We start from the raw sequence: 144179 nt of genomic DNA on the forward strand, positions 1-144179 counted from the left end.
AGGAGGTGAGACGGCTAGAGCGCTGGTGGCAGAAGTCTCGCTCCAAAGACGATCAGACACGGGCTAGAGCTGTATCTTCAGCCTATCACGTGGCGGTGAAGGCAGCAAAAAAGGAATATTATGCTGCCTCCATCGCATCTGCAGAGTGCTGTCCCAGGAGGCTGTTCCAAGTGGTCTGGAGCCTGGTCGGTCCTGTGGCTCCGAAACCACTGGAGCATTCTAAGGCCTCCTGTGAGGCTTTGGCAAGGCACTCTGCAGATAAAATTGATCAGATTAGGTGTGTTACTCTGCACGCTGTGGATACAGTTAGTGAGCAAGAGGCGGCCTGTGGCAAACCGGTTTTGTGGGATCGGTTCCAGCTTCTTCCTCCTGATGAAGTGGACAAGGTGCTTTCATCTGTAAGGCCGACCACCTGCTTACTTGATCCTTGCCCATCTTGGCTCATTATGAGCTGCAGAGAGAGACTGGGTGAGGGGATCAGGGCGGTGGTGAACGCCTCCCTTGAGGAGGGAGTGATGCCATCAGCCCTCAAGGAGGCAGTGATAAGACCGCTCTTAAAGAAGCCCTCCTTGGATCCTCAAGTTCTGAACAACTTTCGCCCAGTCTCAAATCTGCCATTTTTGGGCAAGGTGATTGAGTGGGTGGTGGCGGTGCAGTTGAAGGCACACTTGGAAGAAACTGATTATCTAGACCCATTTCAATCGGGCTTCAGGCCTGGGCATGGGACAGAAACGGCCTTGGTCGCCTTGGTGGATGATATGAGGAGGGCTCTGAATAGGGGTGAATGCTCCTTCCTTGTTCTCCTCGACCTCTCAGCGGCTTTTGATACCGTTGACCACGGTATCCTCCTGGACCGCCTGGAGGGGTTAGGCATTGGAGACACTGTATTGCAGTGGTTCCGGTCCTTCCTCTCCGGCAGGTACCAGAGGGTAGCACTGGGAGAGGAGGTTTCGGACCCGTGGCCACTTACTTGTGGGGTGCCACAGGGTTCCATCCTCTCCCCCATGCTATTTAACAGCTATGTGAAGCCGCTGGGGGCTATCATCAGGAGGTTTGGGGTGCAGTGTCATCAATATGCGGATGACACGCAGCTCTACCTCTCATTCAAATCTTCACCAAGGTTGGCCGTAGAATCCCTGTCCAAATGTCTGGAGACGGTGAGTGGTTGGATGGGGAGGAATAAGCTGAAGCTGAACCCTGACAAGACCGAGGTACTTTTGGTGGGAGACAAGAGGAGGCTGGGGGATGTTGACCTGGTGTTGAATGGGGTACGGCTACCCTTGAAAGACCAGGTCCACAGCCTGGGGGTCATTTTGGACTCCCAGCTGTCCATGGAGGCTCAGGTGTCAGCTGTGAGCCGGACAGCGCTGTATCAACTCCATCTGATACGGCGGCTGCGCCCCTTCCTTCCCGACCATCTGCTCCCATCGGTAGTACATGCCCTGGTCTCCTCTCGTTTAGACTACTGTAATGCGCTCTACGTGGGGTTACCCTTGAAGGCGGTTCAAAAACTGCAGCTGGTACAGAACGCGGCGGCTCGCCTGATTAAAGGCAGCCGCCAGCGAGATCACATCACTCCGGTGCTGAAGGAGTTGCACTGGTTACCAGTTGTTTTCCGGGCCAAATTCAAGGTGTTGGTTTTGACCTTTAAAACCCTATATGGTTCTGGCCCAGCCTATCTTAAGGAGCGGCTCCAGCAGCACCAGACAGGCCGCTTAACAAGATCAGCCTCGAATGGCCTTCTCTCTGTCCCTTCAGCCAGGACAGCTAGACTGGTGGGGACGAGGGGGAGGGCCTTTTCTGTGGTGGCCCCCACTCTGTGGAACTCCCTCCCTAGGGAACTCCATCATGCCCCCTCTTTAATGAGCTTCCATCGTGCATTAAAAACGTGGTTGTTCAGGCAGGCATTTGGGGTGGGTTAGGGTATTTTAAAAAAAATTTATGGTAGAATTTTATTGTTTTAAATTGTTTTATGGTATGTTGTACATCGCCCAGAGTGGCTGGGTGACCAGTCAGATGGGCGATTAATAAATTTAAAAATAAATAATAAATAAAAAAATAAAAAGAAAGAACAGGATAGGGGAAGGAAGAAGAAGAATGGTGATTGGAAATGTGTGTGAGGATGGGGGGTAGAGAGAATTCCCTAAGCCAAGTGGCTCCTTGCAGAGAGGTAGTACTTCAGAGGAATTCAGGAGGCTGTGCAGGGTTTGCAAGGACTGCACGTACTTAAATGAACTTTATGAGGTGAGATGGCTTTTTTCTAGCTTTTTTTTAAAACTGTAGACCCTATTTCAAAGCCCCAGCAGTTTCTCGATCATGATGCCACATAGTCCTAACCCTCCCTTTGGGATTATTTGAGTCCTACAGCTATTTAGGAGAAATTAAAGTGGAGGGGGAGAAAGAAGTTTGTGGAGGCTGATTCGATCCTTTGCTGTACTGAAGCTACTGAACTTCTGCAGAATCCAAAGGTTCCAGTTTGGGGAAGTAAAATCAGATGCTGTGTAAAATACCAGTATTTCACATGGAGCTCTTTCTTCTCTTCCTTCTCTCTCTTCAAAATTTCATTGCAAGCGAGCTCACAACAGTGGGCATGTAAGAGCAGAAAAGAAAAGTAGGGGGAGAGGAGTTTTTTGCACCTCAAAAAAAACCCCTACACCAGAGATTAGTGACCTTCTAATGGTCACCTTAAACACCTTCTGATTAGGATCTCTAATCCCCTGGGTGACTTGACAGTTTTTACTTTTTGTTTTAGACTTTGAGAAAAGGAAACTTTACGCATGGCTAGCGCAAAAGCCACTGGACCTAAATGCCTGAAATTTGGTAGGTTCAGTCAGCTCCATAGGGCCTGCTAGGTCCCCAAATTCCATGAATTTATGTGGAAGTACAAAACTCTTTACTTTGACAGATTTTCTTGGAAAAAGCAAATTTTACCTGTGACTAGCACAAACATAACTGTCTGAAATTTAGCAGGCGCAGTCATCTCTATATGGGCTTCCAGGTCCCCAAATTCCATGCACATAGGGATGGCGGAGAATTTCTCCACGAATCTTCGGGAGGCCGAGCGCCGAGGCATTCGGCCCCCCGAAAGTGTTGGGGAAATTCTCCGCTGGCCCCCCGCCCCCCCCAGGATGGGACTTACCGTGGCCGAATGTCCCTCCCGGCGGCGGGTCCCGGCGGCGGTTCTGCGGCAGTTCGTCAGGGGCGGCGGCGGCGGCCGGTCTCCCAACCGGCTCCCAACCGCCGCCATTACAAAATAAAAAAGTAAAAAAACAAAACAAAACACACACCCGTGATAGGCTACGTGACGATTAACGTAGCCTATCACGGCTAGATTTCCAAAGTCAGCCGTGATAGGCTATGTAAATTGTCACGTAGCCTATCACGGGTGACTTTGGGGGAAAAAAAAAAGCACGTACGCAAATGGCAGCGGCCCATGGGCGCTGCCATTTGCGTTCCTTATTTTGGCACGTCTAGTCTACGTAAAGATTTATGTAGACTGTGGCGAAAATAAGGGCAATGCAAGTAGCGTTCCCTTATTTTCACCGTAGTCTACGTAAATCTTTACGTAGACTAGACGTGCCAAACTAAGGAACGCAAATGGCGGCGCCCATGGGCCGCCGCCGTTTGCGTACGCGCTTTTTTTCCAAATTCACCCGTGATAGGCTACGTGACGATTTACGTAGCCTATCACGGCTGACTTTGGAAATCTAGCCGTGATAGGCTACGTTAATCGTTATGTAGCCTATCACGGGTTTTTTTTTTCTTTCACTTTTTCTTTCACGGCTGGGGAGACGGGGCGCTTCTCCCCGGCCTGAATTTCGGCCGGGCGAGGCAGGATGCCTCCCCCCCTCGCCTGAACTTCGGAGGGAGAAGCGAAGCGCCTCCCCCCCACCGCGAAGCAAGCTGCGGGACAAGGTAAGTCCCTTTCGTACATCCCTACATGCACATATGTGGAAGCACGCAAAAAATATAGCTCTTTGCTTTGACAGATTTTCTTGAAAATAGCAAACTTTACCTGTGACTAGCACAGAAACCACTGGACCTAACTGCCTGAAATTTGGCAGATTCAATCAGTTCCATGGGGGCTACCAAGCCTCCAAATTTCATGTATTTATCATACAAACTAAAAAGGTATGGCCGTTTTTGTTTTCCAATGCAAGTCAATGGGAAAATGTAAAAAAAGAAAAGGCAATTAGGACAGCTCAAAAGATCCGGAGCCTGTGCCCAGTTGAGCTTCTTTGTAATGATGCTCCTGGGCTATAGGCTTGTACTGCGGTCATAGAACCATAGAACAGTAGGGTTGGAAGGGGCCTATAAGACCATCAAGTCCAACCCCCCGCTCAATTCAGGATTCCAAGTGGAGAGCTCACCTCCAATATGTGATCTATGCTGTCAGGGATGATGCAGCTCACCTGCTATGATGACAAAAGGCTAGGGGGAAAGGATCTTAAATAAGGAGGGCTCTCCTCTGTGTCCCACCAGTACAAGTCATACACTATGGTGGGACATGGGAGAGGGCCTTCTCTGCTGTGGTACCCCAGTTGGGGAATGCCCTCCCCTGGGAGGCCTGATTGGCGCAGACATTGGTCTTGTTTCAGATCCAAGTAAAAACATGGCTTTTTACCAAAGTCTTTGAGGGCTAAATGCATTCCCTAAAGTAGCACACTGTTTTAACTGCTTTATTGTTTTAGATTTTAATTGGTATTAGCTTGTTCATGGCTTAATATGTTTTTAACTGTTTAAATTATTTATTGTTTTATGCTGTTTAAATTGATTTTATCTGTACGCTGTCATGAGATCTTAATGATATAGGGCAGGATAGAAATGTTTTAAATAATAAATAAATCAATAAATCTAAAATTACTCTGTGTTGCTTCGCCCTACGTCCCCTGTGTTGCCAAGAGACAACGGTTCTTTCAGGATTCAGAGACAATGAACACACCAATTGGTGAAGGCTGAAGATTTTATTAATCTCAAACAAACTGCAAAACACTAAACTACAAAGCAAGATTGCAGTGCTTACATCCCTTCAATTGCCGGGAACACCCTCAGAACAGCAAAGGATGGACCCCAGGAATGGCCTGGTACACAGCACCTTTCCCTGGTATCAGTCTACACTGAGTTTCTGTATTGAGAGTATTCCAGGGACTTCCAAACCATTATGCTGACATTAATGACACCTGTATTTAGGTTATATTACAATAACTTTGAAAATGTTTATACATTCTTGCCAAGTGAGAGGATTAGCTCTAGCAGGTGGCAAGCAGCCAGCATAGATACTCCCATAACAGGTGGTTAACCTTGAGATCTCTCCAAGACTATCTAAAGGTAAATACTAGACTCCCAAGCTAAACCATCTCAAACAGGTAACAAACTCCAAGAAATAATAAGAAAATAAGCATAGCTGATCACTTAAAGAACCCAGGCCCCAAAGGAGATATAGGCACAAAAGAAGCAACTGTGTTCACCACTAGTTCCCTCGAAGTTACAACAGTCTTCCGCATTTCCATGACACCACCTCACCAAACAGGTGACCAGTACCTTCAGGAACTGTATCCTTTCATGTTACCAGTATTTCTAATAAACATATGGTTTTATTTATTTATTTATTTCATTTCTATACTGCCCAATAGCCGAAGCTCTCTGGGCGGTTCACAAAAAATGGTTCTCATAAGCATATGTATAACTTTGGCTGGATCTGGGCAAATAAGTAACCTTGAGCAAGGGCTTGTTCACTCGGAGCTTTTATCCTGCGATTGTGATTGCCCACTTGCAGAAGTTTGCGGGCTCTTTAGATGATGCTGTTAACTTCCAGGGCTTCTCCTGCACTAAATGACCTTTATTCCATTTTTAAATTTGAGACAATGAGCTATCAAATTACCCTGCTTGTGTTCCACTTGAGTTCCCTCCATGAAAACGGAAAAGCTGCAAGAAGAGGAGTGATATCAATGAAACTTATGGAAGACTCAGATAAGGGGGAGAAGGAGGGAAAAGGGGAGAGGGGGAAAGGAAGCGTACGTAACGGGAGTCTGTTGGGAGCCTGCATTTGAAATGGAAGCAGAAAGCCCCATTTTAAATGCTGGATTTTAGGCTGGTGTATCAAGTCACTGGTTTGTTTACACTGGTGATGGATGCACCTGGGGTTTAAGGGGATCCTCTCTTTTTCCTCCCTGTGTCTCAGTACCCTGATGAGTGTTAGACATGTGGGTACAACTCAGCCCGCTTCAAAAGGAAAAGAGAAAGGCTGATGTGTCTGCATGGAAAGGGAATACGTTTTTATTTTTTTTTAGCGAGAGGCCCTCTAAGCTTCCTAGACCGTCCTGTGATCTGTGCTGTGCTGATCTTCCTTCTACTACTAGACTGATATTCTTAGGGTTGCTGACCTTACTTCCTACTTCCTTCTTCTCCATGCTCTTGCTTCACAGAGGGGAGAATCTCTTTGGGTCTCCCTCCATCTTGAGTTGGGGATGCAATAAATGCAAGCTTCCTTATTCCTTTGACACAGAGTCTCCAGTGTGATTTATCCAGGGCAAAGCATGCTCCTTCAGCTAGGATTCCACACAGCTCATCCCTTGTCAGGTTCTCACTGTCCTGCCAACAATGAGGAGATCATGTGAGGCTTGCTCCATTTGTGAACTGGCCAAACATTATAGAGCAGAACTTCTTTCAGCTTGAGGTCCAAACGCTATTGCAAAGAAGCTTTCAGGGACTGCATTCCAGTGGTGGGTAGGGCAAAAAACCTCTGAACTATCATATTTTAGCTTAAAGCTGTTCCTGCCAGTAACTAAGGCTTAGGAGAAGCATTTCAACCTTTTAGAATGGGGGAAAACTGCACAAATGCCAGGAAACCACCAAACTGTTGTTGAGTGGAGGGAAGGGGGTGGAGCCAAGGGAAGGGGGTGAGGCTTTCTGGAGTCCCCAGGAGAGCTTGATTTGGCCCCAGGGCTGAGGTTCTGCATCTGGATTACGGCCTCTCCCTTCCCCTCTCCTCCTTTGGTACAACTATGAGGAGGAGAACAGAAGCATCTGCTTCCTCTTTTAAACTACAGTTCCGGGTTACGTCCAAATGTGGGAAACTCTGCTTCATTTAAACTGTGCATTGTTAACAAGCCAGGGGCATTATCCTTAGTGCCCTCTTTGTAACTAGGAGATTGGAGTAGCCTTACACAGAGGGTTTTTGTGAAGGTGAACAAAATTAAGGTTGTAAAGCTCAAGACAAATTAGGATTACATAAATGATAAGCAGAGAGCCAGTGTGGTGTAGTGGTTAAAGTGTTGGACTGGGAGCCGGGAGATCCGGGTTCTAGTCCCCACTCGGCCATGGAAGCTCACTGGGTGACTTTGGGCCAGTCACAGACTCTCAGCCCAAACTACCTCACAGGGATTATGTATGCCGCCGTGGGTTCCTTGAGGAAAAAAGGCGGGGTACAAATGTAATAAATAAATAATAAAATGTTTGCATGAGAAGCAATTCACCAAACAATAGTGTAGCTTCCATGCACACCCTCCTCTTCTTGAAGAGGCAGAAATTTCAGTAATAGAGCGATGTGGCCCTATTAGCAAGGTAATGTGATATTAGCAAGTTATATATGTCAAAACATTTTCAAATATCTTGCTGCCTTTACCTACTTCACAGTCTGTCAAAGATAAACAACCCTCAGCCCCACAAAAAACCTCAAGTTGATTAATGGGAGCTTGCTAGATTAATAACAACAACAAAAACTCCAAAGAGAATAGAGGTGTAGCATTTCCTAACTGTGTTCCTCTTGCAGGAAGTGGTTTGGAACTGAAACCCATTCCTGTAAAATATTTAGATGAAAAATTACAATGCCTGTTATCCATTATAACCTACTTCTGACTAAGGGTGCAATCCTATGCATGTTTAGACAGGAAAACATCCTGTAATTCTCAGCTTGGCCGGCTGGGGAATGCTGGGAATTGTAGGACTTTTTTCTGTCTGAACATGCATAGGATTGTGCCCTAAATGAAAAAACATCCGGCACTTCATAGTCCAGCCCAGTCCAGAATTCGTGAGATCTGGCTAAGCGATATGATCATGGAAGAACAAGTACTGCATGGAGATCAAAGATGAGTTTTAGAGAATCATTACCTGGGCTGAATGGTGTCTACAAATCACTTTTAAAATATATATTAATGTTTCAAGCCCTGCTTCTTATGTTTGCATTTTAAGGATTTTCTTAAGTTATAAAGTTTTAACCTAACATCAAACCTGAAGCTTTTTCTTGTTTTGTTTTTTTGGCGTGAGGTCTCGCCCCCTGAAGCAAAACTTTCACTGCTGCCATGCTACCCTCCCTGCCTCCCTCCCTGCTGTTGGCACTGCTGCATTGTGCACCCATCCCCTCTTTACCATTGCTGCCATGCGAGGGACTCTCGCACGATCTTGCAAATGTTGCGGGGCTCTTGTGAGATCTCAGCACATGGCTGAGATCTCACGAGATGTCGTGGGATATGGCTGAGATGGTATGGGGTATGGCTGAGATCTCACAATAGATCAAGAGCCCCACAGCAACAGAGGGCTGACGGCTGCTCCAAATTGCCCCTCCGGCTGCTTTCTCACTGCTGCAAATGCCACAGCAGGAAAGCGGCTGTCAGGGCTCTCTAGAACACCCGCTGGAGATGGCGGTGGGATCTCCAGGCTGTGGCTGGGCTGGGCTGGGCTGTGGAACAGCACAGTTCACCGCTCTTCCAGCTCTGCCACCTCATGCGGGCACCTCATTCTGCTTCATGGGTGGGCCAGCCTTGGATGTAGCTCAAGTGGTAGAGTGCACAGCTTGCATGCAAAAAGCCCCAGGCTCCATCTCTGGCATCTCCAGATAGGTTTGGGAAAGGCTATCATCAGAGGATGCTTCCAGACAGAGGGCTCCTAGCGCTAACTGTCAAGAAGGCATTGTGCAATAGTTCCATCTCTCCGTAACGGATCTTCTATGTTAAGAAAAAAGATGGAAGAAGTGGTGGGAAAACATAGAAGGGCTATGACATAATCATCTGGATCTCCCATAAAATTGCGTGAATGAGCCAGGGTAATGGCGTGACAAATGCCTCTCCTGGAAGCACCCTGGAACATTGAAGAGTTGGTGTTAGTCAGTGCAGAACAAGGGTGTAGAACCTTAAGCCCCTGGGCCAAATCCAGCTCACTGAGGTTCTTCAGAAGGCCCCTTCCCTTCCCTTCCCTTCCCTGACCCAACCCCTTCCCCTGACTACCAGTTGTTCGGTGCTTTCCCATTCGCAAAGGTTGAAATGTCCCTCCTAAGGCTTAGTTACTGGCAGTGAGAGCTTTCACCAAAAATACACTGGTATTTTTGGAATTGTGTTTCCCACCCACTTTGCCTTTGGCCCTGGGCAGCACTAGAACGTGCCCCTGAAGAGCTTCTCTGAAATTGAATTCAGCCCCTGGGCTAAAAGAGTTGACTATACTGAACTGGATGGACCAACGGTCTGAGTCAGTGGCCATGCTGAGATGTGCACAGGGAGAGGGTGGTTACGGTAACCACGTGGGGCGGAGGTAGTTAAACCATGCCACGCACGCCTGTTGCCGTGTGGTTCTTGTAACCACCCCCCTCCATAGTTACTGTAACCATCTTCCTGCTGCCAGCACTGGTGATCCCAGCAGCCTTTGCCCTGTGAAAACATGCACACTGGCCACTCTATCCGTTGCGATACAATGGCATCCACAGGGAAAGTCTAAGCTGGCTAGAGCATCAGCAGAAGTGTGGGACGCTCTAGGCCACTGTCTCTATGGTTGCAGCCTAGAAATCACCAGGGGCCCATTTTAACCACCAGAGGGCTCACCACACATAATGGTAAGCCATCCTTAATCCTGCTGCAGGGGGGTGGTTAGCCGGGGTGGTTTCAGAACCATGGTTAGCAGTTTTTTCTCCCCCACACAACATGCTAAGCCACCATGATTAGCGTAAATTCCCTAACCATCATGGCTTAGCATTATGTGTGAACAGGGCCAGTATGAGGCAGCATCCTATGTTCCTAATTGTCACCCACAACATTTAGCGTTCCAGCTCTACAGAACGACAGAAGCTCTCATACTATTATCTTGACTTTTTTCTCATGCAAACCTCACTGTCTCAGATTTGCCTCCCTCTGGAAAGAAATACAAAGTTATTTAAATATTTGACAGAACATGCAAACATTATTTTTAGCCTCTGATGCGTATTGTTTTTTTCAAATGGAAAAATCCATTGTATTTTCTCAGGCAAGTTGCTCCTGTTCTCACATTAATGCTTAGAATGAAAAATGTCAAAATACCTTTGCCATTTCATTTCAAGCATCCTGTGTACATATGAATTATTTCCTTTGTTGTGCACGCACACACATACACCTTTGTAGATTTAAGGTTGGGACACTGGTGCTTTCCCACAATAGTTAACAGAAGGCGCCTAGGCCGAGGAATAGGCTTGTTTAGGACTTATCCTCTATATTTGCTTCATTGTTTAATTTCACGTTATTTGGCTTGGAGTCACAGAGAGTCAGACGCAGAGCAATAAAGGATGGCCCTCGTAAACTTGTAATGGGCCAGTGGCCCTGTTTGGACATAACTGTTACAGGAATGAGGCGCAGTGAGCCTTGGGCTCATGTGCTCTCTCATCCCCTCTTCTCTGGTGTGATGGGAGGAGGAGTTCAGAAACTGTCACTTCCATTTTAGATGAACTGCAGATAATAGTTATACCTCCTGAACCTGCACAGGCTACAGTTAATATTAACTAGGGTTAGTTGAAACAAGCCAACTTTAAACCTTGGTTTAGGCAGCTGGCTTGTTTCAACTCACCATAGTTAAGATTAACCATAACTTAGGGTTTGGTTGCAACGTTACACTGTGGTTAATTGAAATTGGAAACAAAATCTCCCTATCTCCTTGCAGCTGCACTGGAGAAGGAGGAGGGAGGAGGAGTGCATGAGCCCGAGGCTTATGCACATAACAATAAACCATTGTACATCATTACATTCAAACTGGGATGACATCAGGCTCTTAACTCTGAACCAAGGATCAATGCAACATATACATGTACCAAACCTTCATCTTGGACCCTGCAGCAAGCCTTCTGTTTGCCACGAAATACTCCCAAGTTCAAGCTCATGTATCCTGCCACTGCAAATCAGCAGTGATCTGACTCTTGGGGCTCCTTCACACTGAGCTTTTACCCTGCAGTTGAGATTGCTTTTTCAAGGAACTTTGCAGGATCTTTACATGATGCCGCGATGATTCAAGGAGTCTCCTGCACTAAATGCCCTTTGTGCCGTTTTTAAATAGATTGCAGATAATGAGCTATCAAATTACCCCATTGTGTCCTGCTTCAGCTTCCTCCGTGAAAAGAGTAAAAGCGGCAAGAAGCGGAGCAAGATCGATGAAAGACAATGGAAGACTCAGATAAGGGGAGAAGGAGCGGGGAAGGGGAGAGGGGATAGGAAGCGTGTGTAAAGGGCGTCCGTTGTGATCCTGCATTTAAGACGGAAGCAGAAAGCCCCGTTTTAAATACAAGATTTTATGCTGGTGTAGAGATGCCCTAAGTGGCCATCGTTTGAAGGTAAAAACATAATGAGAGGATATTTCCAAGACTTGAACAAAAACTGACTCTGTGGATACATAGTCAGGGTGGGCTCCAGATTTTTGGCCCTTGCGCAAGACACCCCCAGTGGGGGGCCTTCCCTCCGTGAGTCGGCCTTCTTACTAGCGTTGTTGCCAGCTGCTGCTCCTCCCCTTTCTCATTGTTGTTACCACCTGCTTGCTTGCCAGGCACAGAGCCAATGAGCAAATATGCACCGGCCTCTACTGCTTCTCCTTCACACCCCCACAGTTGGGCCAAAGAAAGAGGAGGGTGAACAAGCGGGTTGCGATGGTGAAGAGGAGGACCAGCTCCGGGGGGGCTCTTGTCTGTAGACTCACTGCTGGGGTGTGCGCTCTCGGCAGGTGTGTGACCATGCTGACTCTTGATGTCAGTCCTGCATAAAATTAAAAAAAAAAAATCACATCACTGAGGCCTTGAGTCCAGCTCCTAGTAGCCTCTGTCACGCTTACGGGGTCTTTGCTCCAGGCCTAGTTATATCGCAAACTATATCTAGTTATATTGCTAGTGTGAAAATCCCCGTCAAGAGTTCAACTCCTCAGAATGTTCGCAGTCCCCTCTTACACCAGAGGACAGGGCTTGGGACCACTCCAGGTCTCAATTCTTGGACCCAGGAGCCCCAGGGGAGGGTTGAGGAGTGAGCTGAGGATCACTCCTCTTTCTTCTCTCTCTCTCTCTCTCCTTCCAGGTCCTCTGGGGTTCCCGCTCTTTGGAGTTCTCTTCTTTCCCAGCACCATCCTTATGTGCCTCAGCTGTGCTTGATTTCAGCATGGGCAGGAAGCCAAGTCAAATCTCTCTGTTCCTTGGGCTCATCACAACTAGAATCACAAAACACTGGACAATAATTAAAATGAGCATGGCTATAAGATGCACAGTTTCACTGGGCAGATGGCCTTGCCACAGGGGTTGCTGTAACCCAGCCTTTCTGTGCACCCTTGAGTGCACAGAACATTCTTAACCGCTATGACTAGTGCCAAAACAGACAGAACTGCAAATCTGTATCTAGCAGCTTCATTTTTTCCCCATCTTTATTCTGGAGTAGAAACAGGGGCCCTGCTCCAGAATGGGACCCTAATGGGAGGACAGAGGGGCCTTTAAGATTCAAATTGGGCCCCTGGGGTGTGTGTAACTGCTTAATACAGATTTAAAGTAACATCTGCTTTGTCCCTAGAACCCAGTGATTGTCCTATCCTCTGTAGATTTTACTAACCCTTTAAAAATAATTTCTCTATTTTTTCTGTGCAAGAGGCAATGAATTCCATAAGCTATTGTGTATGTGTGTGTGTGTGAAGGTACACTGCCTTTTCTTTGTCTTTAACTGTTCCAAATAGGTTTCTCTCAATGACCTCAAGTTCCCATGTTTTGATTTCTAAGTACGCACAATGCCGTTTTATACCTCCTTTTCCACTTTCTTAAAAGGACACGCAAAAACAGCGAAATGAAAGGATTAAAAACCATCACGCTAGGCCCTGTCTATGATGCTGTATCTCAGCTGAGAGTTTCTGATGACTGTTATTAATTATTGAATCATTTCATATATTATTCAAGCTTACCCTGCCATTTAAAATCACATAAAACTCTTTAAGCAGTGGAATCAATTGGCCACCACACTGGGGTTCTGCCTAAATGGCACACTTCTAGCATGGGCAGAGAAGGGATTTGATTGTCTGTTTGGCCTATGATGATTTTCATTCACGGTTTTCCCAAACTTTTCTTACCTGGGGCATAGTTCTCACCTCCCAGTGACTTACAACTGTGCAATAACCCAGTTAATATTGCTTCCTGGCATCCTAGGCTGATTTGGTCCCATAACCAGGTCAAAACCCAGATTGGAATGGGTCTAGATAATCAGTATCCTCCATGAGTGCCTGCAGTTGCTCCGCCATGACCCACTCAACTACCTTCCCTAAGAGGGGGTATTCATGACTGGGCAGGCAAATACCGCTGGGTCCAGAATAGGTTTCTTCAGGAGTGGTTGCACTACTGACTCCTTAAGGACAGCAGGAACCAGCACTTCATGCAAAGATGCATTTACTACTCCCTGGACCCGCCCAGTTGACTAGCTTTTATTAACCAGGTGGGGCAGGGATCAAGAGGGCACATGGTCAGCCACATTGCTGCAAGCACCTTGTCCACAGCATCAGGCTGCAGCAACTGAAATTGATCCCACAAAATTGGCCAGATGGTGGCATCAAACACCTTGACAGGAGTTGCAGTAACAACAGCATTGTTTGCTGCAGAGCCAAGTGATGTTGTCCTCAAAGTGTGATGCAAACAAGGTATGTCCTAGGAGTGCACGAAAGCCACTTACCTGGTCTCGCAGCTTTTCGCGGTGGGGGGGAGGCGCTTCACTGCTCTCCTCCCGAAGTTCAGGCTGGGGGGGGGCTTCCCGCCTCGCCCGGCCGAAATTCAGGCCGGGGAGGAGGCGCCTCGCCTCGCCCGGCCGCGAAATAAAAAGTTAAAAAACAAAACAAAACGCCCCCCTGATAGGCTACGTGACGATTAACGTAGCCTATCACGGCTAGATCTGCAAAGTCAGCCGTGATAGGCTACGTAAATCGTCACGTAGCCTATCACGGGTGACTTAAAAAAAAAAAGCGCGTACGCAAATGGCGGCCCCCATAGGGAGCCGCCATTCGCGTTCCTTATTTGGTCGCTGTAGTCTACGTAAATTAGGTAGACTACGGCGAAAATAAGGGCAACGCAAATAGCGTTGCCCTTATTTTCGCCGTAGTCTACATAATCTTTACGTAGACTACAGCGACCAAATAAGGAACGGGAATGGCGGCTCCCTAGGGGGGCCGCCATTAGCCGTACGCGCTTTTTTTTTTTAAGTCACCCGTGATAGGCTACGTGACGATTTACGTAGCCTATCACGGCTGACTTTGCAAATCTAGCCATGATAGGCTACGTTAATCGTCACGTAGCCTATCACGGGGGCGTTTTTGTTTTTTTTTTACTTTTATTGGAATGGCGGCTGCCGCCCCCGCCCCTGACGAAGACCCGACGAACCGCCGCCGGGACCCGCCACCGGGAGGGACATTCGGGAAAGGTAAGTCCCGTCCCGGGGGGGGTGCGGGGGGCGGGGGGGTGCGGAGAATTTCTCCCCGAAACTTCTTCGGGGGGCCGAACACGTTGGCGCTTGGCCCCCCGAAGTTTCGGGGAGAAATTCTCCGCCATCCCTAGTGTGTCCTTGAAGGGTCCAGGGCTCCATTCACTGGAGAGAGTGTTAACAACCCCTAGACCATCTGAAAGAGTTCCCCTGGATGGCTACTTGAGGATGCAATGGTGGCAGCAAAGTAGGTGTACTTTGCTGCCCACACCACTACACAATAGGCACAATTGTGTGCTCTAGAACATGATTGGCTGTCTTCACTTCGAGTCATATGCCATTTCAACTCCAGCCAACATCTAGCCTGTTCCATTATCTGCAGCTTCCCATTATACCAAGGAGCAGAGTGGGCTCCACAGCACCAGAGAAAGCATTCAGGTGCAATCAAATCAAAAGCCTTCCTCATCTCATTATTCCGCAGTGAGACTAGGGCCTCAGCTGGATCACCAGCAATCTCCACTGGAAAATGTCCAAGAGCATTCTGAAACCCATTGGATTCCATCAATCTCCTGGGGTGGACCATTCAAATGGATCCCCCATCCCTGCAAGACGGAAGTAACGCCATGAGTACGAATATCATCATGAAATGGTCTGACCATGACAATGGGGTTACTTGGACCCCTCCCCACAATTTTCAGTCTACTCATCTCACAGCTCGGAGCAAAGACCAAATCAAGGGTGTTTGGCCGATGGCAAACTGAATAGCCCCATATTTGTCATGGAGGCCACGAAACCTGAGCTAGAGTTCCAGAGACAGCCTCAACGTGGAGATTGAAGTCCCGCAGAACCACTGTCCTAGGTTCCTCCAGCACTATGCTTGAAACCACCTCTGCCAGCTCAGCCAGAGAGGCCACTGGGCAGCAAGGTGGACAGTGCACCATCAGCATCCCCAACCTGTCTGTTATGGCCCAACACCAAGTGCAACCCTTCAAGGCCTGCTCCAAGGTGGATTGGTTTCCTGGTGAGAGATGGAACTTTGGCTCCCCTCACTGGCCCTCCAACATATGTTGGTGCCGCACCAAGTACCCAGGCAGACAGAGCTGGGTCAGATCAACCCCACCAAGCTCACCCACCCTTCTCAGTAATACATGCCAGATTGGCTCTCTCATCCACGATTTGATCATGAATAAGTGTGCTCTTATTGCGGACCAATCTGGCAATAAATAGCAGCACTGCAAGACAGGAGGGCTCCGTGGATGACAAACAGGGACATGAGAGTTAGGGGAGGGGTAGAAGGGGAAACATCTGTATCCCTTTCTACATGCCCGACCTTCTCCTCCTGCCATATCTCCTTCTGCCCCAAATCACTGAGTGGAGGTACCACCTCCATGGGTCCCTGAATCAGTTTTCCAAGCACATCCTTGCCACATCAAAATTTCACACATTCTCAACACCCACTCACAACTGAAGCCATACACTGAAGCACTCAGAACCTCACACACTCTCCAGTCATCCAACCAGTCATGCCCAGCCAAACCAGCACAGTCACAAATTATCAGTTGTGGTTATAACCTGCCACTGGTCACATATGTGACATCAGGCTTGCTAACCCACCAAACAACATAGATAACACCCACAGCAGTTAACTCCTAGCCATTCAAACCTACCTCCACTAGTTCATGCTCAATCCACCTCTCACCGGGAGTGTTGCAAACACTTCTCCCTGCTGGCTCTCACCCAGAGGGAATCCCATTTCTGGCCACCACAGGCTCCCACCCTGGGCAGCAACCCTAGCGTACATAGTCCCTAACCCCTGTCTCTCACCCAGGGCAAGCAATAACTCATAAACCCCAAGGGCAGAACACAAATACAACTCTAGCAGCAGGGCATCTCTACTCTCACCCGGGAACACCTCCCCCCACACAACAGGTATTAAACTAAACAAACAAGCAAACAAATGAAGAGAGAGAGAGAAGGAGAAAGAAAGAATAGCGCCCTCACCCTTGTGGCATTCCCGAAGGGGTGAACCAAAGGGGGATGCCCCCTTTGGTGTCACCCACTTTGAGGATGCCCCTACTGGGGCCCCACAATGGGGCTGCTGATGTCTCTAAGGGGCCTGAAGGTCTCAAATGGCTCAGAGGTAGTGCTGTGCTTCAGCCTGGTGGTTCTCCAGAAGGTGTTCTCACTCGGCAAATGATGTCAGCCCAACAAGCTGGGAGGCTTGCTGGGAGGTGGGGATGGACTGTTGTTAAAGCTGTGGTTAAAGCAATTAAACAGTCCTCTTCCCCCAGCTCCAGCTCTCCTCACCAGTAATAAACTGCATAGTGTCCAGTCCAGTGTCCTTGCAAGCCTCAGCAGCAGGGCTGCTTATCTCTCTAAGGGGCCCAAAGGTCTCAGATGGCTCAGGGAGAGCACTCTGCTATCTGTGTCCTGACAGCCTCACACTGAGCATTTCTGATAAGCATTATGACATTGGGATGTGGGTGGAGGGCTGCCATTGTTATCATAAGCTGTGGTTCCACCCTAAACTGAAACCAGGCTAGGAAGACTGTATTATCTATCACCAGTTATTGCTGCTCTGAAGGGTTACTGCATTCATCTTGTATACATTGGAGCTTTGCATAGAAATGTCACAGGCTGTAGCCCTCACATTTCATTGACATTTTGACCCATGTGTGTGTGTATCTGTCAGCTGAGGACAATTCATGAATCTGATCTAATCCATGAAAGCTCGTGCCACAATAGATCTGTTAGTCTTGAAGGTACAACAAGACTCTTTGTTGGTTTTGCTGTAACCAAATGAAATAGCTATCCCTCTGGAGTCTGAAACAATGCCAGTTTCAATATGATCCATGGATAGCAGTATCATCAACAAATCTTTCTTTCCTTATCAGCACACACATCTTTGCTCATTTCAAGTATAAAGGCGTTGTGTCTTGAAAATGTAGTTGTGTCCCGGGCCACTTTCCTGCCTGCTCATATATAAGCCCTGACACAGTGTGTGTATTCCCCATCCTTTATACATCCTGATCACCTAATAAATTTCTAGTTTTTCTCAAGGAATCTTAGATGCTAAGCACTAAGACACTTGTGCCAATGTTTCAGGAGAAGCATTCACTTTTGGGCCAGATCTTCCTAATATTGGCTACAGTGGTAGCAGACTTCATTTCAATAATACTATTGTCTATTGTCTTGGGGTCGGGAGAGCTAATAAGATTATCCTGTCTTTTTCCATAGAATAAGAACAGAGGAAAGAATGGTTGCCTCAGCTTCATGCACGATGGGTTGCATCCAATGGTGTCCCTCCACTGATGGAATTCTCTTTGATCCAGTGGAGGTTTCTGTCAGCAAAATGGAAAGAGAAGCGATTTCCCCCCATTCCCCTGCACCACCTCTCCCATACTGGTCCGAAGGCTCTTCCTACCCTTTGGAGCAGATTTTATGGTGGCCAAGGGGCCTGGAGATGGGACAGGGAATCAGAAAAAAAAAATCACCTCTCTCCCTGTTGTGCTGATGGAAACTTCCTCTGGATCAAAGATCCCTGAGTGGAGGGACACCACTGGATACAGCCCAATAATGTATACTGTATATTTGACAAGACAGATGTGGAAGGAGGTTGCTCAGAATAATACATTAGATGGTGTTGAGAGAAGAAATGGCTAGACTGTCATACATAGGCCAGGAGAAAAAAATATTATTTTAATTCTATTTAGGAACACTGATATGACCACGGTATAAACCAGGAGTTCAAATCTACTTAAATCTACATCTTTGCCTTAGCTAGTTTGTGAGCTGAGTTGAAGTCACTGATATCCTGGTGATGATACTGAGGTGTGTGTCCACTAGAGAGAATCCCAGAGAATAGTTATGAGGTGTTTTTTTAAAAAAATGATTAGCTAGCTAAATCCAACTTATCTGTATGCTTGTTTATATCTCACCCTCCCTATAAGTTGCTCAGGAAGGGCACATGAGGTTCCCACTGGGCCTTCCTTCTAGATACTAACCAGAGCCAGATCGGCTTAGTATCAAAGGTAGAACTACATCAGCCGTCTATATATGAAATGGAAAAAGTACTGCAGACTTCCTTCAGAGATGCGTTGTGTGTGTTCCCCCCCCCCTTAAACCCTCCTTCTTGCCCCAACTCTGTGTACAAAGACTACATGAGTAAAGGGCTGGATGCGCCTGATCTTGTCTGAGCTCGGAAGCTAAACAGGGTCAGCCCTGGTTAGTACCTGGATGGGAGATTCCTGCACTGAGCAGGGGGGTGGACTCGATGGTCTTGTAGGCCCTTTCCAACCCTATGATTCTATGATGCATTCTCATTCAGCATGGCTACAGAATCATTGGGCTGGATCTAGAGTTGTGCCAGTAGTTTGGGCAGTGGTGCTGTTCCATGAATTGTGGTCAAGAGACAGCAGAAATCATTGTGTGATGTTATGAAAGCTCTTGTGCAAGCAACTGTGCAAGACCTGTGCAAGACCAGGCATCTTGCAGTTGTGCAATGCATTGCATTAGCACCATATGGAGATTTTTGTGCAAGATCTTGTGCAAGAGATTGCATAACACCTTGCATACATAGAAGCACATCTCTAGTTTTCAGTTCTCCTTTCTTGTGCAAGGATCTTGCACTAAATCAGAAAAAGCCGTTCTGCTAACCTCTGATTTCAACCCATTATTAGTAGGTACACTTTAATCCAACCCTTTCTCCCAGAAACTCAGGGGAGCGAACATGATCATCCATTCCTTTTATCCCCACAACCCTATGATGTAGATAGGGCTGACAAGTAGTTAAGTCTCAGGAAGAACTGTTCATCCTGATTGCCTGGAAATTGGAATAGTATTATTCACACCTGTTCATGTGTATTAAGTTACTCATCCAGGGCTACCCCCACCCCCCACCCTCCTCAGGCAGCAGATCAGGAAGTGCAGCAAATCCCGCCTGCCTGACACCAGGATTCCCAATGCCACCACCCTATGCCTCTCAAAGTGAGGCATAGGCTAGGTGGCAGGTGCTTTAGAGAGTCCCGTTAGCCCCTCTTCAGCTACAGCAAATGCTGCAACAGGAAAGCAGCCATTGCGGCTCACTGGCTGTTGCTGCCATTACCACAGGGAAGGCGGAGAATTTCTCCACGAATCTTCGGGAGGCCGAGTGCCGACGCATTCGGCCCCCCGAAATTGGTGGGGAAATTCTCCGTTGGCTCCCTGCCCCCCCCGCCCGGGATGGGACTTACCTTCGGCGAATGTCCCTCTCAGCAGCGGGTCCCGGCGGCGGTTCGGCGGCGGTTCGGTGGGGGCAGGGGCCGGTCTCCCGACTGGCTGCCGCCGCCGCCATTACAAAAAAAAAAAACTACAGTAAAAAAACAACAACACACACCCGTGATAGGCTACATGACAATTTACGTAGCCTATCACGGCTAGATTTCCAAAGTCAGCCGTGATAGGCTACATAAATCGTCACGTAGCCTATCACGGGTGACTTTGAAAAAAAAAAAGCGTGTATGCAAATGGCGGTGCCCCATGGGCGCCGCCATTTGCGTTCCTTATTTGGACAGGGGTAGTCTATGTAAAGATTTACATAGACTACGGCGAAAATATTTGCGTTGCCCTTATTTTCGCCGTAGACTACGTAAATCTTTACGTAGACTACCCCTGTTCAAATAAGGAATGCAAATGGCGGCGCCCATGGGGCACCGCCATTTGCATATGCGCTTTTTTTTTTTTTTCAAAGTCACCCGTGATAGGCTTAGGGGTGGACGAAAGTCCCTTACCTGTCGTTGAAGGACGTTCGCGGTGGGGGGGAGGCGCTTCGCTGCTCCCCCCACGAAGTTCAGGCTCGGGGGGGGAGGCTTCCCGCCTCACCCGGCCGCGAACGCGAAAGTTTAAAAAAAAAAAAACGCCCCCGGATAGGCTACGTGACGATTCACGTAGCCTATCACGGCTAGATCTGCAAAGTCAGCCGTGATAGGCTACGTCAATCGTCACGTAGCCTATCACGGCTGACTTAAAAAAAAAAAAAAAAGCGCGTACGCTAATGGCGGCCCCCATAGGGAGCCGCCATTCGCGTTCCTTATTTAGTCGCTGTAGTCTACGTAAATGTTTATGTAGACTACGGCGAAAATAAGGGCAACGCAAATAGCGTTGCCCTTATTTTCGCCGTAGTCTACGTAAACATTTACGTAGACTACAGCGACCAAATAAGGAACGGGAATGGCGGCTCCCTATGGGGGCCGCCATTATCCGTACGCGCTTTTTTTTTTTTAATGTGTGTGTGTTTTTTTTATTGTACTTTTTTTTTTCGCGGCCAGGGAGACGGGGCGCTCCTCCCCAGCCTGAATTTCGCCGGCGAGGGATGAGGCGCCTCCCCCCCCAGCCTGAATTTCGGCCGGGCGAGGCGGGGCTCCTCCCCCCCTCGCCTGAACTTCAGGGGGAGAACTGAAGCGCCTCCCCCCCCACCGCGAAGCAAGCTGCGGGACAAGGTAAGTCCCTTTCGTCCATCCCTACCACCACCACTGCCTACCCTATGCCTCACTTTGAGTAAGGCATAGGCAGGTGACAACTCTGCAGAGCTGTGCCGGCTGCTCCGCAGTTGCAGCAAAGGCCACAGCAAGAGAGTGCCCAACAGGGTCCTCCAGGGAGCCCGCCCAGCCAAAATACTTAGCTCTGAGGGGTCCTTTTTCAGAGGGAGGCATTGGCAGGGAGGTGACTCTGGAGATTGCACAGGAGGTCTCCAGGGCCACCTCCCCGCCAGTGCCTCACTCTGAAAAAGGATCTCTCAGAGTGAGGAATCGAGGGGAAGGTGGGTGGCAGCAGCGACTGGTAGCACAGCTCGTGTTCCTCCCACTGCCGGCAGTGATACACTGTTGCTCACGCTCCCATCCCCCTCGACACTCGGCAGCAGTGCGCGATGGCTCATTCTCACGCATCCCCTGGAAGTTACACACAGCAGCAGCTCACACTCACGTTCCCTCATACAGCCCCGGAAGCAGCACAGCGCCTAACACTCCCACACCACCACCCATCCCTGAAAGTGATACAAAGCTCAGCAGTTTGCACTCTCACACCCGCCCGGTTGCAGAGTTGTACAGTGCTTAATACCCCAAAATCTTACCTACTGGGGCTAAGAGGTTTTTTTTTGGGGGGGGGGGCTGGGAGATTTTCATTGGGACTGTATGAAAATCTCCCAGCCACCCCAAACTTTACAAACTTCACAACTTTACATGGGGGTAAAGTGCTCCCTCCCTCCCTCCCTCCCTCCCTCCCTCCCTCCCTCCCTCTCTCTCTCTCTCCATACACCGCAGTCCTCACCTGGATACCCAACTGCTCCAGCGTAAAGAACCAAACTCACCATTCAATGCAGGTAAGCATTAAATGCTCATGTGCATTTAAATTATGTTCAAATAAATTTATATTCACATTTATATTTGAACAAAATATTTGCAGTACCATCCCAGAAGTTTTCAGACATTCTTCAACACAGGATCAATGGGTGAGGCTCCCTCACCCCACCCCAATTTGGAAGATTTGGTTTCAATGCTTGGATTATAAATCTCTATAAAAACTTTTAGAAGAATGCTGATTTTTATTTATTTATTTATTTATTTATTTATTTATTTCTATACCGCCCAATAGCCGAAGCTCTCTGGGCGGTTCACAAAAACTAAAACCAAACAACACACAATAAAACAATTTAAAATATATAGAACATTAAAACCACAATATAACAATACAACCACAATAAAACCTAGCAGCAGTACAGGAGTTTAAAATACAGATTTAAAACAGCAAAGATAAAAATTTAGAAAGCTAAAATGCCTGGGAAAATAAAAAGGTCTTCACCTGGCGCCGAAAGGAGTACAATGTAGGCGCCAGGCGAACCTCACTAGGGAGCTCATTCCAGAGCCGGGGTGCCACAACAGAAAAAGCCCTCCTCCTAGTAGCCACCCGCCTCACTTCCTTTGGCAGGGGCTCATGGAGAAGGGCCGCTGATGATGATCTTAAGGTCCGGGCAGGCACATATGGGAGGAGGCGATCCTTCAGGTAACCTGGCCCCAAGCCGTTAAGGGCTTTGAATGTTAACACCAGCACTTTGAATCGGGCCCGGAAATGGACCGGCAGCCAGTGCAGCTGGAAAAGTACTGGCGTAATATGAGCTCGCAGGCCAGTCCCTGTTAACAATCTTGCTGCCCTATTTTGGACCAGCTGAAGTTTCCGGACCGTTTTCAAAGGCAGCCCCACGTATAACGCATTGCAGTAATCCAGACGAGAAGTTATCAGAGCATGGATAACTGTAGCTAGGCTATCTCTGTCCAGATAAGGGCGTAGTTGGTATACCAGCCTAAGCTGATAAAAAGTGCTCCGTGCCACTGAGTTCACCTGTGCCTCAAGTGACAGTTCTGGATCCAAGAGCACCCCCAAACTACGAACCTGATCCTTTAGGGGGAGTGCAACCCCCTCCAGAACAGGTTGATTATCACCTAGCCGGGCAGACGAACCACCCACTAACAGTACCTCCGTCTTGTCTGGATTGAGTTTCAGTTTATTGGCCCTCATCCAGTCCATTACCGTGCCCAGGCACTGATTCAGAACAGCCACTGCCTCACCTGGTTTTGATGAGAAAGAGAGGTAGAGCTGGGTGTCATCTGCATATTGATGGCACCTCAGCCCACACCTCCGGATAACCTCCCCCAGCGGTTTCATGTAGATGTTAAACAGCATGGGGGATAGAATAGAGCCCTGTGGAACCCCATGGCACAATTGCCATGGCACAGAGCAATAATCCCCCAGCACCACCTTCTGGAATCGGCCATCCAAGTAGGAGCGGAACCACTGTAGTGCAGTGCCTCCAACTCCCAACCCAGACAACCTATCCAGAAGGATACCATGGTCGATGGTATCGAAAGCCGCCGAGAGGTCCAGGAGAATCAACAGGGTCGCACTCCCCCTGTCCCTCTGCCGGCAGAGGTCATCCCACAGGGCGACCAAGGCAGTTTCCGTTCCAAAACCAGGCCTGAAGCCCGATTGAAATGGATCTAGATATTCCGTTTCATTCAAGAGTGCCTGGAGCTGTCCTACAACCACCCGCTCAAGCACCTTGCCCAGGAAGGGGATGTTGGCCACTGGCCTATAATTGTTAACATCCTCTGGGTCCAGGTTAGGCTTTTTCAGGAGTGGTCTAATTACTGCCTCTTTTAAAGCAGCAGGAACCACTCCCTCTCTCAAGGAGGAATTTACAACCTTCTGGACCCAGCCGGACAACCCCTCCTTGTTTGATTTAATAAGCCATGAAGGGCAAGGGTCAAGCACACAAGTGGTCGATCGGACTTGGCCAAGCACCTTGTCCGCATCCTCAGGCCTCAGTAACTGAAACTCATCCAATAAAACTGGACCAGACGGTGCTCTGAACGCCTCTACCAATGGAACTGCATTAATCGTGGTGTCCAATTCATGACGAATCTGAGCGACTTTATCCTCAAAGTGCTGCGCAAACCCGTCACAGCGTGCTACCGAGGGTTCCACCGTCTCTCTCCCTGGCCCAGAATGTAACAGGCCGCGAACCACTCGGAAAAGCTCCGCCGGACGACACTGAGAAGATGCAATGCTGGTGGAAAAGAACTGTCTCTTTGCCACCCTCACCGCCACAGAGTAGGCTCAATAGTGGGCTCTTACCTGTGTTTGGTCAGACTCAGCACGAGTTTTCCTCCACCTGCGTTCTAGCCGTCTCCCCTCTTGCTTCATTGCCCTCAGCTCAGGTGTATACCAAGGAGCTGGCCGGGCTCTGCTCAGAGGGAGAGGGCGCTTGGGTGCGATCGTGTCAACCGCCCGAGTCATCTCTGCATTCCACAGAGCGACCTGGGCTTCAACAGGAGCACCAGCCATACCAGCAGGAAAATCCCCCAGAGCCCTCTGGAATCCATCGGATTCCATTAATCTCCGGGGGCGGACCATTATAATAGGTCCCCCACCCTTGCAGAGGGGAAAGGCCGCCAGAAGTCTAAACCTCAGCAGGAAGTGATCTGACCATGACAAAGGGACAGATGTTAATTTCTCTACTTTCAGATCACCATCCTCCTGCCCAGTCGAGAAAACCAGATCAAGCGTGTGTCCTTTTATATGCGTTGGGCCAATGACATGTTGGGACAGCCCCATGGTTGTCATGGCGGCCATGAAGTCCTGAGCTGCCCCGGATACAGCGGCCTCAGCATGGAAGTTGAGATCCCCCAGGACCATCATCCTGGGGGTCCTCAACACCAAGTCCGAGACCACCTCCGTCAGCTCAGGAAGGGAGTCTGATGGGCAGCGGGGTGGGCGGTACACCAACAGAATCCCTAATCTGTCCCGGGTACCCAACACAAGGTACAGACACTCAAGATCTGCACTCGAATGAGCAGGAAGCCTGGAGAGGGAGATTGAATTCCTATAGACCACGGCAACCCCCCCTCCCCGACCCTCAAGTCGGTGTTGGTGCTGCACCGAGTACCCAGGAGGGCACAGCTGGGAGAGAGTGACCCCTCCCAGTTCCCCCACCCAGGTCTCAGTAATACATGCCAGGTCAGCCCCCTCATCCACAATCAAATCATGGATGAGGGAGGTCTTATTTTGGGCCGACCTGGCATTCAGCAGCAGCACCACCAGACCCGAGGGCAGACTGGTAAGGCTGCCAGGAACCATCAGGTTGGGGGAAGAACCAGAAGAGGGGACAGCTGTAAGGTGTCTAGCCCCTCTTCTCCTCATCTGGCCTGTTAATCCCCCAACGCCATACCTCCCCCTGCCCATGACCACAGTTATGGTGGCACCTCCCCCACCCCCTGAGTTATCCAATAGTCCTCCCAGGCACATATTAAAATATTAAGATATAAAATATACAACAGTTTAAAAGAATATAAAAGAGATAAAAGAGAAGAGCAGCTAAGAAGGAGCAGATAGTCCACGTTTGCCCCTTCCCCTGGTTTTTAAAGCTGATGCCCTCTGCTGCTGCTGCTATTTGCTGATGAACTGACATAAGGGTCTTGGCAGTTGTAAAGCAGGTCCCATTTGTCAAAAAGTTGTTCTTTGGCATACTTCAACACGGCTTTGCTGGCTGGGAATAATTTCCCCCCTATGTTGATGAGACAAAATGATGAGCAGTTCAGTTCTCAGTGGCAGAGTACCTGCTTTGTATGCGGAAGGTCCCAGGCCTGACCCCTGGCCTCTCCAGGCAGGTCAGGCAAAACTCCTGTCTGAGGCTGAGCCCTGGAGAGCTGCTGCTAGTCAAAGGTCTGAGTCAGTGGAGGCTGGTGGCTCTGATGTCATGGGGTGGTAAATCTGCTCTGGGTTTCAGTCAGAACTCTAAAGGAGCTATCCAAGGTGCTGTCCAGCACCTTGGATAGCTGCTTTAGAGTTCTGACTGGTTCTGACTACCCAGAGAGGATTCACCACCCCACTGGCATCAGAGGCACCAGTTTCTGCTGGTCTGCTCTGTATGTTCCTTGCCTGGGAGCCACAGAGTTAACAAGACTCAGACAATTCCTAACAGCAGGAGGGTTTACAGGTCTTTTGACATGAAGGCTGCAATCCTATACCCACTTACTTGGGAGTAAGCCCTACTGAGCTCAATGGGGCTTACTTCTGAGTAGAGAGATATACACAGAACTGAGCTCTAAGTCACTGGAAATGCTGAAAGGAGTAGAAAAAAACTGTGCTGTAGTTTTTGACTTAACAGTGCCTAAAGCTTTATCTCTCGTTCTGTCAGGAACCAAGAATGATTGTACACAGAGAGTACAATTTATTATTTCTGTACCATGACCAAGTGCAGAAATACCTTGAGGAAATCACCAGAAAGCTTGAAAAGCTAAGCATCTCTTGTGTCTCTGGCTCAGTGAGACCATAATTGAATCAACCACAATCTATTAAGTGCTATGTGTTACAGGGTAAACTTCAGGGATAAGAGCAGGAGGACGGAGAAAGCAGGGAGTTCCATTGCTTCTTCAACATCATTATGTATTGCAATCAATGTTTATAACTGATGTCATCATGTCTATGACCCTTTGTTCTAATTTCACGCTGAAAATACAGTACGTTTGCTCAAAAATGCATCTGTATTTTTGGCTAAATGAGTTCCTTTGTGCACTTCCACCACATAACACAGTGCAGTGAATTTTTATCTTCTTTTGTTACCATCATTTATATACCATTTTGCATTCCCCATTCTTGGGAGGAGAGCAATGACAAATCTTGATAAAATAGCTAAGAGCAGAGACATCACACTGACAACAAAGGTCCGCATAGTTAAAGCAATGGTATTCCCCGTAGTAACCTATGGCTGCGAGAGCTGGACCATAAGGATGGCTGAGCAAAGGAAGATAGATGCTTTTGAACTGTATGGTGCTGGAGGAAAATTCTGAGAGTGCCTTGGACTGCAAGAAGATCAAACCAGTCCATACTCCAGCAAATAAAGCCAGACCGCTCACTTGAGGGAATGATATTAAAGGCAAAACTGAAGTACTTTGGCCACATAAAGAGAAGACAGGATACCCTGGAGAAGATGCTGATGCTAGGGAAAGTGGAAGGCAAAAGGAAGAGGGGCCGACCAAGGGCAAGATGGATGGATGATATTCTGGAGGTGATGGACTCGAGCTTGGGGGAGCTGGGGGTGGCAACAGCTGACGCGGGCTGGTCCATGAAGTCACGAAGAGTCGGAAGCGACTGAACGAATAAACAACAACAAAACCAGACTTTACAGTCCTGCACACATGCTTAGCCTGGTGAAAGATTATAATCTTTATTTTTAAAATCAATCTTTACTCAACCTTTACACCAAGGGTGCTTCCAGACAGCAAAGAGAACAACAAAAAGAGGGTGATGGGGGGTAGGTGGGCTGTTTTTGTTTTACTAATATTATGTCAGTGCTATCCCTATTGAATGTATCTATTCCTCACACAATAGCTAGCCTGTTTCTGGGCATAGCTCAGTTGTAGGGCAAATGCTTTGTATGCAGAATATCCCAGGTTCAATCCCTGTGTTTTGCCCCTGTGTTTTTCAATAGACAATGGTTCTTTTGGGATATTCAGAGGCAATTAACATACCAATGGATGAAGGAAATATGTTTATTTAGCTTACACAGGCTAATAAAACAAGATAATACATTAAGGGAGCAATCCTATGGCCACTAGACAGTGGCTAGACGGCCATAGGATATGCTGTTTTCCGTGCTCTGAGGTCAGTTTCTGGAGAACTGACCTCCCCGCACTTCCATGTTGCCTCGGAGGCAGCACAGAACAGCCCCGTCCTCCGTGCTTGCAAGAGGAGCGTGAAGGGGGCAGAAAGGGGCGTGGCTGGGGGCATTCTGGAGCAGGGAGATCGTAGCTGCCTGTACGACACATCTAGTGTGCCGTACAGCACCCCCTTCCCCACATCATGCTCCCGTGGCTAGACAGCCGCAATCGGCTGTCTAGCCAAAAAAGCAGGGCAGGAGAAGCACAGAGGGAACGATCCCCTCCATGCTTCTCCTGTCGTGCTTTGGATAGGCAGTCACCTCTGAGTTCGGAGGCGGCCGCCTATCTAGATAGGATTGCGCCCTAAAAGCATAAAGCATACGTCCTTTCAGCTACTGGGAACCCCATGCTTTTACCAAAATAAGATCAGCAGCAAATGTAACCCCTTAACGGCCCGGCCTGCAGCACCTGTTCCGGATTGGCCTATAGCGAAGTTCTGCCTTGGGAGGGTCCTAAGGAATCATATACTATCCCCCTTGATCCCTCCCATTCTGGACATGGTCCAACCCTTCATCCATCCTGCAGGGGAAAAACACTAGTCTTAATAATGGGCAGGCTGCCAGTGCAGCATTGTCAGCCACTCTGATGAACCAGTAGGTAACTCTGAGGTCCTACCAGAGGTTTATCTACATCCTGTTGAATAGAGCATCAACATGTGATTCTCTAGGGACTAATGAAAATGCATGCAAATTCACAAACAGACCCAAACGGCACTCTAGATATGGGCAAGAGAACTGATGCAGCATTAACTCCTTGAAATACAATGGTCTTCCGTGTTTCCACTACACCCTGGCAACCCCAGTTAAAAAGATCGGGTGACCTCTGATGTGAAAGCTCTCTGCTTGAGACAGCCAATCAGAAGAGGCTGGGCTAGAGGGACAAAAATCTGACAAAAACCTGGCCTAAGGCAGCCTCCATTCCTCTAGCCACTCCTCTCCCCACAATCAGAAGATCCATTACAGCAACCACAGATGTAATTCACCCACCCTTCTCCTCCTACTGTCACCGCTGAGGGAAGTCCGCATGCCCATTGCGTTCCACATTATTATTTATCATATTTCTATACTGCCCCATAGCTGAAGCTCCTTGAGCAGTTTACAAAGGTTAAAACATTAAAAATACAATATGCAACATTATAAAATATAAAATGCACAGAGACAGAATACATAAAGATACTGCCATTGCTGCTGCTCCAGAGAGGGAGAACTTCCTTCTTTGTCATTTCAAAAGTCCTATGTGAGCATACAACTGCTGACACACACAGTACATGTTTTCAATTTTTAAAAGGGGGAAGAATAGGAGAGAACAACTAGGTGGTACTGGAAGGCAGAAATGTAGCTAATCTCTCAAGTAATTCATTGTAGAACAGGAAATAGCAGAGAAGCAGGTAGGAGAGAGGCAGGACTATATACTGTCACCAACCATGTTCCAAACTACACCTCCAAGCCGCATCAGTTCACACCTGAAAGGACTGCACTAAAGTTGCAATGGAAGCTCTAAAAATAAGTGTAAACACAATTTTTTTTTTTAAAAGTAGGACAACATCCCCCCCCCCCCCCCCAAGTAGGAATACAATGGTTTGGGAGAAAAATCAACTGGAGGAATAAATGAATGAGCAAATGATGTCAATAGCAAGGGAAAAGGCTAGCAGAAAAGCACACCAACTTTGTGAGTTAAATTAGTATTCTCCCCATTGTAAAGATAGAAAACCGAGGTGAAAACAATCCAGTTATTCATTGCTTTGATGCTAGCTCTTCCAGGTCCAAATTCCATGCTCTACAACGACCAAGTAGCAATGGTAAGAACAGACCACAGAACAACGGACTGGTTTAAGATTGGGAAAGGAGCATGGCAGGGTTGTATACTCTCACCCTACCTATTCAACCTGTATGCAGAACACATCATGCGACGTGCTGGGCTTGATGAAGCCAAGGCTGGAGTTAAAATCGCTGGAAGAAACATTAACAATCTCAGATATGCAGACGATACCACTTTGATGGCTGAAAGCTAGGGATGTACAAAAATCACTTACCTTTCGGGGATTATGCTGATGGGGGGGGGGAGACGCTCTGTCCCTCCCCCCAGAATCCTGGACGGGGGGGAGGTGCTCCATTCCTCCGCCCCCCTGGAATCCTGGCCAGCCAGCTGTGCTCCGCAACGATTCTGCGGAGCCGCCGGCCGGCTCCACCAGCAGCCGGACATCCGGCCACTGGCTAGCAGGGACGCAAATGGCGGCGGCCATAGCCGCCTCCGTTTGCATCCCCGCAGTCATCCGTGATAGGCTACATAAATGTTTACGTAGCCTATCACGGCTGACTTAAAAAAAAATAAAAGCGCATACACAAATGGCGGTGGCCATGGCCGCCGCCATTTGCGTTCCTTATTTTGGCACGTCTTAGTCTACATAAATGTTTACATAGACTAAGACGTGCCAAAATAAGGAACGCAAATGGCGGCGCCCATGGGCGCCGCCATTTGCATACACGCGTTTTTTGTTTTTGTTTTAATCAGCCATGATAGGCTATGTAAACATTTACATAGCCTATCACGGCTGACTGCAGGGACGCAAACGGCGGTGGCTATGGCGGCCACCATTTGCGTCCCTGCTAGCCAGCGGCCGGATGTCCGGCTGCTGGCAGAGCTGGCCGGCAGCTCCGCAGAATCGCTGCGGAGCACAGCCGGCCGGCCAGGATTCTGGGGGGGGGAGGAACAGAGCGCCCCCCCCGGTTAGCATTCCGGGGGGAGGGACGGAACGCCTCCCCCCCAACCATCAGCATAATCCTCGAAAGGTAAGTACCTTTCGTACATCCCCATCTGTCACTGCCTCCACGTTTTCTCCCTCTATTTACCAGTTATCAATCCAGCTGGTTGCCATAATCTTGGGTTTTTTGAGGTTTAACTGCAACCCAGCTTTTGCACTTTCTTGTTTCATCTTCATCATAAGGTTCCTCAACTCCTCCTCGCTTTCAGCCATCAAAGTGGTATCATCCACGTATCTGAGATTGTTAATGTTTCTTCGAGCAATTTTAACTCCAGCCTTGGATTCATCAAGCCCAGCATGTTGCATGATGTGTTCTGCATACAGGTTGAATAGATAGGGTGAGGGTATACAACCCCGCTGTACTCCTTTCCCAATCTTAAACCAGTCCGTTGTTCCGTGGTCTGTTCTTACCATTGCTACTTAGTCATTATACAGATTCCTCAGGAGGCAGGCAAGATGATTTGGTATCCCCATACCACCAAGAACTTGCCACAGTTTGTTATGATCCACACAGTCAAAGGCTTTAGAATAGTCAATAAAACAGAAATAGATGTTTTTCTGAAACTCCCTGGCTTTCTCCATTATCCAGCGGATATTGGCAATTTGGTCTCTAGTTCCTCTGCCTTTTCTAAACCCAGCTTGTACATCTGGCAATTCTCGTTCCATGAATTGCTGGAGTCTACCTTGCAAGATCTTGAGCATTACCTTACTGGCATGTGAAAGAAGTGCCACTGTTCTATAGTTTGAACATTCTTTAGTGTTTCCCTTTTTTGCTATGGGGATATAAGTTGATTTTTTCCAATCTGATGGCCATTCTTGTGTTTTCCAAATTTGCTGGCATATGGCATGCATCACCTTGACAGCATCATCTTACAAGATCTTAAACATTTCAGCTGGGATACCGTCGTCTCCTGCTGCCTTGTTATAAGCAATGCTTCTTAACACCCATTCAACCTCATTCTTCAGGATGTCTGGCTCTAGCTCACTGACCACACTGTCAAATCTATCCCCGATATTATTATCCTTCCTATACAGATCTTCCATATATTCTTGCCACCTTTTCTTGGTCTCTTCTGCTTCTGTTAGGTCCTTGCCATCTTTGTTTTTGATCATACTCATTTTTGCCTAGAATTTACCTCCGATGTTTCTAATTTTCTGGAAGAGGTCTCTTGTCCTTCCTATTCTATTATCTTCTTCCACTTCTGTGCATTGCTTGTTTAAAAATAATTCCTTATCTCTTCTGGCTAACCTCTGGAATTTTGCATTTAATTGGGCATATCTCCCCCAATCACTGTTGCCTTTTGCTTTCCTTCTTTCTTGGGCTACTTCCAGTGTCTCAGCAGACAGCCATCTTGCCTTCTTGGTTTTCTTTTTCTTTGGGAGATTTTTTGTTGCCACCTCCTGAACAATGTTGCGAACTTCTGTCCATAGTTCTTCCGGGACCCTATCTACCAAATCTAGTCTCGTAAATCTATTCTTCACCTGCTCTGCATATTCATTAGGAATATTAGTGAGCTCATATTTAACTGATCTTCCCTATTCTCTTTAATCTGATTCTAAATTGTGCAATAAGAAGTTCGTGATCTGAACTACAGTCAGCTCCAGGTCTTGTTTTTACTGACTGTATAGATGTCCACCACCTTTGGCTACAAAGGATGTAGTCAATCTGATTTTGGTGTCCACCATCTGGTAAAGTCCATGTATAAAGTCATCTTTTAGGTTGTTGGAAGAGTGTGTTTGTTATGCACAGTGAGTTGTCTTGAGAAAATTCTGTCAGCCTATGTCCTGCTTCATTTTGTTGTCCCAGACCATGCTTGCCTGTAATTCCAGGTGTCGTTTGACTACCCACCATAGCATTCCAGTCTCCTGTAATGAAAATAACATCTGTTTTTGGTGTATTATCCAGTAGGTGCTGCAGATCCTCATAGAACTGATCTAATTCTGCTTCTTCAGCATCTGTGGTTGGGGCATATGTTTGGATCACTGTGATGTTGAATGGCTTACCCTGAAGTCGAATTGAGATCATTCTATCGATTTTTGGATTGTATGCAAGCACTGCTTTAGCCACTTTATTATTATGAAGGATACTCCATTTCTTCTGTGGTCCTCTTGTCCACAGTAGTAGATCTGGTGGTCATCTGATGTGAAGTGGCCCATTCCAGTCCATTTCAGTTCACAAGGATAACTAGGGTAAAGGAACTGTGTTTTGCCAATTTTATTTTCTTTTAATGCCTTTTGTACCACTCAGCTCTATTGTATAAATATCTTTAGTTGTGCTTTGCTTGTTTTAATTTACTAGTAAACTGTTGTGGTTAAACCCTGTGTCTAGAGTGTCAGTCACCCCACGCCTACAGCTTAAACTCCACATTACCAGGGAGGGGAAGTTTAAAAGAAAGAAAGAGGGACTCTTAAGGAGGCAAGAGATCCTTAAGGAGCTGCTGAGGGAGTCCAGGTCACAAGTGGAACCTTGACATCCATTATCCATTTTTCAAGACTCAGAATTAGACATATTATAGAGGATGGGCCCCAAATCTGTGATCTAAATTCCAAGCTTCTTAAAACGGCAGGGTAGAGAGCTCATAAGTACGTAACAGCCATGCTGGATCAGACCAAAGGCCTAGTGATTAGTCCAGCATTGATTCTATTCCCACACTGGCCCAGCAGATGCCTATGGGACATTTGCAGGCAGGACCCGAGTGCCACAGAGACTATGACCGCAGCCATCAACTAAATCCCAATTCATTTGAGTCGATTAAAGCTGCGATCCTATGCACTTACGGGGACTAAAGCCCATTGGGACTTACTTTCAAGTAAACATAAAGAGGATCCAGCTACACAATTCATACGTTTAATGTGAACAGAGAAGGTGACATGAAAACTGTGACTCCAGCTATCAACACCGCAAGCTGTTTGCTAGCAATCTGTAACACGAGATAAATTTAACTTACACAGTTGCAGCCCCCATTCACATAAGGGAGCCTCTTCCCTGCAATTTGCTCATTAACAGGCTGGCTGAAGTCTCAGCTTGTTTCCCTTTTCTACATTTGCTCTGCTTCTGTGTTTGTAATGAGGCAAGACTGTGGTGGCACTTTAGCAACAAAGGACGACTATTTGCTTCCCTACAAGCCCTGTTAAATGTTCCTAATGTTTTCATTATTGCAGAACGGCAAAACAAATGGAGGTCACACCCTGTCTTTTCTGGACACAGAGAAATGCACAGGAGTGGGGAGGAGGAAGAGGAGAAAAAGAAAAAAGGGAATAGTTTTATTACATTAGTGAATGATGTACTTCCTTGGCAAGCGACCCACAGGCCACATCCAAAACACAAGATATTGCCAATCTAGTGTGCATAACACGACACCACATAAGCTGTTCTTCTTTATTTATTATGTACGTTATATGATTTTTACTCTGCCTTTTGAGCCAGAAGAATCTACAAAGTTTCTTCTATTTATTTTTATCCTGCTACGCCTCCAGAGAGCTCCCCTGCTTTCCTAAAAATAATAAAATTATTTTTTGTGAACTACCCAGAGAGCTTCAGCTATTGGGCAGTATTGAAATGTAATAAATAAATGGGGCAGCTTCCAACCCACCTATGGTGTGGCAACGCCCACTCCCTTCAAGCTCCCAAACCTCATCCGGGTGTTGTGGCTGTTCCCATTCCCTTTTTCAGTTCTTTTCACACACACGCCAGCCCTGCTACTCAAAGTGATGGCAGTTGGGTCATCCCTGTTGCCCAGCTGAGCATGCTCAGGTCAGACCAAGACATTTTGCTTCCTGAGGCAGAGCAGCAAATGGTGGCACCTCTCTCCCTGCAAGCCCTAGTTCCACAACACCACTGCCCCTCCCTGGCAGTAAAAATTAACTAATAATACATTAAACAGCTAAACATTTGTTGCCACTTCATGACACCCCAAATCAGCCGCCTGAGGCAGCTGCCTCATTCACTCTAATGCAGGTACGTCCCGGATTTTCTCTTCTTCTGCCCAGGAGTGGGAGGAGGTATTCTTTTCCTACTGTCCCAGGGCAGAGTGAGGGGCAAATTTCAGCCTTGGAGTGTTTTTGCCTCTAGTCACCTGACCCAAGAAACATGGCAGCAATCATGGGTGTTGTTGTTAGTATAGAAAGGCCTACCTGGGCATGAGCCCCAGATCTTTTAAGAACCTAGCAAAGCCCCTGGCAGCAACATTGTCCTGGAGAGGCAGTTAAGTGTATAGGGGTGTGTGAAGCATGTTGTTTTATTGCTGATGAATTTGTATTGTGTTGTATTTATTATATTTATTGTTGTTTTATGCTATTGTATTTTATGTTCACTGCTTTAATACCTTTGTGGAAAGCATTATATAGATTTGAATAAATAATAAAAATAAAATAAGCCTGACTGCAGCCCACAACTTGGTCCTCCAGCTCCCATCCAGGGATGCTGCTAATGACTTACATTTATAGCAGGGATGCAGAACCATAATCAGGTGGTGGGCCAAATTACCTCCCATCAGGCCCTCTTCAGATCAGATGTCAGTGGGTGTGAAGTGTGGATTCACATAATAACCTTGCTTCACCCATTTTGTGCTAGGCAAATGCTAGGTTCCTACAAATCAGAGTTCCGCATCTCTGATTTGTAGAAAAATCATGCAACGTTGAGATCATAAGGTGTTTTATTTTTGAAGTCATTGCCCATGTAAGTTTATTAAATGTCCCAAGAGAAAGCACTGTGGTTTTCTCAGCCCCTCTAGGGAGTTGTGCTGGGACATTCGCATAGAAATAGGATTTGGTGTTAGTTCCTGCTCTTTCATGATGAATATGAGTTGAAGTCCAAAACATCTGGAGCGCACCAGGTTGCAGGAGGCTGGCTTAGAGTTTAATTGTGCAATTCTATGCACAGAAGAAAGCCCCATTAAGGTCAGTGGGGCTTCCTCCCATGTAAGTGGACAGGATTGAGCTTTAAATATATAGTATTCCCCATCCAGTGAGAGTTCTAAAGGCAGATGCTGTGGAGAAACACTTTCTTAATAACTATGGTTAGTGTTTATATGGAGTATTTCAAGTGTGCAAAGGACTTCTTTCTCTCAGTAATCATTCTCTCAGTAATCCTGGAAAAGTAAATCCATAATAAGATCCCTGTATTGCAGAGGAGGAGGGCTGTAGTAGTAGCTGTCTCTGTGTGTGTGTGTGTGTGTGTGTGTGAGAGAGAGAGAGAGAGAGAGATTCTGAGAGGTTAGTGCAGCCTCCTGCTGCCCTACAGATATGTTCGACTACAACCACATGCTGGCAAAGGGATGATAGCAATCATTGTCCAATACACACGGAAGGCATCAGGTTGAGATAGCAGCTGACTTTAGGCCACCTAGTTAGTTCATCATGGATGGGGTGCAATTTGAATGGGAACTTGCACTGTTAGCCATTAGGCTATATACACTGTCTTACCCTAAAGCAAAGTCATTTACAATCGTATTCTTGCTGGACCTCAACTCTATAAGATAGGTCCTGATTATTCCCTTTTCAGAGATGTTATTGAGAACAATATTTTAACCATGTGAGCCCTATGGCTGAGTGGGGATTTGAACAAAGGTCTCTGTGAGAGCAAAACTCCAACTGGTTAATTACATTAGCCAGGGTTGGCTATAGACATTTTGGCACTCTGAGCAAAATTGATTCATTTGTTACATTTATATTCCACCTTTTCCTCCAAGGAGCACAACATGATTTTTCACCTCTCCATTTTATCCTCACAGCAACCTTGTGCATTAGGATAGGCTGAGAGTCAGTGACTGGCCCAACGTCACCCAGCCCATGTCCAACACTCTAACCACTACACCACACCAGCTTACTAGAAATGGATAGGCTGGAGGCAGTTGCTACCAGTTCTTGCAAAACTCATGCAAATGCCAGGATGGCTGAAGAGCATCCCAATGAACTGAGCCTTGAACCTTGCACAAACTTTCTAATCCACTCCTTGGGAGCTCACTACCAAGAGTGGACTAAGGATCATGGGAATGAGGGCCCCACTGGAGAAGGGGTGTGATTCTTGACAGGGGGCGGGGAGACCTTGGGTCTCTTGTTCATGGTCCCTCAAACACCTGGAGCTGGCCCTGAGCCAGAAACCCCTTACTCTGTGGTTTCCTGAACTCCAGCAGAATTTCCTTGAACACATCTTGCTGAGGCCCTTGGTCTCCCCTATCCAGGGCCCTCCAGATGTTGTTGAACTCTAACTCCCATCAGCCCTGACCACTGGCCATGCTGACTGGGGCTGATGGGTCTTGGAGTCCAGCAACATCTGGAGGACCACAGATTCTCCACCCTGGGCCCAATCACTGCTGTGCTCTGCAGAAAAGTCCTAGCCCAGCCTACTGCCCTAGCTCACCACCGCATGGCTTAGCCCAGCCTCCTTTAACCCACCTCCGCCCTTTGGCAGGCCAGCTCCTGCTTTATCCTAGCTCTCCTCTTTCTTCCCCGTACCATTTCCTTTGACACTGCTGTCAAAGCACCCCCCCCCCCCGCAATCCAATGCTGTAGCAGGAAATGTGATGAAGAAAAAGATTAGGCGAAAAAGCCGTGGTGGGTCAGTCTTTCAGCCATGATAGCTAAATCGAACCTCTAAGGACAGATGCAGCAGGCCTATAGACAGTCTAAAAGTTGAGGGGAGCACTAAAAATGTAGGAGGGGCAGTTCATCTTGTTTGCAGGCCTTTTAAAGTCAAAATTGTAAACTGCTCTTCGTTTGTAAAATATATATATATATATATATATATTAATATGGAGAAGAGAAAATGGGGGGGGGGGGGGGAGGCAGTAGTCTATAGGCCCAAGATGCTGTATACCTCCACGTATCAGATGCAGGCGTCAAATAACAGGGAATGCCCTTCATGCCCTGCTCATGAGCACCCTGAGACTACTGGCTGGCCACTGTTGGAAGCAGAATGCTGGACTAGATAGACCTTTATCTGACCATCAGTTTTTATGGCCCACCTCACCTGTCTATCATTTCAACCTCGGAAGGGCTGCAGCTGAGTAGTACAGCATGTGCTTTATGTGCAGAAGGCCTCGGCGCTGATCTCTGGCATTTCCAGTTGTTTAAAGATCAGGCAGCAGCTGATGGGAAAGACCTCGGCCTGAGACCCAGCTGGAGTGGGCAGTACTGCGCTGGACTGACAGATAGTCTGACTTAGCACAAGGCAGCTTCCTAAAGTGTAGCTTCCCCTTCCAGAGTGCTGTCCTAAGCAGCCACTTAGGCTCGGACTCTAGTCCTAATTCTCCTCCACCAAGGCGTGTGTGTGCGCGCGCCGCTGCCGTAATCAGCCTGGAGATGCTTTAAGGCGCAATCCTATGTATGTCCAGAGAGAGAGAGAGAAAAGCCCTACGATTCCCAGCATCCCTCAGCCAGTACAGATGGCCGGGGGATGCTGGGAGTTGTAGGACTTTCTTTTTCTAAATGCAATCCTATGTATGTTTAGACAGAAAAATGTCCTACAATTCCCAGCATGCCCCAGCCCTAAATGTCTGGTTGGGGCATGCTGGGAGTTGTAGGACTTTTTTTCCCTGTCTCAGCATGCATAGGATTGCGCCCTTAACTTTCCCATCTGAGCTGTTTCCACTCCCCTTATGAAATAGCACCCGTGGGTTGGGGGGTGAGAGAAAAGGACACACACACACACACACACACAGACAGCCTCGAGCCTGCCAAATACACAACAGACTCGCTCGATGGGGTATGAAAAATCACCGCAGAAGCGGCCGTGGCACCAGGCTGGGGAAAGAAGGGATTAAATTCGCGGGCGAGTCGAAGAGCCCCCGGCTTCGCGCGCACAGCCGCTTTCCACGCCCGCCCCTCCTCCGCGTCCTTTCGCATGTACAGCGCTTCTGCTCCGCGCCAGCCGTGCCCTCCTCCTCTCTACTCCGCGAGTTCTATTCCCCACCACCCCCGGCTGCTGCTGCGAAGCTCTCTGCAGGATGATGGACAGCTGAGGGTCTCATACTCCAGCGAGCTGTGCGAGCAACGAGCCCGGAGCAAACACTCCTACTACTTGCAAGAGGAGGAAGGGAAGCTTTGGAGCGCTTCATCTCTCCCCTCTCCGGGCAGAGATTCACGCCCAGGGAGTTGCTTTGCTTAGGGTGCCTTCCCTGGCACTTTCTCATTTTTATTGGGGGGGGGGGGTTCTTTCGGAAATCCGCTTCTCCTGCTGTAGCTGCCGCCGTTGCGGAGAGCGAGAGAGCGGCGGGGGAGGGCCTGAGCGAGGAGGGACCGGGACTCGGGGAGCAATCCCGCTGAGGACGCTTCGCGCCCGGTATCCTCCAGCCGCTAGGAGCGGGGGCCCGCTTGGCAGGCGGAACCTTGCGATGCCGCGCTCAGTTTTTTTCCTCTTCTGATCCGGCGTCACTCTCCGCCGCTCGGATCCTGGGATACATATGAGAGGCTCGGCTTTCCATCACCACCACGCGTCCGGTTGGAGGGGGACACCTCTCTCCCGAGGAAGGGGTTTTCCTCTCCCTCGTCCTCCGACGAGTGGGCTCCCCCGGCGCTAGGAGGAGAACTTCGGGCGAATCAGCCGGGTTGGAACAGCCAGCTTTGCTTGCAAACTTTTTTTAAAAAACAAACAAACGTGCCCCCGGCAGCTCCACTCCAGCATGTGAAAGGACGCGCCAGCAACGGCCCCTTTCTGTCGAAACGCGGCTCCGTCCGTCCCCACGGGTAAGAGAAAGAAAAGATATTTACTGTTCTTATGATTTTGAAGGGTACCTTAAACGGCAGCCGTTGCTGCTGCTGTTGCAGTAGTAGCGGCAGTAAACTGGGTTCCGTCTGCTCTGAATGGCGCGCGATTATCACTCTGCCGCAGCTGGCTGGCAGGAGGGTCTCACCACCAGTCTGGCTGGGCGGGGGAGGGAAGCGACGCGGGGAGGGGAGGGCTGTTGGTCGAAGAGAGAGTTTTATTAGGTGGCTGTGCTTCCCTAATGTGGATGGTTTCCTGGTCAAGGGGGGTTGTACATGGCTAATATGAAGTTTGATGTTGCATCAAGGCTGCTATTAGGCTTTCCCGCACAAAGCAAGCGCACCCCCAGTTCTATGTATGTTTGTCCCGCTCCTGCCACTCTTTCCCCCATATTTTGTCCTCGCAGCAACCCTGTGAAGTCTAGTAGGGGTGCACCTCTTGATCCTCGCTTGTGAGACTTCCTTGCCACCTTCCCCTCTTTTTTTTCTGCCCAGGGCTTTTCTGGAGAGACAGCTTGCTTAACCCTCCTATTCCTCCCTTCCAATCTGGTCTTGCCATTTCTGGGAAGAGAAAGGGGGGAGGCACCGTTTGCACTGGGAATGGGGTGTGATCAAACGCCACTGCTGTCCGATCACTCTCTCTCTTCTTTCTTGATCTCTCCAGTTGCACAGGTTGCGTGGAGAAGGAGCTCTGTGCCGCTCCTCCCAGCGGAGTGATGCTAATCAAAGAAGTCCTGCTGCTTCTTCAGTGTTGTTGGCCTTCACTGCTGCTGCCCTGGACCTTCCATCCCATATGGGGCTTCATTCAGGTAACATCACTGTGCCCCCCGACTTCCTTTCCCAGGGGCGCATCATTCAGGGTGCATCTACACCCATGCTCTTGAAAAAGGACTAACTTCTCCACTAAAGCGCTTCCCTTCTGAATTCTCTGTATTGCAGTGAGGGAACAAACCCAAGTTGGCTGGTTGGGTTGTACAGAAATGAAGTCCGTCACGGCTGAAGTTGCTGCAGCAGCAGCAAAGTACTGCTGTTTGAGAGGAGAGACATGAACACCCCCATAGGGTGTGCCAGCTGCGATAACTGGAGTTTGACTTGAGCTGCTCCTTGTAGATGGGACTTACAGGAGAAGGGAGAGCACCTGTTATGAGTCAGAAACTGCTACTATACGATTTTAGCGATGCTAGGATGATTGTGTTGTTGTCAAATACCGCTGTTGTCAGTGGTCGCTTTGCTTATCTTAAGCTTCGCATAGAATTGTCACAGATGGCACTTTTTGCATTTCATAGCCTTTGGACCCCAATGTTGACAGTTCCCCCACCCCATACCAATGCATGCCTACCAACCGGGGATAACGCTACACGCGTCTGGTAGAGTGGACTCTAATCCAGGAAACCTTATGCTGTCATAAACCTGTTAGTCTTTAAGGTGCCAAAAGGCTTTGCTGCTACAGAATTGCATGGCTACCTCTTTGGAAGTCGTATGAGTTTTTGGCCACAGCTGTAAATAAATAAAAGATAAGTGGCTCATTTTGGGATATGATCCATGCTTGCCTTCTGGGTGTTTGCTGTTTTTCCCCCAAGCAAAGATAGCATCTGAGAGACTTGAAGATTAGTGGTGGTGTGTCAAGATTTATTTTGTATTGCCACAACCTTTAGTTGTCTCTCCCACTGTACCTCAAGCTATGTGCCAAAATATCCCACCTATTTTCACTAGCTAATTCATGTATTAGTAGGATGGCTGTGTATCCTCTGCATCTTTTAAAGAGGTCAATTCTCTATCTGAAAGGCTGTCTTGACTAGTTCCAGTTTAAAGATAAGGCACCATAAGAACTGTTACCTGTCTTCAGTTAGCCCCAGGACAGCAGACTGAACAGGCAGGTACATGGGTCTTCCGCTCTATGGTGAGATGTCCTGTGTTTCTATTTAAATTATAATAATTATTTCTAAATCACTGCTGGGATATTTTATTGGATGTAGAGCGCTATATAAATCTTGTCAATAAATAACATGAATAAATTGGCATCTATACATATAAATTAGTATATGCACATTTTATGCAAATGTGTGTCCTCTTTTTCTTTTTCTTTTTAGTGATGAATTTCATCTTTTTGGACAGGTCATAAGGGATCACCCTATGTGCCAGGTAAAATAGGCAGTTGGGTGCCAACCCTCAAGTCACAACAAACATCTGCTCCACTAAGGGTGCTGCTAAGGGTGCAATCCTATGCAAGTTTAGATGGAAAAAGGGCCTACAACTCCCAGCATGCCCCAGCCAGCTATGCCAGCTTTGCACCCTAAAAGGATCAAAGAGACATGCAGGGGAGAGGGGTGTGAACCATTCCCCCCATCTCTCCTACCCTGTGGTTTGTCCCCACGGTCCATCTCCCAGGCAGACTCTGATGCTGGAGGCGAATCTGGAAGGGAGGAAGGCACCAGGCAGTAATCTGCAGGGGCGGAAAGCTATGGGCAGAGGGAGGGTTCATTTCTCCTCACCGCCTGCACGCCTCTTGGCTCTTGAAATTACACTCCCACCTGCTGCTTTACGTGTGAATGGGAAACTGCCATGTTTAAAGATGGAATGTGTAATTTGGACCTGAGAGGCTACTGTACTTTTTGGCTCTTTCTGCTGCTGTCCAACAAAACAGTGAATCTTCCTGAACTTTGATCTTCTAAATTTCAGAGAGAGAGAGCGAGAGAGAAACATCAGAAATATCTTTTCAATAGGTCAGAAATGTTTTGTAAAACCTAGAAGAGATAAAAGGGTTTGGGAATAAAATTTAGGCGAAGGGAATGGGATGCTTTTCATTTAGGGAAGAAATGGTTTGCAGCCTGAATAAGCCATGTTTACTCAGCAGTAACTGTCACTGATTTCAGTGGCACTTCCTTTCACGTAGGTATGTGTAGGGTTGCAGCCTACGTGGGGATTTGCGTGCGGCTTCAAAGTAGCTGGGGCTGCAATCCTATGCACGCTCGCATGGGAGAACTCCAACTGAATTGAATGGTTCTTGTTTTTGAGTCAACATTCATGATAGGATTGCGCTGTAAAAGGCCTCCATGCAGACGAGGAGATTCGACTGTATGCAAAGGCCGCTGAGGAGAGGACAAAAAGCAATAGGAAAGCTAGAGCAAAGCAGATTTAGGAAATGTGTCCTAATATTTGTGCTTTGTAGCAAGGTGCCCAGTGAAATGGTGGAGTTGCTATCCCCAGATGTTTTCATGAGAATAGTTTAAATCTGGAAAATCTTGGTGTGGTGAGCTATTGGACTGAGTGATCCATGGTATGTTTTCTGTGGTCCAGAAAGGTTAAGAGTTGTTCAGATTATTTTGATCAAATGAAGGGTGTGGTTTAGAGATTCAAACACTGGACCCATAGTCTGAGTCCCTTTCTTTAATAATTTCTGGGTCTGCTGTGTCCTTGTTTGTGTATCAGTATGCTGCATTGAAAAGAACTTGGGGTTCAATCTTATATGTGTTTAGACAGAAGAAAGTCCTACAACTCCCAGCATTGTAGGATTTTTTTCTGTCTAAACATGCATAGGATTGCACCCTTAATCGTTTAACTTGGATAAAACAATTTGTGTGATTTTAAGTTACATTCATCTTGGGAACGGGGGTGTCATCTGAAGACTCTTCCACACTTCATTAAAAGTTTCCTCTTCATGTACTTAGGGAAGCTTTGTGTATAATGAAGGGAACCTCACAATTGCAGCAACAACAAAATCTTAGCAAATAATTATATTAAACGCTTTACACTCCAGTGGTGCTCTTTCCGAACAAATATTTAATGTATGGTTTATTTAGGTATAGATGTATCTCTGGCACAGTGGCAACATTTTAGGCCCCAGAGACTTAACAAACCAAATGTAGCACCCCTGGGTAAAAGCATCATATGATGCATGGATCAGTACATTGACAGTAATATATGATATTACTGTTAATATATGATGTGTGCTTATGAGCATTCATTGTGCCTATATGTGTGAGTTTTATATCCATTCATATATTTCACATTTTTACACAGAAATATATACATTTTGGATTCTCTCCCATTAAAATCATGGTTTTCTAAATGGAACCTGAGTGACAATAAGCACAGCGGTCCCTTTCCTATTGACAACGATCTGAGATATTTGTGTGCTTAAGGATTAGAGTCTTTCCCAGGACATTTAAGGGATCAGGACTGTTGAAATTGGTGCCTGTAAAATTCAGCTTGCTCATTCAGGGCAAGATTTCATTCTTCTTGAATGTGCTGATGGGGAAGAAGGTTTTCCAAGTCTCATGACTGTAGGCAGCAATGTGTGCAAAACAAGGTCTCTCCAAATAGCCTAATTTTATTAGCAGTTAGGCACAGCGTCTGATGCAATGATGAACTCGGAACCCACTGAGAACAGGCAGCATCAGCTTTGACTGCTCTCTGGTTCTGATTTGCCATGTGGTTTGACCTTGCTAGTTATATATGGTGATGAGTAGTCATCTCTTTGAGTAGACCCAGCAGCAATAGCATAGGTTGCAATTATGCTGTGAGGTTGTTTAAATCTTATTGTCTTCAGTGGGATTTAAGCTGCCTAGGTATGCAGGAATGCCACCTATAGGAAGTAGGACAGTGATCATCCAATTCAGGCAGCCAATTCAGGCAGCCGCAGTAATAAAGCCCTAATAACATGCATCCTTTTGAGAGTCAATGCCTTGCTTATAACATAGGTCTTGAGAGAGTCATTGATAACCTGAGTACTGTAAGCACAAAGAGAACACTGCTCTTTCATTCTGTTCTAAACTTGGCAGATTCAACATTTTGTTGTTGATGTTGCTTGCCTTAACTTTTTGCCTCTCTCCTTAAGATCTGTCAGCTGTCAGACTGCAAAAGAAAGCTCTCATTCTGCCGCCTGCCACGCTCTAGAATCCGGGTGGCTACCCTAGCTTGTGTCATTGAAACTCTGCATGTTTTAAAGACAAATGTAATTATGCGGAAAGAACTGCCTTTTTTTTTTTTTAACCTACAACTGCCAATCAATCAGGCAGTCGCCATGACTTACATAACTGCTCTTTATGCAATCTTTGTAGGTGATATATAAATCAATAATGCATTAAATTAGGTGGCTGAATTGCATCATTTATAGTACAGAAATCCCCATTAATCAATCAGGGAGCATTAAATACTTTTCTCATTTGTTCCTCTGATCCTCAAAATGCATAGAATTTACATATGCATATAAGTATATACACAGGTAATGCTATAGGGAAGCCTTAATGAAATGTGAGCCTGGACCATTATACCGAACAAAAATGGTTTTGCATCATCCATATATAGTGCTGACATTTTTATCTGCACAAACTTCTGTTTCATTGCATTTTAGATGCTCAAGAGAAAATCACCCCCCCCCCCCGAATGCATCTTGATTAAGTGAAGCAAAATTCTGTAGAATTTTTGGCATAGTACAGTTCTACTTAGTCCAGTGGGATAATCCACCTAAAAACCTTGAGCTTAGATCAGTGCCATATATAACTGCCAGATTCTATATGAAACAGTGATGTGGATGTGGGCTCTTGTGCTTTTAAACATTTATTAGAGAATTTTAGCATGTGCTGCTTCTCTTGTCCCAGTTCTGCAGCAGCAGAAAGATCTACTGAACCTCTCCTTTCTGTGCAGCTATTAAAGGCAGAGTAACCTTGTCCCCTATAGAATCTGGCAACTTCATGGCCAGTGGTCCACAAGTATGGCCTTCCAAGTTGTTAGTGTCAAGCAAAATCTCAGTTCTGAAGACTGACAGGGAAAGCTTTTGGTATGTAATTTATGCCACAGCAGTAACAATGGAAAACAAGAAAAACACCAGCAGCAGCAAGCCAGGGAGGCCGAGAGCGACCTGTCAAAATGGCGTAATGCCTCATCTGGGGCTGAGATGTAGCTTCACTGTCATGAATTGGTGGGGAGGGGTTGCTACAAACGAGGGCCATTGCCAGGTTTGGTGGGGCCCTGGGCAAGGTCCCCTGGTGGGCCTCCCTGGAAAGGAGCCCACGAGACTTCCTCGGGGGCAACAAGCGGGGATTGATGATGGTTTCAAGCAGTAGATGGCACCACTAGCAATAAGCAGCAAGAAGAACAGTTCCAAGTGCTCGGTAGTCCTTCAGCCCAGTGGGGAACTTAAGACAACTGCAGCTAATTTCCTTATTCTCAGTGCCTCTGGCTCTTCTTGCCCCATGTACACACGAGGAACAAGGCCCAGAGGCATTGAGAGTAAGGGCGTTCAGTGGCTAGCTTGCATGCAGCAGTTCTGCTTATGTAATAGCTCCAACTGTCCAGAACTTCCTCAGCCCAGCACGTCTTTATTCTCAGACCCTCTGGGCCTCACCCCTGAAGTGTTGGGGGCAAGGCCGCAGAGGCAATGGGCCAGTTCGCACAGTCAAACAAGCCCCTGTGGCTTAAATAAGCCATGACGGCTTGTTTAAATTGGTGGCATATGCCAGCGTGCACTGAGTGTCATTAGCCTAATAACCTGCCTGGGTGCAGCTTGTCATGTTGTCTGAACCTGGGCGGCATGACTTGTTTGAGGGGGAAACAACTCTCAAATAACCTATGGACTGTTGTTGGGTTATTTGAGGGATTAAAACAAGCCAAGGTGGCTTAAATAAGCCACCCTGGCTTGTTTTGATCATGCGATCATTGAAAATAGGCCGGCTATCTGTCCTCTTTTACAGAGGGCAGTTCTCTGTTTGAAGGGTTGCCAGAGGACCGTCCTCTCCTTTGAAACCAACCTCTGTGGGAAGGGCTGCCCAGTCCAAGATAAAGAACCATCAAGATAAAGAACCATCAAGATAAAGAGCCAGCGTGGTGTAGTGGCTAGAGTGTTTGACTGGGAGCCAGGAGATCCGGGTTCTAGTCCGCAGTCGGCCATGGAAACTCACTGGGTGACTTTGGGCCAGTCACAGACTCTCAGCCCATCCTACCTCACAGGGTTGTTGTTATGAGGATAAAATGGAGAGGAGGAGGAGGAGGATAATGTAAGCTGCTTTGGGTTCCTTGCAAGAGGAAAAGAGGCAGGATATAAATGCAATAAACAATAATAACATTTAATAATAACCATCAGAAGGAAGAAGGGCAGCAGACTGAGCAAGGCACAAATGTCACCTGGCTCAGGTTTCCCCTCAAGAGGGAGATGTGTTGTATTTCTATTTAAATGATAATAGTTATTTCTAAATTTGCATCCATACATATAAGGTAGCATATGTGCATTGTATACAAATTGCTGTCCCCTTTTGTCTTGTTTTTTGGTGATGCATGTCCTGTTTTTTGGCGATTCACAAGTGACCACCCTAATTGAAAAGAAGGAAGTCAGCAGTGGTGGCACCTGTTTCACATCCAGCGCTTCTCTGGCACTGAGCAATATATGGCTTTTTTTTAAGTGGAGGCTGGTGTCACCTGAGGTGGGGCCCCTGCCTGCAGCCCATGGACCCTGGCATTTGCCCAGCTATGCTAGTCGCTGGCACCAGGCCTGCTACAAACACACACGCATCTCTTCCTGCTCTGCAAAACCCGCTCGCTATGCAGTGGATAAAAAAGGGGTGCACTTACTTTGCCTTTTTGGAACAGGAAGCAAGAAAGCCGAGCCTCGCTGGCTGCTGGGAACAAGGGTTGGTGTGGGCAAGCTCAAGGCTGGCTGCAGCTTGTTTATTTTATTTTATTTTATTTATTTATTTATTTATTTATTGCATTTATCTCCCACCTTTTCTCCTCCCTAAGGAACCCAAGGTGGCATACATCTTCCTCCTCCTCTCCATTTTATCCTCACAACAACAGTCCTGTGAGGTAGGTTGGGCTGAGAGTCTGACTGGCCCAAGATCACCCAGTGACTTCCATGGCCGAGTGGGGACTAGAACCCAGATCTCCCGGCTCCCAGTCCAGCACTCTCGCCACTGTACTACACTGGCTGTTGTTCACAGCCATCTTGAACATGGTTCAGATCGGAGGTTCTCAAGTTGTGGTCTGTGGCCCACTGGTGATCTGGTAGCACTGTTCGTAGTCCACGGAAAGGTGGCAGAGCAATCAACAATATCTGTACTTGGCCCTGCTTTTGGTTTGTTTTTTTCTGACAACAGAGATTGAGGCCTTTTTGACCAGGGCCAAATGATCTAACAGGCTAACAAGGTTCTAGCCTAGGGTCCATAATTTCCATAATACGGCACTGGTACAAGCTTACCAATCTTCCCCTTAAAAATCACCAGGGAAAGAGGTCCTTCTCGGGGCCCTTGATTTTTATAATACACCGCTGGTTTTAACAATGGTGCTGGCATTGAAGGAAAAAAATTCTTAAAATATGAATTATCATAGAATAGTAGAGTTGGAAGGGGCCTGTAAGAACATTGAGTCCAACCCCCTGCTCAGTGCAGGAATATGCTTTGATTTGTAGCACCAAAAACATTAAGTGGTCTGCCAAGACCCCCAGCCATTTTCAAGTGGTCCACAGGGTAGAAAAGTTTGAGAATCACTGGTTTCGATGATTGTTTGAACCAGACTTTAGTTCAGTGAGCTCTTCATATGTACAGTTCCACATCAGAGAAAAGACTAGAAAAGCTTCCTTATCACTCTGTAGCTATCCTCGATCTGCTTTTCAGGGCCACATTAGACTAGAGGTTAAATGCATCTTTGCATGTAAGGCAAATCTTTTTTTAAAATGCAGATTACAGGTGCTGGTGGAGACTGAACATTATTGTGATCGCAGCAGGTGGGAAAGGATAGGTTTAACCTTTCCTCACCTGGCAAAAATGGCTCTTTTGAAGCTGCTATTCGCATTGAGAGGAAATCCCTGGTTGGTGCCAAATAGTTGCTTCAAAGTAGTGATTTTCCCCAGGACTGCAGCAGCTGATTTTGCATTTTTGACATTTTATGCCAAGATGTGTTTAACTTCAAATCTACTTTATCCTTCATACACAGGCAGAAAAAGAGAGTAAGCAGCTAGATAAATATGTTATTTTGGCAGCAGAGCCAGGATTGAAGAGTGGCTGTTCTCTTTCCCTTAAGTTCCAAGTCAGTCTTAGTAACACAGCTTAGCAATGAGCCAAAAGAATCAGAATTCTGCTGTAGTCATTTAAGTAAGACATCAACATTCTTCACAGTTATTTGCAGTCATAATTGGATGCATACAGATTGCCTTTTTATCTTTTTGAGTTATTATCATCCTGTCTTTGTGTCTAAATTTGTTAGTGCCAAAGAAAATCTTAGGGCACTGAAGCTTCAATTCTGGCTCAAACCTTCTGCTTTTCTATTTTTTATTTTATTTTATTAAATCTGCAATACCAATAATGAAAAAAAATCCTGGTAAAATAATTACATATCAAAATAGTAATTTAATTTAAACATCCACAGTGTGGGTGGTTGAGCTGTTTAGGGGTTTATCATAATTAGAAAGATAATGAAATGGGTTCTCAAATAGGGTAGCTTTGCAGAAAAATAGCCATTTTGCCAAAAATGTATTAGAGATCTCACTTTTCGCTGAGCTACTCTGATTGGGACACAGTAGCTTGTAGATCACAGCTGCCCACACTGGCTTCACTTTTAAAAAATGTGTCCTGCTGCCCTGTCATTGAGTGAACTGTTACATTGTTATGGAATGCCTATGAACATTCTAAACGTTAAAGAGTTGATAATCATGGTGAAAATACAATAGGTCCAGATTCTATAAGTCTGATCTCAGTTGAATCGAAGAGGTTTGAAACTTCAGTGGAATTGTTCTGGATTTGCTTCTGTGAAAATGAAACTAAGTTCTGGACTCAGGTGCACAAATGATAACACCAGTTTTTTGTCACATCACCCACAGAGACATCCTTGGACCTATCAGCAGATATTAAATCTGTCATATCAATTTATCGTACTCATACAGGACTGAAAGTATTCTATATAGACCATCAGTGAGAATTACAGAGGTTTCTAAACTTTCCTGTGAAGTGCACAGATAGATTATGGCATGTCTCGCTCGTTCCCCCAACATAAACACACCTGGCTGCCATTGTGCTGCAAAATCTGTTGCGGAAGCGACAGCTTATGTTTGGGAGATGATGTGTTGTGATCGTAGTTTGATGATCAGGGGACTGGAAACAAAGCCCTATGAAGAGAGACTGAAAGAACTGGGCATGTTTAGCCTTGAGAAGAGAAGACTGAGGGGAGATGCTCCGGGATGCTCTGACTTGGATTCCTGCATTGAGCAGGGGGTTGGACTCGATGGCCTTGTAGGCCCCTTCCAACCCTACTATTTTGTGATTCTATGATTCTATGAGACCCCTATTGCACCTTCTTTCTGCTTACTCAAGATTTGGGCCTTATAGTTGCCTCATGCTTACTCAAGAACTGGGCATATTTGTCCTTGAGAAGTGAAGACTGAGGGGAGATAGGATAGCGCTCTTCAAGTACTTGAAAGGTTGTCACAGAGAGGAAGGCCAGGATCTCTTCTCGATCCTCCTAGAGTGCAGGACATGGAATAATGGGCTCAAGTTACAGGAAGCCAGATTCCGGCTGAACATCAGGAAAAACTTCCTGACTGTTAGAGCAATATGACAATGGAACCAATGACCTAGGGAGGTGGTGGGCTCTCCCACACTGGAGGCATTCAAGACGAGGCTGGACAGCCATCTGTCAGGGATGCTCTGACTTGGATTCCTGCATTGAGCATGGGGTTGGACTTGATGGCCTTGTAGGCCCCTTCCAACCCTACTATTCTATGATTCTATGCCTGGCTTTTTAGTAACCGACTTGCATTGCCCTCAGGGATCCCTGGTGTGGTGCCCTTTTTTTCTTCTTCTCCCCACGGCATGATACAGTCTGCGTGACATACATTCATCTGTAGATGGAGCGATATGGGTGTGAGTCGAAGCTGATGTATGAAGAATAATACTTGGAGACCGTTGGGATGCTTCTGGTCCTGCAGTTTTGCACCGTGACTTCACATAACGTGAGCGGTAATTCGTAAGAGCTGTCTCGTCCAGTTTCCACAGTGGGCAACCGCAGTGCCAGCTCCAGGTTTTTGAGGGTCCTTGGGCAAGACACCCCCCATGGGGCCTCTTCCTTGGCGAGTCTACTTCCCCACTGCAGTTGTTACCAGCTGCTGTTGCTCCTCATTCAGTTCCTCATCATTGCTAATGCTTGCGTGCCTGGCAGGCGGCGAGCCAGCAAGCAAGGAGGCCGTGGCATCTACTGCTCCTTGTTCTCACCACTACCGATGCCTGGGCCAGAGCAAGAGGCAGGTGAACAATCGGGCTGCAATTGTCAGGGTGGAAACTGAGCCGATAGAGCCCCAGAGCAGTTCTGATTCTGAGGAGGATCAGCAATCCATGGGAGAGGAGCCAGCTCATCCTTCACAGGCACAGCAGCTGGCAGAGATTCCTGCTGCCGGCATTCCTGAGATAGTGATCCTAGCAGTGAGCAAGTGCGGGAGGCCGGCTTGCTAGACGCTCGACGCAGACGCAGGGAGTGACGAGCGATGGAGGGCGCAGAAAGGAGGCGTAGCACCCGTTTGGCATGCAAGCAACGGCCGCCTCCCGTGGACCCAAGGGAAAGAGGGAGGATCTCTCTCTAACCCATAAATTCAGGGTTTTCAAGTGATTCTCCTTCAAATGGGGATCAACTGCCTATTCTGAGCATAGGCTACTCTGCTGTTCATTGCTTAGTCGCTGATGATTAGCATCTGAAAGAGTAATTAAGTTGTAAAAGGATTAAAGCCTTGAAAAGAATCCTTTCGTCTGTGTCTTGAGTTGGCTACTGGAGTCTACTGAAAGAGGCAGCTAGGGCGCTCCTGACAGCAATAGTGACAAGGAGGAGCAAGTCCAGGGGGCTCTCGTCAGTGGGCCCCTGCTGGGATGTGGGCCCTCAGCAGTTGCCCAACCACGCCTACCCTTGCTGTGGGTCCTGGGTACCAGATGCATGTGGGAAACCTACACAAGAAGCAGTAGCCCTCTTTTGCTGTTCCTTCCCAGCAACTGGTATTCAGAGGCATGCTGCCTCTGAACCTGGAGGTTGCATATAGCCTTCATGACTAGTAGCCATTGATAGCCTTAATGCCCATGAATTAGTCTAATCCCCTTTTAAAACCACCAGATGGCCAAGCTAAACATTCTGCTAATCATGTATAGCTCTGCTGTAAGTGGTTGGCTTACTTGAGTGTAAGCGCATGTGGCCCCGATTCAGATTGGGACCATGGTGATTCTGATTGGGGGGATTTAAGCTCCCCCCTCCCATTTTTGGCCCCAAATTCCACCCCCATGTGTGTGTTGGGAGGGGGGAGTCTCAATGGGTTCCAATGGAGACATTTTTTTCTTTTTTTAGCTCCCAGGGGGGTGGGGGGGATTTGGGGATGAAAGCGGGAGGAGGGAAACTTAAATCCCCTCTCTCCTGAATTGGCATAGTCCCAATCCGAAAAGGGGTGCAAGTTTACACTCAAGGTAAGTAAGCCAATCGTGCATAGCTGAGCTACGTGTGCTTAGCAGAACGTTTAGTTTGGCTCACAGTTAGTGGCTGACATCACATCTTGTGGCAGTGAGTTCCATAAGTGAACTATGTGTTTAACTTATACTATAAGTACATGCGAAGAAATACCCCCTTTCGTCTGTTCAGGCTCCCTTGCTAGTCACCTTCATTTAAAGACTCCATATTGTTTTGTTATGAGAGGAGAAAAACCTCTTGCTATCTACTTGCTCCGTACCAAAAAAAGAGTGATATTTAATCAATTTTTTTTAATGGGGTCAGTTCACAGATTCTGCCAATTATCAGGTGTAGACTAACCGTGTGCATATAACATCAGAAAGAATCTAATCCAATGCCAGAATATTTGCTAACCCTTTAACTGGAGTTACCGCAAGATACTTTCTGTGTGCAAAGGATATGATACCACTGGGAAATGGTCCCTTACATTTAAAACTACCAGTGACTCCAGCTGAATTTCACTACCTTCATGATTTAATGTGTTTACTTGTAATCCACAGCAAATTTAGCGATTGCTAAATTTTAGCAAATTTACATGGAAGTAAGTCCTATTGAACTGTGTGGGACTTAACATCTGAAAACAGATTAAAATTGTGTCACACAGTACTTGCCTGAATTCCTAAATAGACATAAGAACATAAGGAGAGCCATGGTGGATCAGATCAAGGGTCCATCTCATCCAACATTCTGTTCACACAGTGGCCAACCAGCTGTTGACCAGGAGCCCACAAGCAGGGCATGAGCACAACAGCAGCCTCCACCCATGTTCCCCAGCAACTGGTGTATATAGGCTCTCTGCCTCTGCTACTGGAGGTAGCACATAGCCATCAAGACTAGTAGCCATTGATAGACTTTTCCTCCAGGAATTTGTCCAATCCCCTTTTAAAGCCATCCAAATTGGTGGCCATCACTACATCCTGTGGTAGTGAGTTCCATAGTTTAACTACGCGCTATGTGAAGAAGTGCCAGCACTTCTCTGGCACTGAGCAATATATGGCTTTTTTTTAAGTGGAGGCTGGTGTCACCTGAGGTGGGACCCCTGCAGCCCACGGACCCTGGCATTTGCCCAGCTATGCTAGTCACTGGCACCAGGCCTGCTACAAACACACACGCATCTCTTCCTGCTCTGTAAAACCCGCTCGCTATGTAGTGGATAAAAAAGGGGTGCACTTACTTTGCCTTTTTGGAATAGGAAGCAAGAAAGCCGAGCTGTCCTGTTTTATCTGTCCTGAATCTCCCACCAATCAGCTTCATAGGATGACCCCAGGTTCTAGTATTTTCAGTGAGGGAGAAAAATGTCTTCACACCATGCATAATTTTGTACACCTCTATCAATTACCCCCACTCCCAAGGTAATTGGTTCCATTGTCGTATTGCTCTGTCAGTCAGGAAGTTTTTCCTGATGTTCAGCCGGAGTCTGGCTTCCTGTAACTTGAGCCCATTGTTCTGTGTCCTGCACTCTGGGATGATCGAGAAGAGATCCTGGCCTTCCTCTCTGTGATAACCTTTCAAGTACTTGAAGAGCACTATCATATCTCCCCTCAGTCTTCTCTTCTCAGGGCTAAACATGCCCAGTTCTTTCCATTTCTCCTTATAGGGCTTTGTTTCTAGTCCCCTGATCATCTTCATTGCCCTCCTCTGAACCTTCTCCAGTTTGTCTGTATCCTTAAAGTGTGGTGCCCAGAACTGGATACAGCACTCAAGATGAGGCCTAACTAGTGCTGAGTAGGGGTGTATGAAATCCCACTTACCTTTGTCCACTGGGGTTCGCGGGAGCAGGGGGGTGATCCGGTCCGGTGCGCTGAGGTCCGCGCGGGGGCAGGAGGCGATCTGTCCCTCCCCCCCCGCCCGGAATCCTCCCCGGCTGGCTCTGCTCTGCAGCAAGGCCGCGGAGCCGCCAGCTGCAGCTGGACTTCCAGCCGCAGCTGGGCTGCGGCCGCAAATGGCAGCCACTACACCGGCTGCCATTTGCATCCCTGCCTTTTGCCGTGATACGCTACGTAGATACTTACGTAGCCTATCAGGGCTTGGCAGGGATGCAAATGGCGGCTGCTACGACAGCCGCCATTTGTGGCCACAGCAGCCTGGCAGCGGCTGGAAGATGACCCGGAGCCGCCGCTGCCAGGTAGGTCCGTTCCAGGGGGGTTTCGGGCGGTGGCGGGGGGGTAGTCCATTCCGCCATGGACTCCCGGGGGGCGGATTCTAAAGAATCGGCCTCACTGGAGTCCATGGCGGAATTCTCCAACATCCCTAGTGCTGAGTAGAGGGGAACTAGTACTTCACAGGATTTGGAAGCTATACTTCTATTAATGCAGCCCAAAATAGCATTTGCCGTTTTGCAGCCACATCACATCGTTGGCTCATATTCAGCTTGCGATCTACAAGAGTTCCTTCTCGCTTGTAGCATTGTTGAGCCAAGTATCGCCCATCTTGTAACTGTGCATTTGGTTTCTTTTTCTTAGGTGCAGAACTTGGCATTTATCCTTGTTAAATTTCATTCTGTTTCATTCTGAATCCACAGGGCAGAGTGAGGCTTTGGTCTCGTCTTTGATTGGGATACTTATGGAGTTGGTTGAGGTGTTTGATAAATTAAAATGTGTTTCATTGACAGGCTGTCAAAATGCATGTTAGCAGCTGGTGACACAAATGCAATACTGAAGGTAGTTAGGCTCAGAGTGGATTCAAACAAAAGGATTTCTATCTCAGACGAACACCAGGACCAATGTTCAGAGTCCTTTCCTTGAATGAGGCGTGTGCCCCAAAGACTGACAGTAACATCTGGGCAGCAAAGTCCAGGCAGTAGCTACCCACACATGGATTGTGACTGACCCTATGCAAAAAAGTTTCTTATTAGGGCTGTGCACTGCTTCGGCCTGAGGCCTGAACCCCGAGTTGAAGCGGGCTGCTTCAGGTCACTTTGAGCCCCTTCCGAGGCGAAGCAGAGGGGGCGCGAAGCGACCCGGAGAGGGTCGGGGGCTCCTCAAAGCACTTGTTGTGCTTTGGAGCTTTGGCACCCCTGGCCCAGCTACGCCACATCCTTACCTGAGCCGCTGCCCTTGCCGCCTCCGTCTTCGCCGCCTCCATCCTTGCTGCTTCCACCTCCACTGCCACCACTGCCCTTGCCGCCTTCTCCGCCACTGTCCTCACCGCCGCCAACTCCAGAGGCCTGGATGCACACGCCGACTCTTATTGCAGGGAGTGGAGGTGGCGGCGGTGAGGGTGGCAGCGGTGGAGGAGGCAAAGGCAGCGGCAAGGTAAAGGGGTTTGCACAGGGGCGTTGAGGGGGACCCGAATTGGGGTTCGACATCCGAATCCCACTTCGGGTTCGCGGTCGGATTGGGCCCCCCCCAATCTGCCTGAGCCAAATCAGGCTTGCCTCCGAAGCCATGGAGTGGCTTCCGAGTCAGGTCGGGGGTCCCTGCACAGCCCTAGTTCTTATTTTTGAGCAGTTAGCTGAGCGAATGCCAGTCAGATGGTGTAGAACTGGGAGGGGAAATGTAGGTTTGGTAGATCATTAAAAGACAAAATGAACTGTAAGCGTTGTGACAAACCCTCTATTTAGCAGAATCTTTCATCGGGGGGGGGGGAAGCTTTGTTGCCTTCTAATCTGCCAACCTGAAGTCAGCTTGCATAGTCATTAAGAGAAAGAAAAGAGCAATTACACATCATATGAGTCATCATGATTTTTGACAACTGCAGTCTTCCCCAGATTTTCATAGTAATGTCATATGATCAGTGTTCTATAAAGAAGCCCATGTAGAGTCTTTTTCACTGTTATTTATTTATTTTTTAGCAAGAGCTCTTTTCCATGTTCAGGTGATGTGTAGAGTACTGTCAGGTAATTCAGAAAATTATTATGGTACTGCACAGATTCTGTTTGTTCTTTGTTTAATATCTAGAAATAGGGTTTCAGAATCCTCACGTAGCAATTGCCCTCAATTCCGGTGCTTCTCCCCAGATTGGGTTTGCCCTTCTTCCCATAAGTTCCACACTTCATCTTGCTGAAAAACCTGTATTTCCCATCATGCCCCATTCGCAGCCCTCTGCAGGGATGTAGTGCTAAATTCTGAATTGCAGGAGCTCATCACGACAGTCTCCATAGCCACGCCCTCAAGGAGAGGCCCAAAATTTGACCGCTGGCTTGATCCACATCAACAAACCAGTTCTTGTGGTTTTCATCTCCACCAGGAGCAGTTCTTGTGTAAAGCTGATGGGTCTGAATTGCCGACTCAAAACCAAGCCACTTGAAAAAATACTTTGCATTGCAACAGGGAACACAATATATTGTTGCAGGGGACATTCATTTTGCCCCAGCTACTGTGGGGATTGCAGCTGAGCTCAGAGAAAACAGGGAAGTCTGCGGTGGATGGGCAGTGGCAGATCACGTCAGTGTCCCTGCTGTGAGGATTGGGCCCAACATCTCTGCGGAAGCAATCCAAGAAGGCGTGGGAACAGATTCAGAGTCAGATGAGGAAGAGAGGGGGAAGGGATGGTGGAACTACCAAGGTCGCTGGAGATAGGGCAGGGTAACACTGGCAGGGAGGAGTCTTTTCTAATCAGTTGGATCAAAGCCAGCCAGAGACCTCTCCATCCCTGGGGATGCCAGATCTTATGGTGGGGGAGGAGTTGGGAGCCAAGAAACAGACCCTGGATGAGGAGGGAGGAGAAACTTCAGGATGTGAAGCTTTCTGAAAGGTTGGCTGCTCAAAAGGTCATAGAATCATAGAATAGTAGGGTTGGAAGGGGCCTACAAGACCATCGAGTCCAACCCCCTGCTCAGTGCAGGAATCCAAGTCAGAGCATCCCTGACAGATGGCTGCCCAGCCTCGTCTTGAACGCCTCCAGTGTGGGAGAGCCCACCACCTCCCTAGGTCATTGGTTCCATTGTCGTATTGCTCTAACAGTCAGGAAGTTTTTCCTGATGTTCAGCTGGAATCTGGCTTCCTGTAACTTGAGCCCATTATTCTGTGTCCTGCAGGGCAGGACTGGAAGAGCAACGCAGGTTTCGTACTGTCTGCTGGCGCCACTTTTTGTTGCAACTTCCTAGCATGGTGTATTCCTAGCAAGGTAGCTTCTTGTAGCCTAATTTGTATTAGGTAAAGCTGACTGGAGAACTTAGCTCGGTGTTGCTGTATGTGGATTACATCTGTAACCTGAAGCACGCAGGGTTGCTTTGAGTGAAATCAAATTGATTGAAATCATGATTTAAATCGCTTCTCTGAAAGACTGAATTTTAATTATTTAAATCACAATTTAAATCACTTGTGAGGAAGATTCTATTTAATCACCTTTTTTTTTTTTAGTAGAGGTTTAATATAACCTTAATACATATTCAGAGACGTAGGTGCACAGTGGAGGATACATGCAGCAGACGTTTCCTCAAGAGTCAGGACTGCATGAATATGTTCTGTTCACTTTTGGTTTTGCATTCTATTCCCCTCCCATATCCCTTGCATTTAAATCCAGACTCCTCCTCCTCTCTCAGATCTACTCCGTCTCCCCTAAATGCTCGATTCATTGACCTTCTCTATCTTTTCGCTTAGAAAGAGGCAAGGCTGAGAGAGCGCGCGCGAGAGAGAGGGAGAGAGAGCACTCGCTCTTCTGCATACCACCTGCAGTGCAGTATAGGACTGATAACCTGATCATAAACTGCTGTTAACATATTCATAGAATATAATGAGAAGTTGTATCATTAGTATTCATGATGATATCTTTGACCTAGGCTCTTTTTTACTAATTGTTTTAAGAAAATTTCAAAACCTGATTTATTTAATAAAATTAAAAAAATCCAGTATTTTGGATTGAAAAAAAAAGAAAGATATTTATCCACCCTGGAAGCACAGCTGATTGGGTTCTGGCTTGCATAATAAAAGCTATTTACTAAGAGATCATCTTCACCGTGTGTGACTACAAAGATGACCGGAGGCATGGAACTTGGCACCTGCTAATAAAAAGGTGCTGGTGCTGCATCCCTGCAAGCAACCCCTGGCTCCACTCCCCCCCCCCCCCGCCCAGGTCTTCCACTTCTAAGCAAAGACTGTGCTGTGAGACTTTTGGCTATTTAGCATGCTGGTGTCATCTTCTCTAGGAGATGCTTGCTTATTAGAGGGGTCCATATCTCAGTGGTAGAGCACCTTCTCTGAAGGCAGAAGGTCCCATCCGTGTTCAGTCCCTGATGACTCCCGTCTAAAATGATCTCAAAAGGTCTCTCCTCTGCGTGAAATGTTGGAGTGCCAGTGCCAGTCAGGGAAGGCAATATGGGGCTAGATCAGCCTTCCCCAATCTGGCAGCATCCAAAATGTTTTGGACTTCTGTTCACATCAGCCCCAGCCAGCATGGCTAATGGTCTGGAATTCTGGGAAGTGTAGTCCAAAACATCTTGAGGGCAGCCGGTTGGGGAAAGGCTGGGCTAGGTTGACCACTTCTCTTGACTCACAAAGCCTCTGATTCAAATCTTCTCCCTGCCATGAACTCAGTAGGTGGCTTTAGGCAAGTTGTAGCACAGCCTTCCCCAACCTCTGGCGCCCTCCACATGTGTTGGACTACAATTCCCATCCACACCTACATGCTGATTGGGGATAATGGCAGTTGTCATCCAACAGATTTGGAGGGCACCAGCGAGGTTGAGGAAGGCGGCAGTAGCATGCCATCTCAGCCTCAGTTTCCTTTCCCATCTGCAGAGCGCGTGTATGTGTAACGACACTGATCTGTCTTACATGAGACTTGAAAATACGAATTCTGCGATACTGTATGTGAAGCACGAAGGGTCTGTATCACCGCTTTAGGGATCCCTTCCATTGCATCAGTCATTTTTTAAGAATCCGGAAAGGAGAGGATGCTGTAAAAACTGAATGAAGATTGAATGGATAAAACCAATGATGTGGTGCACCATAAACCATAGCAGGAGACAGAGTTAAGCTATAATTCCATGCTCAGCTATGCATGGCTAAGCTTACCGGCCCTAGAAGATCTGTGTATGCATAACTGAACAGAATGCTGAAATCTTAATCCTGAACATGGTGTGTGTATGGAAATAGCTTTCCATAGAAAAAGTTCGTATCATTTACTTCTTGTTAACTTTCTCTAGACTGCACCCAGTGTTCATGGATTGAAACCTCATACAGGCAGTGGCTTCATGTTCTCTTCTGAGAGAGATGAGCCTTGCGGAGCATTCCCTTGTTGATAGAAGAGAGTACAGCACCCTCCATGCACGGAGATCCATGCCTGATTCAGAGCTGCTCAGCTAAAGGCAGTTTGGCTACAATTAGGGTGTTAATGTTCTTTTTCCTGGCTTTTAGCTCCGCTGTTTTAATTCTGTATTTTAAATCTCTGCATTGCTGCTAGGGTTTATTCTGGTTGTAATTTTATATTGTAGTCTTAAGCTTTCATATTTTATTTTATGTTGTACTTTGTGGTTTTAATTCTTGTGAACCGCCCAGAGAGCTTCAGCTATTGGGTGGTATAGAAATGTAATAAATAAAATAAAATGTAATAATTCAGAAAATCTGTTTATTTATGTTAACTGTGGAATAAAGACAGCAGCAGCTAAAACGTGAATCCAAATAAATCTCAGTAGAATGAAAATGTTTTTAAAATCTACTTCCAAGCCACCAAGGAAAGGCCATACATACCTCTGGGGTCAGGGGGAGTTCCAAAGATATGGGGCCTTTACTGAAAAGGCCCTTCCCCTGTTACCTACCAATCTTATAATTCTTGGCTGTAGGCCAGGGAACAGGGCCTCCAAGGTGGATTTCAGGGCCCAGGCAGCTACATATGGGTGCTGGCAGTCCTTCAAGTAACCTGGGCCCAAACCACTCAGTACTTAAAACTTCGAAAGCAGCATTTTAAAATTCAGCCTAGAGATAACCAGTGTGACTGGTACATAATTGGTATAAAGTGCCAAACACCATGAACATCCTGGCAGCTGTTTTCTGAACCCATTGAATTTTCCAAACTGTCTTCAAAGGCAGTCCTACGTACAGCCATTACAATAGTCTAGTCTGGATGTAGCCAGGGCTTCTTTAATTGAAGCCAGATAACGGTTTCTAGAAAGGTAAAAGAAAACCAATAGGATTTTTTTAAAAAAGGGCAATATAGAGATTAGTTTTGGATTTTTTTCTAGTTAATAGATATTAAGCATGTTGATCAATAATGATTCATTTATTTATTTTTAAATATTTATATACTTTTCTATTTAAAAAAAAATATCCTAAAGCTGTTATACATTTCAGAGAGCCAGTGTGGTATAATGGTTAGAGAGTTAGACTGGGCCTCGGGAGATCTGGGTTCTACTCCCCACTCGGCCATGAAGCTCACTGGGTGGCTTTGGGCCAATCACTGACTCTCACAGGGTTGTAGTGAGGATAAAATGGAGAGGAGGATCATGTGAGCCACCTTTGGTTCCTGGCAAGAGGAAAATAAGTGGGATATAAATATAATAACAACAACAACAACAGTCGACAACATGGTCACACATCAACAAAATTCATTTTATTCATTTGATCACGAAAGCTTTCTACTTATGTGGTAGAAAACTCCATTGAGCTCCATGGAACTTACGTCTTCACAAACATGCATAGGATAGTGTGTTATTACTTATTATATCATGTAAGTTCTGCCATCATGCTACCTGCCTGTTATCTGTGGCTGCTGTCTTTGCAGGATCAGACCCCAGACCCTGCACTCTCTCCAAGAGAACTTCTGCCACCTTGCAGGAGGTTGCATCAGCTTCCTGCAGCTGGTGCATAAAAAGGTGGGCAGCCTGGGGATGCCCAGCCCTGAAAGGGTGACACCAAAGGGGGGCACCCCTTTGGGGGAGCGACTTTGGGGGTGAACAAGGGCAACAACCATCCAGTCTGTTGGACAGAGTGGAGGAGGGAAAGGATTGCCGATGTATCTGCCTGATTGTTGTATATGTTGTTACTAGACCTATGATTATTGTCTGCTGATGGGAGAGATGTGTTTTCAAAAGGTACAGAGAGGTGGAGGGACACAAGGGGCAGCCGTTGAAACAGTGGAGGGCAGAGGGAGATATGGCAGCGGGAGGCAGGTAAGTTGTTACCACGGGGGTGGGGGGCGAAGCATAACAAGGTGTTTGTTGCTCCCAAGCTGTCTCCCATACCAGAGAGCCTAGTAGCCCTGGGGCCCATCTACACCCGGGTTTTACTCCACAGCCACCTGTGGTTTTCGCCCAGAAAATGCGGAGTATCAAGGAGTCGTTTTACTGTGATGTTTTTCATTTGCTACTGGTTTCCCCACACTTGTGAGCCGTCTGTCCCTTCCCCAAACCAACTTCGCATTTTGCAGTGGGCGTGTTGTAGGCGTGCATAGTGCCTACGTCACTCTGTGACGCCCCTTTACTCCCCGCATCCCTTCGCAGCTGTGCAGTTACAGAGGCACAGAGGGGTGTTTTCATTTATTTAATCACACTTTTGCACAGTTTTGCAGCTTTGTATCTTGGCAATGGTTGCTTTTGGACTCGGTGCCCAAGGACTGGGGAGGGTCTTGGGGGAGGAACAACATCACTCCGGGCACCATTTCGGAGCGATGGCTAGGCACGTAGCGCTCACGCTTGTGAGTGCGAACTATCGCGAGAGTCTCAGGCTAGGGAACTGACAAACTAATGGTGTGGAAATGAAGGAGCACAAAACACCCAATTTTTACCTAAAACAGGGTCAGAAAGACACAGCAGAGCCCCTCAAATATAAAACAGCCACCGACATGTCACACCCCCACACTTGTGGGACTGCACATCTGTGCATTTCAGTATACTGGCAAAAAACAAAAGGGCATAGCGAGTCTGTCAGGGAAGCACGCAGTACATCGTGAGGGTATCGCAGGGCATGGTTTTTTGAAGCCGCATTGCTGTGCAGTTGTGATGGGGTGGGGGGGTCAAAGTGGCACCATATAGATGGGGCCCTGGTGACAACCCCCCTGGGTTGAAGGTACTGCTGTTGAATGCCAGGTCGGTGAGCAGGAAAACAGCTACCATGCAGGACTTGATCCTGCATGAGTGTGCTGACCTGGCCTGTATCACAGAGACTTGGTTGGATGAGCCTGGGGGAGTAATTCTCTCCCAGCTTTGCCCATCCTGGTTTTCCATGATGCAGCAGGCAAGACCTGGGGGACAGGGAGGCAGAGTTGCAGGAGTCTATTCTGATTCTGTCCCCATGTCCAGGTGCCCCTTCCAACAGTCTTCCAGTTTGGAGTGTGTGTATCTAAAAGGTGGGCGTTTGGAGCAGAACAGGGATTCTGTTGGTGTACCGCCTGCCCTGCTACTCAACTGTCTCCCTTCCTAAACTGGGTGGTGTGGTCCTGGGCTTGGTGCTGGAGTCTCTTCGGCTTGTTGTGTTGGAGGACTTCAGCATACATGATTGGTACAAATCAAATAAATGTTTAAGGGACAGTCTGACAACAAGGTTAGCCATCCAATAGCTTTAGCATTTTTCTGGTTCATCACTAATGCAGATCTCAGATATTATTTTACAGCCTCATTTCCCTGCTGCTAGAAGCAGGGAGACAGTAATTCTGATCATGGGGGCTGGGGAAAGCAAGGTTAACCCCCTCCCCTTCCTCTGCGATCCTGTGTGTGTGTGTGTGTGTGTATTGTATTGTTTGAATGGATGTGTGGTAAGTGGTGTAGTCCTATCCACTTGTGCAACCCCTAGTGGTTTTCATGGGCCCAGTGTGCTCCCCAACCCCAAAAGGGACCCCACCCCTGCCCTAAACTATGGTTAAAACCAACAAGGGAATGGATGAGGATGGAGAGACCCACTCACTTGTGACCCGCTCCTGATCTTTTAACCATGGTTAAGAGAGCAACAATATTATTTAATACAATGGCATAATAATAATAATAACAATATTAATAATAATAATTCATCTTCATGATGATCATCATCATCTTGCCACAGATGTCACCAAGGCAGTGTACAACAATTTAAATAATAATAATACATAAAAATATTTTACAAAAAGAAACAACTTTAACCATAAGAGGAAGCTTGGCATACTTTGTGTGAATTAATTTGTTTTTTTCCTATGTTTGGTAATAGCCTTTGACAAGCTATGTAAAGTACTGAAAGTTTTTTTTAAATGTATGGTGTTTGGAAGTTCTCTGCAGTTCAGCTAAGCATAGCATTTTTCTGTGTGTCTCCCCCAACCTCCCTCTTTCCCTCATGTCTTTGAGGTACAAAATGCTATCTCCAAGGCATTAGAGAAAGAAAGCTTTACATTTCTGCATCTGGGCATGTGATGATCTGCATTGTGCTACACATGGGTAGTGGATTTCTTAGGCTCTTTTCTTGTTTTCTTTTCTTGCCTTTAAAAAAAATAAACTTGACTAGAGGAGGGTATAAGCTATGTATGTTTTGATGCTGTTAGCAAGGAAGTCATAGAAACTGCACTGGTTCCTTTTCAAAGATTTAACATTATATAATAATCATATGAATGTTCAACTAAAATGATTGGAAAGGTCCCCGCTAATACCATTCTTCCCATATTCCTGCTACGGGTCTAAGTTCATCTTTTTTTTTAAAAAAGAAAAAGATTGTCTTCTATTGAGTAAAACATTAACTTCACATTTCAGTTCACATATTAATGTGGTACTTTGAGTATAGGGTAGAATTCAGCATATACATACATTATTTCAGTTACTGAATGCAATTCATGGTAAGATAGGTATACCTATCCACTGAAATAAATGAGATTTACAGGATAATCCTATACAAGTAAGTCCTGTTGAGTTCAGTGGGGCTTACTCCCAGGTAAGCCTTAGGTACTGCTGCATACGGTTAAGTCCCGTTGGCATTAATGGGATTTAGGCATGTTTGCAGAAAGCTGCAGACCCATTGTTGCTGCCCCTGCAGAGCCCCCACAGTGATGATCAATACTGTCATCTCTCAGGGCCGGCCCACGACATTTAGCTGCCAGAGTTGCAAAGAACAAGATGGTGCCTCTCCTATTCCGTGTGCAAAAACTGGCAGGACTGGCAGTTGAAACTTTCTTCAACACTGGCAACGGGACGATGTTGTCCAGTGCAGGAGGCAGGCTAGCTTACGGCGCACAGGGCAGGCCGCATGGGACACAGCTTTCTCTTTCACCAACTTGCTGCCTCCTCCCAGCATTTGTTGCCTGAGCTGGACCATGTCACTCTGCCTAATGGTGGGGCCGGCCCTGTCACCTCTGGAAGCACTGATCACTACGACTAGGACTACTACTACTACTACTAGTAGTAGTAGAAGTTGTTTATGCGGATATAATAATCTTCAAATTAGTTGGTTTAGAAAAGGGGATTTCTGACTGTCACAGCAAGTGTCCCTGAGGACCTCTTCAAGTAGAGGACTCACACTGATCTCTTGATCATAGGCTGATCTCTTAGTAGAACATCATAGGATTGTATATCCTTTTCTCTCCATCCTTCCTAAGGCTCACCAAGGTTCTCATTTACTGGGATTACAAACCAGTTTGAAGTTCTGATTAAGACCTAACCCTGGTTAGCCTTAACTCAGATAAATGTTAGCACCAATCTCAATCGAGGGCCAATCTAGACGTTTGCTCAGTATGTAGCATGCAGCCATGTATCAGGTTTCACCTTAAGTAATGTCAGGGGTGTGTGTGACCCTTACAGGCTTATCTCTTCCCTTACCAGCGTGAGCAGAGCCAAACGTGGTGCATACACCCTGCGCAGCTAGAACAAGGGTGGGGAACGCTGGCCTGTGGATCTAATCTGGCCCACGGAGGCCTCCAATTTGCTCATAGAGACTTGGGCTCCTTCCATGGGCCCCATCCCTTCCTCAGCCCCACTCCCTGGCCTGGAGGTTATTGGGGGCTTGCAGGGGAGGCGGGAAGAGGAATACCCTTGTCACCTTCAATCTGTAATTGGAGATCACAAGAGGATTCCAGATAGGAGGGAGAGCTGCGTGCTCAGCTGATGCTCGCAGTGCGTCAAGTATGCTTTGCTTCCTTCATGCACCATGCACCCTCCTGATTGAGACAGTAGGTGGCGCATGAAGGGATTTGGCTGGTGGCAGCAGGACCTCCTGCAAGTGCTAGCTGAGTCCCTTCCCTTCATGCGCTGCCTCAGGCACAGCATGAAGTGCCCAGCCAGCTCAGTTTCACCTGCCCTGTTTCTTCCTCCAGTGGGGAAGCCTGCATGCAATGAAGCCGGGTCCCGGATGACACGCTGGGTGGTTCATCCACTTCCACTTGGTGTGTTGGCCAGGAATCAAAAGATGTCAGGGGGTGTGACCCCATGCTCTGATGTCATTTAGCCCATGGAGAGCTGGGGGGGGGGTTATCTGCAAACACCCCCCCCCCCACCGGATACACTTACCCAATTGGCTCCAAACATCTAGTTTGGCCACAGCGGGGACACAAGAAGAGCCCTGCTGGATCAGACCAGGGGTCCATCTAGCCCAGCGTTCTGTTCACACAGTGGCCAACCAGCTGCCAACTGGAAATCCAGAAGCAGGACACGAGTACATCAGCACCCTCCCGCCCATGTTCCCCAGCAGCTGGTGCACATAGGCATGCTGCCTCTGATACTGGAGGTAGCACATAGCCAACAGGACTAGTAGCCAATGATAGCCTTCCCTTCCAGGAAATTGTCTAACCCCCTTTTAAAGCCATCCAAATTGGTGGCCATCATTACATCTTGCGGTAGCAAATTCCATAGTTTAACTATGCGCTATGAGAAGAAGTCCTTCTTTTTAAGGGCGAGGTGGGTGAGGGTGTAGAATTCATATCAGCCTGGCAGGAGGGAGTGTGCAATTCATTGGCCTTCTTTTGATCTCTCTACCACAGTGAAGAGATCAAATGACACTGCGTCAGCAATATCCCGTAATGTGTGCCTGCGCAGGTTTTGATTTGGACCCAATACCTTGGGAGACATACGCATGGAGAACATTATATGGAGCTGGTGTGAAGCCATGCGCAAACTGGCAGCTGTTCATCGTCCTTATGGATCTTTCTTTCAAAAATCCATGAAACTAATTACTTCTGACATAACTTTCCCTATGTGTATTCATCTATAAGCATCATTCCAAAGGCATTCCAGTGGAGGTAAATGTTTTATGGGAAGAGCCATAATGAAAAACTTTTCTGTGCTCCTCTGAATGTGTCTATATATAAGGCATGGTACTATGCTAGCTTTCCTATCCAATACTTGTAGCATTTATTACTAATTTAACATTGGAGATGTGCAACTAGTAAGTAATGTTTGCTAGTTTTCCTTTGCAGATCACTCAGGGTGAACCCCAGAAATCATGCTCCAAGCCTGTAGCGGAGAAAGTTACAGACAGTTGCCAACAGATCTGTCAATGTAGACCGCCTCCATTACCACCGCCACCGCCGCCTCCACCGCCACCAAGGTTGCTTGGGATCCCGTGTAAGTAGAGATTGCCATTACTACTTCCCTTTGGGTCCAAAAAGGCAACTAACTGGGCAAGGAACACGTGGAAGAACATCACTGAGTGAGTGGGAGCCAGTTTCACGAAATGTGCATTTTTCTAACGGGGAAGGGAGAAAGATTCTAATTAAAGATGAAACGTGTTTTGGCTCACTGAACAGATTTTTTCTTCTGAGGAGCCAGACAAATTCCCTCTGTCCTAAACCATATGGCTCTTTCCTCAAAGCAGCTCGTTGGAGCCCCGGAGCACTTATTTCCAATGTTATCTTATGATTTGCATTACCATGTATTAAATATTTTATGATCCGGCATTTAGATGGATTTATAGTTTTCCCTGGATACATTCTAACAAACTTGCCTTCACACACAACTGTGTGCTTGCGCACGTGTGCATGTGTGTGTGTATAACTGCCCAGAGAGCTTCGGCTATTGGGCGGTATAGAAATGAAATAAATGAAATAATAATAAATATATGATTGTACGTTGGACTTTTCCTCTCGAAGTGTAAGGTGTAATATCTGCTTATATAAGCACTGAGTCTGTCCCAGTTATTCTAACTGTAACTTTGTGTAAGTCATGTTGTCCTCTCAAGTGCCAGCTCTGGGTTTTTGAGGGCCCTTGGGCAAGGCACCCTCAATAGGCCCCCTCCCTCAGGGAGTCCACCTTCTCACCACCATTGTCGCCAGCAGCTCTTGTTCCTTATCCTCTTTCTCATAATTGGTCCCGCTTGCTTGCTTGGCAGGCAGAAAGCCAATGAACATGCAGGCAGTGGCTCCTCCTCCTTCACACTACCACTGTTATCTGGGCCCAAGGGAGGGGCGGGTGAACAGGCAGGTTGCAGGGGTGAAGAGGAAGAACAAGCCCACGTGGTTCTTGTCCATGGCCCCTTGGCAAATGCCCAGCCATGCCCACAATGGATGCCACCCCAGTCCTCTCCGTAGACGTGCAGCGAGGGAGTAGTTAACATAATCTGCAGAAGCTTAGTACAGTATAGGTGTGACCTCAGAAAACAGTTCATGGCTGTCCTGGTTGGAGATGCAGCAGTTGGCTGCCATATCACTGGTTCATTCTGACCTAGTACTGCGGAGGGACCAGATGGGGTTGCTGCCTGGATGGGGTTGCACCTTACCAAATGGCTCTGCGGTTGGAGTTGTCGCTGTAGAAGCTGTTGAGTGCTGGCTTAAAAAGCCCATCCCTCCCAGCAAGAACAAAGCAGATTACTAAACTGGAGAACAAGCAGCATTGTTCAGAGGCAGTCAGTGTAACTCCCATGTTGGTCTAAAAAAGGATGCTCTGGCTCATCTACTCCAGCCAGTGACTCCCAACCATTTCCCTGATCAGCTTGCTGGTTCTCTTTCATATCCTTTTGCTAGTCTACCCCTCAGCCAATGGGAGATGGGAGGCATGGCGCATTGCAGAGGTCCTAAAAAACACGCTCCATCAGCACTGCTCACCTGAGCATCAGGGCTGACTGCTAAATGGAAGGCATGATGGGGAGCATGCTGCAGAGTTGCTGGGCAGGAGCAACGGTCTGTATGAGACTATGGCTGGGTACACACAACACGCTAACCCATGATGGCTTATTTTCCGGAACATCCCATGCTGGCTTAGCGTGTTGTCTGTGGTAGGTTTTTCCCACCCACGGTGAATTATTTCCCCAAAATAATCCACCCTGAGAACCCACGGTCTGCAGTAAGGGTTATTTTATCTATGGTGTGTTAGTGAGCTGTCTGTCACGCCAGCGTGGGTTACGGAGATCGCCTGCAGAGCTGCTCGGCCAAAAAAGCTGCCCCTGGTCTGCTCCTCTCAAGCGATCTCTCTTCCCGCTGCAGAGGAAGCTGGGATACCTGCCCGGCTGGGTGGGAGGACTACAGGAGGAGGAGGGGCAAGGGGTGTGTGTGAAATAAGCTACTCTGTGTAGCTTGCTCTCCTGATAGTCTAACAGGAGCACAGTAGGCTGTTTGCACAACCACCTACCCAGTGTAGCTAGCCACCCACCATCGGTTAGTGTGACTTGTGAACAGGCCCCATGCTTCTCTGCAGCTGCTATTGCAAGGCTTTTAGTTGTTTGTTTAAGACCTTTAAAAAATCACCTTTCCATGTATTTAAAACATCTGTAAGGCATTTTACAATAGGTTCATAAAAAATGAACAATACAACGAAGTACAAAATAAAAACAGCAAACTATAAAAAGACATAACTGCCAGTTGTTAACACTGTTGTTAGCCAAGCACTTACATGGCAGTAGCAATGGCTCCAGGCAAACTTCCCTTGGGAGAGAGTTCCACAGCAGGGGTGCCACCACTGAAAAGGCCCTCTCTCCGGTAGCTATCCGCCAAGCATCTGATGGTGGAGGAACCTAGAGAAGGGCCTCAGTCACTTTTCTTAACAGATTGGCAGGCTTGTTATGGGAGAAAGAAGTCCTTTATTGTGAAATAGGAGTAAAGCTTTTTTAAAAATGGGTTATGGTTGTATCCCCTCCACCTTCCATGGATAGCATTGGCAACTGTCCTGATGTTAGGACTCTCCTAAAAAATCACCATAATATGCAGAATATGAAGGGATCTCTTTCAGGACCGGGAAATCTGAGTGCTTAAATTATATGCAGACAAAAAAGAAACACTGTGTTTGAAGTCCTTAGAAAGAGAAGCTTTTCTTGACCACAGATCACTTCAAAACCTGTGCAAAAGAATAAACAGGCACAAATCTGGTATCAAAAAAAGCAACACTGAGAAAAGCAGGAGAACATTTCAGTCTCCAGGACACTCGGTTGCTCACCTCAAAGTCCCCATATCTCAACAAAAAAAGTCTTCAAAGGGAAGACATTATTAGCAAATTTAGTTAGTTGTGTTGAATTCAGACTACAGATGAGATGGGAGTTCCCTTTCCCACTACAGGAAACAATTGTCCTTTTTAAGGTGTCAAATTAGCATTGTAAGAAAGACAGCTTTATTGCCAGTAACTGCTGTTCTGAATGGGCCACTCTCTTCTTATCTTGTATACATTTTGTTTTGCATACAAATGTGACAGACCTACTGCTGTGCCTTGCAAGCATTGTTTACAAAGTGGAGAATTGGGTCCTGTTTCAGGAAAGCTTCTAGCACAATAATTTTGTTAGCCAGGGGACTCCTAATTGTTTTTGCTAGGGCTGACATGAAATCCACCCCCACCACGCCCCCTACACACACACACACACACACACACACACAGAGTCAGGGCCGGCCCTACCATTAGGGAGAATGAGACAGCTACCTTAGGCAGCAGATGCTAAGGGGCAATGAGTGGACAGATCTGTGCATGCCATGCAGCCTGCCCTGGGTCCCCTGTGCTAGCCCTCGGGGCACTGGAGGATGCTGTACCATTGCCAGTATTAAAGTAAGTTTCAACAGTGAGTCCATTTGACTTCTGTATATGGGACGGGGGAGGTGCCGTCTTGTCTTCAGCCTCAGGTGGCTACATGTCTTAGAATCATAGAATAGTATAGAATAGAAAGGTTGGAAGGGGCCTATAAGACCGTCGAGCCCAGCCCCCAGCCCTACACCCAGCTAGGCTATGAAGTTGGGAGGGTCATTTTGGCAATTTTCAGGGAGGGCAGTGAAAGGGGTTGAGGCTAATGGTGAACTGTCCACCAGTAGCGACAGCACTCTGCAGAGTGGCAGAGGCTGGGGGCTGCCCTTCTTCCCTTCCCAGGTGTCCTAGAGTGAGGGCAAGAAAGTATCACCCTCACTCTTTTTGAACACAAGAAGAGCCATGCTGGATCAGACCAAGGGTCCATCTAGTCCAGCATTCTGTTCACACACTGGCCAACCAGCTGTCGACCAGGAACCCACAAGCAGGGCATAAAGAACCTTCTAAATTCTAAAGAACCTATCCCCAAAATAGGTTCAGCACCTTGGATAGGTTCTTTAGAATTCTGGCTGGTTCTGACTAAAACACAGGATGGAGTCACAGCCCCACTGAAATTAGAACCACTACCCTCCACTGCCCTTCTCGTCTCGTCTCGTCTCATCTCTTCCTAAATCGGAGAAGCCAGGGATTGAACTTGGGACCTTCTGCATGAAAAGCATGAGTTACACCACTGAGCAACCACCTCCCCAAATCATTGATTTTAGGGTCAGGCTAGATGTGACAAGGGAGTTCCTTGATCGGAACACCTGACATGTTCTTCTTTTACAACTGGTAGCTGGCGGGGTGACATCCCTGTGTGTCCCTACTTTTTTCTAATTGGGTCCAATGATAGTTACCAGGGCAATTTTCAGTGTGCAAACAATACAGGAGAAAGGATTAGCCCACCCCTTGCCATGGCCCACGCTGCTTTTTGTAAAACAAAAGGATGTCAGGGTTTGGTTTGGTTTGGTTTGGTTTTACAAAACCAGATGTGAAGAGGGACATGAATTGGGAGTGTGGCACAGAGGTGGTTAACCCTTCTCCCTGCAGTGTGTGTGTGTGTGTGTGTGTGTGTGTGTATTTCAAAAGCAGCTTGTAATTGAACATGGAGACATTGATTAAGGCTTCTATTACACTGAAAATAATTAAATTGTCCTCCTTTTACACATACATAAGCAGTCACTCAGGATCACAGCTGTGGAATTTAACAGGTAGCTAAAATAACTCAAGGGTACGTTTTGTGCAAAGACGGGCATGATAAAGGACAAAGAAGGCAGGGACCTAACAGAAGCAGATGAGATTAAGAAGAGGTGGCAAGAATACACAGAAGAACTATACAGGAAAGATCTGAATGTCCCTGATAGCCATGATAGTGCGGTCACTGAACTTGAGCCGGACATCCTCGAGAGTGAAGTCAAGTGGGCCTTAGGAAGCATTAGTAACAACAAAGCTAGCGGAGATGACAGTATTCCAGCCAAGCTATTTAAAATCCGAAAAGATGATGCTGTTAAAGTGCTGCATTCAATATGCCAACAAATCTGGAACACTCAACAGTGGCCACAAGACTGGAAAAGGTCAGTTTACATTCCAATTCCAAAGAAGGGCAACGCCAAAGATTGTGCAAACTACCGCACAATTGCGCTCATTTCACATGCCAGCAAGGTGATGCTCAAAATCCTACAAGCTAGGCTTCAGCAGTATGCGAACCGAGAACTACCGGAAGTACAAGCTGGGTTTCGAAGAGGCAGAGGAACTAGAGATCAAATCGCCAACATTCGCTGCATCATGGAGAAAGCAAGAGAATTCCAGAAAAACGTCTATTTCTGCTTCATTGACTACGCTAAAGCCTTTGATTGTGTGGATCACAACAAACTGTGGCAAATTCTTAAAGTGATGGGAGTACCAGACCACCTTACCTGTCTCCTGAGAAACCTGTACGAGGGTCAAGAAGCAACAGTAAGAACCAGACATGGAACAACCGATTGGTTCAAAATTGGGAAAGGAGTACAACAAGGCTGCATATTGTCACCCTGCTTATTTAACTTATATGCAGAGTACATCATGAGAAATGCCGGGTTGGATGAATCAGAGGTCGGAATTAAGATTGCTGGGAGAATTATCAACAACCTCCGATATGCAGACGATACCACCCTAATGGCAGAAAGCGAAGAGGATCTCAAGAGCCTCTTGTTGAGGGTGAAAGAGGAGAGTGCAAAAGCTGGTTTGAAACTCAACATGAAAAAAACGAAGATCATGGCATCTGGCCCCATCACTTCCTGGCATATAGAAGGGGAAGAAATGGAAGCAGTGACAGATTTTACTTTCTTGGGCTCCAAGATCACCGCAGACGGTGACTGTAGCCATGAAATTAAAAGATGCTTGCTCCTTGGGAGGAAAGCTATGGCCAACCTAGACAGCATAGTCAGAAGCAGAGACATCACCTTGCCGACAAAGGTCCGTCTAATCAAAGCTATGGTTTTCCCAGTAGTAATGTATGGCTGTGAGAGCTGGACTATAAGGAAGGCTGAGCGCCGAAGAATCGATGCTTTCGAACTGTGGTGCTGGTGAAGACTCTTACGAGTCCCCTGGACTGCAAGGAGGTCAAATCAGTCCATCCTAAAGGAAATCAACCCTGAGTGCTCATTGGAAGGACAGATAATGAAGCTGAAGCTCCAATATTTTGGCCACCTAATGCGAAGAGAAAACTCCCTGGAAAAGACCCTGATGCTGGGAAAGACTGAAGGCAAAAGGAGAAGGGGACGGCAGAGGATGAGATGGCTAGATAGCATCACTGATGCAATGAATATGAACTTGAGCACGCTCCGGGAGAGAGCGCAGGACAGGAAGGCCTGGCGTGCTATGGTCCATGGGGTCACGAAGAGTCGGACACGACTGAACGACTGAACAACAACAACAACAAAATAACTGCTCAGTTCCAAAGAAGGGCAACGCCAAAGAGTGTTCAAACTACCATACAATTGCGCTCATTTCACATGCCAGCAAGGTTATGCTCAAAATCCTACAAGCTAGGCTTCAGGAGCATGTGAACCGAGAACTACCGGAAGTACAAGCTGGGTTCCAAAGAGGCAGAGAAACTAGAGATCAAATCGCCAACATTCGCTGGATCATGGAGAAAGCAAGAGAATTCCAGAAAAACGTCTATTTCTGCTTCATTGACTACGCTAAAGCCTTTGATTGTGTGGATCACAACAAACTCTGGCAAATTCTTAAAGAGATGGGAGTACCAGAACACCTTACCTGTCTCTTAAGAAACCTGTACGAGGGTCAAGAAGCAACAGTAAGAACCGGACATGGAACAACCGAGTGGTTCAAAATTTGGAAAGGAGTACGACAAGGCTGTATATTGTCGCCCTGCTTATTTAATTTATATGCAGAGTCCATCATGAGAAATGCCGGGTTGGATGAAGCACAGGTTGAAATTAAGATTGCCGGGAGAATTATCAACAACCTCAGATACGCAGACGATACCACCCTTATGGCAGAAAGCGAAGAGGATCTAAAGAGCCTCTTGTTGAGGGTGAAAGAGGAGAGTGCAAAAGCTGGTTTGAAACTCAACATGAAAAAAACTAAGATCATGGCATCTGGCCCCATCACTTCCTGGCATATAGAAGGGGAAGAAATGGAAGCAGTGACAGATTTTACTTTCTTGGGCTCCAAGATCACGGCACACAGTGACTGTAGCCATGAAATTAAAAGATGCTTGCTCCTTGGGAGGAAAGCTATGGCAACCCTAGACAGCATAGTAAGAAGCAGAGACATCACCTTGCAGACAAAGGTCCGTCTAATCAAAGCTATGGTTTTGCCAGTAGCAACGTATGGCTGTGAGAGCTGGACTATAAGGAAAGCTGAGCACCGAAGAATTGATGCTTTCGAACTGTGGTGCTGGAGAAGACTCTTACGAGTCCCCTGGACTGCAAGGAGGTCAAATCAGTCCATCCTAAAGGAAATCAACCCTGACTGCTCATTGGAAGGACAGATACTGAAGCTGAAGCTCAAATATTTTGGCCACCTAATGTGAAGAGAAAACTCTCTGGAAAAGACCCTGATGCTGGGAAACATTGAAGGCAGGGGACGGCAGAGGATGAGATGGCTAGATAGCATCACCGATGCAATGAATATGAACTTGAGCGCACTCTGGGAGAGAGCGCAGGACAGGAAGGCCTGGCATGCTATGGTCCATGGGGTCACGAAGAGTCGGACATGACTTAATGACTGAACAACAACAAAATAACTGCTAATACGTGAGCTGAAACCATATAAACTAGTGACTGGTTTGTTGGATGCGTCTTCTTTGTATATGCATTTTTATCTCTTATAGACCTGTGAATTCAGCAAAAGCCTGCCCTGTGCTCTCAGTTAATACAACAAAAAGTCATAACACTCCAAAGGGAGTTACATCATGGGCTAGGATTCCTCATCTCCAAGCTATCACTGTGCTGTTTGGTTTTGTTGGGTTTTTTTTTTTTTTTCCCCAAAATGAAATTTCTTTCGTTTCTGGAACTCAAGGTCTTGAGTCTCAGCCACAATAATGGACCTAATTTGTTAGTGATTTGTACTTGCACAAATGCCAACATTAAAAACAAAACAAAAAAAGCAAAACCCTAAGAGAGTAACTCTTTGGCAACAATGCCAGAACAAAGTGTACAGTTCAGATTATGGAATGTGGAATGTTTGTGCAGCTAGCATGAAAGCTGAAAATGGCTTGGCCAACTCAAGGCTGCCATGATATGCATTTCCTAGAGGCCTGTATGGTATTGCTCTGAAGGAGGAAGGGGGGACATGGGTTGCTCTTTGCCTCATCCACTATCTTCAGCTATAGTGCTCTTTTTCTCCCCAAAAGTAAACCTGCCAAGGGGGGAGAAGCTGCTCACTTCACTCCCCAGAGGCTCTGGTGATGTTCACATCCCCTTCCCCACCCTCTGCCCCTTTGGGATTTCCCGGTCCAGACCTTCAAAGGGCCCTTGTACCTCTAATACAGGGTTAAGGAACCCCTTTCAGCCCGAGCACCAAGTTCAGTTTTGGAGAAGCTCTCAGGGGACCACATTCCAGTGCTGGAAGCAAAATAGGGTGGGCCAAAAATACAAAAAGATCCCACCATCTTTTAGCTTAAAGCTCTTACAGCCAGTAACTAAACCTTAGCAGAGGGATTTCAGCCTTGTAGAATGGGGGGGGGTGCAAAAAAGCCCCCCAGGAATCCACCAAACAGTCAGTGGTTGGGGGAAGGGAAGGGGTCAGGGGATTGGGGCATGGCCATTTGGAGGAACCCTAGAGGGCTGGATTAGGCCCCGGGGGCTGAGGTTCCCCACTCCTGCTGTAATAGTTCCCTTAAAGACTAGAGAATTTCATTAGATAGGGTAGGGTCCCTGTCATGGCCCTGCAATGATGGGAAGAGTTATACCTTGCAGAACTGTCCCCCTCTATGTGCATCTGAAATGTACAAGATCCTGTAATGGAAATGTATGGTGGGCCAAGATGCCAAGCAGACATAGGTTCGCCATGTCTACAACTTGTGTAAGGTTGTAGGTCACATGCTCAGACCTTCAGCTATCTTACAGCCTTCTTCTCAGTGCAATATGCTCCAAGAAAGTGGCTGCAATAAGGAAGTGTAATAGGCTCAGTGCTATAAGGTGCTAAAACTATAAGTTGTTACGCATGGGGTGTATTTCTGAGCATCAGAACTCTTGTGTTTGTTATCGTTGAGGTAATGCCCTCTGCCCTGCTCATGATGTCACAGAACTCTTGAAGGCAGTAGCCACACAATACGGGACATTATAATATGGGGCCAATACAGGTATACATGCATAGAGCATAAAACTTGTGCTGGGTGCTCCCTCCACATATTCATTATACATATGTGTGTGGTGGGGGACAGGGAAGAAGTGCATGGAGCTTCGTTATAGTGACCTGGTTCACACAGGTGCCAGGTTGTCTATTCAAGCCCTAGCCGTGGCTTGTTATTTCATCTGAATCCAGGCAGCAGGGGTCGCTTGAGAGTTAAATAACCCTCAAATAACCCATGGTCTGTTGTAGCGTTATTTAAGGGTTGTTTAATCCTCAAACGCCACCTAGGTTCGGATGACACAACAAACCATGGCAACCCACCACCAGGGCCTGAATATTCAAAATGGCTGCCTGTATGTGCTGCAACCCACCATGGCTTAAATAAGCCACGATGGGCTTCAGTGAGCATGTGAACCGTCCAACTGTTTCTTCACTGGAATCCCTCTCTCTCCCTTTGAGCTCTATTAAGTAGTTTTTATTTTTTATTTAAGTATTACATTTATATCCCACCTTTTTTCCTCCTTAAGGAACCCGAGGCAGTGTACATAATCCTCCTCCCTTCCATTTTATCCTGTTAAACAAGTTATCTTGTTTCTTGTTTTGAGTTGCTCTCTTTTTTATTAATATTGCTCTGTTTGGGTATAAAAACTTTCAGTAAAAAATAAAACACCTCCATTTGTTCATCCCCTTCATTCTACTCAAATGCTTCAGAGGAAGTTATTGATGAGAAAGACGTTGCTGATTCCCATCCAAAGTAGTCTCTAGGCTCTCCTGACAGTGGCAGGAACAGAACAGTGTCTCACTCTGACAATTCAATAAATATATCTTAACTGGCCCAAGCCAAACCCCTTGGGAACAGGATCCACGCTATTATCCTGATTACCCCCTGCACAAATGCATTGCCCTGGTAGAGATTCATTAGGGTTTCAAGCACAGTTTTTAAAAAGTGATGGAAATCACTTAAAATACAGCACTCAGACAGTGCTAAGCAGGGGTGGACAACAACAAGGAGATGCTGTAGGACTACACCTCCCATCACCCCTAGCCAGCAGAGTCAGTGGTGAGGGATTATGGGAGCTGCAGTCCAACAGCACCTGGACAGCCACACATTCGCCATCTCTGGTGTTAAGGGATGTGATTAGAATGCTTTAAACATCAGAAACCAAGGGCTGTTGTCAGATTTTCGCCTAATATGAAAATCAAAGTGTATTTGGGCACTTTTTCTCAGGCAAAACATCTGAGGAATTTCATGGGAATCTAAGACAGTTTCTACTAGGCCAGCAAATTGAATTAGGGTGCAACCCTATGCAGGGTTAGACCGAAAAAAGTCCTACAACTCCCAGCATTCCCCTGGGGAATGCTGGGAGTTGTGGGACTTTTTTTGGTCTAACCCTGCATAGGATTGCACCCTTAATTAATCAGACCATTAATTAAAGCTATGGATGCCCTGCCTTTCCACGTTGTAAGACGGGGTAGGCAACTTGGTGATCTCCAGAAGTTTTGGATTATGATTCCGGTCAACCCCAGCCAGTGAGTTGTAGTCCAAAACACTTGGAGCACACCAGGTTGCTTAGCCCTGTGGTAAGATTTTTTAAAGTAGCTTAAAATCCAGTTCATGATAAAATCTATGTACCGGCATTCTAAAAACAGTCAGCCTAAGAAACACTTGGTACAATAAGCAGGACTAGCAGCAGCATTAAAATAGAAACAGGGACTGTAGTGTTGCTTGCCAAAGCCATGAGAAAATAAACCAGGGTTGTTGTTGTTTTAACCTAAGTGCGTAAAAGATGAAAAGAGTAGGCAGGCGCCTGATGGATATTTCTGGGAACGATATTCCATTCTTGGCAGGAGTGGGGGTGGGGGAACATTCGCCTCCCACTGCTTCAAACCGAGTAGTTCCAGTACTGTCTAACTTCGACTGGCAGTGGCTCTGCAGAGACTCAGGGCCAAATCAGAGTTGACATTAAACGTGCCTTTGCATTTCATGTGTGCTTAAAAAAACAAAAACAGCTGTGGGGGGAGATAACTATTGGGATTGCAGCAGGTGGGGAAGGAGAGCTTAACCCTTCCCTTCTCTGCTGCACCTCTGTGAAAATCTCTCCTTTGTAGCTGCTATTTGCATCATGAAGAAATCCCCCATTGGCGCCAATGGATGTTGTCTGCACTTTAAAAGAACACCGTGCACATTAAATGCAAATACATGTTTAGCCTGGCTTCTGGCTTGGCTTTTAAGCAGAGGTCTTTCCCAACCAGATCACCAGAAAAACTTTTAGCAGGAGATTTCAAGGACTGAAACTTGGACCTTTAAAGACGCAGTTCATATTTGATCTTGTTTTAAGGCAGGAATGGGGACCGTGTGGCCCTCCAGATGTTGGTGGACTACAACTCCCAGCAGCCCTCACCACTGGCTATTTAGGCTAGGGGTGATGGGAGTTGCAGTCCACCAACATCTGGATGACCAGATGTTCCCCCCTTTATGGCTATCACTCTTTATGCTTGTCGCTGAGTCGCTTGAATTCACCGTCTGTCTGTAAATTCATACACAGCAAGCAGTGTTTTCATAAAGACTCTGCTCCAAGGTGCTGTTGTCCACATAAAACTGAGCCAGCAAAGCTTGCCTTCACCTTCCCGCAGCTCAAAGAACAGTACTTCCTTTGTGAGTAAATTGCATTGATGTGGTTCTGAGTAGGGAGGTAGGAATGAAGACGTGCAGCTCGGTCCTATGCATATTTACTCAGAAGCACTGACTGCCGTGAGGCTTACTCTTTATTTATCATTTATTAGTAATCCTTATATACCGCTTCATAAAATAATATCGCTAAGTGGTTCACATATAAATATTAAAAATCACATTAAAAATGCACTATTAAAAACTATTTCAGTCCCAGTAACAATAGAAGGAGCAGTAGGATGGAGCAATCATTGCAATTAATTACACACCAGAGAAAGCTTGGGTGAACAAGTGTGTTTTCAGATTACTGCTGAATAACTTTGTGTGCATAGGATGGGAGGTGCTCTTATCCCCCCACCCCCAAGGTGCACTTTTAGAGCAGAAACACAAATTGCATTCATTTCTCCCTCCAGACTTGTGAGCCCAGGGACACAGAGCATCTCTACACCAGCCTAAAATCCCGCATTTAAAACAGGGCTTTCTGCTTCTGTTTTAAATGCAGGATCACGACGGACTCCGTTTACATGTGCTTCCTTTCCCCCCTCCCCTTTCCCCCTCCTTCTTCCCCTTATCTGAGTCTCCCATATGTTTCATTGGTCTAGCTCCCGTTCTTGCAGCTTTTCCTTTTTCACAGAGGGAACTCAAGTGGAACACAAGCAGGGCAATTTGATAGCTCATTATCTCCAATTTAAAAACAGATTAAAGGTCATTTAGTGCGGGAGATGCCCTGGAGGTTCACAGCGTCACCTAAAGGGCCCGCAAACTTCCGTGAGTAAGCAACCTCAATAGCAGGAGAAAAGCTCTGTGTGAAGAAGCCCTAAGTCTGGGAATGTCTACCTTAAGCTGTGACCCTGTGTGCACTTACCTGGAAGTAAGTCTCACTGAACTCAGTGGGACTTGTGAGTAGATTTGTATAGCATTGTGCTATAAGTGATTTACCCAAAAGAACAAATGGTGTAATGTAGCCTACCTCAACCTGGTGCCCCCATACTTCAACTCCCATCAGCCCCAGCCAGCATGGCCAAAGTTCAGGAATGATGGAAATTGTAGTCCAAAACATCTGGAGGTCACCAGTTTGGGGAAAGCTAGTGTAGCACTCAACAGGCTGGTTTGTGTGATCACCGTGAGTTAAACAAGCTGAAGAACAGCCCACGGCTTGTTTTTTAGGGTTGTTTCCCCCCTCCACCAAGCCATGCCACCCCAGTTCAGACAACACAACAAGCTGCCCTGAGTGAGCGATTAGATAAATGGAGCCCGGCATTCACTGCATCTCAAACAAGCCACCATGGCTTGTTTAACCCATGGTGATCATGCGAACCAGGCGGTGTCTTCCTAAGTTACTGAGGTCCTAATCCTATGCTTGTTTGGACAAAAAAAAAAGCCCCACAACTCCCAGCATTCCCCAGCCAGCCATGAGAATGGACGTTGTAGGACTTTTTTCTGTTTAAACATGCATAGGGTTGTGTTCTAGGTTTTAATCTCCACTCAGCCATGATCTCTGGCCTTTGGGCTTTGAGCCTAACCTAACTCATGGAGTTGTTGTGTTTGGATAAGGTGGTCGGAAGGAGAACTGTGTATGCTGCCCCTGCTCCTTGAAGGAAGGTTGGGATAAAATGCAGTTAATAAATAAAATGGCATTTGAGGAGTTAAGAATTATACTTTGCTAGTATTAGCGCGCTGGCAAGTCTGTTCAGTGGGCAGAATGGTTACGCCTTGGAATAAAAGAGTTATTAGAACTTCTGGTTCTGGGCTTGAAACAGCTGCAGAAAGGAACCTTTCCTTGTGTTCTTGCTTCTAAAGCCCTGGGGACTTGCAGGAGTACACTCAGTCTTGAACTTGTGAGTTTTTGGATGTACCCACTTTTTAAGAGAGGAAAACAAAGAGTTTATCTGGGGGAACTTGACACCGTCCATACTTTGCTATTAGTTCATCTTTTGAATGTGCAGAGCATTTTATGTACTCTGTACAGCGCATGGTGCACTGCTGTTACTTCATAGGCATTCGCCCCATTCCAGACCAGAGTGGATAACTGTTTTCCAGAGAGAAAGATGACAGCTTACATCATCCATCTCTTAAAGTGGGCAAAATGAGCTTGCCTCAACATGTTGAAGATATGAAGCCTGTTCACTGTCTGTGGCTCATGCAGCTTGTCAGCCGCAATATCATTCCATGCATTTTTAAATAATTAGTGTAAAGGTGTCCCGATTTAGCACGTGACTGGAAGTTCTTTGATAGCACGTGACTGGAAGTACTGGGGCAGGAGGCTGTTTCATGTAACTGTATGATGCAACTGAGAGTGGATTATTTGTTTATTCATTTATTTTAAAATATTTACATCCAACCTCAGCTTTTGAGGTGGCTTTTAGCATAATTTAAAATACGTACAAAAACAATAAAGTAAGAACAAAATGGAGACAACAGTATAGGCAACAATAAAAGCAGCAACTAGAATTCATCTGCCAGCCAAGAACTAGATGCTTCAAACATCCCCATAGACTGAACTGCTAAAGTAGTTGCATCCCAGATCAAGGCAGATATTTCAGACTTTATTCTTAAAATGCTTAGAAACTATATCATGGTTGGCCTCTGTGGGTTTCCCAACATCATCCTATGGGCCAAGTTAATGAAGATCTCAAACTAAACTGCTCAGAAAAGATCTGCTGGATGGCACTCCAAGGACGCAGTGATTGTGGAGAATATTGCCGCTTTGCCTCCATCAGTAGCACACAGTAGGCTCATAATGAGCTCTTACCTGTGTTGTTGGATTTGCTTCAAGACTTCCACCACTTGCTTTTAGTTGTCTCCCGCTTCATTGCTGGAAAACCAGAGAGAAGAAAGGGTGGCCACTTCTGTGTCACCAAAAAAAGAGGACACAGATTTGCATAGTATTTGCATATACCTATTAATATGTGTATAAATGCAATCTGATAAATAATTACTATGACTTAAAATAGAAATACTGTAGTCCTTACCATGTTAAGGAAGATTGTGACCAGGTGACCTGTGTGCCTGCTCAGTCTGCTGTCTAGATCATCCAATCATAGAATAGTAGGGTTGGAAGGGGCCTACAAGACCATCCAGTCCGACCCCCTGCTCAGTGCTGATGGGCAACTTCAAGGCCTCTGCTCTCTGTTCTTATGGGTCTTTATTTTTAAACTGGGCTTGGACATAAAGGATGGCTTCAAACACAGGACTGTCTGGTGACAGACCTTCAAACAGAGAACTAGGAGGAGGGCCTTTTCTGCTGTAGCACCCCGGCATGGAATGAGCTCCCTAGTGAGGTTCGCCTGGCACCTACATTGTATTCCTTCCAGCGCCAGGTGAAGACCTTTTTATTCTCCCAGGCATTTTAGCATTTTAGCTTTCTAGACTTTTAGCTTTGCTGATTTAAATCTGTATTTTAAATCTCTGCATTGCTGCTAGGCTTTCTTCTGGTTTTCTTCTGGTTGTATTGTTATATTGTGGTTTTAATGTTTTTATATTTTATATTGTTTTACTGTGTGCTTTTTGGTTTTAATTTTTGTGAACTGCCCAGAGAGCTTCGGCTATTGGGCGGTATAGAAATGAAATAATAAATAAATAAAACTGTTCTCTGTAATGTAGGACCCATGGCTACCTTAGGAGCAGATTAGGCTCTGATGAGTGGGTGAGGGTGCTTCATGTCTACCACCAAGTCACCTTTGTATCCACAGAACTAACAGCCATAGTGACTGGAAACTCCCTGAGAGCAGTCAGGAATCTGGATTTCTGTAAGCCTCTGAGGGCGAAACATCATAATTTGTCAATTTTCTATGAACTGGCCCTTTTTCTAGAGAAATTGATAGTTGAATATTCTGTGATATCACTGGAGCTCAGCATGTCTAGGGAAGGTTCAGAAGTGACTGGCAAAAGGCCAGAAACAACAAACTATTTTTAATCGGCCATATAAGTTGGCCAATTAAAAACTAAACAATGTGAAGTTTTTGGTGTATGGTTTATAGCATTAGGAACTGGTCACCTGCCCTAATATTAGGACATATGCCTGGAAGTATGTCTGCTTGGACTCAGATTGCCTCTGTGATTGTGTTCTTTCTTTCTTTCTTTCTTTCTTTCTTTCTTTCTTTCTTCCTTTGCAAGCTTGTGCCCCTGCTACCCAGGCAGTGTCTCTTTTGGGAACTGTGAGGGTCTTTCTCCTAGGCTGTCAGTCTGGCACCTTTTTGCTAGCATAACATTTATCCTTTTAAAATGGTGAGTGCAACTCCATGTATCATTCATTATATTTATTTTTAGATCCTGCCGTGGGGGCTTATGCTGACAAAAATGGAACCAAGGGAAATAAAACCAGTACACTTTTTTTTTAACGACTCCAGATTTGTAGCAGCATTGTAGCACTATATTTCTACACATTTGGGAGGAGAGGTGCCAAAATTAATGTCATGGTTACTTGACAGAATATATAGTTCAGTGCCTTCCTGGTATGTTCCTCTCGGTACTGTGGATTGAATGGCACCTATAGTTTGCTCAGGATTCTGTAGGATAATGCTGTGTATTGATTCGCACTTGTGAGGGAATAGTCTGTGGTTTTCCAGGTCATGCAAGCATAGCTTTCTGTATGGCCATCCATATGGCTGTGTGCAAAGAACTGGGTGGCACTTCTCTATGTGACAGGCCACCGATACAAATATGTTTAACAGCACAACCCTAAGCTTGTTGGAAGTGAGCCCCACAATGTTCAATGGGATTTACTCCTGGAAAAGTGTGCATACCAGGATTGTGGCTTTATTATTTACAATTCATTTAAAATATTTATATCCTGCCTATCTTCTGTTTCAACATTTTGATTATTCTGCTCTTCCAAAGAGATAAGGCAAAAACATGCTGAAGAGGTTCTGTTCACTTAAGTCCATATTATCCCATTGTTTTTGGATGAAAGGTCAGAACACAAGGAAATCCAGTTTAGTTGCTGAGACTACTGAAGTGCACTGGTTGTTCACACAACACACCAACCCACACTCAGCCACTGAGTGTGGGTTGTTTATTGAACTGTGAGTTAGTGTGTTGTCTGAACCCATTTTCCACAGGGTGGCTTGTTACCCTCGCAGTGTGTCTTGTTAACCACCCTGAACAACCCAACAACAAACCATGGTTTCTCAAGGTGGCTTGTTCGAGAAAAATAAGCCACGCTGCATAGACAACACGCTAACCCACAGTTCAACAAACAACCTATAGTTCAACCACAACTTATACTCCACCACTGAGTGTGGGTTAACATGTTGTGCAAACCCAGCCCAGTGGGGCTAACTTGCTTGCTCAGAAAATTCAGCTAGTGCAAAATGCTGTCACCTGCCCTCTGGAGCGAAGGAGGGCGCATCACACCAATTTTAGCAGCTGCACTCAGGCCAAGTGTTCGCATGTGGCCTCCTTGCGCAGGGGCTCAGCTTTCAGGACTGAGTCTTGGGCTGCAGTCTGAGGTGAGCTGGAAGTTGGGAACCAGGAGCCGTGGGTCAGAGGCCAGCAGTCAGGACCAAAGGGCAACCCAGGAGACAAGATCAAGGAGGAAGCCAGACATCAAGACCAAAGAGCAAGCCAGGATCAAGGGAGAAAGCAGGACGAAAGGACAGCTGAAAGATACAGGAACATGCCAGACCTCAGGAAGACCTTGTTGCTCGAGCAAGGCTTAACTGGGTCAGCAAGCCCTCTCCTACTCCCTCCTGTCAAATGACCAGTGTGTCCAGGATCTGAGGATAAATAATCTGGCTAGGGGCCGCGGTGGCCTAGTGGTTAAGAAGCTGAGCTGCAGACCGGAAGGTCGGCAGGACAGCAGTTCGAGACCCGAGTGCCGCGTGACGGAGTGAGCTCCTGTCTTCGGTCCCAGCTCCTGCCAGCCTAGCAGTTCGAAAGCAAGAAATTGCAAGTAGATAAATAGGTGCCGCCTCGGCGGGAAAGGTGACAGCATTCTGTGCACCTCGGTGTTCAGTCATGCCGGCCACATGACCACGGAAGCGTCTTCGAACAGCGCTGGCTCTTCGGCTTAGAAATGGGGATGAGCACCGCACCCTAGAGTCGGACACGACTGGCTGGGGACACCTTCACCTTTACCTTTAATCTGGCTAGGCAGATGCCCCAATGTGCAGTTTAGTAGCTCACCCCATGAGGCAGCCACACACAGTTCCAAAGGCTCCCTGTTCGAGCCCCAGCAGCCCCTGACACCTGTGCCTCGGCAGAGCCCACTGCTGACATCTGCCCTGATCCCCCTAAAACTATTTCCCCAATACGCCAATGAATGCCAAGTGCCTGGGTCTGAGGGTACCACCCTTTTAACTTCCCACAATGCTCCCGCAATAGGATCACTCTTGGTGGCTCCTCTAGAGGCTTTAACTTCACCCCCATCACAGCGATTCTCAAAAGAAAAATGCTGGTTGAGGAGTTGCCCCTACACATCATCTTTCCCTGCGGTATCAGGCTCCCACTGGTTTGCCAAATAGCGGTTTGGCAGACGGGCAGGTGACCCCCCCCCCCCGCACGCACACACACCCTGCCGAAATCGCTGCCTTGTCACTGAAATGTGGCAGCAAACTGCTCCATAGTGCTACAGAGCACTACAGTGGTTAAATTTAGCAGACACGCTACATTTGGCTGTTTGGGCACTCCATAGCTACTAGAGCCAGTGTGGTGTAGTGGCGAGAGTGCTGGACTGGGAGCCGGGAGATCCGGGTTCTAGTCCCCACTCAGCCATGGACGCTCACTGGGTGACTTTGGGCCCATCACAGACTCTCAGCCCAACCTACCTCGCAGGGTTGTTGTGAGGATAAAATGGCGAGGGGGAGGAGGATAATGTAAGCCACCTTGGGTTCCTTGCAAGAGGAAAAATGGCAGGATATACATACCACATTTCAGTGACAAGGCAGCGATTTCGGCAGGGTGTGTGTGTGTGTGTGCGGGGGGGGGGGGTCACCTGCCCGTCTCCCAAACCGCTATTTGGCAAACCAGTGGGAGCCTAATGCTGCAGGGAAAGATGATGTGTAGGGGCAACTCCTCAAGCAGCATTTTTCTTTTGAGAATCGCTATAATAAATAAATAGAGGCACCACTTTTCCCCATTTAAAAAAAAATAAGGGGGGGCATCAGGGAGTGGGGGCTGCAGTGGGTTGCCCATCCTTGTGGTATGGCCAAATCTGCCTATGGAACTTTTGCGCCATATATACCTGCCTTTCTCCCCATTTCATTTTCATGAGCAGGTAAAGATTCTTCCTTTATGGGGCATCGTTCCCAGCATGCTGTTCACAGCCTGCTAAAAAGGATTTTATGTCTAGTATTTTACTGCTATTTGTACTGAGATGTAATTTTGGACTGTCTTTTTACATGGCTTTGACTTGGTGTTTTTATTGTAATTTGTGTTTTTATTTCTGTATGAGTACTTGAAAGGCTAATAAATAAATTCCATATTATTCTGGGAAAAATGCTTCATTGTATAAGAAGTCTCTAGGTCTAAATTTGATCACAGCGCTTATTCAAGGAGACAAAAAAGCTTTATTTATTAATTACCCAGATGTGTGCATTCATGTACACAATCCAGAGGCTGAAGTTTAGGTTTCTAGAAATCGTATTCCGTTAACTAAAAAAAAAACAACAGCACAAGCCAGCCAAAAGTTACATACTTTAATGAACTGTTAATTTTGATAGGTGAAATTGCTTACCTTGTCCATCGAAATCAATGAGACTTAAAAGTGCTTATCTTTGGTTTGTTTCCAGAAAGAAAAGAGTCTAGCTGGATTTATAAAACCTGGTATATGCAGATATAAAAGACTCTTGTAGCTATATATTGTGGCATAAGCTTTCACAGGCCAAAGTTCACAATGTATGAAGCACCTTCCTAAGTAGGGATGGACAAATCTATCCATTCGCTTTCTCATTTTTCAGATCTTCAATTCGTCCTGAACGATTTTTTAAAAAAAGTTCACATAAAATGTATGCACTTTTGTGTGCATTTCTCCTAATACATGCATTTTTTTTGTATGCAATGTTGCCTAATATACACATATTTGAAAGCAGTTTTCCTAGCATAATGCATTTTTGAATGTTATGTTCACTGATATACACATTTTAATATTATTTTCCCCTGGTGTATGCATTGGAGAACTCTATTGCAAAATCTGGAGAAATGCTAATTTCAACGGATAACTGAGTTTCAGTTCGCATATTGGTTCAGAAGTATAAAGTTAGGGAAATAAATGAATTTCTCCCTCATCCCTATTCCAAAGTGGATATATTTGTGTATGTGTGTATCAGTGGAGGCTGGTGGCTCCGATGTCAGTGGGGTTGTGAATCTGCTCCAGCTTTCAGTCAGAACCAGTCAGAACTCTAAAGGAGCTACCCACACTGGAGGCATTCAAGACGAGGCTGGACAGCCACCTGTCGGGGATGCTTTGACTTGGATTCCTGCATTAAGCTGGGGGTTGGAGTCGATGGCCTTATAGACCCCTTCCAACCCTACTATTCTCTGATTCTACCCAAGGTGTGATAGCTCCTTTAGAGTTCTGACTGATTCTGACTGAACCCTGGAGTGGATTCACTGCCGCACTGGCATAGGAGCCCCCAGCCTCCACAGGTATGTATCTCATGGCACCATCAGCATGCATGGAATTTTACAAAATACAAGAGGACAGATCCCTACCCCTAGGAGCTTACAATTTGAAATTTGGAGACAGAGAAAACAAACAGAAAAGGGGAGGCTGGGTTAAACTGGAAAAGAATATGTGATTGTTTTGAGTTAAGCATGCTTAGACTTAGTTACCCCCTTCATGGATCACTGCCTTGTTGTGGCGAAGGGGCTTGCGTAACTCAGTGAAGCCATAAGCTATGCCGTGCAGGGCCACCCAAGACGGATAGGTCATGGCAGAGGGTTCTGACAAAATGTGGTCCACTGGAGAAGGAAATGGCAACCCACTCCAGTAGTCTTGCCAAGAAAACCCCATGGAACGTATCACAAGGCTAAAAGATATGACGCCGGAAGATGAGCCCCTCAGGTCGGAAGGTGTCCAATATGCTACTGGGGAAGAGCAGAGGGTATTTCCAAGTAGCGCCAGAAAGAGTGAAGCGGCTGGGCCAAAGCCGAAAGGACACTCAGCTGTGGATGTGTCTGGCGGTGAAAAGAAAATCCGATGCTGTAAAGAACAATATTGTTTAGGAACCTGGAATGTCAGATCAATGAATCAAGGTAAGCTGGAGGTGGTCAAACATGAGATGGCAAGATTGAACATCGCATCTTGGGAATCAGTGAACTAAAATGGACAGGCATGGGCGAATTTAATTCAGGTGACCATCATATCTACTATTGTGGGCAAGAATCCCTTAGAAGAAATGGAGTAGCACTCATAGTCAACAAAAGGGTGGGAAAAGCAGTACTGGGGTACAATCTTAAAAATGATAGAATGATCTCAGTACGAATCCAAGGCAAACCATTCAACATCACAGTAATTCAAGTCTATGCCCCAACCACTGAGGCCGAAGAAGCTGAGGTTGATCGGTTCTATGAAGACCTACAACACCTTCTAGAACTAACACCAAAAAAAGATGTCCTCTTCATCATAGGGGATTGGAATGCTAAAGTAGGAAGTCAAGAAATCACCGGGATAACAGGCAGGCATGGCCTTGGTGTACAAAATGAAGCAGGACAAAAGCTAATAGAGTTTTGCCAAGAGAACATGCTGATCATAGCAAACACTCTTTTCCAACAGCACAAGAGACGACTCTACACATGGACGTCACCAGATGGTCAATATCGAAATCAGATTGATTATGTCCTTTGCAGCCAAAGATGGAGAAGCTGAATACAGTCAGTCAAAACAAGACCTGGAGCTGACTGTGGCTCAGATCATGAGCTGCTTCTTGCAAAATTTCGGCTTAAATTGAAGAACGTCGGGAAAACCACTAAACCGTTCAGGTATGACCTCAGTCATATCCCTGATGAATATACAGTGGAGGTGAGGAATAGATTTCAGGGATTAGACCTGATAGACAGAGTGCCTGAGGAACTATGGACGGAGGTCCGTAACATTGTTCAGGAGGCAGCAACGAAATCCGTCCCAAAGAAAAAGAAATGCAAGAAAGCCAAGTGGCTGTCTGATGAGGCTTTACAAGTAGCTCACGAAAGAAGGGAAGCGAAAAGCAAGGGAGAAAGGGGAAGATATAGCCAACTGAATGCAGAGTTCCAGAGAATAGCAAGGAGAGACAAGAAGGCCTTCTTAAATGAACAATGCAAAGAAATCGAGGAAAACAACAGAATGGGGAAGACTAGAGATCTCTTCAAGAAAATTGGAGATCTCAAGGGAACGTTTTGTGCAAAGACGGGCATGATAAAGGACAAAGAAGGCAGGGACCTAACAGAAGCAGATGAGATTAAGAAGAGGTGGCAAGAATATACAGAAGAACTATACAGGAAAGATCTGAATGTCCCTGATAGCCATGATAGTGCGGTCACTGAACTTGAGCCGGACATCCTAGAGAGTGAAGTCAAGTGGGCCTTAGGAAGCATTAGTAACAACAAAGCTAGCGGAGATGACAGTATTCCAGCCGAGCTATTTAAAATCCTAAAAGATGATGCTGTTAAAGTGCTGCATTCAATATGCCAACAAATCTGGAACACTCAACAGTGGCCACAAGACTGGAAAAGGTCAGTTTACATTCCAATTCCAAAGAAGGGCAACGCCAAAGAGTGTTCAAACTACCGCACAATTGCGCTCATTTCACATGCCAGCAAGGTGATGCTCAAAATCCTACAAGCTAGGTTTCAGCAGTATGCGAACCGAGAACTACCGGAAGTACAAGCTGGGTTTAGAAGAGGCAGAGGAACTAGAGATCAAATCGCCAACATTCGCTGCATCATGGAGAAAGCAAGAGAATTCCAGAAAAACGTCTATTTCTGCTTCATTGACTACGCTAAAGCCTTTGATTGTGTGGATCACAACAAACTGTGGCAAATTCTGAAAGTGATGGGAATACCAGACCACCTTACCCGTCTCCTGAGAAACCTGTACGAGGGTCAAGAAGCAACAGTAAGAACCAGACATGGAACAACCGATTGGTTCAAAATTGGGAAAGGAGTACGACAAGGCTGCATATTGTCACCCTGCTTATTTAACTTATATGCAGAGTACATCATGAGAAATGCCGGGTTGGATGAATCACAGGTCGGAATTAAGATTGCCGGGAGAATTATCAACAACCTCCGATATGCAGATGATACCACCCTAATGGCAGAAAGTGAAGAGGATCTCAAGAGCCTCTTGTTGAGGGTGAAAGAGGAGAGTGCAAAAGCTGGTTTGAAACTCAACATTAAAAAAACTAAGATCATGTCATCTGGCCCTATCACTTCCTGGCATATAGAAGGGGAAGAAATGGAAGCAGTGACAGATTTTACTTTCTTGGGCTCCAAGATCACCGCAGACGGTGACTGTAGCCATGAAATTAAAAGACGCTTGCTCCTTGGGAGGAAAGCTATGGCAAACCTAGACAGCATAGTAAGAAGCAGAGACATCACCTTGCCGACAAAGGTCCGTCTAATCAAAGCTATGGTTTTCCCAGTAGTAATGTATGGCTGTGAGAGCTGGACTATAAGGAAGGCTGAGCGCCGAAGAATTGATGCTTTCGAACTGTGGTGCTGGAGAAGACTCTTACGAGTCCCCTGGACTGCAAGGAGGTCAAATCAGTCCATCCTAAAGGAAATCAACCCTGAGTGCTCATTGGAAGGACAGATAATGAAGCTGAAGCTCCAATATTTTGGCCACCTAATGCGAAGAGAAAACTCCCTGGAAAAGACCCTGATGCTGGGAAAGACTGAAGGCAAAAGGAGAAGGGGACGGCAGAGGATGAGATGGCTAGATAGCATCACGGATGCAATGAATATGAACTTGAGCACGCTCCGGGAGACAGCGCAGGACAGGAAGGCCTGGCGTGCTATGGTCCATGGGGTCACGAAGAGTCGGACACGACTGAACGACTGAACAACAACAAGACTTAGTTACAGTCTTCATTTCAATAGGGCATGGGAACTTGGAGAATTTGACTAAAAGGCCAAGGAACACAAGAGATTCCTTCTGTCTCAGCAAATCTTCCTGAACATAATTTGCTTGTTTTTCATTGAAGCATGTGAGTGCTGTTTTGAAGAAAAGAAAATAGAGGTGCCAAATCTGAGAATGTTTGCATAACTCTGAAATACAAGAGTTTGCATTTCACCTCTAAAGCCAATGCAAATACAGAGCTTAGCAGTTTCGTAGAGTTATACGTTTTACCCTGGGGTGTTAGCAGTTATGGATAAGGGCTGTTGTCTTCCCTGGCTTAAAACTAAAACAGGTGCTGTTGATCCTTTTAAAAACATACTCTGTTGCTAGTGTGTCAAGCTTCCTAGCTTTGCTTCTTTTGGTAAAGGTCAATTCATATTTAAATTCTAAATGTTCAGGACAGAAATCAATAGGTCGGGCCTTTAACCACTATTAAAAATCAAGAGGTACAAATGCAGAACACAATCAGTCTGGAGAAGAGTGTGCTGCAGTACTCTCTGGTGCTGTGTTTCCCTTTGCCCAGTACTTCTTGGGTCATAGTGATTCTTCTGGGATTTATGAGCTCAGCAGGGTGATCTGTTGTGAAGCAAACATTTGAGCATTAATGCAACCACACCTAATGAGAGAAAAAGCTGGCTGTTGCTCTGAAAATTGTTCTTTGGAAAATCCTGTTGATAATTGTTGCTTGTGGTCAGGGTTTGAATTATTGGAGAAATATTTGGGATGTGGAAGAAATTTTCGCCTGTGTCAGTTCAGCCAGAGAAACTGGAGAACTTACTAAGTGAGCCAGAGGATGTATGTAGTTATGCAGCATGACTGTTGGCACTGTCGTCTCCCACCACCACCACCACGCACACTCAGCCCCAGTCATAAGGCTCGAAGAGTGTTGTCAGCAATGAGTCATTCTTGTAACTCTGGAGAATAATGGAAAGTGCAGACATGGCTCCTGTAACATGGCAACAATATTGACTTATGGTGTCACCAAACAATAGGCAGCGATATCTATTTCCTCAATTGGACGCATGTTTGATTTCCCCATCCTTCACGAGTGGAAGAGTTAGAGCAAGGTGGGCAAAATCAGAGGGTCCAGGCGCCAATTTCTAACCTACAGTGACTGCACACGCCCAGCCCCAGAATCACCACCGCTGAACTGCTGCCAAATTTTGGTGGCAATTCAGCAAGAGAACACACACACATCCCTCTGCATGTCCTGCTCTTCCTTTGCCCAGTACTTTTGGGTCAATGGTGATGCTTTTGGGATTCCCCTGTGCCAGCTGGGTGTGATGTAATCCTGACATATTAGGATATCTCCTTACGCCCTCCCTTGGGATGATGTCATGGCCTGTATATTGGCAGAAAGAGTTGGAGATCGATGCTTCACGAAGCCTCCTAGTGAATGAGTCCAGCATGGCAGCTTAACTGTTCATGGTACACAGCCCTTATTTTAGCACACTAATGCGTCTGGCAACTGCTGACTTGGGGCGTAGAGCAAAGCTCCGACTCGGGGAGAATAGAGAAAACAGACAGACGTTCTTTGGGTCATGAAAGAATCTACCAGGGAGCAACTGAAAGCCATGGAACCTACCTCCAAATAAATATATCAGCAGCTGTGTTGTGTGCATACTCTTTGGGGCTAAAGTCCCATTGGGTAGTATCTAATGTTAGTCCTACATAGAGTAAACCCATTGAAATGAATGGGACTTAAGTTAGTTGTGACTAGTTTAAGTCTTATTCATTTCAGTGGGTATATTCTATGTAGGACTAACACTGGATACTACCCATTGTGTTCAATGGAGCTTACTCCCAAGTAAGTATGCATGGGATTGCAGCCTTAGGAGAAGGATAGAAATAAAATATACAAAAATTATAGCCCTCTGCTTAATAAAGTGCACTTCTGCGCTCTGCCCCACCTTGAGTGCAATATCTCAGCTCCAGCAGAGGCTGTGCAAAGATGAAGCTCTTCAATCCAGAACAAAACAGAAGAAAAAGATTTTCATAGCTCAGGTTGAAACTCTGTATTATCTCAGAGAATTCTTTTTTCTTTTCTTTTTAAGAATAATTTGGGAAATTTTCAGCCAAACCTGTATTGTTGGTTGGAGCAACAAAATCCTGTGTTTGCAGTCAGAGACAAAATGTTTAAAGTGGAAAGCAAATTGTAATTTTTTTTTAAACCACTGAACATTTCTGAAACAGATAAAAGATTTATATGCACTATGCAATGCAATTGTACTTCTGCCCAGAGGAAGGACTGCTGAAGAGTTCTTAGATTAAATCCAGAGTTCCAAATCCAATTCTGTTCTGCTAAAGCTGATAATTTTTCAACCACCTCTCATAGCTATAAGGGAGAAGGCACCTCTCAGCACCTTCTCCGTTACTAACCTGCTCGGTCACTGAGGTCATCAGAGGGCATGCTCCTGGTGGTTCCACATGGACCTATAGCCTGATTGGAGTCCACCCGGAGAAGAGCCTTCAGTGTGGTGGCCCCCTTTCTTTGGAACTCTCTGCCTCTGGAGGTCAGGCAGGCTCCAACACTGTGTTGCTCTGGCACCGCCTGAAAACAGCTCTATTCCAGGAAGCCTTCCTTAACTGACCAACCACAGTTTTATTAGCATTCTGTTTTTTTAAAAGAGTAATTTTAATATGGTGTTTTCAGGGTTTTTTTTAGCTTTTTACTATTTTACCTCTTATTGCTCTCCACTCCGGAATCTGTTTACATGTGGAGCGGTATATAAATGTTGTAAGTAAATAAATATTTGGTTAAAAACTGCCTTCTGCATGCCTCCTGACTGTCACCTGAGAGGCCCCTAGCCCAGCCATTGGCCAGCGTCTGTGATCTCAGAGAATGTTTACAAACTGTTCAGCAATACAGTATTGGTAATTTACGCAAGTTCATTGAGGGAAGTGGAAGATCAGTTTTGTTGGGGAAAAGACATCAAACATATATGCTGTTACTAGGCGATGGCAGCCACCCCCTACTTGGTGCCCTCAACATGCCATGCCAGAGGCCATGCTGGCTGGGGATGTTGGAAGTTGTAGTCAATGGGTTGGGGAAGGCTCAACCATGGGGAAGGCCAGAGACAATAGTGTTTGAAAAGCGTGCAAGCTGAGGAAGGGGAAGTTGAGTGGCAGTCAGAGGGCCTAGAGTTTGGGTGAATGAAGGGAAAACAGCAGTGGGCAGAGGAGCAGAGGGACAGAAGGTAGATGAGGAAGAGAAGAGAAGGAATGAATGGTAGAAAAAGCACAGAAAGGTTTACTTGCTGCCATTCTTAGAAAGCTGCCTTATACCAGATCAGAATTTGTCCATGTAGCTCAGTATTGTCTGCACTGACTGGCAGTGGCTCTCCGGGGTTTCAGAAAGGGTTCTTTCCCAGCCCTACCTGGGGATTGAACCTGGGACCTTATGCATGCAAAATTTATGCACTACCACTGAGCTATAGTCCCTCCCTCCATGAGGCAGAGATAACCGGTGAAGCTCTTCACATCCCCGCAACCTCTTTGTGCCAAGAAAAAATTTCACATGTTTATTTTCTGTACCTCATGCAGCGATTAAAGCCACAGAGCCCTTTATCTGGGGGGGGGGGGGACACCTTGCAAATTGAAACATGGAGTTGAGGAAAAGACAGGCCAAAGAGAAAGGGTGGCTAAGGAAAGACGGAGCCAGGAACCCCATGCAACCATTCGTTAAGTGTTCAAATGAACATGAGGGAAGGGAATTGGGATTGCAAGCAGCAGCCCTGCCCACTACTCAGTGTGTTCAAAGTCCCATTTGTGCAAGAGCCTATGTGAGTACATCCAAACATTCATGATCCATGTGCTCCATTTTGGAAGAGTATGAACTGCACACAAGAGAGTTTACATATGTTCAGGTGTACTCATGTAAGCTTCTGTGCAAACAGGATCTTGAACACATCTAACACAGGCGCAAAACCTTGGGGCCCAAATCCAGCTCTCTGGGGTCCCGCAGATGGCCAGCTCCCTTTCCCCCCAAACAGGTGGTGTTTTCCTGGCTGTTGTGTAGTTTTTCCACGTTCTAAAAGGTTGAAATGCCTCTTCTAAGGCTTAGTTACTGGCAGTTAAGAGCTTTAAGCTAAAGTATGCTGATACTTTCATCCCTGCCTCCTTTTGCCTTTGGCCTTGCCCACCACTGGAATGCAGCCCACGAGAGCTTCTCCAAAATGGAAGTGGGCCCTTGGGCTGAAAGAGGTTCTGCATCCCTGACAAAGAGGCTGGAGGGTGGACTGGCAGGCATGGCAGGCCCCAGTCTCCCTCACACACATTCATTTGAACACTTCATGGACATCTGCAGAGATAGGATAAAGGGACCGAGAAAAGTAGGTAGGCAAGAGAGCTTGGAGAATGTATCTGAGGGACAGGGTGGGGTGGGGGATAAAGAGATAGGGAAGAATTTGATTCGATTGAATTTGTAACCAGATGTGTACCCAAATCACATGTTCATTTGAACTAGCATGCCAATCTGAAATTGTAGGTCTTATCTTCTCCATTTGCACATATGCCTTCATAATAATTGAAGTTGTTGTAATCATCTGAAAGTGCATTCCACTAGGAATTTATCCTGCTCAGATTCCATGGAAATAAATGAGAACACATTGTTTGCCAAATCCATTGCTTTCTATTGCTGCCTTCACACTTTGTCTGTATTTTAGTTAGGGCTGAAAAAGCAGGTTCAGACCGAGTGAGAAATACACTTAATTGAGGGAAGGCTTGGACCTGTGGTGGTTCTGCACCATATATTTCTGAAATTATTTCAAAAGAAGATTGCAGTCATTGGGAAAGAGGGACTTTTCTATCAAGAGAACACAAAATGGTACTTGCAGTTACAAGTAAAACAAAAATTCTTCCCTAGTACTTCATAACTTTTAAATTGTGTATACAATGTACAAAATTCGCTACACTGTTGGTTTGTTACTCCAAACTGCTACAAAACTAGCTGGTCTAAGAAAAGATATAATTAATTTCCCCTATTGGCCACTGTCCAGCAGAGAATTAAGTAATTCTCTAGCCTTATTCAGGCCTTCTCAAAGTGGTTGAAGTACATGCATGAGGAAGGGGAATGTGCTGGTCTGCCCCCTCCTCGTAGGCTTCCATCACACTGCACTCATGGACGGCAACTTTCTGAAGAGACCACCCTATATCCATGAGGCGCTGCACATGATTGAGAAATGGGAGGCTCCCTCTTCAAAAAGTAACCCTCCACGAGTGCAGGGTGACAGAAACACACGAGGAGGGTGCAGGGCCTGCATGCTCCCTCTCCTCACACGTTTATTTCAGCCACTTTGAGAACACCTGAATAGGGCTTTCATTTGTCTGCAATCTGGGTTTTTGCAAGTCATATCCTCAGCCCGGTGCCAGGAGAAGGATTTCAGGTTCTTATTGTAAGATTTAATTCAATTTTTCCATGTCGTTCATGGCTGATCAAGTGTTGCTGGATGCATTTCTAAGGGTCAGGAACTGTGAAGCAAAGCTGATGTGGTGACATTCTGGATATGCCAAAGAGTCACTGGAGGGCATTCATGAATACTGTATAAGATATATATATATATATATATATATATATATATATATATATTTAAAATGAATCCTCACTGATGTACATTTTAAAAGCTCAAATCTGAAATACTTTTTCTTCAAATGGTGAGTGAATGTCAGAGCAATTTGCCTTCCTTTCTTAGACTGTGAATATTTGGATGGGGTCTTCTCTTTTTACTTACCTTGTAAAGTGTTAGTAGATGATAAATACTGAATAATATTGAAAATATATATTTTTAAATTTGTATTGATGATTACATTTATATCCTGCCTTTTACCTCTTGCAAGGAACCGAAGGTGTCTTACATGGCCCTCGTCTTCTCCATTTTATCCCCACAACAGCCCTGTGAGGTAGGTTAGGCTGAGAGTCAGCAACTGACCCGAAGTCACCCAGCGAGCTTCATGGCCAAGTGGGGCTAGAACCTGGGGCTCCCAAGTCCCCATCCAACACTCTAAGCACTACACCACATTGGCTGATGATGATGATGATGATTAGCTGCCTCAACGGAAAAGGAAGTGATGCTTTTATTGTGAAGTATAATTAGCCCAAATACTAAAAGTTTCTATACATACCTACATAATCTTCTTTTGGAAGGAAGGTTGCTAATACTTTTACTTTAAACGTTTCTCTGCATCTTAGATAGGTGTGCGACACAAGCACGAGGGGAGTGGAGAAGAGGATGAACTCCAGCGCTGCCCCCTTCGCTCCTGATCTCCCTGTGTTGAACGTCTGAAGGAAGGTCTGAAGCAGGGGGGCTGAACCTCTTCAGCCTGAGGTCAAATTCCATTTTGGAGAAGCTCTCAGGGGCCACAGGTTGTGGGCAGGGTCAGAGGTAAAAGGGGCAGGGCCCAAAAACACCAGCATATTTTAACTTAAAGCTCTTACTGGCAGTAACTAAACCTTGGGAGAGGCACTGCAATCTTCTAGAACGGGGAAAAAACTGCAGAGAAGCCAGGAAACCACTAAACGATCAGTGGCCAGGGGAAGGGGCAAGGCCATCTGGCAAACCCTGGAGGGCCAGATTTGGCTTCTAGCTCTGCAGTTCTACACCGCTGCACTGAATGAAGAGAGATGATAACCATGTTCGGAGGATGCAGTTATAACCTTCCACACTTTTGGAAACCCTGCACATTCAGGATTCGGGAACCCACAGAGCGCTGCAATTGTGTCTGTTCAAATGCAGTTACAGCCTTTCCTCAGACCTTCCCTGTCAACATGGGGAAGTCAGACCTGGAGGACATGGAGCTGAAGCAGACATCCCCGTCTCCCCTCCGTGCTTGGTATTTCCAAACACCTGAATAGGGCTACAGAGAGACTTCAAGAGATGCGGTTTTTCTTTTAACTGTGCATTGGCATGCCTAGTGAGATTTTTGTCTCTGGACATCAGGCACATGTCCCCATGCCAATATCACAAACTACTTGTGAAAGTGCCCCCCTCCTCGGTTTTAGAATTGGTTTCCCAGATAATGGGGATGTGCTATTTGGAAAAACACAATCCAGAGGCCCCCAGGCATGTGGAACTAGTTGCATGGTTCTTTGGTATAGTAGCAACAGAGGAGGGTGAGGCGGGGACAAACCCCCCCACCCCCCAGTCATGTAGCTTGCCCTTCACACCCCCTTTGCTGAACCCTCTTGGTTACTTGAAGGAATTTCCCATACAAATCTATATAAGAATACATTAGTGTAATGCTTATTACTTGAGATCTGCCAGACCAATTTTGTTCATTTTTTAAAAATTGAAGCTTGAGCAGTGTAGATGTGCAGAAAATTTTGAAACTTTGAAAAAGTTCAAAGCTTGAACTTTAATAGCAAAACACTATGTTTATTTGCTCTGGTTCAATGCCGCTTTATTTGCTCCGCGCCAGCCAGCGCCTGATCAGACATCACGTGGTTTTGACCTCCATTACCTGCAACTTCCCACTTCCCTTTTTCCTGTTTCTGTTTGGTTTTGGTTTTATTTGTTTTGCTTCACAGGAAGGCTTCACGGAGTGCTGCTAGAGTGGCCAACCAGATGCCTACGGGATGCCCACAAGCCCGCAAGAGGGCAATAGCACCCTCCCACTTTTGTTCCCAATGAGTGGTATTCAGAGGCACACCGCCTATGATCCTGGAGACAGAATATAGCCATCATGACTAGTGGCCATTGATAGCCTTCCTGCATGAATTAGTCTAATCGACTTTTAAAGCCATTGAAGTTGGTGGCAGTGAATCTTCTGGCAGCAAATTCCATTGCTCAACGATATGCTGTGTGAAAACATTCTGTGCACACTTACCTGGGAGTAAGCCCCATTGAACACAATGGGAGTAATTTCTAAGTGAACATGCATAGGATTACATAGGCGAATCCTGGGTTATGCTATGCATGGTATAGAGAATGTGGATTGGGAGACATTCTTCTCCCACTCTCATAATATTAGAACCCGATGGGGTCATCCCATGAAGCTGATGGATGGGAGATTCAGGACAGATAAAAGGAAGGACTTCCTCACACAGCACATAGTTAAATTATGGAATTCACTACCACAAGATGTGGCAATAGCCACCAATTTGGATGGCTTTAAAAGAGGGTTAGAAAATTCTCGGAGGATATGGCTATTAGTGGCTACTAGTCCTGATGGCTATATTCTACCTCCAGTATCAGAGGCAGTATGCCTATGTACACGAGCTGCTGGGGAACATGGGCAGGAGGGCACTGTTGCACTCATATCCTGCTTGTGGTTTCCTGTGGGCAGCTGGTTGGCCACTGTGTGAACAGAATGCTGGACTAGATGGACCCTTGGTCTGATCCAGCCTGGCTCTTCTTATGTTCTTATTAAAAACTCAACTCAGCCATAAAGGTGAGTGGATGAGCCTTGGGCAGGTCATTTTCTCCCTGCCTAGCCTACGTTACAGGGGGCAGGCTGGTAAATATATGTCACCCTGAGTTCCACAGTTAGGATAGATGGGTCTAGTCCTCTGCTATTAACAATTCTGTGAACCGCTCAGAGAGCTTCGGGTATGGGGCGGTATAGAAATATAATAAATGGAATGAAATGAAACAATGCAACTTCCTTTTATAAATTTGGTTTTCAAACAGAACCCCCTGGTGAGATGCGTTAGAATGTGGCTACACACAATAGGAAAACAACCCTTATGAAATAAAGGGAGGGGAAGTTCAGGATGGGGAAGACTGTTCTCTGTCTAAGAAACTGACTCCTCCTTCTCCCCCCAAGGTTCTTATGATAGCAGCCTTAGCTGTGGTTGCAGGCGCTGCCATTTGTGCTAGATAAACCTTTCTTAATCGAGTTTAAGAGCTGGACATAGTGCTGTGCCATTGACTCAGTGGAACAAATGCTGCATGGCTGGGAGCCTCCACCAAGAGGCTCCCAGCCATGTTGAGCCATTTCATTTCTGACCCCCGTAGCAGGGGCCGAAGAAGTTAGGGGATGGGGCTGCAGCTCAGTGGCAGGTCATTTGCTTTGTATGGAGAAGACCCCGGGTTCAAGCCCCAACATAGAACCATAGAATAGTGGGGTTGGAAGGGGCCTGTAAGACCGTCGAGTCCAACATCTCCAGCTAGGAATGGGGAAAGGCTCCTTTCCACACAGGAGATCCCAGGTTCAATCTCCAGGTCGAAAAGAATCCTGTCCGAAACCCTGGAGAACTGCTGCCAATAGGTTTAGTCAACACTGTGCTAGATGGGCCAATGGTCAAAGTAAGGCAGCTTCGTATGAACTAGTGCAAGAGAAGAATCTGTTGGCGGCTGCATGGGGATGTTAGCAGGAAAGCACAGCAGAAGATATTAGCTGGGGGAGCAGGGAACGTGCCATTGGGTATCCTCCCGTCACCTTCTGCACTAAACTGGGAGAATGGAGCTCCTTGGTTCATAAACACATTATCTGCACTAATATATTAGCTGGGGGAGCAGGGAACGTGCCGTTGGGTATCCTCCGTCACCTTCCGCACTAAACTGGGAGAATGGAGCTCCTTGGTTCATAAACACATTATCTGCACTAATATATTAGCTGGGGGAGCAGGGAACGTGCCGTTGGGTATCCTCCGTCACCTTCCGCACTAAACTGGGTGAATGGAGCTCCTTGGTTCATAAACACGTTATTTCGTAGGACCCTACTGAGTGTGTGTTGTTGTTTTTGCCTTATCTTTTGCAGCTCCTCCCCCTCCCATTTGCGCCCCTGGAGAGACCTGGTGGCCAGGCCCGGTTATAATTATTGCAGCATGCTGCACCACACCAGTGTTCCTCTTTCTAGTTTTCATCATTTGCTACAAAGCCATAAAAAGGTAAGACTGTGTGAGTGTATCAGAGCTGCAAAATAAGCTGTTTTATGGGTGTACTACTGTTTCGATATTGGGCTGTTACGGATTCTACAAATCCCTAAAAAGGAAGACAGTCAAAGGAACTAAACCAAAGTCCTCCAGTGACTGAGAACCAGTGGCAGTGTGCCGCCTTTTCCAGCATCCCCTGCTCTCTCCTTCCTTCCTGGCCCATACACCCCTGCAGCAGTCCTGCTTTAGTGCCCCACTGTTTGCTCTTCTGCCACTCCCACAGCAGGCTCATCCCCCTTGTTCAACCCGATCCATCCCCCGAGAGAGCTTCATACAACTGTATCCACGGACCTGCCAGGTCAGGTACTACTTCCACCACGTGACGACATAACCAGGGCCACCACTGGCACCAGAAGCCCTACAGCATGTGGGAGGGGCCTACTGTGTGGCTTCTGAAGCACGTGGCTCCTAAAGCTTAACATTTGGCTCCTTCCCAACCCCAGCTTCAACCATTCAGAAACCAAGTTGATTCTGGCATGAGGAGGACAGCTGCAGCATGGACCCCTCTCATACAGCCCAGGGCTTCTCATCTTATATAACAGTGGAGCAATTCTGCAGTGGCACCCATGCGTCTGGGGTAGTGTAAGAACTGGGCCTTAAAACTTGCTCATTACTAGCAAGTCACTCGGAGAGCTTCGGCTAATGAGCAGTATAGAAATGTAATAAATAAATAAAATAAAGCCAGAATTCTCAGCAATTGTGACTTACCATTTTTGTGCAAATGTGGCCATTGTGCATATGTGCAGTTTGCAGCAGCATTCAGTTACTTCCTTTCATTTGCATCTTCGCCTCCCCCTCCCTGCAATAGTGTTGCAATTTTTTTTTATTTTTTTTTATTTATTTATTGCATTTATATCCTGCCTTTTTTCCTCCAAGGAACTCAAGGCAGCGTACATGATCCTCCTCCTTCCTCCATTTTATCCTCAAAACAACAACCTTGTGAGGTAGGTTGGGCTGAGAGTCTGTGACTGGCCCAAAGTCACCCAGTGAGCTTCCATGGCCGAGTGGGGACTAGAACCCAGATCTCCCGACTCCCAGTCCAGCACTCTAGCCACTACACCACACTGGCTCTCAATATTGTTGCAAAAAAAAAAGCAATCTTGGTATGCTTGCATATACAGTTGTAACAAGATTCTTTTTGTATGGTGTTTTACCAATGCACAAGAACATATGCATGCATCAGTAAAATGCCACACAAAAAGCATCTTAATACAATCAGGATAACATCAAGATTTCTTTCTTTCTTTGTTTTTTCTCTCTCTCTTTTTTTCTTTCTTTTGTTCTCTCTCTCTCTCTCTCTCTCTTTCTTTCTTTCTTTCTTTCTTTCTTTCTTTCTTTCTTTCTGTTAGCTACCTGTTTTTTAAGCCATGAAAGTTATTGTGTAATAGTGTCTCAGTTTCATCCAACAATGTGAGACAGATCCTACCCTGTGGGTGCATTTTTTATTGCAGAATTTACACAGAAGTAGGCCTACAGTGTAGTCCTCTAGGAGATTGTCACCTTCATGGTAGCAAACGATGCTCCCAAATTTCAGCCACTTACTACTTACAGTTTTCTTTCTGTACACAAAAGCACCTGTGGGGAAAATATCTCCAAAACATCTGTGGAGATTCCTAACCAATGGAATAGATTGGGGTAAAAATATTCCAACAGAAACGGATCCAGTAAAGCAGATTTTAGTACCATACAGTTTTCTTCCTGAAAAACAAGAAGAGCCTAGGACCAAAAATACCACAAGAAATCTATTACTTTGTGCCATTAAGAGTGCAATCCTATGTATGTTTAGACAGAAAAAACGTCCTACAACTCCCAGCATTTCCTAGCCAGCATGTCTGGCTGGGGGATGCTGGGAGTTGTAGGATGTTTTTCTGTCTTAACATGCATAGGATTGTGCCGTAAGGTGCTTTTTTTGTCTCAGTCAATGGAAAGTATTGGGATTTTTAAAAGTCCCATTGGATTAAAAAAAAAGTATTGCCTCAAGATACAAGTAAGCAGAGTTATTCAATGTGAATGTGACTTGGGGATAATAAATGATCCCAATAGTCATTCATGTCAGTTTCTTTGTTTGTGTTCATGAATGTTTTAAAAAGTGCTTTGGTGCAAATTACGTGACTTGGTTTTAAAAATTGATGAATTGTGCTCAGAATTGCCCATTTCCCACCCAAGGGCTAAATGGAAAGTCAACTGCAATTTCGCAAGTAGCCAAAAGTTGAAGAGCAATGACTGGTTAGCTCTAGGAGCCACCAGTCTGGAAACACTCACAGTGAATGCCCAAAGTGCAAAGACTGTAAACAACACAAGAAAATGCAGTCAATCCCACACACATCTGGCGAATGTCCAAAATTGGGGAGTTACACTAGTGAATGCTAACAGTGACTATTCAGTTATTGGGTTGTATCTAATGTTAATCCTACTAGAGTAGACCCATTGGAATGAATGGGACTTAAGTTAGACTAACAATACAACCCATTGTCCACATTCACTGGCCTACTTCTGTGTTTTTGGACATTCATCAGATGAGTACAGGATTTAGAGAAGGAAGAACTGAGGATTAAACACGGCTCAGCTAAATACCAGTTAGCTTCCATCTTTTGAAGGGCTAGGTGCACTGGCTAAAATCTATTGGGAAGATCTTCCATGTGAGCCACTATAAAATAGTTGAGATGTAACCCCAAACTATGGTTTGAAAGAAGCTGCCAAACCAGAATCTGAAACCATGGTTTGAAGCAGGTTTGCGAACCCCTCTCTGGGCAAATAGAACTACTGAACCATGATTTGGGATGTTGCCCACCCTCAGAGCTTCTGTTCGGGATAGCTTCCAGGGATTCTCAGGGAAGGCAGGGGAAGAGGGAAGCCATACAAACCTTGTTTGTACAGCTGGAACACAAATAAAGTTTGGAGTCTAAATTGCCATCGGTGCAAGCCACAGTTTGGCATGTTGTTATGAACCAGTCCACAGCGAGGCTCTTGTGCAGCTTCCATTCATATCAGTGACGCTTGCGTAAGAGAACTTCTGGGTGGATTGTGCCTATTACAAACAAATGCTGAAGTGTGAACAGCTTAGTTAGGGATGGATGTCTATAAATGGGAAGCTCACCGAGTGAAATCAAGTTGGGGTTAGTTTTTTGTTCTGTTCTGTTGTGTTGTTGTTTTTTGCCCTGAGTAGAGCATTTCACTGTTCCTCTACATCCTTTCAATAACGGCTTTGCTAAGTGGATACTTGGGGCTATTGGCAACATCCTGCAATCATTTTCATGCACCTTTTAAAAGAGACATTTATTGATAAAAATGCAAGGGGGTGAGATAAAATAACATTGCTGTGAAAGGAGGCTGCTTTTTCTACACAGCAAATAATGTGATATTGTTGAACAGCTTTGCTTTTGAATTGTATGAGAAGCTCCCACTCAGTTTCACTTTAGCAGTTTTTAAGAGAGATGGGCAGAGGAGAAACAAAAGAGGCCTCCACAAACAGACCGTTTTGGATTTTCGAGGAAGTAACCTGCATTTTCTTTGGCCTGATCTACATATGCAGCAGAGTGAGGTGGGGGGATCAGGTGGTTGAAATCTGAGGTGGTAGAATGAAGTTTAGCCTGCAGACAGAGAATCACATTTTTTAATGCTCCCCTATGTTTAAAACAACCCCTTCTTGTTCTAGAAAACATTCAGAGAAAGAAGTGAGCTGAGCTAGAATCTTTTTGCTCGATCTGCTGCTTTTCTACTTTCAGGGATTATTTCTTTATCTAAAAAAACCATGGTGGAGCATTCAAAACAGGTATCTCCTACCTGCACTCTGACATGGTACAGTCAATTCTACCAGCTCCTTCTGCTGCATGTGTAGGCCACACCTTAATTCTGCCAGGCTTTAGAAAAGTAATGTTAGTTTTTATATCTCTGACTCCATGCGGCTTCATATGGACTTGATCCAGTTCACTGCATGCGCAGGCCCCCTCCTCTCCCTGTGGTGCATACATATGGCCACAGGGCCAGGCATTGTGCCAGGCCATTAGCAGGAATGGGAGGCCAGTGTGCACCTCCCATATCCCCTTCTAGCCCTTTCCCCTCTATTCCGTTCCAAGCTTATCTTCATTGCTCAAGCAGTGGTGGGAAGGGCTGGACAGAAATAGTGGTGGCATTTCCCGGGCCTGGCACCATACCTGCCCAGGCATGTGTGCAGTGGCCAGGGAGGTGGGAAAACAGGGCTCTGTGAGAACTGCCACTGCTCCTACAGTGGACTGGTTCGAACTCTCTGATTTTATGGTTCTACCCTTAAAGGCAACCTAAAAATAATGGTAAATACATAAAATAAAATGGTAGTAGTTCATTATTGTATATTGATTTCAGTGACTGTGTTAGCATGGCTGTTGTAAGCAGCCTTCAAGGTCCTTGTGGCTGAAAGGCAGAATAACAATAACATGAATGACAAAATTAAGAAGGAGGTTCTCGTGGATAACTAAATGTGGGCCCATTTTACAAGGCAGCACAGCAACTCATACCAGTACTCATCTTGATGGCTATGTGCTGCCTCCAGTACCAGAGGCAGTGAGCCTATGTACACCAGTTGCTGGGGAACATAGGTGGGAGGGTGCTGTTGCACTCATGCCCTGCTTGTGAGTTCCTGGTCGACAGCTGGTTGGCCACTGTGTGAACAGAATGCTGGACTAGAGGGACCCTTGGTCTGATCCAGCACGGCTCTTCTTATGTTCTTATATGTTTTTGGGGATTCAAGACCGCAGGCCCAGGGGCCAAATTCAGCACACCTAATGTCCCAATCTAGGCCTCTGTTGTTCCCCAGGTGGCCACAACCCTTTCCTCTGGCCCCACCCCATTTCCCCCAACCACAGATCGTTGGGAGATCTCCCAACTTTTGTGCAGTTTTTCCCCATTCTGAAAGTCTGAAATGCCTCTCCTAGGGCTTTGTTGCTGGCAGTCAGAGCATTAAGCTAAAATGTACTGGTATTGTTCCTTTGGCCCCGCCCACCACTGGAATGCAGCTCCTGTGAGCTTCTCTGAAATGGAATTCGGACCTTGGGTAGGGATGTCCATCGTGGTTAAATCCGGACCTTTTGGGGCTCGATGGACTCCTGCAGTACCCCAAGCACTGGGCTTGCCTTTGAGAGTCAAGACAAGGGGTTGTTCCCGAAATCCGGGAACTTTTTCTTCTTCTCCATAAGCATCAATTTCCGCAAATTACAGCTATAATTTGCGGCAGTTTATGTTTATGAAAAAGAAATGAAAAATGAAAAAGTTCCCGCGCTGCCACCGCCTGTCGCCATGCAACGCTCCCTCTCTCCCTGCCACCTCAGCCCAGGGAGCCCCTGTGCATCAGGAAGGAAAGGTGGTTGGCTTTCTGGGCTGGGCCTGACAGCAGCAGGAAAAGAGGGAGGGGTGTGTGGCGGCAGCAGCAGGGAGGGAGGGCTCCCAGCTCACAGATTTTCCTTTTTTCTCCCCACAACCATAGAGCTGGGAGCCCTCCCTCCCTGCTGCCGCTGCGCAACACTCCCTCTTTCCCTGCCACCATTGGCCACAGACTGGAGAGCCCCTGCGCATCAGGAAAGAAAGGGGGTGGGCTCTCTGGGCTGGGGCGACGGCAGCAGGGAGAGAGGGGAGGTTGTGCGGCGATGGTGGCAGCGGGAGGGAGGGCCCAACTTGATGCGATCGGGTCAGGCCAGCTTGCAGGGAGGCAAGCCAGTGTCTGGGAGGCCGAGCTACTGAAAGCTCGGCGAACTCCACTCCTGGGACAGATTCCTCTGACATCCCAACTCTTGAGGTGGAAGAGTTTCAACACCCTTGTTTTAAATACATTGGGTTGGATCCAGATTTAGGCACATGGGCTAGCAGAAGCGGAGTTCTCCACCCCCTCCTCCCACAGCAGCCCCTCCACACCCCTGAAAATGCTACACAAAGGATCAGAAGATCCTGCTGAATGGGATAAGCTGTGGTGTGGGGGGAGGGGGATCCCCCAAAATCAGAGAGAGGCACCTTCTGTGAGCGAAGCCCTTCCGTCTATGGAAGGCAGATCCTGGATCCAGGCCTTTCAAAATTGCCTTGTGGACTAAGATCTATTTAGTGTTGTCTCCTGTTTCCTGCAGCTGCCTCTCTCTGGGTTCTCACAAGCAGGACAAGGAGGTGGTGGCCCTCTCAAAAGGTCAAAATAATTCTCTGAGCTAGCATCTAAAAAGAAAAGCTTTAGAAATTTTTCAGCAGATAAACCAGGCGTGTTAAGTTTCTTTCAGCCTGAGGGCCGAATTCCATTCTGGAGAATCTCTCAGGGGCTACATTCCAGTGATGGGCAGGTCTGAAGGCAAAAGGGGCAGTGCCAAAAAGACCAGCATATTTTAGATTAAAGTTCTTACTGCCAGAAACGAAGCCTTATGAGAGGCATTTCAGCCTTTTAGAATGAGGAGAAAACTGCATAAAAGCCAGGATACTACCAAATGATCAGTGGTCGGGGAAAGGGGGTTGGGCCATCCGGGGAACCCCAGAAGGTCAGATTGGGACCCCAGGAGAGCTGGATTTGGCCCCCGAGAGGCTGCACCCCTGAGATAAACCTTCAGTTAATGTAGTGATGTGTTTTGGATTACTTTATCATGACCAGTCTTCTTTTGTCTTAGCAGTTTATCCAAACTTCTTCTACTGGGTAATTTCTTCTACTTGGTCTGTGTGTAGCGCAGATCCTTCTGAACAAAATTTTATATAGATGAGAGAGAGAGAGAGAGAGAGAGAGAGGGAGAAAGAAACACACACAGGCACATATCTCTAATTGGATGCAAGAAAAGCCCAACTCTTAAGTAGTTCCAGCATGATCTGATATGTACAAAAAATGAGTTTGTGAGATGGTAACATCCTAGGCCAACGGATTGGTGCACATCTTAAAAGCGACACGGAGGAACGAGGGACAGATACAGACGCATTTTGGGTGCCAGTGGTTACTGGCAGTACATAATCGTACTGAGCACGTTTGATTACTGCTCTTTGTTGTTGTTGTTCAGTCGTTAGTCATGTCCGACTCTTCATGACCTCATGGACCATAGCACACCAGGCCTTCCTGTCCTGCGCTCTCTCCCAGAGTGTGCTCAAGTTCATATTCATTGCATCGGTGATGCTATCTAGCCATCTCATCCTCTGCCGTCCCCTTCTCCTTTTGCCTTCAATCTTTCCCAGCATCAGGGTCTTTTCCAGGGAGTTTTCTCTTCGCATTAGGTGGCCAAAATATTTGAGCTTCAGCTTCAGTATCTGTCCTTCCAATGAGCACTCAGGGTCGATTTCCTTTAGGATTGACTGATTTGACCTCTTGCAGTCCAGGGGACTCGTAAGAGTCTTCTCCAGCACCACAGTTCGAAAGCATCAATGCTTGGACGCTCAGCCTTCCTTATAGTCCAGCTCTCACAGCCATACATTGCTACTGGGAAAACCATAGCTTTGATTAGACGGCCCTTTGTCGGCAAGGTGATGTCTCTGCCTCTTACTATGCTGTCTAGGTTTGCCATAGCTTTCCTCCCAAGGAGCAAGCGTCTTTTAATTTCATGGCTACAGTCACTGTCTGCGGTGATCTTGGAGCCCAAGAAAATAAAATAGGTCACTGCTTCCATTTCTTCCCTTTCTATATGCCAGGAAGTGATGGGGCCAGATGCCATGATCTTAGTTTTGTTAATGTTGAGTTTCAAACCAGCTTTTGCACTCTCCACTTTCACCCTCCACAAGAGGCTCTTTAGATCCTCTTCGCTTTCTGCCATAAGGGTGGTATCGTCTGCATATCTGAGGTTGTTGATATTTCTCCCGGCAATCTTAATTCCGACCTGTGATTCATCCAACCCGGCGTTTCTCATGATGTACTCTGCATATAAGTTAAATAAGCAGGGTGACAATATGCAGCCTTGTCGTACTCCTTTCCCAATTTTGAACCGGTTGTTCCACGTCCGGTTCTTACTGTTGCTTCTTGGCCCTCGTACAGGTTTCTCAGGAGATAGGTAAGGTGGTCTGGTGCTCCCATCTCTTGAAGAATTTGCCAGAGTTTGTTGTGATCTACACAATCAAAGGCTTTAGCGTAGTCAATGAAGCAGAAATAGACGTTTTTCTGGAATTCTCTTGCTTTCTCCATGATCCAGCGAATGTTGGCGATTTGATCTCTAGTTCTTCTGCCTCTTCGAAACCCAGCTTGTACTTCCGGTAGTTCTCGGTTCACATACTGCTGAAGCCTAGGTTGTAGGATTTTGAGCATCACCTTGCTGGCATGTGATATGAGCGCAATTGTATGGTAATTTGAACACTCTTTGGCATTGCCCTTCTTTGGAATTGGAATGTGAACTGACCTTTTCCAGTCTTGTGGCCAGTGTTGAGTGTTCCAAATTTGTTGGCATATTGATAGGGATGTACAAAAGTGACTTACTTTTCCGCGGATTATGTTGATGGTGGGGGGGAGGTGTTCCATCCCTCCCCCTGGAATCCTGGCCGGGGGGGGAGGCGCTCCGTTCCTCCCCCCCCCCCCGGAATCCCCGGCCGGCTGTGCTCTGCACTGATTCTGCGGAGCCGCCGGCCGGCTCCGCCAGCAGCCGGACATCCAGCCACTGGCTAGCAGGGATGCAAATGGCGGCGGCCGTAGTCCCTGCAGTCAGCCATGATAGGCTACGTAAATGTTTACGTAACCTATCACGGCTGATTTTTAAAAAATATAATAACGCATGTACGCAAATGGCGGCGGCCATGGCTGCTGCCATTTGCGTTCTTTATTTTGGCACGTCTTAGTCTACGTAAACATTTATGTAGACTAAGACGGCGAAAATAAGGGGAACTGCTTTTCCCACCCTTTTGTTGACTATGAGTGCTACCCCATTTCTTCTAAGGGATTCGTGCCCACAGTAGTAGATATAATGGTCACCTGAATTAAATTTGCCCATGCCTGTCCATTTTAGTTCGCTGATTCCCAAGATGTCGATGTTCAATCTTGCCATCTCATGTTTGACCACCTCCAGCTTACCTTGATTCATTGATCTGACATTCCAGGTTCCTAAACAATATTGTTCTTTACAGCATCGGATTTTCTTTTCACCACCAGACACCTCCACAGCTGAGTGTCCTTTCGGCTTTGGCCCAGCCACTTCACTCTTTCTGGCACTACTTGGAAATTCCCTCTGCTCTTCCCCAGTAGTATATTGGACACCTTCTGACCTGAGGGGCTCATCTTCCAGCGTCATATCTTTTAGCCTTGTGATACGTTCCATGGGGTTTTCTTGGCAAGAATACTGGAGTGGGTTGCCATTAGAAATGTTTACTACAACTTAAATAAAAATACAACACATTTAACTGTAATGGGAAAGACACTGACCAAATGACCTGTGTGCCTGCTCAGTCTGCTGTGCTAACTGGACATCTTCTCTCATAATGCTAGAACCCAGAGTTATCACATGAAGATGATTGGTTTGGTGGGAGATTCAGGACAGATAAAAGGAAGGGCTTCTTCACACAGTGCATAGTTGAACTATGGAATTAGCTATTACAAGAGGTAGTGATGGCCACTAACTTGGATGGCTTGGAAAGGGGATTAGACAAGCTCATGGAGGATAAAGCTATCAGTGGCTACTAGTCCCAATGGCTAGTACAGGATACATTACTTCCTGTATCTCTGTGCCTTTGTGTACCAATTGCTGAGGAACATGAGCAGGAGGGTGCTGTTGCCTTCATGTCCTACTTGTGGGTGGGTGGGTGGGCTGGTTAGATGTGCATACCACCCAACTGGCAAATGCTCTTCCGGCAGTTTACAATCATAAAGGCCTGTGTGAACAGAATGCTGGACTAGATGAGCATTTGGCCTGATTCAGCATGGCTGTTCTTATGCTCTTAAGTGTTGATGGGCAGCTTCAAGGTACCTGCTCTCCCTGCTTACAGTTATCTTTACACTGGACTTGGACTGGATAGCCTTTCAAATAGAGGACTGTCAGGCTCAGCTTTCTGACCCTCTCTGGCAAATTGACCCAGATCACTGATAACAATGAAGCTCTTTATTGCAGTAGATCAGGTTATACAGATCAGCTTTCCAGAGCCCATGGCAGAGCTACAGCATTTATAATCCCCAGTCAATCAAATAGCCTAGACAGAGGGTATCAGACCACTGCTTTGTTCAAGAGACAGTTCCAGGGCTAGGATTCATACAGAGTCAGAGCTCCAACAATACATTGCAAGTCAGAGTCTTAACGATACAGGATTCAAGGCAGGCAAAAGTTCAAAATTCACAATAAGGCAAGAAAGTATTGCAGCATTCCAAGTATTCTCAGCAAAGGCTCTTCAGCCTGAGCACCAGCTTAAATATAAAGGAGGAGCTGCTAAAGCTCCCCTTCTGACGTTCTCTCCTGATGGGAATCTGGGCCTTAAAGAATCACTACATCTGAGGGGGCATCTCTGTTCTACCCTTTTTAGTTGGCGTCATAACCTGGGTGACATCCCCCACCCCACCCCATGCAGTCTTCCTCCTGCACAGTTCTCACATTCCTAGGCTATAAATCAGAGGCTTCCTTCAAGGTTGCCTGTTGCAGCTGTAGCTGATAAGGAGTATCACCCTCCTTCAGCCTGCAGCCAGATGGGAAACTAGTCCATGCTGGGCTCCCAGGCCCTGAGCTTCTCACAACTGAACTGGGTTCCCAGTTATCCTGCTCTACGTCCAAATCGGATTCTGGCTGTAAAGCTACAAGGCCCACAGTGGCTCTGGGGCTAGGCCCGCCAAGGACACTTTCAAATAGTGGACTATCTTTTGAAAAAAGTATCCGAATAGAGGACTGTCTTCTGTAAAGTAGGACACATGGCCACCTACATGCCATTCAGGCAACATATGAGCCAGCTCTAAGAGCTGCTTAATGCTTTACATGGCAGTCATGTTTGCACACTGTTGCTCCCCTTGGTAAACATGTGAAAAGCAGGTTGTTGTTGTTGTTGTTCAGTCGTTAAGCCGTGTCCGACTCTTCGCGACCCCATGGACCTAAATACTCAGGGAAGTACACCGGGGATCCCTGGTTGGCTGTAGTTCCCCAGACGTCTTTCCAAGCAAATACAGTTAAGATCAGGGGAAGCTACTCTCTTCAAAAAGAATCTTCAGCCTCAGAAAGTGAGCCCTTGGGGCCTGCAGAAAACATGTCTGCATTGGCATTCAGAGGAGATGCAGTGAAGCTCTTTTATTTAAGTAGAGGTTGTAACAAGGTTTTACATTAAAATATTCTCTTTTCTTCTCTTAAAAGACATGGAATGCAGATTTCTTGGGCACCTTATTCTCATCTGTGAAAGTCAAGAGATCTGAAGGGTTTTGTTGTTTTCAGATGTGCCTGCCTCCTGTAAAACTGATCTGTCACAGAAACAGTGAAGGGTTGTTTGAGGTCAGGGCACTGAAAGGGCAGCTGAAAATAAATGCATCTTTAAACCCATTTGGAGAAGTGGTGTAAACAGTTATGGGCCTGGTTCACACATAACACTAACCTATGGTATGGATTGTTGAATTCTGGGGTGTCGTGATGTGTGAACAGAGCTGCGCTAACAAACCATGGTTTGCTAACATTAAGAACCCAGAAAGAGAACCCATGGTTTGTTGTTGGGTTGTGAATGCAGGGTTGTTTAAACCATGGTTGCTGTTGCGTGAAAACCCCAAACTGTGGATTATTCATGGGTTGTTTCACCAGGCTACAGAGGAGATGGACAAGAGTCCTTTGTCGAAATAGCCGTTCTACATGCCAATACTGCAGCACCATACAGGTATTTGAGATACAGGGAAGGTACAGGCAAAAAAGGAGGGAAACAAATAACACAGGGACTGAGAAAACAAACCATGGCTTGTTTGATCTTCTGCCAGTCAAGCCCTGGGTAGGGCAACAAACCATTGCTTAAATAAACCATGGGTTACTCTTATGTGTGAACCAATAGGAAACATGGATGGCCAATGGGGATTCTAAAGGGCATATCTAGCATGGACTTGCAGAGGGAACAGGAAGTGTGAGTGCAATATGCTTCCTTTTTTGGGCACATACTTATAAATGTCCAAAATGATGGCTCTCATATCTCCCCTACAAGGAGATGCACAAGGTGCCTCCACATGAGGAAGAACACACTTCTCCCTCCCTCCACAGAAGCCCATCTTTCCCAACATTACAAAGAAGAGCAGAGAATAGGAATGAAAAATGACTTGCACTTCCTGTCCCCTCCCCACCATGTTTAAATGACTAAAGCCTCCCAGTGATGTGGCCACAATTCCTCTGTGTGGAGGGAAAATGAATTAAATAAAGATGCACATACTCTGTTTAATGTCTAGTATCGTTAGTGTCCACTGTTATACAAGATAGTGCAAGAAAAAAGGAGCACAAGAAAATGGGCACGGTTTGGTAAAAGTTAGTTGCATCTAGGTCCCATTCCAGTGTTTTCCATGGGATGTAGCCGCAACTGTCTTTTTTGGTGGATGTGTCCCACGTCTGTCTCTCCAGTAACTGATTTGCTGTTCTTCGTTGGTAGGAATGAATCTTAAATAAGAGGTGGATTTATTCAATTAAAATATATTCTAAATGATATTCTCTTGGTTTTAGAACTCATGAAAATTCATGTATGTAAGCGATGGAGAGGTTATGGATGCTGAAGTCCCATTTCATACCTTTGCTGGGCACCATAAAGCTTAATTTATCTAGAGCTTGAATGCTCCATTGATTTTAAACCAATTTGTGCAAACAGTTCAATTACTGATTTACTGCTTAGCAAAATAAGTGTCTGTAGAAAATTGCGTAGCAGACAGATGAAATGCATTTTAAAGAGCAACCTGACCATGGAGTGAGTATGATGGATTTCAAGTGCTTATAACGCCCAGCTATACTAATTGAAGAGCAACTGTGACTTAAAAAGACGTACTGTAGTGGGCAGAAAAACAGAGAAGAATCATAGTGATGAAAAGAATGAATGCAGTAGGTAAAAAGAAAAAGACACAGAAGAGAAACAAAAAAGAGTTAACTTTTGTATCTGTATTTAAAAATGTCCACTGCAAATTTTCATGTGAATAGCTGTTTTGCTCAACATACAAGCTATATATAAATATAGCTTGTATTTTAACCATGTTAGAAAATAGACAGTTTTCCAGAAAATGGAAAATATTTTTAAAAACAGGCATGCTTCTCAAATATCTGAATATTTTAAAAGGTAGGTGATGGAGAAGAATAAAAACATGTTGATATGCACTTTTACAGTATAACTAATTAGAAACGAGTCCTAAAAGAAATAATGCTTCATCACAAGTACTTCTTATAAGCTGAGCATGCTTTATAATCTGCCTCCTCCAGTACTGTTCTGACTCTATAAAAGCTGAAACCACAACTAACATTAACAGCCTACAGTTCTTGCCAGGAAAGGCCAACAAGATGTTGTGATGATAGACATTCTTCTGAATATATTATAGCTGGGCTTGATTTATCATCATGTAATCAGTTATCATAAACCTTTTATCCTGTTGCTCTGCAGCATACCATATTTACAGAGGATGTCTGCTCAGAAGTGCCATTGAGTTCAATAGGACTTACTCCCAGGAAAGTGGGTATAGAATTGCAACCTTAAAGTCACTGGATTCTTGATTTTTTTTCTTTTTAATTCCCCATGCAGACCTACATTCCCAATCTTGTAACTAGGATTTGAAATTATAGTTTGAAGTGGAGGTTCCAGCCCCTGGGTAGAATCTTGGTTAACATTAACTATGGTTAGCATTGACGTAGACATCAGTCTACACCATGGGTAAAGCAAACTACGGCAGGGAGGAGAGAATTTGCATAAGGTAGAGAGACAGAAGGAGAGGGATCCTAACCATGGTTAGAAGGTCAGGAACAGCATGTCTGCAACAGACCTTAGCTTTCTGTATACTTAGGCCACTAGCAAACTGTAACCATGTGCATATCCATTTATCCGGCATAAATACTTTATAAATTTAGCTGGCATAAATAGACACTTTTGAAGACAATAGCTAGCAGATGAGAGGGAAGATTGATGGCTTGACCAAATGTTCAGTTTGCTGGCATGCTTGTCCATTCAATTGTGAAGACGGTAGGAATCCTCCATAGAGTCCTCTTTATTTTATATCTGCCTTCAGCCTAACAGAGAATAATTCTCAGTATCCCCATTGAACTACAACTCCTAGAGTTCTGTGGGGGAAGCCATGGAAATTAAACTGGTATAAAACCTATGTACATTTGTAATGTAGATATACACCCTTTGATCATGCATTATTTTCTATCATTCCATTTATAACTGGTGAATACTCTCAGAAAATGAATTCAGCAGAAAAGTGGTGATAGCCTGTAATTGTATGTATGTTTGTCGGAGGTCTGGTCCACACAGCTTTATGTTTTAACTCAACCTTCCCCAACTTGATGCCTTCCAGATGTATTGGGCTACAGAGTGGGACTTATAGTCCAGCTGAAGGGAAGGCTGCTTAAGTGCTGTTTTAAGAATCCTGTTCCTTTAACTGTTGCTAAATTAAACAGAAATGGGTTACTGTAGGTTAGATAGGCTGTCTCTGGACTTTGTGTATCTAGTTTTCTTCCCCAGTTCCTAGGACCACTGTTCTCCTTGCCTATCACCAGAGTAACACACAATTACCCTGTAAGCCATGTTGTAGAGTGCACACAGAAAGCAACAGGAAAAAAGAAGACATTTTTATGCCCAAGAAGACTTTCCTCTAATCATTTGGACAGGATGCTTTTGAAATGTTGTATATTGCTAACGAACCTGTTTATCTGTCCTCTTTCCCTCCCTTCTCCTCTCGCTGTGTTTTAAATTATTACTGTTGCCGGGCCTGAACACAGGAAACCACTGAGAAAAGAAGAGAATGGAACAAGTCGAGCTGAATATGCAATGACCTCCTCCCAAAACAACAAGACAGTTGACACTAACAGTGCGGTGGTATAATTTCTGAGACTCCCCTTGAGTAGTGAACATTCAAAGCACACACGCCGTATGCTAGGTGGGTGAAAAGCGGCAACAAGAGAAGCCCTGTGGCCGAGGACTTCATTTCAGAAAATAGCGCACGCATCAGTTACTCTGAGAAGAAAAGCAGACGACTTCTATTTGGCTTGCTGATTTTACAAATGGAGGGATAAACTTGCCAGCCAGGGCTACTCTGAGAAAAAAAAAATGCGCAGAGGCATACTCACTGCATGCCGAGTCAGTTGAAAGCCCCCAGCTTCCTTCCTTTCTTTCTTTCCTTTCTTTCTTTCTTTCTTTCTTTCTTTCTTTCATTAATTAATTCTTTCTCTCTTTCCTTCCTCCCTCCCTCCCCTCTTATTTTGATGGATCATTCATTTTAAAAAAGTGTTCCAGTAGGATCCTTCAATGGTGAAGTGTTCTGTCCAAGACAGCAACATATTGTAATTGGGTCTGAAAATCCAAGCTTTACTAGCATGGCTTTGCATTTTCCTTTATCATTTACAAGCCGTCGCCATGCCCATTCTTTATTGTGATTACACTGTTATGTGGGAAAGTTTCCATTGACCCCCAAGGCAACCTCCCCCCAAATTTCATGACCTTATGAAATATACACCATACACCTACAGCCTGGTGACTATGCAATTTCCACGGCTGGAGACTTTTCAAGCAGAAAGTAGTCACAGTACGTTCCGTAGCATTGCTAATCAAAGAGAAAATTACTATAGGTAATAACATTTAAAGGTGCTTTGAATGCTACTGTTAACCTACAATTAGTCATATTTCCCCTTTTTTCATTACCATGTAGCATTTTTGCCCCAGGTTTAAAATGTTCCACATTTGTGTTCCTCAGTTACAATTCTGCACAATTTTGCACATATATTTACATCACGTGGATCTGTAGGCAGGACCTCTCTGGAATGGCTTTAAAAGATTTGAATGTGGAGGAAGACTAATTGCAAAAGGGCGGGGGGACAACAACCCTGAAGTCCTCCTTAAACTCCTTACAAGTTCAGAATTCTGAAAGCTTTCCTATTTCTTGAGTAGCTCCTCCAACAGACTTCTTCTGAGTAAAGAACTCTCCACTTTAGAAAGCTGTGATAGCTCAGTCCTCTCTCTTGGCAAGGGACTGCCAATTGTGCCAAATCATATGTGATAGCTCTGTGATGGACCACTTTGTGATAAGTAAGGACTGCAAAAGATTTAAAAGCCAAATCTGCCAAACCCGTTGTCATGTGATATCTTGTTAGGCTCAGTCACTTTAGTTTCTTAAAAGGAAAAATACACTGTTCAGATGCTGTTATTCGCCCACACCTGGATTAAGATGTTAAAGAATGTTATTATGGTATTTCCTTTTCATAGGCCTTCGTTTGTCACTGCTCCAAGAGCAGAAATGAAAATGTGTTGCACTGTTTTGCTGTTGAGCTTGAGTGCTATTCTTTCTTCATGTATTCGAGCAATCCAAATGAAGCTGTCGCAGGTGCTGCTCCATAGAATCTCTGCATCTTATCCATACAGCCCATTAGTGCAGAGAAGCTGGTGTTCTGGCTCATTTTATCCAAGGACAGGCCCAGTCTAGTCTACAGAATCTATATTGAGAGTCCAGAGAGCCGAACCCCAATCCAGAGCCACACATCTGCACCAACGTATACCCAGAATTTCTGAGTATACAGACTTCCAGTCATATTGGCAGTGGGGGAGTAGGGAACTCTTGTAAGTAGATAGTAGGCTACCCATGTGTGCTGGATCAGTGCTGCACCTTAAGCCAGGGTCACTGGTGACAAAGTTAATGAAGGAAATAAGAAGCATCTGTGAAATTGGGAGCCTTGCGGGTCTGGTCAATCATCATTTTCAGTAGAAAAACTCAGTGTAGTATAGGGGCAGGTGTACGTCCACCCCACAGAAATACCACAGATGTATGTGGGGTATCACTCACATTATGATCTGCTTCTCAATATCCTGCTTAGAAAATAAAAGGTGGTGGAGTTACTACTACAGTGAAATAAAAGCAGGGGCAATTGTTACTACTACTACAACTGTTACTGCTACTAAAATTGTTACTGCTTAGAAACTAAAAGATGATGGAGTTACTACTACGGTGTTACTACTACAATGTAGTAACAACAGGGACAGTTGTTATTACTACTACAATTGTTACTGCTACTACCGTTGTTACCACTACAGTGTTGTAACAGCAGGGACAAGTACGGCCGTCCCTCACACCACACGTTTATCACATATATCTGAATGTGGGGTGTCACTCACATTATGATCTCCTTCTCAATATCCTGCCCAGAAAATAAAGGCTGGTAGAGGTGGGGGGCACGTGAAAATCCATGACACATATCCCTGTTGTTATGATGTTGAATTTCTTTATTGACAAATAACTCCTGACCAGCCCCTGAGTGCCATCCCCATGAAATACTTGAGGTGTTCAAATTAGGAATTTGAAGTTTTAAAAAAATCCATTTTATATCACACAATTCTATTCTAAATACAAGTGTTGTGTAAGAGGGAAAACAGAAGGCTGCTATTTACCCTTACGGAAAAATCCATAGAGGCATAAGTTTATTCACTTCACTGTCTGGCCTTTCTTCCCTGTCTAGGAATATAGCTAGAAAGGATTTTTACAACATTTTAAATGTCAAGACTTGCTGAAGATGAAGTAAGAAAAAAAGTGTCACCGATTCTGTTCTCTGAGAATGCACAGCATTCCCTTCCAGTTAGCTTGGTACAGCTCTGTGCCCCACACTCCTGGAAAGAAATGATTCAGAGCACAGAGCTGCCAAAATGCAATGGCCATCTTTGACATAAGGTTGCTTCAACCAACGTACTTTGAATGGAATCCACAGTCACCTCATTGCTGCAACAAACGTTTTGTAGGTTGCTTTGCTTCTTCTGCACTGAGAAGTTCTTTTGGTGTAGTCATTTCCCCCAGGTCCTTTCTGTATTATCGGGCTACAGGCGCAAGCATAAAGAATACAACCTTTTAAAGCAGAGGTGGGGAACCTCCAGCTCACCAGATGTTGGGCAGCATCCCTAACCACTGGCCATGGTGGCTAGAGCTGATGGGAGCTGAGAGCCCAACATTTCTAGAGGGCTGCAGCTTTCCTTCCCCTGGTCTGCACCGAGAAAGGTGGAAGAAAGGGTGCTAGGTGTCCACCCTCAGTTTGACACTGCTGGAGCGCAAGCTTCATTCATCAAAGGGAGATTGTTCTGCTGGCTTCCGTTGAACTTATCAGAAGTTTCATAGCAGTTGCTCCTGGGTAAGTGGCGCCCTGTCATTGGCCTGCTACATACAGTGCATCTACCTGTCATGGCCAAATTTCCTGTAAGACATTTTACCTCCAAATGCCTCTGAGGTGATGGTCTTAAAAGTTGGTCCTTACTTTGAAAGCCCCTTGACTTCCACAAAAGGATATTATTTACAAAGACATTATTTGTTGTTGTTATTGTTATTATGATTATGTATCATCCAGACATTTATGAAGAACAGCAAGCGGCTGCATAGTCACCTATATACAAATGCTTATTATTTGGGTTGTTGTCCTCATTAACATGGTGTTTATTAAGAACCACTGAGCATATTCTGTACATGTTAATGAGCAGCTCTGAATTGTTCAGAATCACACTTGAATTTTATGTTTGCTTCTCAATGCTCCCCCCCCCAAAAAAAAAAAACCTCACAGGGATTTTAGATGCTTAAAACATGACTCTTGTCTCTACTTGGCCAGGTAGCAGGAAGGGTGTGGTTCTGGATCTATGGAAGTTTCAGTTTTTTTGTGAGTATTTGGTCACCCCACAAAGAGCTATACAAAAATGTATCTTGTCGTATCTGCTCCTATGCAGGCATAGTAGGTCATAGAACCAGGCAGGATGATGATCCCAGCACTGGAGATGTGAAGGCCTGGAGAAAAAAACAAGGGATGGGGGGAATGGGAAAAATAAAAATACACACACAGATACAATTTCTCCAGGAGGGGAGAAAGAAGTCCTGGAGGGGAAGGTTCAGTTTTTATTTTTTTTAAAGTTGTAGGTTTTCCCCTGTTTGTTTTCCATGCTTTCACAACTCTACCAAACAATGATATGTGATCAGTTTTGTTGATGGGCAAACCTAAAGATGCTTGAGGCATTCGATCTCTGCGAATTCCTCAGGAAAATTATCTGATCCACACTTGTGTGGTTTGGAATATCGCTGTCCACCAGATTTCGCAGTTTTCTGAATGTTGTGACAGTTGCAGGCAGTTTAATCATATCAAAATTGAAATGCATATTTTGAGGGGAAAGACAAATATATTTCAATGCATATATTGTGAGCAGTTGTTCTTTTAAAAAAAATGGTGAACCAAACTATAGTACTAGACATGGTTCCTGCTGACTCAGTTTCATACCATAACATCAAGCTTTTGCCTAAAACAAGGAGTTTTCATTGGTGAATGAGGGCAGAACCTCATGGCTGTAGTGCATGAAATGCCATTTTGGATTAAGCAGTACCAAGTCGTGTTTGCTGCACTTCAGTCAGAGCCACAGATCTATAATGCATATGAAGAATACATGGAATAACATATTAAATTCAATGCTCAAAGCTGATATAAATGTTCAGAGGAATGTGGTATAGCCCTTAGATGGCACCACTTTAGGCTGCAATCCTATTAGTCCCTCGATCAGCATCCCAGGGGGCATAGATGAGATCTCTCCCTCTGAGGCTGGAGGCAGGGATCCCCCTACCTGCACTCCCAGAAGGATGCACAGCCCATCTTACCTCCCCAGTGTTAGAGCTCCTACACTGGAAGAAGTAAAAACTGGGTGGAGCACGTCCAATGTGCCCCCAACGTGGAAGAACATTTATAGACCAGCCTGAAGGTTTGATTCCTGAAATAAGAGTTTTTTTCAGCATAACTGGGAGGAAAGAATCCCGCCCTCCAGGCAGGAGCCTAGAAAGGCTTTGGAAATGTCAGAGTACTCCAACATAGCAACAGGATTGCCCTGTTAAGGGCGCAGGTGAAGAGGCATCTCTTGGCATGATCCTATTCACACTACAGATGTTGGAGGAATCCATCTGTGGGGTGGCGCTCGCTGAGCTTTGAACTACTCAACCCCCCGGACTTCGGCTCATTTCCCTGTGAGCTGCCCAAACTCAATCTGCATCAAGCCAGGCCAGTTTGCGGATTTTCCAGGAGGGGGGTGTTATTTGCGGAAATAGAAATCTACGCAAATTGCAGCTGCAATTTGTGCAAATTTCTATTTACACAATTTTTAAAAACACAGAAAAAGTTTCCAGATTTCAGGGAAAGCCCATGTTTTGGTTTGCAAATGCAAGCCAAGTTGGGGCACCACGGAAATCCAGCATGCTCATAAAGGGCAAGATTTCCCAGCGATGGGCATCCCTGAGTCACACACACACACACACAGAGTAACCATGAAAAACTAGCATGCCAGATTTCTAATCTAGCTATCTCCTTGCCAATTACCTTATGTGCTGGGAGAGTGTATTTTTATTTCTTACACTGAGGAGGATTCAATAATGCAATTTCCTCCACCAGCTTTCCAACGTGGAACAGCCTGTAAGGACAGTACCATGTGATTCTTCTGAATGACTAGATTGGCCCTCGGTGTTCAGAACTGGGGTGCAAGCCTTCTGGAGCTGACCCCTAGAGCTTTGCAATATAATCAGGATTTTTGTTGGAAACTGTACCAATTAGTTGCAAAGCTTACATCAAAGGAGCTTGTGTGTGGTCTAATATGCTTTATTAAATACAAATGAAATATACAAGTCTTGATAGATAAAAGCTTCTTCACAATGGGGATCCATTACATTGAAGCTTGGAAATTCAGGATAGCAATTTACAGGGATTTAAAGTTTATTTTTATTCTCTCAGATTAGATGCTGAAAGGCTCTACATATTTCAGGGCATGTAGTAAGCATTTCAATTGGATATATCCTAGCACCCCTTCACCTTCATCTAGCTGATTGTGCATCACAATTTGACCCAAAGAGCTAAGATTTTCTCAGTTTGCCAATTTTGTTACCATGATAAGAGATTTATGGTATAGATATACATAGAGGGCATGATCCAGCCAAAGTTAAGCACTTTTGAATTCCATTTGATTTCAGAGGGAGAGTAGAACAAAGCATGTCCTTAATTTTCCCACTGGGGCTTAAAAGTGTTTAACTTTGGCTGTATCATAGCCATATATTATATATGTATGGACCTGAATTTCCATTGTCTCACACTTTGCGACTTGATTTCTATCATGCAAAATGGGTGTAAACCTGTCCTATTTTGTACTTGCTTTGCACAGGTATGTACAATAACTCATAGTCCAAGGCAATGGAGAATCGTGACTGTTATAAATATATTTTTATATATTCTTTACTACCCTCCCTGCACCTCTGCAAACAAAAATATATGATTTTTAAACTGCGAAGATAGTGTGTTAAGAACTAATGCATGAATGTAAATACTCTTAAAATCTGCCTTCTTGACTGTGCACCACATATACAGATTAAAACAGCTGTTCATAGAAAATCTGTACTAGTGGTTAAATGACTAAGATGACCACAATCCAAAGAGTTCCTTTAGAAACACACACACACACGCACAAGCGCCTCATGTATGCACCAAGGTGACTGCTTTTGGAAGGGGAGGCTCAGAAACCTCACTGCGCGCATGGAACTCATTGGATCGTGGTCTAAATCAGTTTCAAAATTAATGTTGTCATGTTTCTAAGACAAGCCATTAATGTATATTTAGCATTTAAGCATATTGCTCAATACATACGTTCTGTACCAAAAAGAAAACCTGTGTTGCATATACAGATTGTGCAGTACCCTATTTAAAAAAGACACCATAACTGATTTTTATTTTAAATAAAAATGTACTTATAAAAAGTTTGCTATCTGTTTGGTTGTTTGTCTAGCTAAGAAGACTTCTGTCCCCAACCATTTACAGTTTGGGACCAGGCTACCTGGAAGGCCGCCTTCTCCCATACGAGCCTGCCCAGGTTTTAAGATCTTCATGGGAGGCCTTTCTCTCAGTACCACCACCATCAGAAGCACATTTGATGCGACGCAAGAAGGGCCGTCTTGGTGGCTGCTCTCAGGCTTTAGAACTCGCTGTGAAGGGAGGCTAGGTTGGCTCTCTTGTAGCTGTCCTTCTGCCGGCAGGCAAAAACATTTTTCTTCAAGCAGGCCTTTGGTCTGTACACTGGTCTGTAAGCTGGTCTGTTGAGTTCGGTGCTGTTTTTATTTTTTACTGGCTTGTTTTTAATTGTGTTTTAGTGTATTTATTTTATTATTGTTTTAACCAAGTTTTAATTTTCAGTTTTTATTATTGTTGGCTACCTTGAGTGCTGTTTCAGGCAGGGTACAAATCAAATAATAAGTAAATACATAAATTTGCTTGCTACATGCAACAAAGGTAAAATACCAAAATCCTATTATTAGTCCTAATGCTGTGGGCAGAAGATGGATTTAGGTCTACTGGGAGAACTCTGGGTGACTGGAAATAAATCTGCAAAGGTTTCTGACTCCCATTAGTTGAGCAATAGTGAATAAATTTGGAAATTTAAAAAACACTCATTGGTATGGCTGACCTTTTGCTAATCATTTCTCTCTCAGCATCGGTGTTCCTTGCCTGTAAAATGAGGGTATTACTTGGTTACATTTGACTCAGTGTTAGTGCAGACCTGTTGGCTGATTTTAAAGTTTTGTGTGGAATTCCTAATCTGTTGTAACTCCGATGTAGATTTACACACATATATTATGCAAGTTATCTCAGTTTGTGGCTCATGGAGTGCAGGACATAATTGGCTCCGCCCCCAAAATGTGTGTGCCTCTGGCTCCACCCCCATCTGAGCCACTGTTTTGCAGCTGATCCATCTGGTTGGTGGACCTCTGTGTCCTCAACAGACAAAGTTGATCCTGCAAGCCTGGTGTCTACCCACCTGGGCCAGAGTAATTATACTACATGAGCAGGAAGCTCTCCATGGGAGGAAATCCTCTCCTTTCAGCAGCCTAGTTTGTGCAGGGAGTTCTGGTTCGGATCCACAGAAATGGAGGTGCAGCAGCAATCTATCCATCATCTGCTACACTTGCAGGTCCCTCCAGAAGCCCCACACCTCCTGCACTGAGAGGAAAACAGTGTCAGCATCCTCCTTGGGTTGTTGCTGGACCAGCTCTACTCCATAAAGCAGGGGTGTTGAGACCCGTTCAGCCCAAAGTCCTAATTCCATTTTGCAGAAGCTTGCAGCAGGGACTCCATTTTAGTGGTGGGCAGTGGAAGCGGGTGGCTCCGATGTCGGTGGGGCAGTGAATCTGCTCCGGGTTTCAGTTTCAGTCAGAACCAGTCAGAACTCTAAAGGAGCTCTCCAAGATGGGAAGCGCAACTAAAACACATGCTTTGTACCTGGGATAGCTCCTTTAGAGTTCCCGGAGCGGATTCACCACCCCACTGACATTGGAGCCACCATCCTCCCCTGGTGGAGGGTGGGACCAAAGGCAAAAGAGATGGGGCCAGAATACCAGTATATTGCAGCTTCAAGATCTTTCTGCCAGAACCAAGCCTTCGGACAGGCATGTCAATACATGTTTAGTCTGGATGTGCCTGATCTCGCCTGCTCTAGGAAGCTAAGCAGGGTCAGCCCTGGTTAGTGCTTGGATGGGAGAGCGCCTGGGAATCAGGCACTGCGCAGGGGTTCAGACTCGATGGTCTTGTAGACCCTTTCCAACCCTATGATTCTGTGAATCTTTTAGAATGGGGGAAAAAACGCACAAAAGCCAGGAAACAACCAAACAACCAGTGGTTGGGGGGAAAGGGTGGGGCCAGGGAAGGAGCCAGACTGCAATCACAGGAGGACTGGATTTGGCCCACAGGCCTGAGGTTCTGCACCCCTGCCTTTAAAAGAGCAGGTGAGGCCCCAAACACACTGAGCACACGGAATGGTTATTGTGATCCTTACAAAGACATTTCTTTAGTCTTAATAAGAGTTGCTGCATACCGCAGCTCCCAAAGCAGCTAACAACATTTTTAAAATACAACGATTTTGTTGAACCGGAAACATTTTAAAAAGTAAAACTATGAGAGACGCAGATGCACGCGGGAAGCTACTGGGAGTGCGGATGAGGGACACTAGAGAGAAAAATGAAGAACAGCTCAGTCTTTTTGCTTCAAAAGAGAGAGAAGAATCATTTGTCCTGTGTTGACAGCCGTTCTGGTGACACAGAGAACAGAAAATAATAACCACAATGTAAAATTGTGAAAAAGAACCATCCACACTCAGACCTTTGGGCTTGCTGAATCTTGTCCTCACCCCGTTATGATCCACGAACACAGGAAATTGCCTTATGTCAAATCAGACCATTTCAGGCAGGAGTCTTTACCAGCCCTACCAGGAGATGCAGGAATCGAACCTGGGACCTTCTGCATGCAAAGAAGGTGTTCTGCCACTGAGCCACAGCCCTTCTCTTTGCTCTGCTCCCCTCCAGCATCTGAAATGCTGCCCCTGCACTGGGCTCAAGTCTCTTTTAAATAGTAGAAATTCAGCATCACTTCCCCTCTGCTTCCATCATTTAAGATTTCTTTTACCACAAACACTGTAGGAAGGAAAAGGAGGGTGAAGAGGGAAAAGTAGCACCCCCGCAGCAGATATATCCGAGTGAGCAAGCCTCTGAGCCACAGACCGCCTTTCCCATTTTTGATTCGCAGTTTGAAAGTAATTCAATTAGACATTTCGAGCAATTTAAACATTTGTGCATTGTCCAGCACAAAGGCATGAACAGTTTAGCAGCAAACAAGACTTGACAGCCTTAGCAAGCTGAGTAAAACCCCAATGGTTAAAACGTTGGGGCTGGGGGAAGAGACTTGACTTACAGCACATTCCTACACATGTCTACTCAGAAACAATCCCACTGCATTCAGTGGGGGCTTTCTCCCAGGTAAGTGTGCTTCAGATTGCAGCCAACAAACATCCTGGCTGGGGATGATAGCGGTTACGTTGTTGTTGTTGTTCAACCGTTAAGTCATGTCCGACTCTTCATGACCCCATGGATCATAGCACGCCAGGCCTTCCTGTCCCCTGCTCTCTCCCGGAGTGTGCTCAAATTCATGTTCATTGCATCGGTGATGCTATCAAGCCATCTCATCCTCTGCCGTCCCCTTCTCCTTTTGCCTTCAATCTTTCCCAGCATCAGGGTCTTTTCCAGGGAGTTTTCTCTTCGCATTAGGTGGCCAAAATATTTGAGCTTCAGCTTCAGTATCTGTCCTTCCAATGAGCACTCAGGGTTGATTTCCTTTAGAATTGACTGATTTGACCTCCTTGCAGTCCAGGGGACTCGTAAGAGTCTTCTCCAGCACCGCAGTTCGAAAGCATCAATTCTTCGGCGCTCAGCCTTCCTTATAGTCCAGCTCTCACAGCCATACGTTACTACTGGGAAAACCATAGCTTTGATTATGCGGACCTTTGTCGGCAAGGTGATGTCTCTGCTTCTTACTATGCTGCCTAGGTTTGCCATAGCTTTCCTCCCAAGGAGCAAGCGTCTTTTAATTTCATGGCTACAGTCACCGTCTGCAGTGCTCTTGGAGCCCAAGAAAGTAAAATCTGTCACTGCTTCCATTTCTTCCCCTTCTATATGCCAGGAAGTGATGGGGCCAGATGCCATGATCTTAGTTTTTTTCATGTTGAGTTTCAAACCAGCTTTTGCACTCTCCTCTTTCACCCTCAACAAGAGGCTCTTTAGATCCTCTTCACTTTCTGCCATTAGGGTGGTATCGTCTGCGTATCTGAGGTTGTTGATAATTCTCCCGGCAATCTTAATTCTGACCTGTGATTCATCCAACCCGGCATTTCTCATGATGTACTCTGCATATAAGTTAAATAAGCAGGGCAACAATATGCAGCCTTGTCGTACTCCTCTCCCAATTTTGAACTAATCGGTTGTTCCATGTCTGGTTCTCACTGTTGCTTCTTGACCCTTGTACAGGTTTCTCAGGAGACAGGTAAGGTGGTCTGGTACCCCCATCTCTTTCAGAATTTGCCAGAGTTTGTTGTGATCCACACAATCAAAGGCTTTAGCGTAGTCAGTGAAGCAGAAATAGACATTTTTCTGGAATTCTCTTGCTTTCTCCATGACCCAGCGAATGTTGGCGATTTGATCTCTAGTTCCTCTTCCTCTTCGAAATCCAGCTTGTACTTCCGGATAGCGGTTATAGTCCAATGTATATGGAGGCCACCAGTTTGGGGAACAGTGCCATATATGTTCCTCTCTTAACTTTATAGTCAAATAACCAATTCATACCTCTTTTGAGTCTGAAACAGATTAAAATCAGAATATAGAAGATGCTCTCTTGGTGCTCCATCTACAATGTTATGTTATGTTTTGTTTTTCATTCTTTCCTGCTTCAAAATCCATCTTTTCCTTGGTTTAATTCCCAGCAGGGCAATCACATCTAGCAACTGGCAAATTTGTCAGTTTCACTTTCTATTCGAATTTTTTAAATCTCAACTTTCCTGTCCCAAATATGAATGTTGAGAATTTTGGTAAATTCCTATACAAATGAACTGAATTTTCTCCCATGTGCACCAGCCAAATTCATTAGGTACAGCTATTCCCAGCCTGGAGAGGACCGTGATGTATCTGCCTGCCATGGAGCTGTTAAAGATGAGGAGCCTGTTGGAAAAAAGAGGTGGCAGCCCTAATTAAAGGCTAAGGGTGCAATTCTATCTAGTTAGGTGGCTGCCTCCGAACTCAGAGGTCGCCACTCTCTCCCATTCATCCCTTGTCACCCTCTCCTCCCTTCCACTCTCTTCCTTTCATTGCCGAATGGTTAAACTCCTCTAGGTACAGACCTGTCTTCATTTGCTTAGGTTTGGGGGCACTAAATAAACAAATGCATTCATAAATCAAATAGAAAACGAAAAGCAATGGACCCAGAACTGCTAGCTACGGGTCCTCCATGTGTAGATTTGTGTGTGCAAAATCAGATTTGCATCGTTCTGCAGGGCATTAGCATCATTCAGACAGGTATAAGTCCAAAGGGGATCAATTCACCTCCTACCAGTAGCATACTTAAAAATGCCCTACCAACAAAAAGGCCAGCAATCGTCATGAACTCTGAAGGCATAAATACCAATATACTTTCACAGCTATCTCTCCGTTTTGAGCTGCATAACCACAAGCAAAATGACTCAACTGTTGGTTACAATTAGGGATGTCAGAGAAATCCGCAACGGAATCAAATGAGTTTGCATTTCTGTACATCCAACCTGTGGATTCTGCAGTGGACCGACTTTTCCCGAGTCACGTGGATTCTGTGGCGTTGCAGACCTTTTTTTAAAAAAAACACTTGCTGGAATTTTACACAAATGTAGTTGTAGAAAAATATGTAAAATTAAAAAAAAATCAGCAGAAAATATGCATTTCCTCCATAGGCTAAAGCATGTTAATGTGCATTTGGGAGGATTTGTGCATTTTTGCCAGTGTGAATTTGCGCAAATTCAGGAAATTGGAAAAAATCTGATTCCAACAATGAGCGAACAATGGAACAAAATGCACCTGAGAATCTGCGAAATGTAGATGGAATGGAAACTCCATACATCCCTAGTTACACAGTGAAGATTACTGTGTGAAGTTGCACTATTGAAGTCTATTTTGATTGCATATCAATGGCATTAAATAGTCAGGTAAGAGCCAAAATGTATGTAAGAGAGCAGGTCTGAAACACAAGAACTTTATTTTGTTCACCATCCATCCTTCAGATCAAAACTTCAACTCTTCATTACAATCCTTCGGATTTCCTAAAGTCTTATTAGTACCAGGGTAGTAAAGCCAACATGCCCACAATATTTTGAAAAAGTACATCTTCCAGCATCTGTTTGAGAAAATGACTTTATAGCTTACTGTGACTAGCCACCCATGCACTGTTTACACTGTGGCAGTATTTGGAAGTCTCAATTTAAATCTTTACTCCACGAGTGAGATTAGATGCTGAGCATAAGCATCTACCACCCTTGCAAATACTTGTGCAATGGCTGCCCATCCTCCTAGCTGTTCATGCGCCTTGTTGTATGGCTCACCTACCCATAATTTCTGATCCTTTGAAGCTGGAAAAGGCAGCCAGGATAGCATTCAAGCAACACAGAACTATGGCAGCTGCATCTGTGCACTGTATCTCATAAAAAGCCAGGAGAGACAAACTGCACAGCCACCATTGTGCTGTGCTGCTCTTTCCCCTGGACGGAAAGAGTGACAGTGGGCTTTTGCAGATGCCTCGAATGCTGTTGAGTGTCACATCAAAAATTCATTCATTTCATTTCTATACTGTCCAGTAGCCGAAGCTTTCTGGGTGGTTCACGAAAATTAAAACCACAAAGCGCAGCATAAAACAATATAAAATATGAACGCTTAAAACCACACTAGAACAGTACAACCAGAATAAAACCAGCAGCAATGTGGAGATTTCAAATACAGATTTAAAACACCAAGTTAAAAGACTAGGAAGCTAAAATGCTAAAATACCGGGAGAATAAAAAGAACTTTACCTGGCACCTGAAGGAGTACAACATAGGTGCCAGGTGAACCTTTCTAGGGAGCTCATTCCACAACTGGGGTGCCACAGCAGAAGAGGCCCTCTTCCTGGTAGCCACCCACCTCACTTCCTTTGGCAGGGGCTCACGGAGAAGGACCGCTGAGGATGCTCTTAGGGTCCAGGCAGGCACATATGGGAGGAGGCGATCTTTCAGATAATCTAGTCCCAAATCATTAAGAGCTTTGAATGTTAATACCAGCACTTTGAATCGGGCCCAGAAATGGAGTGGCAGCCAGTGCAGCTGGAAAAGTACTGGCGTAATGCAATCTTGTTGGCCAGTCCCTGTTAACAATCTTGCTGCCCTATTTTGGACTACCTGAAGTTTCTGGACCGTTTTCAAAGGCAGCCCCATGTATAACACATTGCAGTGATCCAGATGAGAGGTTATCAGAACATGGATTACTAGATAGGCTATCTCTTCCAGATGCGGGTATAGTTGGGCTGATAAAAAGTGCTCCATGCCACTGAGTTCACCTGTGCCTCAAGGGACAGTTCTGGGTCCAAGAACACCCCCAAACTATGAACTTGATCCTTTAGGGGGAGTGTAACCCCATCCAGAGCAGGTTGAACATCACCTAGCTGGGCAGACAAACTACCCACTAACAGTACCTCCGTCTTGTCTGGATTAAGTTTCAGTTTATTGGCCCTCATCCAGTCCATTACCGTGCTCAGGCACTGATTCAGAACAGCTACTGCCTAACCTGGGTTTGATGAGAAAGAGAGGTGGAGCTGGGTGTCATCTGCATATTGATGGCACCTCAGCCCACACCTCTGGATAACCTCCCTCAGCGGTTTCATGTAGATGTTGAACAGCACAGGGGATAAAACAGAGCCCTGTGGAACCCTATGGCATAATTGCCAAGGCTCAGAACAATAATTCCCCAGCAGCATCTTCTGGAATTGGCCATCCAAGTAGGAGCGGAACCACTGCAGCACAGTGCTTCCAACTCCCAGCCCAGACAACCTATCCAGAAGGATACCATGGTCGATGGTATCAAAAGCCACTGAGAGGTCCAGGAGAATCAACAGGGTCACACTCGCCTTGTCCCACTCCCGGCAAAGGCCATCCCACAGGGCGACCAAGGCAATTTCTGTTCCACAGAATTAAGCAGTAATGTCAGTGCCAGCTCCAGGTTTTTGAGGGCCCTTGGGCAAGACACCCTCAATAGGTCCTATCCCTCAGGGAGTCCACCTCCTCACTGCCATTGCTACCAGCCGCTATTGCGCTGCATCCTCTTACTCATCATCATTGCTCCCGCTTGCTTGCTTGACAGGCAAACAGAGCCAGTGAGCATGCAGGCAGTTGCATCTCCTCTTCCTCCTTCTGACCACCACTAATGTCTGGGCCAGAGCGAGAGGCTGGTGAACAAGCAGGTTGCAGTGGTGAAGAGGAAGAGTAACTCCAAGGGGATTGTAACAGTGGGCCCCTGCTGGGGTGTGGGCCCTCAGCCGTTGCCCAGCTATGCTTACCTTTGAACCCGGCCCTGAGTAAAGTTTTCTCTGGATTGTAAGATGTCAGGCTGCAGGTGGGAAGTTGCACGTTTGCAACTTTCTCCCCTTACATGTCAGTGCAGGGCTGGCTCAAGATGGTACCCCCTCCCATTCCATGTACAACAGCTCAATGGACTGGCAGTTGAATCATTCTTCCACACTGGCATGGGACAGCATCTTCCACCACACCTGAAGGCAGCAGACTAGCTTAGGGGGCACGGGACAGGCTGCATAGCCCACTGCTCTGTCCTCTAGCACCTTGCTGCTGCCTCCCAGCATGTGCCACCCAAGGTCACTGCCTCGCTCTGCCTAATAGTAAGGCTGGCCCTGTGACAGTGATAAGGATTCAGCTTAGGACATTGTACCATTTTAGGTTCCAGGGGGGCAGGATATATTGCATGCTTGAAAAACATTACTTGGTGCATGTAGAAAATGACAATGTCAAAGAGAAGTGTTCTGCCTAATGTCACCCACCCCGCCCTACCGCACAGACATGTGTTATGTCCATGGAAGAGGAGGAGGAAGAGGAAGAGGAGGAGGAGTTTTGTTACTGGGAAAATTCAGACATTCAGTCAGCCTACCACCCTTTCTATCTGCAGCCTAAAGCAGCCTCCCCCAACCAGGTGCCCTCCAGAGGTTTTAGACTATAACTCCCATCAGCCCCAGACAGCATGGCCAATGGTCAGGAATGTGGGTAGTTGTAGCCCAAAACATCTTGAGGGCACCCGGTTGGAGAAGGTTGCACTAAAGTATTATGGTGAATTTTAACCTCCTTGATTGTGCTGAACGTATATTGGGACTGCCCAATAGCCCAGAGTGCATTCTGAAAGGTATTTGTCTCAAATATGATAGAGCATATCATTTGTTCAAGCTGTTTGGCCCCATGCCACATGGAGAAGAGCAATCTGGGATGCCTAAAACAGCTGACTCATCTATTTTGATGGCTGCAGTCTATCAGCATGGACTGGAAACAAATGGCCATTTATGTAATAAAGAAACCAAGCTGATGGAAACAACTTGACATTTGGGGGATTCTGAAAATTTGAAGGCATTTAGCATTGACATTATCTCTGGAGCATGTTATGTTTACCTTGATTTATGCCTCAACAATAATGTTTCTTTTATTTATACAAGTTTTAATCCACCCTTCATCCTAGGATATCAGGTGGTATACAAGAGGCATAAAAACCAAAATATGCCGCAATATAATACAAAACCATAAAGCAACATTACAATAAAAACAGAGGCATAAAAACTGCAGAGCAAACTAAACATAAACCAGCATAACACTTTAAAATGCTTGGACAAATAAGTTTTAATCTGGTGCTGAAATGATAACAGCGTCAGTGCCAGTTGAGGATCAATGGTGAGGGCGTTAAAGATATGGGCAGCCACCATATATAAGGCCCTCTGCCTAGTTCATACACAACAAGTTTGCCTTAGGAAAGGAACCTGGAAAAGAGCATTCTCTGAAGATCCTCAGACACAGGCAGGTTGGCACTAAGCAAAAAGCAACATTCTCTCTGTACATCTCTCCCCTAACCACAGCATCTTTCTGAAGTATTAGGGTAAAATCCAACCTGAGTCCTATTTTGAGTAGAAACATTGAAATGAATAGGACTAATGTTAGTCACGACTAACTTAAGTCCCATTCATTTCAATGGGTCTACTTCAAGTTGGCCTTGTGTTGGACTCTACACTTAGCCTGTACTTAGCCTCCCAAACTAGCAAAAAGTTCAAACTTAAAAATGATTTACAATGCCACTGCAACCCAAAAGTTTCATTTTCAAAAACTATTCTCAAACCTAAGGTACTGTTGACAAATGACTTACAACAACTACTACTCGGAGTAAGCCCTGTTGGTCTTGATGGAGGCAGAAGTGTCAGAGGTAGCCACCTGTTATGTTTCCTTGGATCATATCAGCTTGATTTCCTGGAGAATGTTGTCAAGCCTGACATACAAAGTTATGCAAGCCACCACATGCGGCTTATTTCAGTCATTCATTCATTCATTCATTCATTCATTCATTCTTCGTGGTCTCATCACACGTATGGGCTCTGTGTCTGCGCTGAGCCTTATTCAGGAAACGTCTAAGGCTGAGGAACATTTTGGCGGGAACCCTCCCACACCGTCCACTGTGCCTGTCCCAGTGGGTTCCCGCCCGTTCCCTCAGTTCTCTTTCGACTGTCTAGCGGTAACCTCTTCAGGAGCTTCCTCCATTCGTGGAGAACTTTTTGTCAGTGTTTTTACACTGGTGCTGAGGTCTTTTCCACCCTTTTTTCGTCTTTTGGTTTTTGTCTTTTTCATTTCTATACCGCCCAATAGCCGAAGCTCTCTGGGCGGTTCACAAAGATGCCTGTCCTTCCAGGCTCACAGAAGCTGGCAAGTAGTACCACTGCTGAGCTGACTTATGTCTAAACCAGTTATAACTGTTGTTGGGTTATAACTCCCATCATCTCTGACCATTGGCCATGCTAGCTGCGGCTGATGGGACTTGGAGTCCAACAACTTCTGGTGGGCCACAAGCTCCCCACCCATGCTCTAGACAAAACTAAAACTGCAATCCTCTGCACACTTACTTTGGAGTAACTCCCATTGAACTCCATAGGAATTATTCAATAGGAATGAACAGGACCGCACTGCCAGTGACATTCTCAGTACAGTACCTCTCTTCCTTAACTGCTATAGTGCCTTTTCTCCAAAGGGGAGGTTGCTGCCATCTGTAAAAGGGTCAGTTATTAATTCCCTCCTATAGATCTCTGTAGTCTCATCTAGTTTGACCCTTCAACAAATGTATCAGAGGAGTTTGAAAGTGCTTAATTTGGGCTTTGCCATAGTCTCACACTACAGGCCAAATGCATTAATTTCCATTGTGCTAAGTTATTAATAATAACCGTCTTTATTTATAGCAGAATTCCCAGACAGATTAACCCAAGGCCCTTTTCTGCAGTGCTTCCTGTCTCATATTCAACATGCTCATTTGACTCTCCACTAATTAAATGTGATTTTCTCAGCTGACGCCTTCTCCACCCCAGTCCTCAACTGGAAATGTTGACTCAGCAGACCTGAATCGTGGCGTCTGCCATTCTCGTAGCCAGCATTCCATCTCCATCTTACAAGGGCAGGTGCAGTGTGAGCGTCAAGGAAAGGCTGAGCATTATCAATCTGCTGGAGAAAGAAGTTGACACATAGCTTTCAAACTGTCCACACAGCTCATTTTATGGGCTGGTGTATTTTGGGCTGTGCATTCTTGGGTCTGGGCTTAAGAAAATCAGCCTTACAAATATAATACATGTTAAGAACATCAGAAGAGCCCTGCTGGTTCAGACCAAGGGTCCATTTAGTCCAGCGTTCTGTTCATACAGTGGCCAACCAGCTGTTGGTGGGAGACTCACAAGGAAGACATGAGTGCAAGAGCACCCTCCTTCCCATGTTCCCCAGCAACTGGTGTACATAGGCATACCGCCTCTGATACTGGAAGTAGCATATAGCCATCAGGACTAGTAGCCATTGGATACATATATAGCTACCCTTTCTAGTGCTGGGAAATTCTAATGCACTGACTTGCAGTTTGGACCTACAAACAAATCCACAATAACTCCAAGTAATGAGCAACATCGGCCATCTCCCTTCTGTTGCTGACTGGGCTGACTCAGGAGTTTGCCCTAATAACACACGCAGACACAACACCCAATACTCTGCTTTAACATACCTTAACACAGCCTTCCCATCATGGTGCCCTCCAGATTTTTGAGACTTCAACTCCCATCAGCCCCCAGCAGCATGGCCAATGCTTAGGAATGCTGGGAATTGGAGTCTAAAACATTTGGGTCTGCTAGGAATCAAGTGCTGATCAATCAAGCAATGTGTGAATCAAGCCAACCTTGATGACTAGCAACTGACTGTGTGAACTCAAGACCAGCTCCAGGTTCGAGGGGGCCCTTGGCAAAGAGCCCTCATGGGGCCCCTCCTGCATCAATGGGCCTCTCTGTTGGGCCTACGTAGCGGGCAGGATGCAGCAGTAGTGGGCAGCTGCATGGCATGTTCCAAGCAGTGCCAACGTGCTGGGAGCTGCCCTTTAATTTACCATGATGTCACTGACACTGTGGGAAATTGAAATGGCAACTCCCAGTCGCCTCAGCACAGATTGGAGTGCTGGAAAACTGGGCTCCAGGATAGGCATCAGCAGTGATCCCTGCTGGGGCACTAGGAGCCCCACAGCTGTCCAAAGGTGTTGTGTGCTGAGGCCAGCGCTATGGGAATGGCCTCCATTGAAAAAGTGTTCCATGTGAGGTGATATGTAAGTTCTGTCTGTGATACTATATGTTCTGCTCTCCCTTCTCCTGCATCTCAGTCTTTCCCAAATCTGGCCTCCCATGAGGCACAATGAGACATCTGCCTCAGGCAGCAGATGCTGGTAGGGTAGCCATGTGTCCTGTGTTACAGAGGATAGGCCTCTGTTTGAATGGCTGCCAGAGGACAGCCCTTTGTTCAGAGGTGTCCCCTCTGTTTGTAGAGCTGTCCTGTCCAGGTTCAGCTTGAAAATAAAGAACCACCAGAAGGGGGAACATGGGCTTTGAAGTTGCCCATCATCAGTTTGCACCCAGCCAGCAGACTGAGCAAGCCCACAGGTCACCTGGTCACAAACATCCACACTATGGTAGGATGTATTTCAGTTCTGTTTAAATTGTACTCATTATTTCTAAATGTGCATCTATACATATGCAAACCCATGTCCACTTGTGTCCTCTTTTGGAGTGATGCGTTTCCTCTCCTTTGGTGCTGCACAAGTGGCTACCCTAGACGCTGCGGGGGCAGAGAGCTGGTTTTGAAGGACACAGACGTATGTGTCCTCCCTGCTGCCTTCAGATGCAGTAGAAGATGCTGTCCCATTGCCAGAGTTGAAGTAAGATTCAATTGCCAGTCCAGTCAGCTTCTGTATGTTGAAACAGGAGGGATGCTATCTTGTGCTTTGCCCTGGCAGCAAAATACCTTAAGCTGGCCCTGGTCGTTCCTCTCTCATCGAGGTAGCAACCCCTCTGGTTGAGCAGATTCCACTCTGGACTTTGAAATGATGTATATTGACTCCCTCCTTCAGGAATGTGAAAGCGAGCATAAGACTTTGAAACATCAAATGCCATTACGCGATTTCATGCATGCACAGACATACACACAGACACACACTGCCCTGTTCAGATGCGCAGGGGGAGAGGGTGGCTAAGAGTACTACGATCGGGAGGGCGGCTTTAGGAAAACCACGTTGCATGCACCTGCCACACAATCAGGAACCATGTAGTGTGCCATGGTTTACTTACCAATCCCCAAGGAGTACTTAGTTCCCCAGCTTCCCACCACTGCCAGTTATCCCAGCAGTTGTCGCACTGGGAAAACCCACATGGCGGCTGCTCCATCCGTTGCTATGCGACAGTGACCAGGCCATGATGCCTAGAGCGTCACCGGAAGTGCAGGACATTATTCTAGGCTGCCGTCTCCATGGTCGTGGCCTAGAAACCACCTGGAGCCTGTTTTAACCACCGGAGAGCCCGCTGCACATAACAGTAACCCTAACCCTTAACCCTGCTGTAGCGGGGTGGTTACTGGGGTGGTTTACTAACCATTGTTGTGAGGATTTTCTCCCCCTCACACAACAAACTAAGCCACCGTGGTTCGCTTCACAACACTAACCATGGTGGCTTAGCGTTATGTGTGAATAGGGCCACTCTCTTTCACAAGCGAAGGCTGCTCTTGCCTTGTTCCTCACAACCCGTAAATTCAACAACAATAAGATGATTTCAAGGGGGAAAGAGAAAAAAAGAAACACACAGTAATAAACAAAGCAGCGGAACATAGCTGAACAAGATCACTCGAGGACAGTACATCTAGCGCTGTCTCATGTAAATTCCATTATTTACAGGGCTTGGCAAGTTATTGATTTTAAGGAGAAGCAAGATCCTATGGATAAAGGGTTGTTATTATGTAAGTGCTGATAAACTGGCGCCCTGGAGCCCATCTGGGGAAGAGCTCTTCTGTTGTTTGTGTAATAAAAAAAAAAAAGACTTGGAGGGCAAAGAATCAGGTTAAGACTCTATAAGCTGGAGGAAAAAAGGCTGTCATTGCAGGGTGGCAAGAATGTGTAAATCCCCACCCCCAAGGAATCCTTTAAACATCCCCCCTGCTCTGGGGAGACCCAAAGTAGGCACATCCTGTAGATGACATCACCAGTCATTGACTCAGCAGAATGCAGCTGCCTGCTTCCCCACTGAGGGTCAGGGAGAAAAAGGACATATTCAGCTTTCATCTCCACCGGCTTAGGGTGCAATCCTATGCATGTTTAGGCAGAGAAAAGGTCTACAACTCCCAGTATGCCCCAGCCAGCAATGCTGGCTGGGGCATGCTGGGAGTTGTAGGCCTTTTCTCTGCCTAAACATGCATAGGATTGCGCCCTTAGGCTGGGTCTACACAGGCAGCAAAATGCAGTACTAGAGTGCTGATGTGGTGGACTGGACTGCACCATGCTGGACCAGGGGGCAGGGCAGGGCAGGGCAGGGCAGGGCAGGGCGGGGGGAGGGGAAGGAAGGTGCTGGTTCCTGTTTTTGGAATGCTGTCTTGCATTTTAAAGAGACGCCACTTCCCTGCAGGTACAAAACTAGCACAGCAACCTAAGAGCTGGAGTAGTTTGTTTCTCCCTGCAGGACTTGCCTTCTTTTCGCAACAGGGTTGGCATATTTTGGCTGGCTTGTCCTCCCACCCCAAATCACTCACGCCATTCTGTCAACCAGCCTAAATTTCCAGTTCCTCTACAAAAAATCTGGCAACTTCCTAGAGACAGACAAGACCCCCTACTTCCCCCACCTCCCTTTTCTTTTCTTTTTTGGTATACTGGCAACTCTATGACCAAGGGAAATAAAAATGTATCGCCAAATTCTCTGTTGATCCAAAAATGGGATTTGCTCTCCTAGAGGAAATCCTGCATTTTATTTACCTCTTCTATTAGGGCAACACAGATAAAGATGTTCCATGGAACTAAACATCTTTATACATCTATAAAAATCCATCTTGAGGGGTTTTAATTGATCCATCAACATTCCTGCTTTTAACCTTGAGAAAAAAATACTTTCCATTTTACCCACTGCTGCTTTCCCCTCTCGTAATGTCTTCCATCAACACAAGTACTTTTACAAAGACTAATTCTTTATTGCCACAGGACATTCCGCAGCTGTCTTTGCCAATGAATCTAATCAACCTTCTGCAGTGAGCTAAATTGTTACAAATGTGGGGCTGATTGAAATTAGTGAGTCTTAACTCTTGATCCCAGTGTGAGAAAATGTGGCTTTGCATACTTAAATATCAGAACATCTTCAATAAGTCAAAGAGAAATAATAGCCTGAGATGGGATAGGAGCTGTGATGACTGTGTTGGAGATTAATCAAGCACTTAGTCAGTCAAAGTAGTGCAAACTTAATGTTGGGTGTTCTATTTCTAGGTGTATGTTGTTTACATATGAAATAGTTACAGCAATTACATTTACCCCTCTTTGCAGAGGAGGCTCAGAAGTAAGGTGCAAACCGTTTTAAGTGCAGAAGAAGTTTGCGGGTCTGTATGTGCCCGCATCGCTTCCAGTTCCAAATGGATGCCTCCAACAGAGCAGGTGACTGAATATTGAAACTAATCTCTAGTCTGATTCTGCACGATGATTTGTCAACAGATGTCAAAAAGGTTGATGTTGAATGAGAGAATAACCGTGCCAAATCCTAGGGTTTTATGCAGAACTCTGTTCACTGGAGCATATGTACACGAGAAGAGCTTATGCACAACCTAGTGACAGTACTCTACTCAAGAACAGCACAAGGAAGCTCAGGAATTGGTATCTGTATGTTGACTTGCCAGAAAATCTCATAAACCGACCTCTATTTTCAGCAAGTACATCATAATGGCACGTGCAGGGGAGGCCTGTCCAAATCTGCAAACTAGGCAGTCACCTAGGGCGCCAAGTTAAGTGGGGCACCAAATTCAAGGAAAAAATAAAATAAGAACATAAAAAACATAAGAAAAGCCCTGCTGGATCAGACCAAGGCTCCATCTAGTCCAGCATTCCATTCACACAGTGGCCAACCAGCTGTCAAGCAGGAACCCAGAAGCAGGACACAAGTGCAAGAGCACTCTGCTGCCCATGTTCCCCAGCAATAGATGTGCATAAGCTTACTGTCTCTGGTCCTGGAGGTAGCACACAGCCATCAGAACTAGTAGCCATTCATAGCCTTTTCCTCTAGGAATTTGTCCAACCCCCTTTTAAAGCCATCCAAATTGGTGGCCATCACTACTTCCTGTGGTAGTGTTTTCCATAGTTTAACTATGTCTGGGGACATGTGAGGGTCGAATATCTGGATTATCTCAAAGCTAGCCTGGGGCTCTGGGCAGGTCAGATGAAGTTTACTGTGAATTGTTTGGGTGGCTACTGGGTGGAGTCTCGTCCCCATCATCATTTAAAGAGCTTCTTCCCTCCTTCCCACTCTCACCTTGTTCTGCCCCTTTTGCTTTCTCTGGCCAATGTGTGTGTTAGCACCCCCCCCCCCAACCTATGTCCACCCTTCCCCCACCCAATTTTTTAAATTTATGTACCTTCCAAAACCACAATAGCAACAGGACTAAATGCGACCCCTCACATTACTGCATTAGTGGAGACACTCAGTCACTCAAAGCACTTTAGGTAGCCTGCTTTCAATCTTTAACATCTCCCCCCCCCTTTTCTATACATATTTACTCAGAAGTAAGAAATAAATCTCACTCCCCTGCAGTGAAAGGTTTAAAGGCTAGCTATAGTAACTTTCCCTAAAGCGCTCTTTCGCTTCTCCATTGCTCTGTTAAATTGCAGTTCCGAAGGTGTCCTTCTTTGATGTTCTGTAGTTTCTCTGTTATGTAAAATCATTTCTCCACTTGATCGCAGTAACAATTTTGCCTTCCCATTGCAGAGGGAAGGAGAAAGGGTGAAAGAGAGGGTGGTGGAAGCAGTAGGTAAAAGTGCACACATGGGGAAAAATGGGCTGGAAAGCAGTCACTCCACAGCAGATTTTTCAGTGTTAAAGATTGAAACCAGGCTCTGCTCCCTCACAGGTGGGTGTGGTTGGTGAAACTGCTTACTTTGGGTTCTCAATGGAGTGAAAATGTGCTATTTCAATGTTGCATTTTTAAGGGGATTTTTTTTTTTAAGGTAGAGGCTGCTGAGCAGAGCACACCTATATTTTCGGGGGGATGGTTGCCAGAGGATAATGGTAGGCAAGGCAAAGTAAATACCATGAAGTGGCTCAGAACTCCTGAAGGGTCAGCTGCAAAATGGCGGAAACATGGGGAAACACAGGGAGGGGAAACACTGGGGGAACACCCCTTGTCTGGGTCAGTGAGGTCATGGCCAGGTGAAGACACACCCCTGAGCAGGGCTATCATGCTGATGTAAATGCGGAGGGGTGGTACATACCGCAACAGAAGCACAGACAAGCCGAATTAAGAACAATTGGACTAAAAGTAGTCTCAGAAAAAACTGTTTTTCAACAAAAATCTCTGGGATGGCTGTGAGATGGCCATGACATCATGTTCCCCAAATGACCTCCAAACACAGCTAACTTGCAATAAATCACTCAGGGAGACACCCCCAAGGTCTCTCTCTTTGCTTTTGGCAGCATCGAGAATCTGTGCAAAATGTCTTTCCGATCATGCAGTTTACTGTTTCGGGGATGCTTTGATTTAAGGATCTTTTTAGCTGTTTTAATTTTTAGATTATAATTATCAATTTTAATATTGAATGCACTTTAATTTAAACGTATCTTAAATAATGCGTTATGAACTTATTTCAGCTTCCAAGTATTTTAGATGCTTGTTTTTATGCTGTGTTTGTTCGAATTCGTTTTAGCTGCTTTGTATGTGAATGGCCTTTGTCCCAAGCAATAAAACACTGACTAGTAAACTTTTCAGTGTTAGTCAAATGCTACTTCAGCTGTTTAAGAGGAGATCACTCTGGGAACTAGGCTCTCTACAACATCAGAATGGCTGGCACAGTTAAGGGCAATTGCAGCAGCACACTGCAAAGCACAGGGGCTCATGGCTGCATGTAGCAATGCTATGGCCAGAATTGCTAGCAGGATCCACTTCAGCATTGGCATCTGGCCCCTTGGAAATGTCTCTAACAACACTGAGAAAATTGTGGCAGGATAGATCTAGTCCTCTTGATGACACAGTCAAATTTTGCCAAGTGGAGGCTATGTTCATCAATGGTGTTATCACAGCTTTTATTCATGAAAGTTTAGAGTACATTAGGGGCCCTGAACATGAAACTGTGACACGAAATTTTCCCCAAATAAAGAACAATGTGGATTGTAATGTAAACCGTCTGGTATCACTCTCCTATGTGTGTACAGATCTGGGGTTGCAGAGAGGCTAAGGAGCCAGGAAGTTTCTGGTTAAAATCTGTCCTCCACCACAAACTCACGCGGGTGATATTAGGCAAAGCACTGTCGTCTTAGCTTCAGCAATATCAGGAAAACCATGCTGGCCTATCTTACAGGGCTATTGTAAGGATCATTGGCATATTATCCAAGAAGCACTTTGAACAGCTGAAATGTGCTTTACCAGTGCTAAGTGTGCAATCCTATGCATATTTAGACAGAAACAAGTCCTACAATTCCCAGCCTGCCCCAACCAGCATGACTGGCTTAGGGATGCTGGGTGTTGTAGTGTTTATTTCTGTCTAAACATGCACAGGATTGCACCCTAAGTTAGTGCTTAATTTGTCAAATCATTTGGTTTCTGTCATTCACTGTGATGAAAGACTGGCTTCATATACTGGCTGCTAGAATTATTTAACTGCTGCATGTTATTCAAATCAACTGTGAGATGAAGTATTTTAATATTTTCATCTGCTGTTTGATATTTTATTATGTTTGGGTTTTGATGGTGTTTTAATGGGCAGAAAAGCAACCTGACAGACCATGTTAGTCTGCAAAAGAGCATCAGTTTCCCAAAAGCAGTATTATACTCTTTGGGAAGATCTCACCCTAAAACTAGAGTCCTTCTTGCCAACTGGCTGCAAAAATTATCTTCAGACTCATAGAATCATAGGGTTTTAAGGGGCCTACAAGGCCATCGGGTCCAACCCCCTGCTTAATGCAGGAAGCCTGATTCCTGGTGGTCTCCCATACAAGTACTAAGCAGGGCTGACCCTGCTTAGCTCTCGAGATCAACCCAAGCAGGTGTGGTGTATTCAGTATCTAGTAATTGCTAGACTTCAAAGCCATTAACGTTTGTTAGGCAAACATCCTTAGCTATTAGTTGTAAGCTGCCTTGTGAGGAGGAGTTATCCTAAAATGTGGGGTATAAATATATCAAACAAACAAACAAACAAACAAAACCAGATTATTCAAAAGCTTTGAGACAAGGTTATTTTGTATACTCAGAGGGTGTGTTTACAACAATGGCTGGATGTACACTTACTGCCTTTTTTCGCTTCCAATGAGGTTTCACCGCCCGCCTTTCACACTACGCAGTACCCGCCTCGAATTGGAACCAGAATTTCCCACTTCCATGCTCCCGCTTTCAATACCTGAATATCCCGGTATTTCCCCTTAATGTGCTCTGATTTTCCGCCTTCACTAACATATCCAGTCGTAGTCCCCTCCCCCGCCTGTCCATATGCGACGGTGTTTGTATTTCCCTCCTGTCCAATCACAGCTCTCGACGGCCCCATGTCTTCTTCTGGCTACCGATCGCATAGCTTCCTCAGCAGCCCCTGTTTCCTCAGCAACAAGCAAACGGCTGGATGTGCACGCACTTGTCTGATCTCAAAAGCTAAGCGGGGTCGGTCCCAGTCAGTGCTTGGATGGGAGACCACCTGGGAATCAGGCTTCCTGCACTGAGCAGGGGGTTGTTGTATCCCTTCAAATGAGATTAAGTTTTACCCCCTACTATCCCCCGCTCTGGATGTTGTTGTTTTTAATTAAGGAAGAATCGAGGCTTCTCCGCGATGTTTTTTTTTCTAATTGAGGCATGATCTTTGAAGCTTCGAAGTTGTGAAGCTTCCAGCTACTGACCGGGGCCGATCCCGCTTAGCATCCGAGATCAGACAAGCTCGTTCAGGAAAACAGCAGGAAAACAGCACAGCGCTCAAGTGTGAACTGAGCTTGTGCATTTGATGAAGCACTGCAACGGGGAAAATGGGTGAGTGTGACTAATCATGTTTTAATACGAGGGCGTTTAACCCGACGGGACACTGAATTCATTGCGATGGTGGGCGCAATGTAGATTGGCCCAGTATTTCAGCTCTCTTGTTTTCTCCCTATCCTTCTATAAAATCCAGGGCCCCCTCCTTCCAGCATGTCTGAAAAGAAACAATTATAAACAAGCTAACATCTCAGCCAGTTAGATTATTTGCTCTGTAGTTGGGAAGGACCAAGAGTCCATCTAATCCAGCATTCTATTCACAGAGTGGCCAAACAGCTGCCTGTGGAAAACCCAAAAGCCGATCATGAGTGCAACAACACAATCCAGGCCATGATCCCCAGCAACTGGTCTACATAGGCATACTGCCTATGATACTGGTGGTAGCATATAGTCATCAGGACTAGTAGCCATTGATAGCTTTCTCCTCCAGGAATTTGTAAACCCCTTTAAATCGGTGGCCATCACTATGTCTTGTGGTAGCAAATTCCATAGTCTAATGATGCGCTGGTGAAGAGTCCTTCCTTTTATCTGTCCTGAATCTCCCACCAGTCAGTTTCATTGGATGATCCTGGATTCTAATATTATGAGAGAGGGAGAAAATGTCTCCCTATCCACTTTCTCCACCCCATGCATAATTTTGTACACCTCTATCATGTCTACTCTTTTCTCCAAGCTAAACAATTCCAGCTGTTGTAACCTTCTCTCATTGGGGAGTTGCTCAAGCCCCTTGATCAAGTTGCCCTTTTCTGCACTTTTTCCAACTCTACAATATCTCTTTTTTAGGTGTGGTGACCAGAACTGTACACAGTATTCCAAGCACAGCCACACCATAGATTTGTATAAGGCCATTATGATATCGGCAGTTTTATTCTCAGTTCCGTTCCTAATTGTGCCTAACATGGAGTTTGCTTTTTTTTTACAGTGGCTGCACACTGGGTTGACATTTTCATTGAGCTGTTCACCACAACCCCAAGATCTCTTTCTTAGTCAGTGACTGCTAGCTCAGATTCCATCGGCTTATACTTGAAGTTGGCATTTTTTGCCCCAATGTGCCCATGCTCCGAGGTCAATTCCCAGAGAACCAACCTTCCCCCCCTTCTGCTCTGCCTTGCAGGCAGTGTTGAAAAGCCCTGTGCTCCGCACTCGCAAAAGGAGTGCGAAGTGGCCGCAACGGGGCATTCTGGGGGGTGTTCCAGGGCGGGGAGGGAGGAAATGCTGGTCTGACACATCCAAAGTATTGTACTGCTCCGAAAGCGGCTGTCTGGCCAAAAATGCAGGGCAGGAGGAGCGCGGAGGGAACCATCCCCTCCGTGTTTCTCCTGCCCTGCATGGGATAGGCATGAGTTCGGAGGTGGCCCCCTATCTATATAGGATTGTGCCCTTAAAGAATGCTTCATTGTTGGCTTTGATGTTGTTAAGGACATGCTCCTCAAAATGCTTTCTTCCATCTTTTATTGTCTGCTTACATCGCCTTTGTGCAATCTTGTGCTTCCTTTTGTTTTCCTCACTTGGGCAAGACCTCCATTTTCTATAGGAAGCCTTCTTTTCTCTAATAGCTTCCTTCACACTGCTTGTTAACCATGCCAGTAACCTCTTGGACTTGATGGTACCTTTCCTAGCCTATGGTACACATTCTAGCTGAACTTCTATTATTGTGGTTTTGAGTAACCTCCAAGCATTTTGAAGAGATTTAACCCTTTCAGCTTCCTTTTTACCAGTTTCCTCATTTTAGAGAATTTTCTCTTTTGAAGTCAAATGTGACTGTGTTGGACTTCCTTGGCAATAAATTTGATAGCACTGTGGTCAGTTTCCAGTTGGTTCAAGAACATTTACAGCTCATACTAGGTCCTGTGCAACACCATTTATGATTAAATCCAGGGGCGCCTCCCCTCTGGTTGGTTCTATAACCAACTGTTCTAGGGCATAGTCATTTGGGGCATCAAGAAATTTAACCTCTTTGTCATGACTGCGAC

At 45.9% G+C, this 144179-nt stretch overlaps 2 protein-coding genes across 7 annotated transcripts; one reads left to right on the plus strand and one right to left on the minus strand.

Moving 5' to 3' along the window:
* Positions 1 to 4949: 4949 nt before the first annotated feature.
* Positions 4950 to 39495, minus strand: LOC146357091 (uncharacterized). 3 transcript variants are annotated; one of them, XR_014788539.1, is made up of 2 exons: positions 39393 to 39495; positions 4950 to 11972 (listed from the first exon to the last, which is right to left on the minus strand). XR_014788539.1 is itself a non-coding variant. In XM_084840167.1 (2 exons), the coding sequence occupies exon 2, from the start codon at positions 25482 to 25484 to the stop codon at positions 24297 to 24299; it is 1188 nt and encodes a 395-aa protein (XP_084696293.1). In that variant the 5' UTR covers positions 25485 to 25743; positions 39393 to 39495; the 3' UTR covers positions 23490 to 24296. The 3 variants fall into 3 exon arrangements, 1 of the variants encoding a protein (XP_084696293.1); XM_084840167.1 differs by lacking the exon at positions 4950 to 11972 and adding an exon at positions 23490 to 25743; XR_014788540.1 differs by lacking the exon at positions 4950 to 11972 and adding an exon at positions 29763 to 33857.
* On the plus strand, positions 38242 to 118874 carry PRIMA1 (proline rich membrane anchor 1). Of its 4 annotated transcripts, XM_084840197.1 has the most exons (6): positions 38242 to 39587; positions 40027 to 40171; positions 66063 to 66210; positions 99825 to 99954; positions 100876 to 100943; positions 114804 to 114863. In XM_084840197.1, exons 1-5 carry the CDS (start codon positions 39376 to 39378, stop codon positions 100895 to 100897), a joined length of 657 nt encoding a protein of 218 aa, XP_084696323.1. In that variant the 5' UTR covers positions 38242 to 39375; the 3' UTR covers positions 100898 to 100943; positions 114804 to 114863. The 4 variants fall into 4 exon arrangements, with proteins under 4 accessions (XP_084696323.1, XP_084696315.1, XP_084696339.1 ...); XM_084840189.1 differs by lacking the exon at positions 100876 to 100943 and having other exon boundaries at positions 38243 to 39587; positions 114804 to 118874; XM_084840213.1 differs by lacking the exon at positions 100876 to 100943 and having other exon boundaries at positions 38244 to 39344; positions 114804 to 118874.
* The last annotated feature ends 25305 nt before the right edge of the window (positions 118875 to 144179 follow it).

Source organism: Heloderma suspectum, chromosome 1 (genome assembly GCF_057233095.1).
Source record: "Heloderma suspectum isolate Gila_16-S chromosome 1, 16-S_ref, whole genome shotgun sequence".
NCBI lineage: Eukaryota > Metazoa > Chordata > Lepidosauria > Squamata > Helodermatidae > Heloderma > Heloderma suspectum.

Excerpts from the sequence above, each read along its gene's own strand:
- PRIMA1 (XM_084840189.1), top strand. The coding sequence starts at position 39,376 with ATGATTTTGAAGGGTACCTTAAACGGCAGCCGTTGCTGCTGCTGTTGC. Across the intron at positions 40,172-66,062 it reads CCATATGGGGCTTCATTCAG|ATCACTCAGGGTGAACCCCA; the intron begins GTAACATCACTG and ends TTTCCTTTGCAG. Across the intron at positions 99,955-114,803 it reads TGCTACAAAGCCATAAAAAG|GAAACCACTGAGAAAAGAAG; the intron begins GTAAGACTGTGT and ends GCCTGAACACAG.
- LOC146357091 (XM_084840167.1), bottom strand. The coding sequence starts at position 25,484 with ATGTGCCTGGGAGGACTATTGGATAACTCAGGGGGTGGGGGAGGTGCC.